The sequence below is a fragment of the Phacochoerus africanus genome, chromosome 5 (assembly GCF_016906955.1).
Source record: "Phacochoerus africanus isolate WHEZ1 chromosome 5, ROS_Pafr_v1, whole genome shotgun sequence".
Taxonomy (NCBI): domain Eukaryota; kingdom Metazoa; phylum Chordata; class Mammalia; order Artiodactyla; family Suidae; genus Phacochoerus; species Phacochoerus africanus.
Window position 1 is genome coordinate 130,273,435 of NC_062548.1, and position 121,896 is coordinate 130,395,330.

General features: G+C 52.2%; 2 protein-coding genes across 4 annotated transcripts; one reads left to right on the forward strand and one right to left on the reverse strand.

The window, feature by feature from the left end:
• The first annotated feature begins 34,827 nt into the window (after positions 1–34,827).
• Positions 34,828–58,061, forward strand: PDIA6 (protein disulfide isomerase family A member 6). Its single transcript, XM_047782654.1, has 13 exons — positions 34,828–34,958; positions 39,894–40,035; positions 44,382–44,439; positions 44,857–44,983; positions 47,702–47,808; positions 50,192–50,322; positions 50,729–50,843; positions 51,245–51,385; positions 52,481–52,565; positions 52,693–52,765; positions 53,641–53,799; positions 56,848–56,944; positions 57,564–58,061. The coding sequence occupies exons 1-13, from the start codon at positions 34,940–34,942 to the stop codon at positions 57,630–57,632; spliced, it is 1,323 nt and encodes a 440-aa protein (XP_047638610.1). The 5' UTR covers positions 34,828–34,939; the 3' UTR covers positions 57,633–58,061.
• Positions 58,062–58,502: 441 nt separating this feature from the next.
• ATP6V1C2 (ATPase H+ transporting V1 subunit C2) lies at positions 58,503–108,690 on the reverse strand. Of its 3 annotated transcripts, none has more exons than XM_047782652.1 (14): positions 108,628–108,690; positions 106,867–107,021; positions 104,136–104,203; positions 80,785–80,870; positions 74,431–74,525; positions 69,677–69,768; positions 68,234–68,332; positions 67,306–67,374; positions 65,003–65,095; positions 64,798–64,891; positions 62,361–62,498; positions 61,455–61,552; positions 59,016–59,148; positions 58,503–58,776 (listed from the first exon to the last, which is right to left on the reverse strand). In XM_047782652.1, exons 2-14 carry the CDS (start codon positions 106,993–106,995, stop codon positions 58,687–58,689), a joined length of 1,284 nt encoding a protein of 427 aa, XP_047638608.1. In that variant the 5' UTR covers positions 106,996–107,021; positions 108,628–108,690; the 3' UTR covers positions 58,503–58,686. The 3 variants fall into 3 exon arrangements, with proteins under 3 accessions (XP_047638608.1, XP_047638607.1, XP_047638609.1); XM_047782651.1 differs by lacking the exon at positions 108,628–108,690 and adding an exon at positions 108,145–108,243; XM_047782653.1 differs by lacking the exons at positions 62,361–62,498; positions 108,628–108,690 and adding an exon at positions 108,145–108,243.
• Between the last annotated feature and the right edge of the window lie 13,206 nt (positions 108,691–121,896).

Below are 121,896 nucleotides of genomic sequence, written 5' to 3' on the forward strand. Positions count from 1 at the left end.
ATATACGTTCATCATTCGTAGCAAGTGTAACATCTGCTATGTTGATGGGATGCTGATGACGGGGGAGGTTATGTGTGGGGGTGGGGGAGGGAGTATATGAGAAATCTCTGCACCTTCCTCTCGATTATGCTTTGAACCTAAAACAGCTCTAAAAACAGTAATCAATTCTTTAAATCAGAGCAATGAAACATATGAGTAGAAAGATAATGCCTGAGGGAAAGGTAAGGTGTCTATTCCATTACAAAACCAGGGCGAAGATTCCTAAGAGCAGAAATAGAGACGCTCCATCAGTTAATGTGCTTTTACCATGCCAGGTAGAATAAACCGTCTCATTCTATATGGATCTGCATTCGCAGATCTCAGAAATAAAGAAGGCTGAGCAGAAAAGCAAGTTCAAAACATTGTCCACAACATACCAGAAAATTTCTAAACACAGTCTACGATGCTGCATATGGCGGATGGAAGCATGCAGTATACATTATGAATTCAGGGTGCAAACGCACCCTGAATTCATAATGACAGTTGCATCTCAGGAGAGCTGAAGGGGACAGGACTGCGAAGGGAAACAGAAGGGGCTTCACATTTTACCGGCAGTGTTTTGTTTCAATAAAACAAGCAAGAGCTTTTAAGCGTTCAAAATAACAATGTCTAACTTCACCATATATATATTCACATCCAAAAGGGTAAAATTGAGCCAGCCAAACAGAAGGTGGCGTTTCCAGGGGAAAAAGTGTCCCCAGGTGCTCGTCAGTGGGAAACTGGGATGCGGTCAGCAAAGACCCAGCGCCTTTAGCAAACGTGATAGCCGGCTTCTTCCACGTCCCTCCAGACAAGTCAAAGGCATAACGGTAAGAATAAAGGAACTAGAGACAAAGTTTCTGAGCTTGACCCCATCCGAGGCCATTTTGTATGATTTTATAAAATACCCAAGAGAACCAGAGGGACAGTCCTGTCGTGTCCCTTCCATCCTGAGCATCTGCAGGAACAGGGGCCTTGCTATCTTTACGTCCTCGCGGCCTGCAGGACTGGGCTGCTCCACCTGCTTCAATGTCCTCGTCCCACACCCAGGCTCAGAGACTGCCTTCTATGGTCACAAGGAACAAGGGGACAGCCAGCCACAAGATGACGGCACGGCAATTCACCCTGATTTGCCCAGGAAGCACCCCCCCCTCGCCTGCAGAAAGAGCTTGTCCCCCCCATGCTGTTCTTTGTTCCACCACTGCCAGGTCCACCCTGTGCCAGGCACAATGCTGGGAACATCAGCTTCCTAGACATTGGCTGCTGGCAATGCCAAACCCATACTGGTGGTGTCCTGTGACAGGCCATGCCAGCCTACTCCTGCGTGTTTTGCAGAGGCTGCTTTCATGGTCAGAAACATCCTTCCACAACTCCCACCCGGCTGACTCCTTCAACACGAGGCAGCTCAGGCATCACCTCCTCCAGGAAGTCTCTGGGGACTGCCGAGTGCTGGAGGAGGTCCCCCTCATCCTGGGTTCTTCCCTCTCGGTTATTCCTCCACTCAGCTCTGGGGCCTCAGAGGACGAGACCAGACCTGACTCATCCTGGCATCTCCTGAGCCTGGCACACCAGCACCCTCAGTACTTGCCCCTAGAAGGGAACTCCACGAAGCGATGCCCGAGGCCGGCCCTGCCTCAGAGACCAGCTCACCATCTGTACATTGGGAGATGGTGTCAATAGCACAAATATCATACACTGAGGGGGCCAAGCGCTCTCCCTGGGCGTGCAAGCTGTGGGAAGGGGGCACCCATGGGGAATGCCCCTCCCGCAGCATTTCCTGTGCCTCAGTAAAAGCCCACGGAAACGGAGCTCTGGGTTGAATCAGCCACCCAGGATGCGGCAGGATCCGCAGGGCAGCCTGTGTCGTCTCGGGAGGCTTTGTGATCCCACAGCAAATTCCAAAGAACATGTAGTGACGTCTGATTTTCAAGGGGCAAAGCACAACTCAGCCGATTTCCCTGCTGGGACCTTATCCTGTCCCCCTCGGGTGAACTGTGAATTCATGGGGGTGACCCTGGCAAAAAGCACTTAAGGTCTAGCAGAGTCATGAACACCTGTCACCCACTACCGGGAAGTGTAAAGGAAGGGGGGGTAATTTTTCCCCAGCTCCCGAGTACCTCTAAGTAGGAAATTGGCTGACAGACCCAGGCAGACATTCTAGAACACCGTGTTCCTGTGTAATTTGGTCTCCCTTTTCTAGAACACTTATCCCCATTAAGAACACGCGGTTGCTAGGTTACGACCAATGAGTACACACCCCGACTTTCTATTATTGTTTCATAGAATCCCAGCCTCTGTCGCTTCATTAAACTGGCTCTGCTAAGGGGCGCCCGGGACCTCTTAATCGTTCTCGCCGGTGGACACTTTCTGGTCCCTCCCTTGCCAGACCTGTCCCCCCACCACCACCACCACCCACGGGGGACTTGAGCGTTTACCTCTGTGGCCTCTGGAACATTCCTGTGCCTCTCTGCTCCCTCCCTGCACACTGACCACCGGGCTCCTCCACCAGATCCAGGATGGGGTGAGGCCAGGAGCCCCAGGCGCAGCTCTCAAGACCAGCAAGGGCAGGGCCGGTGCCCTTCAACCTGCATCCCAGGCCCCTGGCTGGCCTCTCTCCTCTGACGCCATCTCCCCGGGCACCCAGGCTGCCCCATCTCGCACCAGCCCCCTCCCACACCTACCTTCGCCTCGAGCTCCTCCCCAGCCTCTGGCCCAGTGTCCAGCTGCCTTGATGCCTCCGCCTGGCTGCCCTCGGCTCCTCCACAGCAACCTCCCTCACCTTCCCAGGAGACAGCCTCCTGCCCATCTCAGTGAACAAGGTCGTCTTTCCCCTGGGTACCCAGGGCAGAGCATCCCTCCAAAAATACAAAAGGCAACAAAAAAAAATCTATCTCTTGGTGTTCCCATCACGGCGCAGTGGAAACAAATCCGACTAGGAACATGAGGTCACGGGTTTGATCCCTGGCCTCGCTCAGTGGGTTAAGGATCCGGCATTGCCGTGAGCTGTGCTGTAGGTCACAGACTTGACTTGGATCTGGCGTGGCTGTGGCTGTGGTGTAGGCCAGCAGCTGTAGCTCTGATTGGACCCCTAGCCTGGGAACCTCCATATGCCATGGGCACAGCTCTGAAGAGACAAAAGACAAAAGACAAAAAAAAAAACCCAGGGATGGGTTTACCCCCTCATGTGTGTCTCCAATCATGACTTCCTCGTGACCCGCAGCACGACTGCCTGACATAAGACCCTCAGGTCTCACTCCTGGGCTGCTGCAAGATTCACCTGTTTGCTCTCCTGGCCTCCAACTGGATAACCCGCCCGGCCCGGTATCTAGGACCCAGCACCTTCCGGCTCTAACTAATGTCTCCGGGCACAGGAAGTTCTGCGCAGAACGAATTCCCCTCCAGCAGAGGACAGTCCGGCGGCGATATTGATCCAAGTTGGAAATGGAAAGGACCTTTTGACTCAGCAACCCTGCTTTGGGGAACTCTTCTCTGCGCCTGTGCCTCAGTGCCCGTCCACAGGGACAATGCTGAGTCCACGGGACATTTTACAGCCAACAGAAAGTCCAGGGCAGCGCTGCGTGTCCTGATACAGAATGACGCACAAGGCATAGAAATAAAACGCCAAGGGTACAACGGTGTTGTAGCCTGTGCTACTGCTGTGCTAAAAGGGAACATATATTCATATATGCTCTGACCCTCAGCTTCCGTCTGGAATAAAACACTGAAAGGGGACAGTGATTTCTTTTGAGATGGAGACTAGGGGATAAAGGCCAGGGGAGGCTTCTCACTAAAATTTCTGCACCCTTAAAAAGCCCTTATGATGAAGTTCCCTTTGTGGCTCGGTGGGTTAAGAGCCCGACTAGCACCCACGAGGACACAGGTTCGACCCCTGGCCTGCCTCAGTGGGTTAAGGATCCAGCGTTGCCGTGCGCTGTGGTGTAGGTCACAGAAGCGGCTCAGATCTGGCTCTGGTGTTGCTGTAGCTGTGGTGTAGCCAGTGGTCACAGCTCCAATTCAACCCCTAGCCTGGGAACTTCCATATGCCACGGGTGCGGCCCTAAAGAAAAAAATAGAAAGAAAAACTGCGAAGCAGACACACTCTTACCCCTCATACAACCCCCCCCCATCTTTCTGGCTCCTGACTGTACCAATTGTCAGCTTATTGTCTCTTAGCTCCAAGTGCAGCTGTTTGCCCGCCTCTGGGATCCTGGAGCTGGAGCTGGAACCATGTCCCTCGGCCAGCTGGTGCAGTTCCAGGCTCTGTCCCTAGAGGGCGCAAGAGGGACACCGCGAGGCCACACTAAGGAAAGGGCTTCTCTTCCTTCATCCCGGGTTCAGTGGCACAGCCACCAACAGGATGGGTGTGCAGGAGCGGGAGCGTCACTCTTTCTCCAGCAACCCTCCCCACCAGCCAGCAAGCCGCTTTCACCGCCGCGGACTAGCTCCAGACTGCCCTCCGCCCATCAGGCTGGCCCTGAGACCACCCTGGCCCCCATTCCAGAAAGGTCTCTAGCCTCCTTCTGGCAGGTTTTGGGCTCTTGCGGGGACACGCCCCCACGGACCGGTCTGAGTCTCATCTCTGGGGACTCCGCCTCTGTCCATAGTCCCTTCTTCCTTTACTCCGCATTACCCCGCACCTGCGTGGGTGTCTTAGAGCCCTAACCTGGTCACAGGTAAGCCCCCGTATATTAGTGTCCTGGGGCTGCCACAACCAACGGGTACCTACGCCACAGCCCACAGCCACGCCAGATCCTTAACCCACTGAGCGAGACCAGGGATCGAACCTGCATCCTCACGATCCTCGTCATATTCGTTTCCGCTGCGCCACAACAGGAACTCCAAGCCGATCGTTCTTTTTACATTTCCTCCCGGGCAAATTGCGGATGTGGTCTCTGCCTCCAGACTCGTTCAAGTCACTGTAACTCACCACCCTTCCTCTCCAGAAGCCCCTGACCCCACTCCCTGCCTTCCTGCTCACCTGGCTGCAGCCTCATCCTCAAGGCAGTGGAGTAGACCATGTCATGTTGCGGCTTAAAACCCTCCCGAGGCTTCCCAGCCAGGGTCAGGTCCATGTTCTGAGGCCCTCGCTTACCCTGTGCCTACAGCTTGGTCCTAAGCTCCAAGCCCACTGACCCAGTTTCATGCCTTGAACCCCCGCAAGGCCATTCCCTCCTCAGGGTCTTAGCTGTGCTGCCCCTTCAGCCGGGCCGGCTGCAACCCCTGCCCAGGCTGTCTGTCTGCTGCCTCCTGGTCGTTCAGCCGCTGCTCAGCCTCTGCTCCGAGGAGAGGCCCTCTCTGACCCGCCAGACTGCCCCCCTGGTCACCCTCTGCCACGGGGCCCCATCGGCTCATGTTCCCCACATGTATCTGTACCTAAGACCACTGTGTTCGTTTGTCCTTTGTCTGTAACATGTTAGCCCCGGGACAAGGACCCTGGCGCTGTCCTTGCCTACAGTCTCCAGCACCAAGAACTGGGCCCGGCGCTTAGTAGGTGCTCAGTAAATACCTGATAACTGACATGGGCAGTTCAGAGTTGATTAGACTCAGGGTCTGAAGAATATGTTTTTTAAAAATCGGACTTTTCAAAATACTAACGACCTGAAAGACACCTTGCATTTTGGGGGTTTTCTCTCAAAGTGCGGCACTTTTGTTCTCTCTGTGTTCCGGAAAATGCCATAGGGCCAGGCCTGCCGGTGGCCGAGGTCCTGTTCCGCAGAGTGACTGTCAGTGACCCTGCGTGACTTCCAGAATGGACAAGGCCAATCCTGCCAAGCTGAAGTGCCACACTGCCCTGTCCAGAAGCAGAGCCAGCAACTGGAAGGTTCTCTGGGTGTGGGTTCTGGTTTCCGAGGGGCAGCGCTTTCAAGCATAGAGCAGATGACAGTGGGGCACATTAGGGCTTCGTTTCCCAATTCGTCACCTCCTCCCTCCTTGGGCCACACCTTCCACCCCATCCGTCAGAGGTCTCCTGCTGGAAATGAGTCCGTTCTCCCCAAGACCCTGCTTGAGGGAAATGAGCCCTGCCTGCTGAGAGAGCACCTGTTACCGTGGGTGTCCGGCTGGGATAAATCGGCTGCCTGTTAGGCCTTTTCTTCATACAAACCAATATCATCGTTGGGAGAACAAGCCTGATGGAATTAGCATTTGCTTAAACTCCCAGGAACAGTTCACGCGACAAGAACCTATCCATGATTAAAGCAAATTGCTTAGAGCCTCCTTCCCCGGGGTGGGGGTGGGGGTGGGGGTGGGGGGGCTCCCCCCAGATCAGCCTGAGAGGTCTCTGGAAGGAGCTCGTGGGAGGATTCACACTCGGCATGTGGGTCAGATCCCCGCAAAGCTGGACCCCGGGGAGACTCCACCCCTCCCCCCTCCACTTTGGGAAACAAGAGAAGCGCATTCGCGTGGCGGGAGAGAGGCCAGCTCTGGGCAACAGGGCCCCGGGGAGGCCTCGGCACCCAGCTGCCCATGCTCTTTCGGCGCCTCTGTTTTCCTCTGTGAAGGGTGGTTATAACCCCTGCCCTCCAGGAGCAGAGGGAGGAGGCTCAGTGCCGGCACCAAACGGGCACCAGAGTGGGTACCAGAAACCGTGCTCAGAGTTCACTACCTTTAGGGCATGGGAAGGGGAGGGACCGAGGCCACAGCCCCATTCCTGGAATACAGGGTCGGCAGAGCCGTGGGTCTCGTTCCCAGCTGTCTCTAGCACCCAGCGTGAGCCGGCACACACGGGGACCGCCAGGGACATCTGTGACACGAACATGCGAGTGAATGACAAGCTTGCAACACTAGTCACCATCAGCGAACACGCCTCTCACCTCCAGAATATTCTGGGGGGACTCAGATCTCAGTCCCGGGCTCCTCCACTCCCAAGACCCATGCCCGTCTACCCGGCCGTCTGCTTACCCTCTCCAGAGAAGCCCCTGCTCGGTCTCCGCCTCCCCAAACCCCTGGAGGTGATGAGGCAGGTGCAGGTGGAGTCGGTCGGCCTGGGCTCCCTGCAGCAACGGCCCACCGCCCCCTCGCCCTTGGGCCAGCAGGGTCTCGGGCAAAACTCAGGCAGAACAAAAGTCTAATTTTCAACATCTGTTACACAGATTCAGAAATATGAGATAAAAGGCAAAAGGGCCATGCTTTCTGAGACAAAAATGCAGGACGTCAAAATTATTCCTTGTTTGTTCTGCTCCAGCCCCAGTGGCTCTGCCCACACCTGTGCGTGACCGTGACCTCAGAAGCAGCAGGGGCTGCAGGAACCCGTGCAGCAAGGTGACTGGTTCAAATCCCAGGCCCACCACCCAGTAGCTGGGTGTCCCCGGGGCAAGTTACATAACCTTCCTGTGCCTGTAAGACGGGGATAATAATAGTACCTGCCTCGCCAGGTTGTCGGCAGGATAAGAGTCTATATTTGTAAGACACTGCCAAGCGCTCCTTAAATCATCGTCTGTGCTTTCCATGCCAGCCTCGCCCTGGCATCATCTGATTTTTTTTTCTTCCTCTCATTTTTATTTCTCTCTGATTACCTTGCTTTTTTTAAATCTTGTCATATAGAATCATCTTTATAAGCAGGGGATAAGTTAATAAAATATGCTCTCTTCTCCCCTCCCTGTCACCCCCCTAGGGGGCGGGGCGATATTTAGGATGTCCTTTTGAGAATGTCACTCCTGGGACGGGAGATGTGCCCACCAAGGGGAGAGGATCAGGGTGTTGGCAAGTTGGTTCCTTCGGAGGGTCCCTCTTTATTAGGACAGCTGTCACCCGTCATGCTTTTTTTTTTAGGGCCGCACCAATGGCACATGGAGATTCCCAGGCTAGGGGGTCGCATCAGAGCTACAGCTGCCAGTCTACACCACGGCCACACCAGATCCCAGATCTGAACCGCGTCTGCGACCTACACCACAGCTCACGGCAACACCGGATCCTTAACCCACTGAGCGAGGCCAGGGATCGAACCGGGGTTCTCATGGATCCTAGTTGGGTTCCTGACCACTGAGCCACGATGGAACGCCCTCCCAGGGCCAGGTTTTAGATGCTGCTTCTTGATTTTGCCCTAACGGGGTGTGAGAATTAGACCAGGTAAGGCAGGAAGCAAGATTTTGTTTCATCCGCTGCTGTCACGTCCATACACAGCCACGGTCATTTGAGGCTGAGCTCTAAGGAGTCCTGTCACAGAGACTCAGCCCAAACAGGAGGAAACCGGCCAGGGATCAAGTGACACACTTCCCTCCCCTGGGTTAATCGGCTCCAGCAGCACTTTACAGTTTCCAAGCGTGGGCCGTAGTCCTTCCTTAGGGGCGGAGGCTGCGGTCCCCGGGGAAAAGGTGACCCTCGCGGATGGAACTCAGGCCTGCGCTCGGCACGCGCGTCCTCATGAGTCAAACTGTGTTTCGTCCGAAACGAAATGTTTTGTTCACGAAAACATCGGCTTGATTTGGCTCACGCAGAAATGGGAGCGCCCGCCCTTGGGAGCCCCCCATCCGGTCCCCTGCCGGCCGCCTGACCCCCAGGCCCCCGCGCGGGATCCAGCGCGCCCGCAGCGCCACCTGCTGGGCGAGGCCGGCCGCGCGGCTCCGCGCCCACCCTTGGGCTGAGTCTCTGGCATCTGGGCGCGCAGGGATGTGAAAGAATCCAGCCCAGGAATGGGCCCAGATGGTGACAGGTGGGAACGTGCAATCGCAGTGACTCACTGAGGGCCAGGACCGTCAGGAACACGGGCCCTAGGGTCCCCGGATTTGGGTGTGTCGCCCGCCTCCTTCACCTGCCAGCCGGATGACCCTGAACCATTCTTGCCATCTCACGGCTAAGATAAAAGTAATGCTTCTCAGCTCACAGGCTGCTGGTGAGGCCTGCAGAGCGAATGGGTAAAATGTGAAGTGGCAGCTGACCCAGAACAAGTGCTCAGGAATCCCAGAAGTATTGCTAATTTCATAAACACATGCTATAAAATTCATTCATTCAACAAACATTTTCTGAATGGCCGCCTTGTGTCAGATGCTCCATGCCCCAAGAAAAGGGAAGCGCCTAGCTCTGGGTTTATAATGGGGAGGGGGGGGGCTCCAGCAGACTCCCCTAGGCCAGGGAGGCCTTGTCCTTCATCCAACCAACACCTGTTCACTGAACACCTGGATGGTCCAGGCCCAACCAGGACCCCACCCCTCAGAGTCAGTCTGAAGGGGCCAAGGGCCAGCGGCTGTGTGGGGCAGTACCACAGAGTGGCCTTTCAGAGAAGGAGGCAAACACATCTAGAAGTTTCCAGAATGTTCTCTTTCCACTGAGAGGCTTTTTCTCTCCAAAGCCCACTGCTGCAGGCAGCCTCCACAGCCCACATAGAACTAGAGCTTCTCTTTGATCCAGTTCAAGATTTTCAGCTTTTTAATCTTTGCTCAGAAGTGGAGCCAGAAAGGAGACTGAATTGCTGCCTCCTTTTAAAATTATGCAGCTGCCACTGCCAGAGAAAAGATAAAAATGCACTGGGGATTTTTCTTCAGATCTGCATGGTGCTTACTGTATAAGCCTTTGGGATTTTGCAACAGTATTTAGAAAACTCACAACGCCAAGTTTGTCAGGTTGAAATCTTCTTCAGAAGTTCAGGGGTTGGGAGAGGACGAAGAATGTATTTTCGAATTCCATTTCTCTGTGGCATCATCAAAAGATAAGTGAAATACAGAGAAGCACTGGCTCAGGCTGGGAGAAAGGAAACTCCCATGGGCGCCCGCGGCTTCTGATAACCAGACGCTGGCCGCTGCCCCGGGAGTCTGCCCAGGACCCAGAGTTCCCCTTCAAGATACTTTGTAGCCACGAGTTCCCTGATGACCTAGTGGTTAAGCCCTCGGTTGTGGCGCAGGTCCCAGCTGTGGCTCGGGTTCGCTCTCTGGCGGGGGAACTTCCACATGCGGTGGGCACAGCCAGAATAAAGAAGACGCTGTGTAGCTTCTAGCCCAGGAGAAAGAACATCATTTAAGCTTTCCAGCCTCAATTTCCACATCCACTTATTATACTGGAGAGCCTGCCGTGTGCAGGTATTCACCCCAAGAATATGCTTCAGCCTAAGTGCCTGCCCTACCCTGCAGTGGCTCCAAACCGCTGTCACCATGAGAAGGGAGCATCACTATCCAGGGATCTACGCCCAATCCACAGGCATTCAGGAAACTTCTGAGAAGGGGCTCAGGAATGTTCTGAGCAGGCTGAAGCCCCCATTTACCTGCTACAAGTCAGGGAATGAGTCCTCTGAAGGCTTGTGAGGTCCCGGGACTGACTGAAAACTCCCAGTGCAAGGGTGTACATGCAAGCTTGGCATTTATTGCACACCTATAGGACTGATGGCATTTATTACACACCCGTAGGACTGATTGAAAACTCCCAGTGCAAGGGTGCACATGCAAGCTTGGAGAAATAGCAGCAAGAAGCCCGAGAACCTGCTTCCGGCCACCCTGATCCCAGGAATTGCAAAGCAGGAGGAGGTGGCAGCTGCATGGACAGGGCGAGGAGGGGAGAGCCTGCGTGGTAAAGGGGGGAGACCCCGAAGGTCGCTCAGGCAGGAAGCAGCCTGGGCCACACTGGGTCTGGACGCCAAACGGCCACCCACCTCGCTGCAAAGCTGGCCTGACACTGGGGCTGGCTGGGTGGCAGCCTTGGGTGTGATGGGAAGGCTCTTTAGTGACCCTGGATCAGTGGCTGGTGACACATTCTGTCCGGGGTACGGAGAGGGCTGGCAAGGATCCACCCTGCCCAGTGTACGGGGCTGTCACATGGTACACAGTACTTGCAGCTGGGAGCCGAGAGGCTGTGGCCACCCTGCCAGAAGAGGCTTTCAGTGACCCAAAGGTGACCCTTCTCCCCAGGCGCTGTGACCGGTGCCATGTGTTCCTGGCACACTGGGAGAGCCTTTGTGGATCAGCCAGGCCAGGGGTTCCATAAGCTGCCACCCCCTCCATCGACTACAATATAAAGGGGGCCCCTGGAACTGGGCAGACCCAAGGCCCCAGCCACGGGGGGCGAGGGAAGCCAAGGGGGGCATGGGGGTGAGCCGATTGACTTGAGGCCTCTGTGTGAGCTCCTCGTGGCTCTTTACAGCAGTAAATTCACCTAGGCTTCCAAGAGCTAAGTCGAAACTGACCCAAGCGGGAGTTCCCGTCGTGGCTCAACGGTTAACAAACCCAACTAGGATTCATGAGGACGCAGGTTCAATCCCTGGCCTCGCTCAGTGGGTTAAGGATCTGGCGTTGCCGTGAGCTGTGGTGTAGGTCAGAGATGTGGCTCAAACCCTGCATGGCTGTGGCTGTGGTGTAGGCTGGAACCTCCATATGACATGGGTGCAGCCTTAAAAAGCCAAAAAGAAAAAAGAAAAGAAAGAAAAAAAAGAAACTAACCCAAGCAAACTGCAAGCGAAAGAAAGAAAGAAAGAAAGAATATTGGTGGTAGGATTGTTTCAGCAGCAGCTTGGAGCAGAGTGGTAGTTCCCACATTCCCCCAAGGGGAAGTGGGACAGGTGGCAGGGGCCACTTCATGGCTCAGGGACAGCAAGAGGCCTTAGTGACTGGGCGGAGGGGGCTGAGAAGTTCGCTGGAGGTGGAATGAGGCAGTTGCCAGAAGAGCTGCTCTGAGAGGTCGGTGCCCAGAGGAGGCCACACCAGCACCCCCTGTGCCTCTCGGACAACCAGCCACCCAGGTGACCCTGGGCAGTGGACCCGAGCTCTGGTCTGTTCTGTGAGGTCTAAGGTGAGGCGACAGCCTGTGTTTTCACTTGGACTATTTTCTTCATTTAACAGACGTTCACAAAATTTCCTTGCCTCCACGGGCTGGACTTGAGATTTCAGTGGGAACTCCTTCCAGAAAACACTCTGGAATAATCTACAGTCTCAGAATGTGCTCCCTGGGTCTGCAAAGAAGAAAAAGGGATCGCACGGAACCGCGCGGGGACGTAGCGCCACCTGGTGGCCATTCGGGGGCGGCGTCGGGACCAGACCGGGGAGCCACCTGGCCCCTGAAGTGAGATTTGTGCCGCCCTAGGTGGCCGGAGGGACCCTTTTGCTGGCCTCTAATTCTCAAACGAATCCGAAGTCAGACCTTCGAGGTTCTCTCCAAATGAGATCCAACATTTAGGTACAAGGATGTACGGACAGGGTCGAAAAAAAGGAAGCATTCATTAAATTCATTTTGGACTGAAGTCCTGTGACCCTGTCACATCCCTTGGGAGGCACTACGGAGTATTATTATTTTTTTTTAATCTCTGCAAGTATCTCGTGACTAGCACAACTGGGTAGCATTACACTCAAAATTTCAAGCATGAATTCTGAGTTTCCTTCATGGCTCAGGGGTTAACGAACCTGACGAGGGTCCATGAGGATGCGGGTTTGATCCCTGGCCTCACTCAGTGGGTTAAGGATCTGGTGTTGCTGGGGCTGTGGTGTAGGCCAGCGGCTGTAGCTCTGATTGGACCCCTAGCCTGGGAACCTCCTTATGCTGCAGGTGCAGCCCTAAAAGAGACAAAATAAAAACAAAAATAAAGATAATAAAGCACTAATTCTTTAAAAGTAAAGATGTAAAATCCAGCTCCGCCTTGTAACCCAACTTTGACATGTCTTTGGTGTTCAGCGTGTAAAAGAAAAAATAAAATAAAGGAGGGGCCTGGGCCTCTGTCAACCTCTGGAGCTCTGGGGAGCTCTGGAAAGTTCTGGAAAAGGTGGAATAGAAGAGAACCAGAAGTGAAGCAAGGAGGCACTTGTACTAGTTGAGGCCTGAGATGCTGCAACCAGAGCGAGGCCAGGGGCCATGCCGATGGAAAGGAGAAATGCGGCTTAGGGTTTGGCGATGGAGCCTGTAAAAGGAAAAAGCTCGTTTCTAGGCCTGCTAAGGAGGGCGGATCCTGCTGGTAAGCGCAGGCCCTTCTGTTTGGAGAGCAGAAAGTCCTCACCCCTGGCATCATGGCTTTTGGCAAAGTTACCGGCGCTCTCAGGCAGGGGAGGTGCTGAATGAGAGCCTGGAGGAGCAGGATGGAGCCAAACTGCTCACCACGAAGGGCGGCGGGAACCTGAAACACGGCGCTGCAGAGGCCGCAGGAGCCGGCGATCCTGGGGTCCCCCAGGGAGGGTCTCCACGGGACAGGGTTCGGGGTACTGGATGGCCCAGGAGACCCCTGCAGAGATGCGGTTCAGTCAGATGAGGAGCCAAGGGCATGTGCAGGCCTGTTGAGTTCAGCACCGCACCGGAAATGGCCCGGGGACCCAGGCCCAGGGAGGGGACGGAGGCGACCACCGTGAACCCCCGGTTTCTGCCTCTGATACCTGCAGCATATGGAGGTTCCCAGGTTAGCGGTCGAATCAGAGCTACAGCTGCCGGCCTACGCCACAGGCACAGCAATGCCGGATCCAAGCCGCATCTGCAACCTACACCACAGCTCATGGCAACACCGGAGCCTTAACCCACTGAGTAAAGCCAGGGATCGAACCCACATCCTCGTGGATAACAGTCAGTTTCTTAACCAGCTGAGCCATAATGGAAACTCCCCATTATGAATGGAGTTACCCTGCTAACAGGCGTGGAGGACTGAGCCCCATCTCCCTGATCAGGGGGCCCAGAGCAGAGACGAGACCTTCCCCAGGGAGCCAGAGCCAGAGGTCCTTCTGCCTTTGCTCCTCCCCCGAGGGGGGGTTTCCTAGGAGCTTTGCTGTGACCCCAGTTCTCAGTGGTCCTTGTCCTTGAAGAACTCAGACCAGGGGAGACACAGACAAAAGCCTGGGCCATGCTGGGCCATCTCCCTCCCCAGGAGTGACCAAGCGTGGACGTGGCCTCTGGCCTGTGCCCTCTCCTCCTTGCGTGCCATCTGGATGTACGGGAGCCTCCTGTATTCTGTACACTTGGGGAGGAGGGAGACAGAGCCACAGTGTTATCGGCTGGGGGCGGAGGGGCGGGGGGGCACCTGCTGGAACTGGGTCTTCAAGCGCCTGGCTGTGGCCTTGAGTCTCCGGCCCTGACAAACCGGAGCTGGCTTGTTCCCGCCCCCTCCTCCTCCACGACGCTTCCTGGTCCAGTAGATTTCTGATACTCTTGTTCATAGAAAATTAACATCAAAACAAATTAGGCAGAGAAAGGGGATGAATAGGCAGTGCACAAAGGATTCCCAGGCAGTGAAAGTTTTCTGTCTGACACCCCAAGGGTGGACCCACGGCCTGATGCATTTGTCCAAAGCTACAGAAAGTCCAAGGCCAAGAATGAATCCAGATATCATGATGGGCTTTGGGTAACGATGATTTGGGAGGGTTTGGGTATTTTTTCATTTGGGGGCTATGCCCGTGAAACTTCCTGGGCTGGGGAATCGAACCCAAGCCACAGCAGTGACAATGCCGGATCCTCAACCCACTGAGTCACCAGGGAATTCTGACGGCGATGCCTTGATGTAGGCCTGCTTGTAACAAATGTACCATTTTGATGGCGGGGAGTTGATGGTGGGGAAGGCTGAGGGTGTGGGGAGCCGGGGGTGTGGGAACGCTCTGTGCCTTACACCCGACTTTGCCGTGAACCTAGAACTGATCCAAAGACAAACTAGGTCTGTTCATTCTTTTCGTCCTTCTTCAGCCGCGCCCAGGGCAGGGATCGAACCCAAGCCACATCAGCGCCTAGTAATTCTTCTTAATTGCAGGAAAAATTTAAAAACAAAGTAAAAAGATTGGATTTTCAGAAACATTCTTTTTTACTCTGGATCTAAAAAATTACAAGAAGGAGTTCCCGTCATGGCACAGTGGTTAACGAATCCGACTAGGAACCAGGAGGTTGCGGGTTCAATCCCTGCCATTGCTCAGTAGGTTGATGATCCGGCGTTGCCATGAGCTGTGGTGTAGGTTACAGACATGGCTCGGATCCTGCGTTGCTGTGGCTGTGGCATAGGCCGGTGGCTACAACTCCAATTTGACCCCTAGCCTGGGAACCTCCATATGCCGTGGGTGCGGTCCAAGAAATGGCAAAAAGACAAAAAAATAAATAAATAAATAAATAAAATTAAAAATTACAAGAAAATGAATTCCAAAAAATAAAATTTTTCTGTAATGCTTTAAAGTCTATCCTTTCATAAAAAATTCAGCCAATAACAAAAACGCACTTAGCAGGAGTTCCCTGTCGTGGCTCAGTGGTTAATGAATCCTACTAGGAACCATGAGGTTGCAGATTCGATCCCTGGCCTTGCTTAGTGGGTTAAAGATCCAGCGTTGCCATGAGCTGTGGTATAGGTCGAAGACACAGCTCAGATCCTACGTTGCTGTGGCTCTGGTGTGGGTTGGCGGCTACAGCTCCGATTCGACCCCTAGCCTGGGAACCTCCATATGCCGCGGGTGTGGCCCTAGAAAAGGCAAAAAAACAAAAACAAAACAAAACAAAACAAAAAATGCACTTAGTGTGTGCATGGCCTTGTCCCAGACTGAGTTCAAAGGCCTGGCTCCTTCCCTGGGAAGCTTAGTGGACAGAAAATATACACATAAATATGTAAATAATTGAGTTAATTCCAAATTGTGATAATTTCTATGGAGAAAATAAACACAGGATTTGATCAAGGGCTGGAGCCAATCTCGCTTTCGATTAGGTGATCCGAGAAGAGCCTGAAGACACGACACACAAGCTGAGGCTGGAGTGAGACGCAGGAGCAGGTGGTGCAAAGGCCCTGAGGCACAGACCAGCCTGCAGTACTCTGGGAAGCAAAGACGGTCAGGGCGGCTGAGGACTTGGGGAAGGAGAGACGCTTCCGACAGTGTCCGAGGTGGGACCTCGCAGCTCTGGCCATAGGGTGGATTTTTCTTTGGTTTTATGCGAAGACTCTGCAGAGTCATTGAGGTTTTTTGTTTTTTTTTTTTTTAAACAGCTTGATCCAGATATCATTCAGTATGTCCTGCAGCTCACCCAGGGGAAGGGTACAATTCTATGGTTGTTAGTCTTTTCACGGAAATGTGCAGCCGTGCTTTCCTCACCTCAAAGGAAACCCCTTCCCCCTTAGGTATTTTCCACCCTCCCAGCTCCCCTGCCCTGAGTAACCCTTAATCGACTTTCTGTCTCTGTATTTCCTTACGCTGGACTTGGACATGAGGTAGTCACAGACTGTGTCATCTTTGGTTTCTTTCCTAGCATTTTGTTTTCAAGGCTGATCTGTGCTGTAGCCTGTACCTTGGGCAAGGTGGCTCTCTTCAGCCGAGGGAGGGACACAGCTGGGTGGCAACACTCCCAGCAACCAGAGGGATGAGTCTCTGGTCCATCGGGGGACCTGGGTCGCACAGCACAGCAGCCACCGCAGCAGCCACCACAGCTGGAAGCCACAATGTCTCCTCTAAGAGGCTACTGCACAGGTCCAGGTATATGCACTAGAACCTGGGAGGTGGTAGTTGCGTGAAAACGGGGGAAATGGCCACATATTTTTAATACACTTTGGTGCTCGAGTTATCAGAATTTGCAGATGGACAGTGGCAGTTGGTGATGGAAAGAGGGGCCCAGTCAATTTTTGACTTGAGCAGCGGGTTGGATAGTGGTACCATTTGCACGGATGGGAACTATCTGATGGGCACGTCAGTAATGAATAAAGGTTTGTTTCCTTCTTCTGAACCTTCTCCCACTTTATTCTGAAGATCATGCAGGGTTTGATAAGTTAATAGGGTTGAAAGGAAGGATACAACATGAGCGTTAGCAGTAATATCCTGGGAGTTCCCATTGTGTCTCAGTGGGTTAAAAACCCGACACAGTCTCCCTGAGGATGTGGGTTCAATCCCTGGCTTCGCTCAGTGGGTTAAGGATCTGGCATTTCTGTCGCTATAACCTGGGTCCCAACTGCAGCTCCAGTTTGAGCCTTGGCCCTGGAACTTCCATACGCCACAGGTGCAGCCTTAAAAAAAGCAAGTAGAAATAACATCCTTGAAGACCACTCACTAGAGGCAGCGAGGGACTAGAAGCGTGAGAAAAATTAGGAAGGCAACCAGGGTTCCCATTGTGGCTCAGCAGTAACAAATCTGACTAGTATCCATGAGGACCAGGGTTTGATCCCTGGCCTCGCTCTGTGGGTGAAGGATCTGGCGTTGCCGTGAGCTGTGGTGTAGGTTGCAGACACAGCTGGGGTCTGGCGTGGCTGTGGCTGTGGTGTAGGCCGGCGGCTACAGCTCCAATTGGACCCCTAGCCTGGGAACCTCCTAAAAAGCCAAAAAAAAAAAAAAAAGAAGAAGAATCAGGAAGGCACTGCTGTAGCCCAGGTGGTCCATAGCAAAGCTAACAAAGGCAGTGGAGGTGAAGAAGGGGAGTGATCATTTGGTGACTGGTTATTTGGCTGATTGGACTAAACCATTGGGTTTGGCCCCTGGGATTCTTCGGGACCAGCCCGTTAACCTCTGAACCACACACAACAATGAGCAAGGTGCTTTGCCCAGACCATGCCTACTTCTGGAGAAATCAGTCACGGCATGTTATCCATCGCAGCTGAGTCCCAGCCTCCATCGGTACAGATGAACCCAAGATCCTGGCTCTGCAAAGCCCCGCGCGAGCCCTGGAGACCCAGCGTATAAAGCCTTTCCACAGCCAGTACCAAAGATCCGGCTGGAGACTGGCCATTGAGGAGATTCCACGGGTGGCCTGACCCTGACTTCAAGAAGCTTTGTCCTCTGCTGCTCTCCTGAGCCTTGCAGAGCAGCGGTGTCTGGTAACAGAGGGAAACGCTGGAGTGGCCGCCATCCTTTTTGGTTTTCGCTTTGCCCAGAAGCCTTGCAGATTGTTTGGGAAGGTAAAGCCAAGCCAGAATATCAGCCAAATGCCACTGGATCGATAGCTAAGCCTCCTGTTTGACTTGCCAGAGGCCACAGAGGGTAGACCTATTGTTTGGGGAAAGGCGTCCTTAGAGGAAAGACTCCGGATAAGGAGCACACGCCCAGGGATCTCTGTTTGCTGAACCGCCTTGAAAATCCTTTATGACTGACTGCCCTTGGCTGGGATCGCAGCCACAGAAACACTTCCAAGGCAGCAGAGGGAAGAGCGCTGTGTCCTCCCGCAATGCTTCCGCTTTCTGGATGTTCGCTTAACAGCAGTTTAGATATTGCCGGGTGGGAGGTGGGCGGGGGGCGTGTGCTGGGGACCTGGGCTTCCCTCTTTCTCTTCTCTGGGCCCCTTTGGCTTCCCAGTTCTCACCCGCTTATTCGACAGTCACCCACTGGGTACCTGCTTTGAAGGGGGTGCTCTGGCCCCATCAGGAATGATTGATTGACTAAATCTTGCCTCTCCCTTCTTTCGGGGGAACAGAAGAGATGGAGGAAGCAAGATGAGGGGAGCTGCGGGCAGGCTGATGAGGCCATGATTACCTCCAACGGAGAGGCAACCAGGAAGGTAGGCAGATTTTAGCAGGACTGCAAAGGATGCGCAGGATTTCACCTGCAGAAAAGTGAAGAAAAAGAATTCCGATCTGCGAAAAAATTTCCAGCTCTCAATACGATAAATCTGGAGGAGTTTCCACTGTGGTGTGGTGGGTCAAAAGGTCTTTTAAAACATGGCCATAAAATTCTTTGACAGGTCTCTCGTTGAGAGGTGGGTCTGGTCCCCTCCCCTTCAATCTAGGCTAAGACTGTTCAACTCTTGTCCGTTTCCCCAGCCAGGCCTTAAACTGGCAGCTTCCTCTTCCTAACTCTTAAGATGCTTGCTGTTGAACCCAGCTTCCAGAGTGGAAAGGAACCCCCAACAAGCCCATGTGAAGAGACATGGGGACGGCACTTGTAGGTGTTCTGACCCAGAGCCCAATGAAGGTCCCAGCCAACAGCCAGCATCAAGATCCCAGCACTGAGTGAATGGACCTGCGGGTGCTCCCGGCCCCCAGCCCCGAGTCACCCCGGCTGCCACCGTGCAAAGAATTGGCCTCCAGGATCTTCTGCAGAGGAAGCACAGCGATATCCGGTGCGCAGGGTTTGCGTGAGGATTAGATGGAACAAAATAGGTAGCGTGCGCCCTCTGATAAAGACCATCAGGAACAGACCCAGGGGTCAACAAAGATAAGCTCAGTGGCTTCCTGCACTGGTGGGGTGGGGGGACCTCAGAGACCCCGGAAAAATTCTCGTCTAAGGAAAAAATGAGTTCCCATTGCGGTCCAGCAGGTTGAGAATCTGACTCGTATCCATGAAGATGCAGGTTTGTTCCCTGGCCTTGCTCAGTGAGTTAAGGATCTGGTCTTGCCATGAGCTGTGGTGCAGGTCACAGATGCGGCTCGGATCTGGCGTGGCTGCGGCTGTGGTGTAGGCTGGCTACTGCAGCTCTGATTCAACCCCTAGCCTGGGCACCTCCGTGGGTCACGGATGCGGCCCTAAAAAGAAAAACAAAAAGGGGGGTGGGGAATGGGACTCCTATAGGGTTTTGGAGAAGCACAGAGTTTAGGTAAAATGTAAGCGAGCCTGATTCAATGGGCTCAGAGCAAATCGGCAGACCAAGGCTACAGAGTGAGCGCAAAGTTCTATGTCCCTGGAAACTACGAAGTTGAGATAAGTCTATCCACTTGGGCCCAGAAAGTGCTGGGTTGGACATCAAGGCTGCTTCTCAGTGTCAAAGTGACTCAGGCCCTCCAGGCGACAGGGGCGGTCCCCATTTGCTGCCTTGATCCCAAAGAGCAAAGCTGCTGCTAGTCGGTGTCTTTAGGGAACGAGGTTTTCCGGCACCGTGTCCTTCTGTTGATTAACCCGTTTTTACCGGGTCCCGTGTGTGAACACCGGGCACAGCGCTCACCTCTAGTAAACGTTCAGTAACAGTTTCCCCGTTTCCCCACCTCACTTACCTCCTCTGCTCTCTCACTTGCAGGCTGCGCTGCTTCTGGGGCCCAGTCCCTGGCAAGGAAGAGTCTCGTAGGTGTCATCCCCCACCACAGCCAGAGCATCCAGATAAGCAGAGGAACCCCCCCCCAGGGTGAGAGCCTGGTCAGGTGTTCTCACCAAGAGCCCAGCTGAGGCCCCAGCCAGCAGCCAGCATCAAGGTCCCAATACTCAGGGAGCGAGCCTGCAGGTGCTCGGAGGCCCCAGCCTCTGGGTGCAAACCTCCACCATTTTGGTCCAAGGGCCTCTGGGTATGAATGCTGAGTTCCCATCCCCAGCCCCAGGGGGAGAGCCTCTATCTGATTCACAATAGCCCGAAGTTGGAAGTAGTTCCAGTGCCACAGATGGATGAACGGACACACTGTGGTCTATATGTGCAATGGAATACTACTCAGCCTTGAAAAGGACAGAAATCCCAACACAGGCTACGGCATGGATGGAACTTGAGGATGTGATGTTCAGTGAAATAAGCCAGATGTGAAAATACAAATCCGATATGATTCCCCTTCCATGACATACCCAGAGTAATCAGACTCAGAGGACAGAAAGTAGAAGGGTAACCACCCAGGCACTGGGGGAGGAAGGATGCGATTTAGTATTTAAAGGGCACAGCATTTCAGTTTGGGAAGAGGAAAACGTTCTGGAGATGGATGGTGGTGACAGTAGAACCATATGAAGTTTTTTCACAACTGAACCATACAGGTAAAAATGCTTAAAATGGTCAATTTCTGTTGTGTGTATTTTACTACAATTTTTAAAAAGCTCCACACACCCCCCCCCCACATTTATCCTTACTGAGAGCAAGACCCTGCTCTGCTGTATCTCAAGCCTCAGGATGAACAGGAAATCCAGAGAGGAGCAGCCCGAGGAAGATGTAGGGTCCCCTGGAGGGGTCTGCTTGCTCCCCTCTATTCCTGCATCAGCCCCATGTCTCCGTAACGAGAACATTAAGCCCCGGCTTAGTCAAAGCAGAGCTGAACTGTTGTGACAAATTACTTCAAAACACAACAGCTTAAAGCTATAGGACCTTCTTTGTCTCTAAAGTAACATCTGGGGAGTTCCCGTTGTGGTTCAGTGGGTTATCAGCCTGACTAGTATCCATGAAGACAAGGATTCGATCCCTGAACTCACTCAGTGGGTTAAAGATCCAGCGTTGCCATGAGCTGTGGTGTAGGTCACAGATGCAGCTCGGATCCTGCGTTGCTGTGGCTGTGGCGTAGGCTGGCAGCTGCAGCTCTGATTCAACACGTAGCCTGGGAACCTCCATATGCAGCAGGTATGGCCCTAATAAAGCAAAAAAAAAATTAATAAAAAAGTAAATAAAGTAACAGCTGGGACAGCAATGACCTTCACAGTCATTCTGGACTCAGTTTCTTCCAATCACTGTCCACACCCCCGGGGCCCCGTGGGTCTGCCTGGTGGAAGGGGAGGTCCCCATGTCTAAGTAGCAGCAGGAGAAAAGGGAAGGCAGGCTCAGGCTCAGTTGCTGAGACATCCCCAGCTCTCTTGTCCCTTTGGCGAGGTCTCAGGCAGGTGCAGGGCAGCTGGGGAGTGCTGCGTGGCTGGGCAGCCATGTGCCTGGCTTCTGTTCTGTGATGCGTACAGATCTGGGGGCTCAACTAGCACCTCTGCCTACAGTGGCTCTCAAACAGGAGTCACCCCCAACATGGGTACTTGACGAGAGCTCTTTGCTCCAACCCAGAAAGATGACAAGAATGTCTAGAATTCAGAATTGGTGCCTGGAGACCCAGGTCCCCAGGTGAAGGAGGTTGGCAGCCAGATTTCTATCCACTCTGTCACAGCAGTGTCGCAGTCTGCCGTTAAGGATGAGACAAGGGACTAGTTGTTAACGATAAAGTGTTCAAGTCTTGGAACCATTTATGATTTTGTCGAGAGAGTAAGAGGTTAGCCTTCTAGTGGCATCACTGTCACTCACAAAAAACCACTTGGGCTTCCTGAGTGGGAGGAAAAATCAGAGTGATGCCAGCAGCCTGGAGCTGCATGACGTGCGTTTGCACAGGTGAGTTTTACCCCCATGAACCTCGGCAGGGAACTCCCAGTCTGAAGGGCTGGAAAGGCAAAGAAGTCCAAGAATAGACAGCAAGTTAGAGAGGAAAGACCACAAATTGGGGACTCAAGGACCGTGGATTCTACGAGTTGAATGAGCACAGCTCCCGAAAGCCTGGAATGGGCAGAACGCATGCCCAGGAGTGTCCTTGGGCAGATCACGTGACACCTCTCCCCTGGGTCCCTTCCAGCCCCGCCCCCATGAAATAGAAGGTTGGACTCAATATCCCCTGAAGGCTTGCTCAGCTCCATGGTATCTGATTCTGGGAGGTAAAACCTGGCCCTCTGTGATCTTGGGGAGCAAAATAAATGGGACAAGAAGAAGAATTCACAGAGAAAAAGCCTCTGTCACTGACACAGTCGTCCTGCCAAGAATGCCGCTTGAATCTAATCACAAGAAAAAACAGATAAGCACAAATGGGGACGGCTCCATCGAAGCAAAGTGGGCCAGAGGGATTGTATCCTTTCAAAATGTCAATGCCATAAAAGGCAAAGCAAAACCATGGCCATATTCCAGGTGAAAAGATGTTCAAGAGGGAGCTCCCGTCATGGCTCGGCGGTTAACAAACCCCATCAGGATCCGTGAGGACGTGGGTTCAATTCCTGGCCTCATTCAGTGGGTTAAGGATCCAGCGCTGCCGTGAGCTGTGGTGTAGGTTACAGACATGGCTTGGATCCTGCATTGCTGTGGCTGTGGTATAGGCCGGCAGCTGTGGCTCTAATTGGACCCCTGGCCTGGGAGCTTCCATATGCCACAGGTTAGGCCCTAAAAAGCAAAAAAATAAAAATAAAAATAAAAATAAAGCTGTTCGAGAGTTCCCATCGTGGCTCAGCAGTTAGCGAACCTAACTAGCATCCATGAGGATGCCGGTTCGATCCCTGGCCTCGCTCAGTGGGTTAAGGATCCAGCATTGCCATGAGCTGCGGTATAGGTCACAGACACAGCTCGGATCTGGCATTGCTGTGGCTCTGGCATAGGCTGGCATTTACGGCTCCGATTGGACCCCTAGCCTGGCAACCTCCATATGCCACAGATGTGGCCCTAAAAAAGACAAAAAGACTTAAATAAATAAATAAATAAATAAATAAATAAATAAATAAATAAAAGCTGTTCCAGAGACATCACGCCGTAATTAAACACCTGACTCTGGACTGGATCCCATGGAAGGGGAGCAGGATGCTTTAAAAAGAGAGAGAGAGAGAGCGTCATTAATGGGCCAACCAACAAAATGGTATGCCAGAGGAAGTTTAAATGAAGTATTGTATCAGTGTTACATTGTCTGAAGTTGGTATCTGTAGTTTGCCTATGTAAGAGAATAAACACACACACACACACACACACACACACACACACACACACAGGAAGAGAGCAACTATGAAGCACATTGGATGAAAGGTTAATAACAAGTGACTCTGGGAAAGGGGTACATGGGAGCTCTTTGTATCATTTTTACTCTTGCAACTTGCCCTTGAGTTGGATTTTGTTTCCAAATAAGAAGTTATTTTACAATTTCTTTCTCAGTCCTGAAGGTCTGCCCCAATCCTGCTCAGTGTGATAAACTCCCACACTTGGAAATACATTCCTTTGCCAACTTCGAAATGAGCTGTTGCAAGCTCTTTGAAATACTGCGAACAGAACTGCGAAATGATATGTCTAGAAGACAATTGGCCAATATAAATCAAGAGCCTTAAAAATGATCCTGGATGGGCGAATAGCTGTGAGATGGAGCAAACACAGAAGAATAGTATTGCAGAACTTGGGTGGCTATGTGAATGCTCTCTGGAAAATTCTTTTGACATTTCTATATGTTTGAAATTGTCAATAATAAAACATGGGACAATGGAAGGGCCAGGGTTCATTCAGAGTGAAGTCTAATAATTATCACAACATTGTAAATCAACTAGACTTCCATAAAACTTTAAAATAAAAAGATATGGCACATCATTGTAAGTGAACTCTCATTTTAAAAACTCAAAACAATTAAGTAAAAAATGAAATAAACAAAATTTTTAAAAAGAGTAGTGTCTGAGAAAATAGGAAACGTAATTTAGGAGTTCCCATCACGGCTCAGCAGTAACAAACCTGTCTAGTATCCATGAGGACACGAGTTTGATCCCTGGTCTCACTCAGTGGGTTAAGGATCTGGCATTGCCGCGGGCTGTGGTGTAGGTTGCAGAGGTGGCTCGGATCTGGTGTTGCTGTGGCTGTGGCGTAAGCTGGCAGCTGCAGATTCTATTCGACCCCCTAGCCTGGGAACTTCCTTATGCTGAACATACGGCCCTAAAAAGAACAATGAAAAAAGAAATGCAGTGTAAATGCTTATATTCCAGAATGTTCGGGATCTCTCTCCCGCTGGATCCCCCTCCTTTCTCAGTCAGGAGAGCGGGCCTCTGCAGCCACGCTCCATCCCCTAGGCACTGCGTATACCCCATGCCCATCAGGATTCTGTCTCCAGGAAGTTGGAATTTGGCTTATAAATTTGTGTTCATTCTTGGCTGATCCATTAAATGGGAAAAACGTCAATACTTAAGAGCCGTGCTGTGGTTGCTATGGGTGGAATCATATCCTCCCAAAGCACATCGAACTTCAAACCGAGTGCCTCAGAAAGTGCTTTCATTTGGAAATAGGGTCTTTGCAGATGTAATTAGTTAAAGTAAGGTCGTACTGGGGTCCAGTGGACCCTTAATCCAACATGACTGGCATCCTTTAAAGAAGAGAAGAGTTCCCTGGTGGCTCAGTGGGTTAAGGATTTGATGTTGTCACTGCAGTGGCTTGGGTTGCTGCTGTGGCGGGGCGGGGGTTTGATCCCTGGCCCTGGGGAACTTCTGCATGCAGCGGACATGGCAAAAAAAAAAAAAAAAAAAGAAGAAGAAGAAGAAGAAGAAGAAGAAGAACAGACACACTGGGGGAAGGTCACATGATGATGGAGGCAGAGATGGGAGCAATGCCTCTCCCAGCCTGGGGACAGCAAGGATTGCCAGAAAACTGTCAGAACGAGACAAGGTGAAGAGGGGTTTCCCTGCAGGTCTCACTGCCCTGCTGACTCCCTTGATCTTGGACTTGGAGCCTCGGACCGTTGCAAGGATAAATGGCTCTTGTCTGAACTTTGGGGTATGTGTTCCCCAGCAGCCCGCGGAGTCGAGCACGGTGGCCGTCTTCCGCCACGTGAACAAACAGAAGAAGGAAACAGAGGCACTAGGAGATAGGGGAGGAGTCAGCCAGCATCTCCTCCCGTCTCTTCCCGAGGACCAGCTACGTCCTGCCCCCGGCCTCTGCGACCCTCTGCGAGACCCTCCGCTTACAGTGTCCTGACTCTATTTAAGCTGCTGGATCCCATGTTGCTTGTAACCAAGTTGTACGCGCGAGTAGGTCACTGCAGCCCAAATTATAATAGCAAAGCGGAAAGGTAAGGGGGTGGGCAACGGAACGGCTGGCGACAGAGAACCAGCTGGATAAATGGGGGTACTTTCGTAAGAAAGGCTATTAGGCAGACTGCCAAAAATGACGTCAGTGGAGTTCCCTTGTGGGCCAGCAGCTTATGGACACAGTCACTTCACTGCAGAGGCGCTGATTGCGGCTGTGATGCGGGTTCCATCTCTGTTCAGGAACTTCCCCATGCTGAGGCTGCGGCAAAAAAAAAAAAAAAAAATTGTGTTATTGAAGCACGTATACTCCTGGACTTTATACACTCTTTTTTTTTTTTTTTCACAGTCACATCTGTGGCATAGAGAAGTTCCTGGGCCAGGGGTGGAATTGGAGCTGGAGCTGCAGCCTAAGCCGCAGCCACAGCAGCTCTGGATCCCAGCCATATCTGCCACCTACACGGCAGCTTGTGACAATGCCAGAGCCTTTACATGCTGAGGGAGGCCAGGGATCAAACCCCATCCTCACAGACCACGTGGCCTCCTTAACCTACTGAGCCACAACAGGAACTCCCATACACATTTTTCTTTAAACATTTTTTCTCAGAGTTCCTGTCGTGGCTCAGTGGTTAACAAATCCAACTAGTATCCGTGAGGACGCGGGTTCGATCCCTGGCCTTGCTCAGTAGGTTAAGGATCTGGCGTTGCTGTGGCTGTGGTGTAGGCCAGCAGCTGGAGCTCCGATTTAACCCCTAGCTGGAAACCTCCACATGCTGCAGGCACAGTCCTAAAAAGACAAAAAAAAAATTTTTTTTCTTTACACATTTTCCCCTTAAATATGCTGCCATGACCAAATGAATTAGCTTGAGGTCCTTTTCCTCCAGGCCTAGAAAGTCATTCTTTTCCTCCCAAGACCTAGGAAATTCATTACTCTCACCTGCAGAGGGCGCGCTCATTTCCCTCCTCTCCAAGTTCAAGGGCACTGCCCTTCTTGCCTGCTGGGAGCACCTGCACATCACAGCTTCCACAAGGAAAGGATGATGGCGGGGCCTCTCCAGGCCCCATGTGTCCTGGTGGCAATCCTGCCGAGACGGGCCTTTTAAGAAAGGTGCCCCCCCCCCATGATCCACGTGGTCTCTGCCCCAGTTTGCCTGATCCTCTGGGGGAAACAGGCAAGATCATCACTCCCTGCTAAATATTGCAGGACACGGCTATTCCCCGGGGCTGTGGAACGAGTGCACAGCGCCCGACAGACGTCCCCCCACCCCCATCCAAATGCCCTGGGGATAAGGGGCCCTTGTTTCTTTCCTTATTAAAATAAAATATATACTAGAGACCTAATTACGCCAGGTATCGTCCCGGGCGCAGTCAGTGGCCCCCAGGAGGACTCGGCCAGCAAAGAAAATGGCACATGACACTGTTCTGACGCAGAGACGCCTCTGACACAGCGGGAGCCCAGCAGGATGGCCCTCTGGATGTTTGTTTGATTAAGGTGGTGAAATACACTGAAGATAAAAGTCAGCGTTTTAAGTACACAGTTCAGCGGCATTAAGGACATTCACGTTGTGCAGCCAACACCACCATCGTCTCCAGGACTTTATCACCTCCCCAGACGGAAACTCCGCACCCCCTTTACTCCCTCCTCCAGCCTCTGGGAACCTCTCTTTTACTTTTTTGCTGCACCTGCAGCATGCAGAAGTCCCTGGGCCAGGGACTGAATTGAACCACAGCAGTGACAACACCAAGTCCTTAACCACTAGGCAACCAGGGAACTCCTGTCTACTTTTTATCTTTATGGATTTGACTAATTTAGGTACTTCATATACATGGAGTCATAGCATTTGTCTTTTTGTGTCTGGCTTATTTAATACACATAACTTATTATAAGGATTTAGCATATACACGTTCAAGAGTCATACATATTGTGGTGTGTATCAGAATTTTATTCCCCCCCCTTTTTTTAAGGACTGCTCCCCCAGTGTATGAGAGTTCCCAGGCCTAGGAGTCAAATCAGAGATGCAGGTTCTGGCCTACACCAGAGCCACAGCAACATGGAATTCAAGCCATGTCTGCAACCTACACCACTGCTGGTTCCTTAATCAACTGAGCAAGGCCAAGGATGGAACCCACATTCTCATGGATACTAGTCGGGTTCCTAACCCACTGAGCTACAATGGGAATGCCATTTTATTCATTTACAAGTCTGAATAATACTCCATTGCATGGATATACCATGCAAGGTCTTCATTCAACCATGCGTGGACACTTGGGTCATTTCAGCCTTTTTTTTTTTTTTCCGTCTTTTTGCCTTTTCTAGGGCCGTGGGATCTGAGCCACGGCAGCAACCTACACCACAGCTCACGGCAACGCCGAATCCTTCACCCCCTGAGCAAGGCCAGGGATCGCACCTGCAACCTCATGTTTCCTAGTCGGATTTGTTAACCACTGAGCCACAACGGGAACTCCTATTTCAGCCTTTTGATAACTGAGAATAATGCTGTAGTGAACACTGGCAGACACTGTTTGGGAGCAGTGGTGTATCTAAGTCTCTGTTTTCAGTTCTGTGGGGTATATACCGAGGAGTGGAATTGCTGGATCATATGGTAACTCCACGTTTAACTTTTTCAGGAAATGGTATCATTTTCCGCAACAGCTTCACCATTTTATGTCCTCGCCAGAAGGGCAAAGGATTCCAATTTCTCCAGATTTTTGCCAACATGTTATTTTCCTTGTTTTTTTTTTCCACTATAGCCGTCCTGGAGTTCCCTTTGTGGCTCAGCGGGTTAAGAACCAGACATAGCGTCTGTGAGGATGTGGGTTCGATCCCTGGCCTCACTCAGTGGGTTAAGGATCCGGCACTGCAGTGAGCTGTGGTGCAGGTTGAAAACCCTGATGGGGTCCCATGTTGCTGTGACTGTGGTGTAGGCCGGCGGCTGCAGATCCAATTCGACTCCTAGCCTGGGAACTTCCATGTGCCGAGGGCGTGGCCCTGAAAAGAAAAGAAAACAGAACACAACCGTAGCCACACATATGAGTGTGAAGTGAAGAACAGGTCTGGGCTGAGTTTGGAACAAGTCAAGCAACAGGGAGGGGGAGGGCGCCCCCTGCAGGGCCAGCAGCACCTTCCAGGTCAGGACAGCGTGAGGCTTCCGGGAGCTGAAAGTAGAGCCCATGGCTGGGGAAACCAGGCATGGGGGGCTCCAGAGACAAAGCAGAGGCAGGAGTTCCCATTGCAGCACAGCAGAAAGGAATCCAACTAGGAACCATGAGGTTTCAGGTTTGATCCCTGGCCTTGCTCAGTGGGTTAAGGATCCAGCGTTGCCGTGAGCTGTGGTGTAGGTCAAAGACGCAGCTTGGATCCTGTGTTGCTGTGGCTGTGGTGTAGACTGGCGGCTATAGCTCCCACCTGACCCCTAGCCTGGGAACTTCTGTGTGCCGCTGGTGTGGCCCTAAGAAGACAAAAAGAAAGAAAGAAAGAAAAAAGAGAAAGAAAAATTGCAGAGGCAGAGGGCTTGAGGGCCTGGTCCAGGTGATGAGAGGCTCCCTGGAGCAGCAGGGGCCCCAGGATGACATGGAGAGGAGGGTGTGGCCTGGGGACAGCTGAGCTTGGCCCGACCTTCCCACCTCTCCTCCCCTGTGGGTCCTCAGGTGCCTTAGGCGACCTCCCTGACTTCCGTCTCCCCCTGGAAAACAGAAACACAAAGGGGCTTCGTCACAGAATGGCCACCAAGCTGAACTGAGGCCATCCGTGTAACACCTTCCACAGAGCATCCGCCCCGGGAGGCACACTCCGTGGGTATCAGGCATCGTTGTCAAGGATGCTCATCATCCCCCAGGGAAAAACGAGGGTGGGACATGCCCTTGAAGAAGACACTGAGCATGACACGGTGTCAGCCAGGAGCCAGGCCACACGGAGGAGAGAGGAAGACGAAGCCAGGCCTCCCTCCTCGGTTGGCTCAAGACCCCTTGCGGGAGGCTCTGAGCCAGAAGCCAGGCCAATCCAGAGGGATTATGTAAATTTCCTGCCAAATGTTTCACTTACCCTCCCCAGGATGTTATTCTCTATGGGAAAAATGATACCTCTTTGTCACCCACTGCTCGGTGTCCCCTCACATTTCCTAAGTTGAAGCCCTACCCCCCAGGGCGACTGTCTTTGGAGATGGGGCCCTTAAGGAGGCCGTTAAAGGTCAATGAGGTTATAAGGGTGGGGTCCTAATCCTCTAGGACCGGTGTCCTTATGAGAGGGAGTGACACATGAGGAAGAGCCACGTGAGGGCACAGTGAGAAGGTGGCCTGTCTACAAGCCAAGTAGAGAGGCCTCATGAGAACCAACCGCGGTAGCACCTTGATCTTGACCTTCCAGCCTCCAGAACTGTGACACCATGAATTTCTGTTGTCTAAGCCATCCCGACCCATAGTATTTTGTCATGGCAGCCCTAGCAAGCCAATGCAATCCCCACCGGTTAGACTCATGTGTCCTGCTTGGTCCAATCGATGTGTGTGGGAGTCGGTAAGGGGATGTCACTTCCCAACAGAAGATTGAAGAGGCCCGTGTGTGGTTGTGCCAGGGGCTCCTTTGACGTCAGCAAAATACCTGGAAGAGGCTGCTCCATCACCTGGGCCCCAGAGTGAAACTGATGCAGAGCAGAGGTGTAGACAACCCACTGATAGACAGGTAGGATGTGTGAGCAAATCTCTACTCCTTTCATGAGGGTTGTTTGTTACTGCGGGCATCTCCTAACTCAACCTGACTATTGTAGACTCTAAGATACAGGGCTCGAGAGACTGGGTGCATTTTTTCACCTCCCTGACCATCTTCATGTGTATAAAAGAGGCAGGAGAATGCCCGCCTCGCAGGAGCGTCATCCCCTCTCTCAGCACGTGGTCACTGAGGACCTGCTGAGTGTCCGCACTGGGCCAGCCCTGGTCCAGTGCATGGTCCAGGTCAGCGGAAACAGCAAAGATGCAGAGCCTGCCCTCATGGACTTCACGCATAAGACAAAAGGAAGTGAACAAATAAATACTTACCCATTGTGAGCAACACTATTACCCCAGGATGTCTATGTCCCAACCTTCAGAACTGGTGAATGTGCTACCCGGCAAAGGGACATTCAGTTTGCTGCTGGAACTGAAGCATTGCTGATCAGCTGACTTTCAAATAGGGAGGTTGTCCTGGGTACCCTGGATGGCCTTGTAATCACCAGGCTCCCTGAAAGTGGATGGTGGGGACAGAAGAGAACAGAGAAGGTGACATGAGCAAGACTCAGCCTGACATTGGCTTTGCAGACGGAAGAGGATGCCAACTTTGGAAGGTGTGCTCAGGAAAGGCCTCCAAAGACTTAAATGGAAGCAGATCCACAAAGGATGCAAAGGGAGGAAGAGGGGTTTGGGACAGTTTTCATAAGTTAATAGAGGTCGGGGTGATAGCTCAGGGGTAGAGCACTGACTGCATAAGTGAATGATGTTGGTGAGCTTAACCTCACGTGTGATCCCTGGGAAGCAGCCAAGTGCAGTGACTGTGATTATAGGACATGAGTGTGGACAGTTTTCAGAGAAAAATCAGCAACGGCTGACTTCCTACCCCCGTGCCTTTGCACATGCCATGCCCTCTGCCTGGAACACATTTCTCCCTTTTCCCTGACTGGTAAGCCCCTCCACTGGCATATATGTGTATAACTGAAATCAGAAACTAGCACAGCATTGTAAGTGGATGGAGAAAGAAAGGAAGGAAGAAAGAAGAAAGAAAGGAAGGAAAAAACCTTCCCCTGTGTGGGAGGAGGCAAAGTCAGCTCCTCCCTCTGGCTTTCATATCATCCACTTCTAAGCAGGTGTAACACACAGGAGACTCTTCCCCGGAGGTACTTATTCTCTCCCAGCCACAGCCTTCCTTTCCTCTCCTTTTAGGATGGAAGAAGTGCTTACAGGAACTTGGGGATGACAGACAAGGGCGGACAAGCAGCAAATGCCAGGAAGAGCCTTGTGGGGGTGGGGGCCGGAAATGATAAGCGAAGGAAAGTTTACTCATCAACATCCCCACCTCCACTTTAAAAATTTCTGGGGAGGGAGTTCCCACTGTGGCTCAATGGGTTAAGAATCCAACTAGTATCCATGAGGATGCAGGTTACATTCCTGGCCTTTCTCAGCGGGTTAAGAGATCTGGTGTTGCCTCCCACTGCGGTGTAGGCTGCAGACACGGCTCAGGATCTGGTGTTGCTGTGGCTGTGGTGCAGGCCGGCAGCGGCAGCTCCGATTGAACCCCTAGCCTGGGAACTTCCATACACCTCAGGTGTGGCCCTAAAAAAGACAACAAACAGACAAACAAAAATTTCTGGAGAAAGCACATTCAAAGCTAGCATCTATTACTTATTTATTATTATAGTAATTATTACGAACCATAGGAAGGGTGGTGGGAATTTGAGTTACTAACTCTGCTCCCTGTCCTAGAAGAAAATCAGGCATTCTGAACAGTCCTTTCTTGCCTTTTAAAGCATTTGTTTTATTCTTTTCTGGTTGGCGATCAAGCCTTTGAGGGCAGAACAAGATGAGGAGCCTGCTGTATGTCAGAAAATATTAGCGCTGTCCTTTCTGCTTTTTCTGAGAACAATGGCCCAGAGCTGGTGTTTGATCATCTCAGCTTCCAGCCAAAGCCAGCAGGACTTTTTAAAATTGTCTCCAATCTCGGTCGCCCAGTGCTGGAACACTCCATTCTTATTTACTGAGCTCCCAAAGAGCCATGGTGAAAGAGGGCCCATTGGAAATTTAGTTATGTAAAAATGCTTTAATCGTTTATTCTTAAAACTCATAATGTTGATAAAAGAAAGGTGTAGCGGAGTTCCCGTCGTGGCGCAGTGGTTAACGAATCCGACTAGGAACCATGAGGGTGCTGGTTCGATCCCTGGCCTCGCTCAGTGGATTAAGGATCTGGGATCTGGTATTGCTGTGGTGTAGGCCGGAGTCAACAGCTCAGATTCAACCCCTAGCCTGGGAACCTACGTATGCCTGTGGGAGCGGCCCTAGAAAAGGCAAAAAAGACCAAAAAAAAAAAAAGTTGTCGCTGTGGAGACAGGTCCTTGCCCACCTGCTAGGAAGGCTGGTCAGGACTCTGCACGTCTGTGCCTTTGCTCAGGGCGCATGCGCATGAGCCCCACCCTCGCCAGGCGCATCTCCTTGCCCCGCTGGGAACCTTCTTCCGCATCAGACTCCCTCAAGCAGAGCAAACTGCTGGCTTATTCGGTGATCCCAGAGCACTTTCAATATATGCCTTCCCGGTCGCTTTTTACTGACTTGCCTCCCACATTGCACAAGGTACATGTCACTTGAAATGTGGCCAGTGTGGAGCTCCGCTGTGACACAATAGGAGCTTCAGCGTCTCTGCAACACCTGGACGCAGGTTTGATCCCTGGCCGGGCACAGTGGGTTAAATGATCCGGCGTTGCCCCAGCTGCGGTGTAGGTCACACGTGCAGCTCAGATCTGATCCCCAGTCCAGGAACCCCATATGCAGTGGGGCAGCCAAAAAGAAAAAATAGATACATGGCCAACCTAATTTTAGCCATGCTGTAAGCATAAAATGTATGCTGAGTTTCAAAGACTTGGTATGAAAAAAAGGAATATAAATAGATCATTAATCTTTTTTTTGGTTCTTTTTTTTAAATTTTATTTTTATTTTAGGGCCCCACCTGCGGCATATGGAAGTTCCCAGGCTAGGGGTTCAGTCGGAGCTACAGCTGCCCGCCTACACCACAGCCACACAGGATCAGAGCTCTGTCTGTGACCTACACTGCAGCCCACCACAATGCCAGATCCATAACCCACTGAGCGAGGCTAGGGATTAGACCCACATTCTCATGGATACTAGTGGGGTTTGTTACAGCTGAGCCACAACGGGAACTCCAGCATTAATCATTTTTAATATGATTACATGAGGAAATGATAATGTTTGGGTATCTGGGAGTAAACTATATTATTAAAATTAATCTCTTTACTTTTTTAATGTGGCTACTGGAAATTTTTAAATTCCATGTGTGGTCACAGCTCAGGTTATATTTCCACTGGACAGCTCTGTTCTAGGACAATGCTTGTCAGATTTGTTTTTCATTATCACCCCTCTAAGGAGACTTTTAGACGTTTCTTCTCTCCCCGAAATTTGAAAAACACAGATACAATGTATATCTGTTTATGTAGTTAGGCCCTTGTAACGCCTAAGATTTTTGCATTCTTCTGCCCCAAGAACCTTGAAAGCAATATTTCCCATGTTGAAAGTGCATGTTTTAGAGGACGGTGGCTTTGTAAGATGGGAGGCATGGAAAGCTGCTCCCCAGTGAGAGTGGGAACAAAGCGATTACAGTATAAGCGAATACAGTATAAGTATTTTGTCCCTAAAAATTTACCCTGATCATCAAGTCCTAGAGTTTACAACAGCATCAATAAACCCCAAGAAATCTTACAGAATCAAAAATCAGAAATCTACATGGCTCAGTCCACATCTGATCTTAATGTCCCACCATGTCACACAGCCCTCAGCACCACCCCATCATCTAGCACCTGCTGCCAGCTTCCTCTTCATGGCCTCAGTTCCCTCTCCTGTGTCCTCCTCACTCTCCTTGCTCCCTGTGTCCAGATGGACTTTCTCCTTTTTGCCTGGCACATCTTCCAGACTCAGCTCTAGCGCCCCTTCTTCCAGGAAGCCCTATATGCCTTCACCATTCCTGGACCTCAGGGTGCCCATAAACGCTTTGGCCAGAATCTGAGCTACTCTGTGCATTAAGCACTACGGAGAAATAAACCATTGGTAATACAAAAATCAAAATGCTTGAGTCCACTCTAAACAGAAAAGAGGAAATCAGAGCGGAAAGATACTGCCATCTTAGCCTGTTACGCTTAAAATATTTCACTTTTGCAAATTTTACAAAACACATGGCCATTTGAACTCACTGCTAGGGCCCCTTGGGGAGGAGAAGTAAACCGCACAAGAGAGAAGTCCTGAAGCTTAAGCCCCACGGGGGTTTCTACTGAGAATGAGGGCCCCTCTGAAAAGCTAAGCAGTCCTGGGCCTTGGTTAGCGGAACTTTTAAAGTAATTCACCAAAATACTTGTTGAATTGTGTTATATACAGTATGTGCTTTGTAGGTGCTTTATGACTGAATACTTGTCCGGGCACGAGGAAAATTAATATGTCATTTTAATAAGGTCGTAGATGCATCGCGGGCCCCAAGAAACTTATCCTCCCTGTGGACAAAGACGGTAAGGGGTGGGGAGTGGAGGGAAGCAAAGGGCGAGTGAGGGCTGGAAAAGGGCTCGTTAGAGTCAAGCGAGGAAAGAGAGAATCCCAAGGATCGGAGAGAGAAAACAATCACTGTAGTCAGAAAAGTACAGCAAGCCCAGGAGCGGCGAGCGACGAGGGGGAAGGAGCGGCTGGCCAACCCCGCCCCCAAGCAAGTCCCTCCTTCCGCCGCTCGCCCCGCCCCCGCTAAACCCAAACGCGTAACCTCTACCCGGCCGCCTCTCATTGGCCATGCAAATGAGCGAAGTCTGCCGGGACCAATAAGCCGCGGCCACGGCTTGGCGAGCGTCTTCCGGCCCGCCCCCGCCGCACCGCCCAGCGGCTGCCTTGAGGGCCGAGGGCGGGACGCGGGGCGGCGGGGGCGCGGCGCGGCAGAAGTGAGGTGGTGGCTGGACTGCACGACGGCAGGGGTGCTCGGCATGGCTCGCCTGGTCCTCGGTAAGCGCGGGCTTCCCCGTCCAGGGGGCAGCGGGAGAGCTCGGAACCCCCACGGCGGGCCGTGACCCGGGGAGCGGGCGGGCGCGTGGCCTCGATCCGGCCCGCGCAGAAGTGGGGGATCGCGGGCCCGGCCCACGCGGGGGACGCAGTAGGGGAAGCCGCGGGGCGGTAAGGGAGCTCGGCGGCCTTGGGGTGGGGGGTGGGGGAGCGGGGGCGCCGGCTGCTCTTGGCCGGAGCCCCCCGGAGCGGGATCTAGGGCAGACGAGCAGGGCGCGTGCGGAGGTGAGGGCGCCCTTGGGGGCGCCCGCATCCCACCCGGCGGGAGCGTGTGCGCGAGCGCAGCGGGGAGGAGGAGCCCTGGGGCTGGGCTCGAACCCAGGGTGCCGGGACAGCCCCGCGCCCAGGTACGAGTGCCCGGTGCCGGGCTCCGGTGAAGGGGCGGCGACTGGAGGCCGGGGCGTGAGCTAAGGCCCGGAGCTGCGTTTGAGCCGCTGGGACCAGCTCTGGCTGATCCCTGGCGGATATTGAGTTTGGGCGGGTTCTGGGCCTCGAGCGTGTACCGGGAGGGTCTTGTCCTCACCACCTGTTTTATGGAATTCTCACTCCCCCCCCCCCAAAAAAAAAAAATTGAACCATCATAAACCTAGTCCGGATAGTTTCATTAAAAAGGGACTAGTACCTCCCTAAAGTGGGTCTTAGGATGCAAGAGCCCTTGAAATGTGATTGAACTTTTAAAAACTAAATTCAAGGCCGACTTTCCTGACTTAGTAAATGTCTTAGAGACCACAGTGAGTGGGGTTGAGGATCCGTCCCGTCTCAGGGCTCTCCCTGGGCTCAGGCAAGGCGCTCTGACGGTGGTTGTCTGAATACTCTGGACCCACGGTTTGAGCAAGGTTTGAGTCCCAGGCCTCCGTCCCCGAATCTCCGAGTTGTGTGAGTGGGAGCCAGTTACTTAAGCGCTCCGGGCTAGTACTCCACAGAGTTGTTCTCAGGATCGGTGAGATTGTATATGTCCAAAGAGAGTAAAAAAAAGATGGAAATATTTGCTGTATTAGTGCAGAAAGAATAGGGGAGGGAGAAGGAACTTACTTCTCTTTGGTTGCCTGCAAGTGAATTCAGACAAGTCTCCAAAAGACTCTGTGATTCATTCAGTTAGCTCATTATTTTAATAAATGTAATCAGCCTTTGGGGGAGTCCTCTTGGTTTCTAGATTCCTGCTTTGAGACATGTAGTCTTGCTAACAGGTGTGGGACAGAAATGTTACCGACGCGGATTTATAACATCCTTATCCGCAGTGGAGGAATAACGGGAGGCCACAGATGGCAAAACCATCTGCTCGCGTAGAATCCAGACACTCGAATGTTCCATTGGTGCTCATTATCAGTGAGTGGAAGGACCATGTGAAATTTAGAAAGAGAACATTATTGGTCAGCATTAACCTACTTTAGCATCTTAAGTGGGCTCAGGGTTTTTTGTTTTCTTGAGGGGTTTTTGAAGAGGGTAATTACCAACTATTATGCAGTCGGAATTTGTACATCCTTTTTTTTTTTTTTGGTTTTTAGGGCCGCACTCGCGGCATATTGGAGGTTCCCAGGCTAGGGGTCCAATCAGAGCTACAGCTGCTGACCTACGCCACAGCCACAGCAACGGCGGATCCTTAACCCACCGAGCAAGGCCAGGGATCGAGCGCGAAATCTCGTGGTTACTAGTCAGATTCGTTTCTGCTGCGCCACAACGGGAACGCTGGAATTTGTACACCTTTTAGTGCTTTTCTGAGCATCATATTTGATTTCCTTCTAACCCTGCCACATCTTATTGTCCTTTAAGGGATTTAGGTCTTGAACCTTTATCATCAAGACATTTCCATGGATAGCCATTCCTAAGCAGGGGAGGTGCTTGTGAGAAGCAGACCACTTTAAAGACGAGTAACAAAAGTCCAGCACTGTTACGGGGGGGGGGGGGGGGGGGGCCTCCTCCCATCTGTGCTATACTGAGTGTCAGCAGTCAGGACCATCTGAATGGAAAGGAAGTACATTCCTGAGGTAGAAAGTCACGCCCTGTCCTTTGATGACTCCAGCCGGCTTGCAAGTCTGAAGGGGAGAGGACACGCCGCCGTCTGTGGGTGCCTGTCCTTGGGGTGCACTCCTGCGAGCTCCAGTCCTTTGGTTAAAATGTGGGGTTGAGGAGTTCCCGTCATGGCGCAGTGGTTACCGAATCCGACTAGGAACCATGAGGTTGCGGGTTCGGTCCCTGCCCTGGCTCAGTGGGTTAACGATCCGGCGTTGCCGTGAGCTGTGGTGTAGGTTGCAGACGCGGCTCGGATCCCGCGGTGCTGTGGCTCTGGCGTAGGCCGGTGGCTACAGCTCCGATTCAACCCCTGGCCTGGGAATCTCCATATGCCGCGGGAGCGGCCCAAGAAATAGCAACAACAACAACAACAAAAAAGACAAAAAGACCAAAAAAAAAAAATGTGGGGTTGAATAACCATGTACTTTCTGACTGGGTGGCCTTAGGCAAATGACCCGTTCACTGTCTCCGTTTCCCGGGCTAAGATGGGCAAGGAGATGCAGACCCCTTAGCGTGAGTGACTAAGTGGTACCTAGTCATCTAAGTGTTAGGCTGAGCTAGGATGGCAGTTTCGGGAGGGTCGTTGGATAGACAGACAGATACCAAAATGTTAGCCGTACCCCAGTCCCCCTTGCGAGATTTTTCTCTTAAGGAAATCATATTTATTTGAGGAGGGGAAAAGTATTGGAATTTTTAGCATTGGCCTGGCAATAATGCAGAATTGGAAACCATCAAATTATGTCAGTAGCGGATTGGCAACGTGATACAGCCATTGCAAATGGTTACGTGGGGGGAATCGGTACCGTAGTTACTTAGGTAGAATCCGTAACTTCTTATGAGTGAAGAAAGGATGCGGAAGCGAGTGTCGGGATGTCCAGTGAGGTCACGTTTATTTACACAGAGTTCTAGAGCTCCGCGTGGTACGCAGAGAGGTCAGTAAGAAGACCCACCAGCGTACCAGTCGTTCATTCTAATGGGACTGTTGATAGCTTGGCTTTTTTTCCCCCTAGTTTTTGAAAATTTCCCAAGGAGTGCAGTGTATTGAACAAGTATCAATTCATAGAGTTTTTTGCTTTGTTTTGTTTAAGATAAATGTCTTTACAAGTAGTGGTAGAAACTCCATAGAGGATTTTCTAAGACCAGTCTTCCAAGCTTCTCAGAATTAGGCCTGTCTTTGCTCAGAGTCTTGATTTACTTGCTTGGTTAAATGATGTCCGGCTCTACTTAATCGTACCTGTGGCAACGGAAGGATGCTTGAACAGCACCAGCCGATGGACGTGTAATTCCAACTGATACGTGATTTAAAATTTTCTAGGAGCCGCATTTAAAAAGGCAAAAAGAAATAGGTGAGATTCATTTTGTAGACATTTATTTATCCGGTATATCAGAAATATTGATGAGATCGTGCCCGATTTTCCTCTCTGAGAGTCAGTGTGTGTTTTACGCCCAGAGCTGCCCCCCCACCCCAACAGCCGGCGTTGAGGGAGCCAGGGAGCCTGGCGGTGGTCGGCTTGACCTCCGGCCACGTTCACTGTGTCCCACCTCTTGAAACGGAAGAGGAGGTCACGCAGCTGCAGGCCCCCCTCCCTGACTCGGGGTTCCCTCTTCTCCCGGATGCAGGCGTTTTGTTCCCTTAGTCCCTGTCCCCCGGCCCCTCCCATTGCACCGATTCCCTCCCCGAACGCCCATGTGCACGCCCACACGCACACCCACACACACGCCCATCCTGAAAAAGAAACCTTCCCCTCCCCTGGTGTGCTTTTGCTGTCTCCTGCCGAGTAACAATCCTGTTTGAAAAGTTACCAACTTAAAATTTGTAACCTCAAGAGATGAAAGGAAGGACACATGATTCTCTTCATAGAGGCTGAAACGAAATAGAAATTTCTTTAACGTAAAGTTTATTTCAACCCAGAAGCTGGGAAATGGGGAACCATACCTGCTGAAGTCAAAACATTTTGCTTTTTGGTATTATTTTAGAGGTATAAGCCAATGCGATTAGAAAATGCCAAGAAATTTTATGCGTGTACATAGATATAACATATAATTTCTGTATGTGTGTGTGTGCGTGTAGGTATATGTGAGGGGGTGAAATTTTGATAATATTACCAATTCAAAAAACTTAGGTTTTTTACATATTAGTTCAGAACTTATTTTTCTATGTAATTATTATAAACTACATTTACATTCCCAGAGTAGCCAACAGAATTACACTTGGTCCACAGAGTGGCTCAATTCTCCTATGAATAGTAGCTTCTCTCGCCTCCCCTTTGTAACACCGTATATGTGAACATTCCTTGGAGCTCACCCAGCAACTCCGAGCCTGCTTCTAGGCCATGGGGAGTGTTGGCAGGAATAAAAATTTTTATAAAACCTTGAGAGAGTCACAGTCTGGTAGGGGAGGCCAATAATTATGTTTCCCATCAAAAAAGCTCTAATAAAGACAGCATGCGAACAATGGAACTGAATAACGCCAGAAATACCATGTGGATTATCCGAGGTTGTAGCGTCCACAAGCTGTAACCTCCCTATTTTTCAGTGCCCTTGACCATCAAATGGCGACACTAGTACTGCCTCAGAGGGTGGTGGTTCCGGATGGCGGTGCTGGTGTAGGACAAGGGCTAAGATCAGGATTTAAATCTGTTCCAGTGCAGCTCGAGAAACGAGAGTGGGGGCCATCCCCTCCTTGCTCGGCACTGCACTGGCGGGGGGGAAATTCCAGGGGCTTCCAGCAGCACCCAGGCCAGGGACGGGGCACGGGGGTTAGGAGAGAGCTGACCCAGGCCATGGTCCCTTGGAGACCCTGGTTGCCACCTGTCCTGTCTGAGCCTGAACCGGCTGTTGACGGTGTGCTCTTTGTTGCTGCTCCAGGTCTGATGAGCTGTACCCTCTTCGTAGCAGTTAATGGTCTCTATTCATCTAGTGACGATGTCATCGAATTAACGCCATCAAATTTCAACCGAGAAGTCATCCAAAGTGATAGTTTGTGGCTTGTAGAATTCTATGCTCCTTGGTAAGTACTATAAAATGATTGTCAAGTATTTATGGTACTTTATAAACCTAGGAAAAACACTATATAAAAATGTGATTTCATTCAGCCATCTCATTTATTTTACTCGTCTTTTAAAAGAGGTAGAGGACATATCCATGTCATCCTGATAAAAATGGGTCTCCTGGAGTTCCCATCATGGCGCAGCGGAAACGAATCCGACTGGGAACCATGAGGTTGCGGGTTCCATCCCTGGCCTCGCTCAGTGGGTTAAGGATCCGGCGTTGCTGTGAGCTGTGGTGTAGGTTGCAGACGCAGCTCAGATCCCATGTTACTGTGGCTGTGGTATAGGCTGGCAGCTACAGTTCCGATTGGACCCCTAGCCTGGGAATCTCCATATGCCGTGAGAGTGGACCTAAAAAGATAAAACGACAAAAAAAAAAAAAAAGGGTCTCCCAGTGGCTGAATCAGTGAGCAGGTAGAGGAGGAGGAAAGTGCAGATGGGGTCTGTTAAAGGCGTGGAGATGGAGCAGCTTGTAAACAGGTGGTGGAAGTAGCTGATGGTTATGAGGAAGAAGGAAGGAAAAAACCCTTACAACTTGAGGAAGATGCAGCTTTATGATGAGGAGAGTGGCATGGAGATAGAAGGGACACTGGTTTTATGCAGAGAGAATATTGGGCAGAGGGAAGGGACACGTCAGTGGTTGATGCCATCCTGTTTCTTGAAGAAGCGTTTCTTCCAGAGATAGGTAATTAGAAAATCTGGTTTGGGAGTTCCCACTGTGACGCAGTGGAGATGGATCTGACTAGGATGCCTGAGAATGCAGGTTCCATCCCTGGCCTCGCTCAGTGGGTTAAGGCTCCGGCGTTGCCGTGAACTGTGGTGTAGGTGGCAGACGTGGCTCAGATCCTGCCTTGCATGGCTGTGGAGTAGGCCGGCCGCCGCGGCTCTGATTCAACCCCTGGCCTGGGAACCTCCGTATGCCACAGGTGCAGCCCTAAAAAGCAGAAAAGGTAAATAAATATCTGGTTTGATTTCAGAATTCTTCTCTTGCCTTACATCTGTTTCTGGGGGATGTGAAGCTGTAACTGCCGTGGAAGTTAATGGTGCACAGTTATATACAGTTGACTCTTGAGCAGCGCAGGTGCGAACTGCCCCGTGTCCACTTACATGCGTTTGTTTTTCCCCAAGAAATTCGTGCTGCAGTATCCCGTCACCCGTGGCAGTTGGGTCCTCGGGGAGAGAGGGGCTGATCGTGACGTGTTCTGTGCGGGTTTTTGACTGCAGAGGGTCAGCATCCCCAAGCCCCGTGTTGTTCAGGGGTCACTGGTGCAGTCAGAATACGGTATTGCACCAGTCGTTTACGTAGTGAAAACATTTAATTGAGAACAACAACAGCAACAGCAGATAGACCCGTAGAAACAGGCGAATGGAATCGGTGCAACGTGTGCGGGCGACGAGCACCTGCAGAGGAGGGTCTGCCAGCTGTTGCTGCAGGTGAGCTGCGTGGCCATCTGAGGTCCAGAGGGCCCTGTGAGAGGGGCCCTGGGCCCTGTAAGTCCGTCCAGGGGGTCGTAGAGGAAATTCTTAAACACAAAAGACTCCCTGAGTCAGTACTTTTCAGGGTGTGCCTGATGAAAGGTTGTCCTTTATTGCTTTGTAATTGTTTCTTTGGAAGAAGAAAACCGAGTTTTGGAAACTCACTGCCAGTTCAGTGCAGCAAATTAAGGTAAAACCCTCTACTTGAAAAGTTTCTGCTGTCTCGGAGTTCCCATCGTGGCGCGGTGGTTAACGAATCCAACTAGGAACCATGGGGTTGCGGGTTCGATCCCTGGCCTTGCTCAGTGGGTTAAGGCTCTGGCGTTGTCGTGAGCTGTGGTGTAGGTCGCAGACGCGGCTCAGATCCTGCGTGGCTGTGGCTGTGGTGTAGGCCGGCAGCTGCAGCTCCGATTGGACCCCTAGCCTGGGCACCTCCGTATGCCATGGGAGCGGCCCTAGAAATGGAAAAAAGACAAAAAAAAAAAAAAGGAAAGTTTATGCTGTCTCATTGTGAGTCCTATTCATCCTAATACCTTTATTATGAAAATGTAAACAGACACACTCCTATTTGCACTGTGTTTGTTAAATCCACGGCCCAGAGTTCTGTCTGCATTCCTCCGTGCGCATTAGGAAGCGTGCAGGGGTGAGGATACGGGCGTGTTGAGTGCCTTTCTGGGCAGCTTGTGCACGTGTGATTGTTTTGGTCCTTACGGCATGTGAGTAATTTAGCTTGTTTGGGGCACCTATAGCGTGTGATAACACACCTCATTCCAAAACTATAGCACCCCCATAATTGAGGAGGCGGGATCTGGATCTGGTAGTTAATTCTGCGCCGCCAGCGGGGTCTTGCTTCATAGTAGCCCGGGTGTCTAATCAGAGAGGGTGTTTTTACCTCTTTGTTGTGCTGGGACTTTGGTGGCTTAGCGACGGCTTTGAATTCCTCCTTAGAGTAAAGGTTTTACGTGTATAAAGTAAGAGCTATAGGCTCACAAAGAAAACCTAAATTATTGGGATAATAGTATTGAAATATCAGCTCTTGATAGGATTTATATAGGACTCGCTGGGGTCTGACCGCTGGCCCTGTAGCGCTGCAGCCGCGATGAACACAGATGATGTTTAAACATACCTGCGGCAGCTATAGTGGTGATGAGAAATTGGCGGTGATTTTTTTATTTGGGACGGAGTCCCCAGGGTATGCTGTTAATGTTTATAATTGAGGGAACGCCTAAATTTCACTTACAGGTTAATGAAAATAGAGGGTTTCTCCCCCAGCAGAGTTTCCAGAGCCCCTACTTTTTTATCCACCAGTCCTTTGGGGATCTGTGGACACCAGGTGAAGAACCCCTGGGTTGAGGGTCCGCTGCTGGGTTTATATTCATGTGCCCTCTTGATCTGTTTTTACATTGCTTCACTTTGAAACTGAAGGAGGTATGTACCCTTGACAGCCTCCGAGTCCTCCTTTCATTAGAATAATTCGAAATTAGGGAGGCACAAAATTCTGTAAATTTTGACTCCAGGACTTGGGAGTAGCGCTCACCTGGACATATTTACTATATGTAAGTAATGTAGAAACACCATTTCAAGACATTTGCTGAAAGCTCCTGCCTTATAAAATACTGGATTAAGCTGAGGACCCCTGGAAGGTGATGTTACCTAGTGAATAAGAACGTGGTTCTGGACCAGGACGCCCTGGTGGGCAGCTCTGCCACTGGGTAAAGCTGGGCGGGTTTCTTAACGTCTCAGGCTCTGGTTCCATCATCTGTAAAATGAAAATGACAGCAAAGCCTGCCTGCAGGGCTGTCGTGCTGGGTAAGTGAAGTCCTCCAGGAGAGGAGTACGCATCACGGTGCTGGCACCGGGCGTTTGTTCTTTAAGTCCTTAGAGACCTGAGTAGAAGAAAATTTACTTTGTTTAAAAAAACAAACAAAATGATCAATGTTGTTTGTTGTTGTTGTTTTTCATTGTCAACGGTGATGTGTCATTTTATGTCTGTTCCCAGTACTTACAGAACTCCCAAAATAAAGTCATTTTCAAAGAGCAAATGAAAAACAAAAACCAATCCAAATCACCTGTAGATGAGCCAGCTCTGCTGTCTTCATACAGTAGGTGTTAAACACAATGAAAATAACAGCTCCCTACAGCCTCGATGACTGCTGTATACAGTAGGTTCCTGTACAGATAATTTTTAAAAGCACCTTTTTCTACGTGTTGTATGTCACAGCTTTTTTCAGGTGCTGGTACCTGGAAGACTTTTTCCTGGGTCTGGGTTTCTCTCCCTCTTTCTTGCTCTGTGTCACCACCACGTGGCACCAAGTGCTTTGCTCATGCTGCCCTCGCTGCATTGGGCTTAGATGGGCACGCTTAACTCCGCTCGTGGGAGCCAGCGGACGTGGAGCTTTAGGCACAGGAGACCTGGCTCGAGAACAGTTGCCTCATCTAGAAATGGAAAGGTCGGGCTGGATCAGGGACTAGCAAACCTTAATGGGTTGAAAAATCCCTAGGAGAACTTATGAAAAACAACTCGGACCACACTTGAGCCACGTTTGACCAGATAAACACTGCAGTTCCTGCTGGGGACGTGGTGTAAACTTTTTAAAGGCAGTTTAATTGAGCGGTCATTTGGAAACTTTTTTACTGTGATAGGAAAGAAGGTCGTAGAGAAATGGGACCAGCAAGCTCCTGCGGGCCCCTGTCGGTGTTGCTGCAGTGCTCTGCTCCCCGCGGCCCCCCACCCCCAGGGCCCGTCTCGCGGGGAGCCCTGGTAGTGGTTTCTTGAAGCGGGAATCAAAGATTTCACGGCTGCCTTATTTGTGTTTTCCTCCCCTAAAAGGTGTGGCCACTGCCAAAGGTTGACACCGGAGTGGAAGAAGGTAGCAACTGCATTAAAAGTGAGTATCTGAGAGGCTGCATGCAGCCGTGTGTGGCGGAGTCAGTGGGTTCAGGCCCATGGGCTTCGTGTGCAACCGGCAGTCGATTCGCCTGTTGAAGCCCAGACATTCTCGGTCTGGGGCGAAGATTAGGTAGAGAGGAAAGGGAGCATGGACCTTGGGATTTTTTTCTTGTCTGTCTGGGATAATTCTCTTTCCCAGTCAAATGGGATGGTTATGCTTCGCTCTGCTGCTTCCGGGAGCGGCACCTGCCGCCACCCAGCCTTGCACTCCGGACTGGCCGAGTGGACCCCCAGGCCAGAATGGACCTCCCCCCCGCCCCTGCACCCCCCTCGCCCACGCATCCTCACCCAGCCGGTGCTTGCAGAATCTGTTCCAGTCGAAGGGGAAAGCGCGATTTCTCTCCTGTTCCCGCAGGATGTGGTGAAGGTTGGCGCGGTCGACGCAGACAAGCATCAGTCCCTGGGCGGGCAGTACGGCGTGCAGGGCTTTCCCACCATCAAGATCTTCGGCTCCAACAAAAACAGACCCGAAGATTATCAGGGTAAGGACGCCCCCGGGGCCTCACTGCCCTGGCGGGGCTTTTCGTTTCAGCAGGTGCGTCCAGGAGAGGAAAGAGCCTGGGGTTCTGTAACCTGTGCGCCCCGCTCCCCGCGAGTGTCTCACCCTCTTCTGGCCTGAATTTCCTTATCTGTAAAATGCTGCACAGTGAGTCTTGCCTCTTCCGAGTCGTTCCAAAGATGAAATGTGTCAGCCGTGTGGACTCTTTATTATGCTCTATACCCGCTTAGGCCCGCACGGCCTTGGCAACGATAGTCAATGTTTTGTGCTTCCGTCTTTCTCGTTACTGTCTTTTTAAAATACAATATTTCATTTGTATTAATACTAATACTTTATATTCAGTTAATGTTTAGGAAGGTTCTGTAATTATTGTCTGTGTGAAAAGATGCGCAAGGGTTTTCTTGCTCTGGTCGTTCGCCCCGTCGCCGGAGGAGGACCTACCGCATCAGAGTGGGAAAGAGAGTCCTGTAAATGAGATGGAGTGTTTTGCCCGTGAATCTGGGTGCTTCGTAAACACGTATCCTGTTTGCATGGCGACGCTCTCGTGTGGCCTTTTTGCCTGTGGGTGGTAGAGCAGCCCTGCAGGTTGTCCGTTTCGTAGAGGCGTAAACGGAGGATCGGCTGTGCGTCCCCCAGGCAGCTGCAGAGGGGGCTCCGGCTCCGGCCTCGCAGGACTGAGTCTTCCTCGAGTCACCTTGTTCCCCTGCAGCGTCGCCTGCTACGTAAGGCGTCGCGACAGGCCGTCCTCTCTGAGGCAGTCACAACCGCTAAGTTGAGCCCCACGCAGACGCCCCCATGGGGCGTGATGTATTTAAAGTGTGAATTGCGGCTCATGCGGTCCTTTTTCAGAGGGTTTTGTGACGGGGGCAGGTAAGGGACCGAGCGCGGCGTCGCATCGCAGGTTTGGCTTTCGGTGAGACGCACCCATGTTCAGGGCTGGAGGGGGAGGCTCACCCAACCCGCGATGGAGACGGAGGGGGTGTTCTCACCACTTGGCATCTGGCATCTGGCCTCGTGTCCGGCAGACGGAGAGGAGGCGCGGAGCATCCGCAGAGGGAGCCCGGAGAGCCTGGCCCGGTTGGACAGCTGGCGGGCTGCCCAGCCTGCCTGGCGGCTGCACAGCAGGCATGAAAGCCTGTCTTCGGCTCCTGCACGGTTCCCGGAAAGGGCGCGTGGAGAGCGTGTGACTCCGTCAATGTTCGTGGAGTTGGTGCCTCACCAAACAGGTCCGAATCGTTGGAGATGAGGCCGCAGCCACGTGCTCTCGGCGAGACGCCCTGCTTGAAAGTCCTGTAAGATGAGCACTTGCATTTTTCTGCATAAACATCTGCTCGGGAAGAAAAATTGAATGCCGAGAGCAGGAGTTGGGCTGGCTCCTTGTTTTTGTAAATAATTTTCAAGGAGCTCGCTGGTGGCCTAGCAGCTAAGGATGGGGCCCTGTCACTGCTGCGGCTCCGGTCATTGGTGTGGTGTCGGGTCCCTCCCTGGCCCAAGATCCTCTGCTTGCCACGGACACGGCCAAACTGGAAAACGGTTTTTCCGAACACAGTCCTCCGCGTTCATCCGCGTCGTCTGTGGCTGCTTTCCCGCTGAAAGAGCAGCATCGAGGAGCTGCGGCAGCGGGGCCTGCGGGCCCGGAAGTGATCCCTGCTCGGTCTTGTGCAGGAACCGTCTGTTCCGCCCTGGTCCCGCGTGGGAACGCCCCGTCTTTTCCCCCGGGAGAGTCTCGATCGGGTGTCTTTCCAGGTCGAGCCTGGGGCAGAGGCTCGGGCTCGGAAGGTCGAGGGGGCTGCTGTGGATGCGGAGCGGGTCCGCTTCTAGGCCGGGTCTTGCCTTTCTCAGGAAGGGACGCATTGGTGGCCGCTAGGACGCAGGACGGGGTGATGGGAACACCCTCTGGGGCCTCCTGTGCAGTATTTTCTTTTTGGTGTCAGGTCTGAAGGCTTCTCAGAAGGTTTTCTCCCTGGGCAGTTCAATTAGAAAGATTTTTTTTTTTCCCTTTTAAGACCCTTTCTAAAGAGATTTTGTTAGTTTTGCCTTTGGACTCTGAAGCTGGTGTCAAGGCACATGTTACCCCTCTGCTTCCGGGTCAGGTCCCGTCTCCTGCGTCTTTGTGCAGCACACGCTTGTTGGTAAACTCCCCAAGTCTGTCGCCACTTGAGTTTTACTGCAGGGCTTCTTCTTCCTCTCTCAGGAGTAGGGTCAGCAAGAGAACCTCAAAACCCCACATAACCGTGTTTGAAGCCAGGCCTGGCCTGGCCTCCGGTCACTTAGCTTTAGACACCTCGTCTCCTACTTTGTGCACAGTCCTTCCGTCCGGTGTCTCGCAGAGATGGTTTTTCCATTTTGCTCCTTTGGTCCTCTCTCTTTACAAATCTCCCCTGCTTTCTTAACTAGATACTCTTTTTTTTTTTTTGTCTGTGTGCATGTTATACGTTCAGTAAACATTAGTGAGCTGTCCTCAGGGGTGGATGGTGTTTGGGGGCGGCCAGAATGTTCTCGTTCACACGAATCACCTGGAACCAGAGAAGAGAAATGCGTTTTAAAGGCTAGCAGGACGTGCGCTCTGGAGAGAAATTGGCTCTATCCGAGAGGCCTGTGGCTTGTTAGGTCCGTTTGAATTTCAGGTGAAGCTGACAGATGTTGGTGTCACATGCAGCCCAGCCACCCCCGTTCACCTGCTGGCCTTGTCTTCCCGTAGGTGGCAGGACGGGTGAAGCCATCGTGGACGCCGCTCTCAGCGCTCTGCGCCAGCTCGTGAAGGATCGCCTGGGGGGCCGCGGGGGTGGCTATAGTTCTGGAAAACAAGTAAGGCTGTGTATAATGTCCATTTTTAACGTGTGTCATGATTTTGAAGCCTGAATGTAAACACCATGTAGAAGATATATATATATATATATATTTTTTTTTTTTTTTGGTCTTTTTAGGGCCACACCCGCGGCACATGGAGGGTCCCAGGCTAGGGGTCGAATCGGAGCTGCAGCGGCCGGCCTACGCCACAGCCACAGCAGCAGAGGATCCGAGCCACATCTTCGACCTACACCACAGCTCATGGCAACAGCGGGTCCTTGACCAACTGAGTGAGGCCAAGGGTTGAACCCGCAACCTCATGGTTCCTAGTCAGATTTGTTTCCACTGCACCACGATGGGAACTCCAGAAGATAATTTTTTTAAAAAAATATTTTAAATTTGGAATTCCCTTGTAATGCAGCAGGGGGGTTAAGGATCTGATGTGGTCACTGCTCAGCCCAAGTTTAACCCCTGGCCCATGCTGCAGGCATGGCCAAAAAAATATTTTTTTTCATTAGTGGACTTTCAATTAAAAAAAAAAAAAAATCCTAGGACATTGAGTCAAGTGACTGCAGATTGAGTCAGCCAGTCAGCCTGCTGGTTCGGCCTCCTCAGAGTCACTGTCGATATAGCCGGTCTCCCTGCCAAGAACCAGACCCTGAGATAGGCTTCCCTGGCCCAGGGCAGAGGTAAAAGAGCTCGAACGACGTTGGCAGGGGAAAGCGCTCCTGGCCACGGGCCCTGGACTCTGGCCTCCATGGCCTTGGTGGTTCTAGAGTGGAGCGGGGAGACCAGCTCCCTCCAGGTCAGCTCTGGGCAAACACGGGTGAAATCTGGCTCATCTCTTGGCCTGTATCCATGGCAGTCAGGCTGAAATCCCTGGACATTTTGCAGTGGGTAGGGAGGAAGATTCCTGTTTGTGGATTGGGTATTTAGAGTCTCTTGTATGGGGAGTTCCCGCTGTGGCTTAGTGGGTTAAGAACCCCCTGACTAGGATCCATGAGGATGCAGGTTCAATCCCTGGCCTCACTCAGTGGGTTAAGGATCCAGCGTTGCTGTGAGCGGTGGTGTAGGTTGCAGACGCGGCTCGGATCCCACATTGCCATGGCTTCGGTGTAGGCCATAAGCTGCAGCACCAAAAAAAAAAAACAGAAAAAGTGAAATTCGCCCTTTATGTACTGTGTTCCTGTGAGGAGACGTTGAATTCTTGCCTGTTCGTATGGGCACAGCTCATTCTGCTGCACTTTGCAGATGATGCATTTTTCACAAATTGAGGGCTTGTGGCAACCCTGCTTCAAGCCAGCCTGTCAGCGCCATTTCTCCAGCAGTGCTTCACGGGTTCCACTGTGCGTGTGCAAGCAGTGATCTGTGATGTTTCCACTGGGAAAAGACGGTGACTAGCCAAAGGCTCCGAGGAGGCCGCGTGTTTCAGCGCCACAGTGTGTTAATGAAGAGACGCATGTTGCCCTTTCGATACGGCGCTGGGGCACACGCACTAGACGGCCGTACAGCGTGCACACGATTTTCACATGCACCAGGAAACCAAACGCTTTGTGCGAGTGGCTTTATTGCCAGGCTCGCTTTATTGTGGTGCTTTGGAACCGAACCCACCGTGGCGTCAAGGCCCGCCCGGGAAGGTAAAGACGGCCCTTCCCTCTCTTCGGAGACCAGCCAAACTAGCTTCCTGATACAGACTCGGGGCTCATCAGAGCTGTGCGCCTGCCTGGGAATTGAGACCTTGGCATTCAGGGAGCTCAGTGGTCTCCACCGCTCCCATGGCTTTTGGCCCAGGCAGCAGACAGCATTATAGCCACTCTGCTTCGTAGGTTTAGTACTGAAGAAAATTCTTTGGGAAGATAAAAGGATTAAATGTTTTCAGCTTTCTTGAATGGTAGGGACTTTATCTATAACAAGGTCCTAACTATAGGAGTTCCCGTCATGGCGCAGTTGTTAACAAATCTGACTAGGAACCATGAGGTTGCGGGTTCGATCCCTGGCCTCGCTCAGTGGGTTAAGGATCCGGTGTTGCCGTGAGCTATGGTGTAGGTCGCAGACTCGGCTCGGATCCTGCGTAGCTGTGGCTCTGGCGTAGGCCGGTCGCTACAGCTCCAATTAGATCCCTAGCCTGGGAACCTCCATATGCTGCAGGAGCAGCCCCAGAAAAGGCAAAAAGACAAAAAACAAACAGAAAAGAGCAAGGTAGTAACTGTAGTTAAGTTTTAAGGTTGTGGGCTGGAGTTCCCGCTAGGGCGCAGTGGGTTCAGAACAAGACAGTGTTCACTTGAAGGAAAAACTCAAAACTTTAAGAAGTAGACATGATTTTCGCTTTCTGTGTGTTTGGAATGGGCCCAGGGTTCTTTTGGACCCGGTCATAATTAACATTTAATGTCGCAAATGACAGGGTAGAAGCGAAGGTTTGGGTAAGAAGGACGTGATTGAGCTGACGGATGACACCTTTGATAAGAACGTTCTCGACAGCGAAGATGTTTGGATGGTTGAGTTCTATGCTCCTTGGTGTGGACACTGCAAAAAGTAAGTGCTTTGGAGCGTGTGCTTTCTGGGCGACGTGCTGCAAGTGAGCGTTCACCTGCTGGCTTTGAAACGCCGGCCGGGGCGCAGATGAGCCGGGGTCTCCCTGCAGACGCCCCGGCTCTGCGTGAAGGATCCACGTGGGCGCGCGTGCCAGAGGTGGCCTCTGTCACCTTTTCAGAGATGAACGGGGACCTGGCGTCCAGATGGGGCCTGGGGCGGGGGCGGGGGGTGACTGATGAAGGACCAGGAGTGACCGGGACGGGGCGGCCGCGTTCCCTTACTAAAGCCGCGGGCAGGACGCCGCCCCGGGGCGACTGAGCCGGGTCGGGCCACTGTGCACGCAGGAGTCAGAGCATCTGTGCTCGGGGTCAGAATCGGCTTGTAAAGTGCAGCCCTCTGCCCGCAGTCTAGAGCCAGAGTGGGCCGCGGCAGCCACGGAGGTGAAGGAGCAGACCAAGGGCAAGGTGAAGCTTGCGGCCGTGGACGCCACCGTGAACCAGGTCCTCGCCAGCCGGTACGGGGTGAGCGAGCTTTCCCTGCAGGGCGGTTTCCTGGGTGACACACGCTGTGTTCAGCCGTGACTTCGTCCCGGGCGCTCGGCCTCCCCAGGAGGTAGGAGAAGGTCAGCCGTTTCGTCAAGAAGAAAGGCAGTCATTTTACTGTCGTCCCTGGGACATCTGGGTCTCGGCACCGTGGGGGTTTCTCGAGGGTCTCTTCTGGGGTTTGAGCGAGATTGGGCCGAGCCTGGCGGTGAGACGGGTGGAGCCCCCGGTGCCAGGCCTCTGTGGGTCCCTTGGACCCTGGGGAGGGGTCAGGGACGCTTTGGTTGCATGGAATTACCTGTAAGGCTTCAGAAAGCACACGGATTGTCATGTCATGAAAGGTCGGCTGGGCGCTTACTCTGATCTTTTGCTGTGAATAGATCAGAGGATTTCCTACCATCAAGATCTTTCAGAAAGGCGAGTCCCCCGTGGATTACGACGGGGGGCGGACGCGGTCCGACATCGTCACCCGGGCTCTTGATCTGTTTTCGGACAACGCCCCGCCTCCTGAGCTGCTCGAGGTAAACCTCGCCCATCGCCTGTAATACGGAATGTTCCCCAGTCTGACAGTGGTGGATATGAGAGCAGGAATGAGGAGTTCTGGAAATGTCCATATACGACGGGTGCACCATAAAAAAAAAAAAAAGAGTAATGCACTGTCTTTTCAAATTAGCTTTCTCCTCTTTTAAAATGCTCTCTTTAGAGTCTTTTTGGACTTTCGAAGGGGAAAACTTGGCTGATAAACTGCTGCTTTTTGTAACTCGCGGTACTAGAATGGTTGCACCGTGAGCGAAAGCTTTATTCGTTCTTTAGAATGCATCTGGTCTTTCATTTAGCATTCTCAGAAGAACAGCTAACATTTATTGAGCATCTAACCATGTGACGAGCACTGCTCTGGTGCTTTTACATAGATTTGTCTCATTTAATTCTCACGTGAATCCGCTTAGAGGTAGATACTGTTTTTATCTCTTTTTTTTTTCTTTTTTTCCTTTTTACTGCCGCACCTGTGACATGAAAATTCCCAGGCTAGGGGTCAAATTGGAGTTGTAGCTGAGGCCTACGTCACAGCAGTGCAGGATCAAAGCTGCGTCTGTGACCTAGGCAGCACCTCGCAGCAACGCCAGATGCTTAACCCACTGAGCGAGGCCAGGGATCAAACCCCCATCCTCATGGCTACTGTGTCAGGTCCTTAACCTGCTCAGCCACAATGGAAACTCCTCTATCTCAATTTTACACATGGGGAAGCAGGTGCAGAGAGCCTCACATTTATGTAATCATACACATAGTGTCTTTCTTATCTTTCTAAACTACTTAATGGCAGAGCCAGGCTAAGCCCAAGCCTTCTGGTCTCAGAGGCCGTGTGTGTATAAACAGATGCCTTACCGCTGCTCCTGAAAGACAGATGGCCAAGGGATACAAACGGGAATCTTCCCCAAGTATCTCGTTGGTGTTGCTGCCCCAAACGCGGGAGGGATTGTTTGGGAAGAGCCCTCTGTGGCTCTTGAAGGACTCTGTTCTTGAATGAGAGTGACAAGTCTTTGTCTTCAGACTCAGCCTTTGAGTTTGGGTTTGCGTCATGAGACCTCTCAACAGCCCTTGTCGTCTGGGTCCCACAGATCATCAGCGAGGACGTCGCCAAGAAGACGTGCGAGGAGCACCAGCTCTGCGTGGTGGCTGTGCTGCCGCATATTCTCGACACGGGTACGAGGAGTGGGGCCTGGCTTCTGTTCGCCGTCTGTGCTCCCTGCGCCGAGAACACCTGGTAAATGGACTGCCTGTGCCACCTCCACTGTCCTCACCTTTAAAACATTGTGTCTCTTTAAATCAGGAGCTGCAGGCAGAAATTCTTACTTGGAAGTTCTTCTGAAGCTGGCAGACAAATACAAAAAGAAAATGTGGGGGTAAGTCATTGACCCGATGGTCTGAGTCTCCGGTTGTGTGCGAGCACATAGGGCTCCCGAAAGGGTCTGGTTCCCTCTGTTTTCTGTAGGATGTGTTCCTCCACCGACCTCGGCATGTTTGTTTGTTTGTTTGATTTCCAGCGTAAAGTAATTGCCTCCGAGGAGGAAGCAAAGGCCTGCCGCCTCTCATTTATAACACCTCAGTTGTATGCAGCGAGGTTTTTCTTCCTGGAGTCATGTTAACGGGGGTTGGGGTCCTGGGCTAACAGACAAAAACTGACTCAGTCGCATAGCTGGATTCTAGCACAGCCTCGAAGGCTCGAGAAAAACGGCAGTAGAGGTGTGTTTCCTGCCTCTTCTGCGTGAGGCTGGATATGAGCACGCCTGCCTGTGCTTCGTTTCTCTCTCTTTGGCTCTGTGTCTGCCGCTGTCCCAGGTACCTTGTCGAGGGGAGGGACTGGTCACACATTTTTGTGTGTATGAAGTAATGGCAGGCATCGCTGTGCCTTTTAGAAAGAAGCTGTTAGGCTTCTGAAGAACATGCATGATAACCCGAATGATATTGGTAGGATTTCAGGCAACAGAAGATTCTTCAGGTTTATTGATTCATCAGTGGGGGGCGGGCAGCTGTCCTAGAGACAGACCAGGGGCTGGAGGAGTGGGGGTTTAGGGGCGTAAGAGGAGCGGGAGCAGCTTAGAAACACATATAGAACACGTTTTAAAACTTACCTTTAGTTCTTTGTTCGTTTCTACACCCGTTCCATTCCAGTCCATAAAATGTGTGATGTGCCATCTTTTGTCCTTTAAGATCCCCTGGTTGGGTTCTGACGAATTCCGAAGGGATCCTTGCCCTCAAAGCTGGCCTGCTTTTCTAGGTGGCTGTGGACAGAAGCCGGAGCCCAGACCGAACTGGAGCACGCGCTGGGCATCGGAGGCTTTGGCTACCCTGCCATGGCTGCCATCAACGCCCGCAAGATGAAGTTTGCTCTTCTAAAAGGATCTTTCAGTGAGCAAGGCATTAACGAGTTTCTCAGGTGACGCGTTGTTTTGTCCCTTTGCTTGGTTCTCCTGCGGTAATGGGTTCCAGACTCGGTTTCTGTAGACCGACCGGGCGTGGATGAGGTGGTCTTGTATGTGGCGTGTCGGAGGAGTCAGGCCGATAGATGCTCTTCCTGTGCCCGGGAAGTGGTCCACGTGGTGAACGATGCGGGCGCTCTCTTCCTCTCGGCCACCTTGCCATTCTGGGCACGTGGCCCTGGGCTTGTCCTCATTCTCATAAAGGTCCCATGTGGGCTAGAGGCGCCCCACCTCACCCACCCTGGCAGCCTTTGTACCGCCGACTTCAGGTGGGAGGGTTTCCCGTTCTGGGCATGGGCTCTAGAAGGCGGTTAGGTGTATGTACTTAGTGACTTGGGGGCGAGGGGTACTTGGAAAACCAAAGACGACGCGACCCCTGCGAACACGCAGGTCGTCAAACAACCCATGAAGCTAACCGTCGTAAGGAGGCTGAACTGACACTTTCTAAATGTGCGAGCAGCCACTGAGCACGGCGGTCACCCCGAAATGATGGTTGTGATGCCTGCATCTTTTCCTGAGAAAGATGTTACGGGGAGCTCCCTGGGGGGGACTTGGCGCTTTCACCGTGGCCGCTCAGGTTCAGTCCTTGGTCTGGAAACGGAGATCCCGCATCAAAAGCCGCCCCGCACCCCAGCCAAAAAAGAGTCATATTACGTTGGCTTGGAAAAGCAGCCAGAGAAGTGTGTGACCGTGCCCTGTGCCGCCAGAAGTGAGGAAAGGGCTCGAGCCGTATGTGCCTTCGTGGCTGTTCGCTTGTTTGAGAGCAGGGGCCCTGTTTGCAGGCATGCGCAGGAGCCAGCTCTGTCAGCATTTAGCCCAAAAAGAAGAGAGTGGCAGAGGGCAGGTGCATAAACAAGTGATTAAAAAAAAAAACAAAAAAACCCTTTTTAAAAAAAGAAAACTGATGGGACTCTGCCCTCAGGATGATGCACCTTTTTAAAGGTTTCACATCTTGCCTGTAGTCTTTCTGTTTGCTTGTGTTGCTGCCATTAAGAGGGAAGCAAGGGGGGTTTTCCCCCCTTTTTGGGCACCAGCCTCGGCTTCCAGATGTCCAGTAGCAGATAGATCTTGGCCTTTTATCAATTCAGAGGCCAGTGTCCAGAGGGGACAAATAGCCTGATTAAGGACGCAAAACTAGTAAGAAGTAGAACGGCTGGATTTCTATGCCTCGGGCGCAGTTGTGTTTCCCGCCTAAGACGCAGCCGGATTGGCCTGGGCCTTCACCTCCTTCCCTGAGCTGTGCCGGTGGAGACGCAGGTCTGCCTGACGGCACTTCGGGCCTCTGTTCTGCCTGGGCCGCAGTTCAGGGAATGGTGGTAAACTGGGTTTGTCTTTGTTTGTTTGTTTGTCTTTTTAGAGCTGCCCCTTTGGCATATGGAAGTTCCCAGGCTAGGGGTTGAATCGGATCTGCAGCTGCCAGCCTCTGCCACAGCCATGCCAGATCCTTAACCCACTGAGCGAGGCCAGGGAGCGAACTGAGTCCTCATGGTGCTGGTCGGGTTCTTTACCTCTGAGCCATGACAGGAACTCCCTGAACTGGCTTTCTGCACATTTGTAATCCTGTTTTCTGAGTGTACCTGCTGTGTGTGTAGCAGGGTTTCTCCACGGTGGCGCACTCCCCGCTGTGGGCCGGGTAGTTCTTCCTCCTGTTCGTTATGAGATGTTCAGCAGTGCCCGGCCTCTACCCCCTGGATGCCAGCAGTGTGTGCGCGCAAACACGCACAGTTGGAACAATCAAAAATGTCACTAGACATGGAGGTTTAAGAACCACGGATACACATTGCAAATTTGCAGCGTAGCCAAAAGCAATGGATAAAACTGCCCGGTTTTCCCTCCGTGCAACGTGACCATTGTCAGATAACATACAAGAAACTTGATACCCTGTTTTTGTTTGTTTCACCCATCTTCTTTTCATTAATTGACAGTGTTATGTGCGTTTCACGTGACTAGTTGTGTGTGTGTGTGTGTGTGTGTGTGTGCGCTTTTACAGCTTCTGTCCGTTGTAGGTTATCAAGGGATGGTGAGTGCAGTGCCCTGTGCTGTGCAGCAGGTCCTCGCTGCTTCCCTGTTGTGTGTGTGTGTGTGTGTGTGAGTGTGCGAGTCCCAAGCCCCCGGTGTTCACCCATATTCCAAGCGCCCTGCAGCAGGGGGATCTGCAAGCACCTTTGCAAAGAAGCCTTGTTCACGGTCTCGTCATTTTCTCTATAGCCTTCCAGTGCGTGTGGATCTCAGAGCCTGACCTGTGAGGAACTGCCCCCTGTAGATCCTTGAGGGGGCCTCTGGTACCCGTGGGCCGGTTCCAGGTGCTCCTGCTTTACTGTCAGAGAGCCAAGGAAGAGGTTTCAGTTTTAAGATACGCTCTTTGAGAAAGCCTTTCTGGGGGCTTGAGTTAGTGTGCACCTTGGATAACCGGGTGTTAGTGTGGGCCTTGCCCCATGTTCTGGATCAGCTTGGATAGTTTGCTAATACTCGCAAAATAGGTTTGCTGTTTTCTTAAATTATTGGTAGTAGCTGGCTTTATTTGCCGCCAAGGCTGTAGTCAGGAGTTTTATTACGTTGTCATAGGGTGTTATTGTTGCCCCTGATTGAAAAGATAATCCTGGGAGTTTCCTTTGTGGCTCAGTGGTTAACCAACTTGACTAGCATGCATGAGGATGTGGGTTCCATCCCTGGTCTCTCTCCATGGGTTAAGGATCTGGCGTTGCCATGAGCTGTGGTGTGGGTCGCAGATGTGGCTCGGATCTGGCGTGGCTGCGGCTGGGGTGTAGGCCAGTGGCTACTGCTCTGATTCGACCCCTGGCCTGGGAACCTCCATATGCCGCAGGCACAGCCATAAGAAGACCGAAGAAAGAAAGAAAAGATAATGCCATTCCCTGAAGTATGTTTCAGGTGGGAGGTGGGACCTGCTTTCAATGCAAACACGGAGACTCATGGTTGTTTTTAAAAAATCCTTTCCGATCTGCGCTGGCCGCCCTCTGCTAACGTGCCCGCTGCTCCTTCTGCAGGGAGCTGTCTTTCGGGCGCGGGTCCACGGCGCCCGTGGGAGGCGGGGCGTTCCCGGCCATCAGCACCAGGGAGCCTTGGGACGGCAAGGATGGCGAGGTGAGTCCGGCCACCAGGGAGCCTGGGGACGGCAAGGATGGCGAGGCGAGGTGAGTCCGGCCGAGCCGCGCGGGCAGGACGCCTCCCGGCCTTGGCTCAGCTTCTTAGCCTCACTCGGCCCCGAGGCTGGCTGCGAACCGGGCCTTTCCATCAGAGCTGCGCCTCGCCTTTCCATCAGAGCTGCGCCTCGAGCAGGACCTGCCGTCGCCCCTCCCGGGCCTCGGGGGCTCCTCCTCTCAAGTCCCTCGGCCCCGCTGCCTCCTGCGACGCCGCAGGCCAAGGCGCCGGGGTCGTGCTTGCTGGGCCATTCGCCCCAAGCTGAGCGCTTCTCGACCCGGAGAGAAGCGCCGCGGGGCCACTTCGAGGTCAGCCTGGATTCCAGAACCCTTCCCAGCGGGCTCGAAAGGCCGACTTCAGTAGCTCCGGGGGTTTGTCCCCGTGATGATGGGCGAAGTTAGAAGCAGGAGCAGGAGCTGGGTCGGGGAGAAGCTGCTGGGATCCAGCTCCCCCGGGCCGCCCGCCGCGAACCGAGACCAGGGCCCGCGTTCAGGGTCGCCCGCCGCCTGTGTCCGCGCCCACCCTCCCTGCAGGGTGTCACGGGGCTCTCTCTGCTTTTCAGCTTCCCGTGGAAGACGACATCGACCTGAGCGACGTGGAGCTGGACGACCTGGAGAAGGATGAGTTGTGAGGCGCTCGGCCCAGACTTCAGTTCTCTTTTCTTGGGAGCAGATTTTCCAGCAGTGAAGGAACACGCTTCACAAACAGATGACTCTACCAGTGGCCTTTTTAACCAAGAAGTAGCACTCGATCCGTCATTTGAAAACACTGCGGCAGGGAACGTGTGCGTCTCCAGAAAATGATGCGACATTCTATGAATTGTCGTAGCCAGTGAATTGGGTTGTATTCTGTCACTATTTTGAAGAAGGCGGATGGGCTGTTGAAACCTTTCCTTCCCTCCTCTGACTGCTGCTTGAGTGCTCGCGGAGGCTGTTTCCTACATCCAAGTTTTTTAATGTGATCCTTTCATTTGAATATTAATGGCTTTTTTCCATTAAAGAATAAAACGGTATTTTGGACAATGCCAATAAACGTATGAAATTAGTGTCCACATCCTAAACGCGGAGTCCAGTGTGTCGCCAGTTAGGAAGGGGCGAGCTGGCCGTCTCTCCTCCCGTGGGTCGGCCTGTGGTCTCAGGACACCAGCTGGATGCCTGCCCCACACGCGTCTCACCCGGGTCCCGAGAGGCTGCGTTCCAGCCGTGAGCGGGAAACGCAGAGGGGGGTTGGCGAAGGATGAAAATCGGTGGATTGTCGGGTGAGAACTGCCTTCGTCGCCCAGCACGGAGTCTCAGGGCATCACCGGTGACCTGTAGGAAAGCGGGTCACACGGTCAGCCCGAGTCTTTTCACGTTGCTCCTAGACCCTCGTGACATGTCCACGAAGGGGTGAAATTCAGCAGCACGTAACCGATTTCTAGGAAGTCCCCATTGGTGCAAAACATTCAGGAACTCGAAGGTTTGAATTACGTTAGACTCTTAAGTGACGAGACAACTCAAAGGACTGAGAACATCTCTTTATTGTGAACTTAAAAAAAAATAAATACGACTGTTACTGATTTTCGTGAGCAGTTTCTCTCGACATCTCAGTTCTGTAGGCTGTTTAGACTGTTCTCTGGCGGAAGCAAGGAGGCGCCCGGGGACCGCGGGAAGGTGCAGGGCTGGCGGTGCCAGCTCGTCGCCGGCCTAGTCGAAGAGGCTCAGGTCGATGTGGAAATAGACGTAAGGAAAGTAGTCTTGGTTGCTGAGCTGCAAGCCAGGGATCTCCACAGACGCCTGCGACAGAGGACACGGGCCTGAGCCACCTGCCTAAGCCCGTTTCCCGGCTTAACCTTCCTGGTACTTTCTGCTCCCCTCCACCCCCCATTCAGACACACCCTCTTGTTGAAACGTGCAGCACTCGTGACGTGTAGGTTTTCCTAACAGCCTGGCCGGTACCATTTTTGGAAAGCAGCTCCCACGTGGAGAGCTTGGCCCTGCCGCAAAAGGCAGCTTTTTCCGAATGATATACTCACATCCAGTATACTCGCAGCTGCTACCTGATCCAGGTGTCTGAAGACGGAGTTCAGAACCTCTCGTAGACGTTTGGTGGATGACTTCTTATGAGGCTGCAGGAGCACTGCCTGGAAGTTCACCGGCAGTCCATACCTGTTCAAAGTGTGCGGAGGAGTTACCGCAAATACGGGCAAAGTAACCTAGGAGTAAATTCTAGTAAGAATGACAAAGCATTTCCCAAGCAGTCATAGCCTAGGAAAGGAAAACTTAGTTGAGAGGAATATCAGAAGCGAGACAAATGACTGGATCTCCCTGTGTGGACAAGTCTTTAGAACGTGCCCACCCACTGCTCATAGTGCCACCTTTTGACCACGAGGCCAAGAGGTCTTCCCAGGTGTGTGTGGGGCTCAGAGGGAGGCCGTGGGACCAAGAGTCTGCCTCCAAAGCGAGTCATTTTTCTCCATTAAAAGGACAATGCAAACACCACACAAATCTGGTGGATCAAGATTTTTATTTGTTCTTTTATTTCAGCTTTTTTGGGCCGCACCGGTGGCATAGGGAGGTTCCTGGGCTAGGGGTCAAATTGGAGCCACAGCTGCCAGCCTACACCACAGCTCATGGCAATGCCGGATCCTTAACCCGCTGATCGAGGCCAGGGATCGAACCCGCATCCTCATGGATACTAGTTGGGTCCATTTGCGCTGTGCCACAGGGGAACCCCACTCCGGGTTATCTGACCCGTGCCTCCCAGCCCCGTGGCACAGTCCTCGCCATCACAGGTGTCTGAGATGATGGGGAGAGGATGCGGAGCCCCAGGCAGACAAAAGCACACTGGCAGCCACGTGGAGGATGAGCTGGAGGTGAGGACCAAGGAAGGGGGTGTTGCCCTTGGCAACAAGTGGGGTTGGGGGGTGGGATGCAGGCCCGGGGTGGGGGGAGGGAAGGGACGGGAGCATGAGGGCGCAGAGGCGTCCAGGCAGCCCTGAGGTTTGAGGAGGGACCAGAGGCCGCTGGCAGGAGGCAGATAGGGAGCAGGGGACTGCGAGGAGAGGGGGGCCAGGGAGCCAGGTGAGGCCTGTCGGGAATGAAGGGCAGGGGCGGAGCTCCCACTGTGGCCCATCGGTAACAAAGCCAGCTGGTATCCATGAAGATGCAGGTTTGATCCCTGGCTCCGCTAAGTGGGTTAAGGATCCACTGTGGTGTAGGTTACAGACAAGGCTCAGATCTAGCGTTGCTGTGGCTGTGGTATAGACAGGCAGCTGCACCTCCAACTCGACCCCTAGCCGGAGACCTCCCTGTGTGTGAATATGGTAGGGAGACACGGAAGCTGGGGCAGGAGAGCAGGGCGGTCGGGCGGGTGGATGGTGGGAGGGAGCCTGAGGACACCCCCGGGGGTGGTGGGGAAGGGTGAGAGCACCCAGAGGCGTCTATAGCCGAGGGGCGCTGGGGCTCGCAGGCCAGAGCAGGCCAAGCTCTGGCAGAAGGGGGCAGCCAGTGTGCGGTGCTGCCAAGAGCCCCCGAGTTCAAAACACAGGACATGTTCAAACACAGAAAGCAGGCTTCAACAAATATTCCGAGTCTGTTTTTGTCAAAATTATGCATACCTACAAATTAACAAAACCAAACCAGGAGTTCCCGTTGTGGTTCAAGGAGTTAAGAATCCAACATAGCATCCTTGGGGATTCAACCCCTGGCCTCTTCATTCAGTGGATTAAGAAGCTGGTATTGCTGCAGTGTAGGCCACAGATGTGACTTGGATCCTGCATTGCTGTGGCTGTGGCGTAGAAAATTCTATATACCTCAGGTGCAGCCATAGAAAGAGAATAAATTCTAAAAATTAAAAAAAAACAAAAACAAAAACAACAAACCAAAGCCTAGGAAGGATGCTAAACACCAGCAAGTTAGTAGCCTTTTCTCTTGGTGTTAAAACTGCAGCTGATTTTTTTCATTCTTTATGCTTATCTATAGTTTCTAAAATTTCCAAAAATAGTGAACCTATTTTGCGTTTGTAAAAGGAAGGAAGGAAGGAAGAGAAGGAGGAAAGAAAAGGTAGAATAAGTTTGGTGATGATGGTTCTGTTTGGTTGGGGTTTTAGTTTTTCCTGCAGCCTTGAGGATTGGGCCTTAGAGGTCAAGGACAGAGACGGTGCTGGTGTTTCTTCCAGGGGCCCCTGGGCCCTGGCCGGCTGCACAGAGGGGTGAGGGGTGCAAGACACCAGCCCCATGGCAGGAAAGGGACAGCACTGGACAGCGGGGGCCTCAGGGCCGAGGAAGGGGCATTTGACTCAGAAACCCCTAAGCCTGTTGCCAAGAGCCAGGAGCTGCAGAAGAAGAGGGCAGGAGAGCCAGAAGTGTCCTAGAGGAGGCTGGAGGGGCGGGAAGGTGGGGGCAGTGGCCCAGCGCGGGGTCCTCCCACCCCCAACAGCAGGAGAGCCCGGGGCGGGCATCTCCTCCACGCACCTGAGCACAGACTCCACAAACACTCTCAGGGCCTTGATGTGGATCCAGGCGATAAAGGCTTCGCTGAAATTCACCTTGAGCCACCGGAGCAGAGGGCCCTGCAGGGACAGGAGAGCAGGTGACCCTTTCTGGCCATTCTGCCCCAGGCCAGGCCACCAAAGGATGCGGGTTTTGACAGAGGGAGCCCTGAGCCGAGAAGAAACGCCCAGGGGCCAGCAGAAGCAGCGAGTTGGCTGGACAAGGCCAGGGCAGGGGCCCAGACCCGAGTTCTCACACGCATGGGGCCACCACCGACCGGGCTGAGGGGCTAGGCAGCCCCTGACCTCCGGGCTTTCAGCAGGCAGCTAGCAGGCTGTGGGGCACTGCGCTGCCAAGGAGCCCTCTTCTGGAAGGCTCCACCCCAAGTCCTGCCGTCATCCGCCAGTTGCCAGGGGGATTGTCACAGCCCCCCTTCATGTGGCCACAGCCCCTCAGGGTCACAGCAGCTGTCACTACTGCTGGTGTGGCTGGTCCTCTGGGGATGCTCAGAGTCTCGGAGCAGAGGCTCTGAGCTGCCCCCTCGTGGCCTCCAACTGCCCACAAAGGTCAGGGGTGGGTCCAGCCAGGGCACCCACCACCGCCCCCCAAGCCAGGACCTGCCCCATCACCAGCCCCAGCCACCTCCAGCCAGGACAAAGGCAGCCTGACCAGCAAGCACCAATCATTGCTGGGGGAGGGGGGGAGGCCCGCTCCAAAGAGGCCCCTGCAGCTTAGAAGGAGGAAGGCGTGATTCTGGGGTCCTGAAATTTAAGACCTCAAAAGCCACATGAGATAACAGGAAATGCGAGATTCGCTTTCTCCAAAGATGCCTGTGCGGGCGAGGACATGCAGCCAGGGACCCGGGGCTCCCGGGGGGGGGTTGCTTACCTCACCCTCGCCCTCACTCTCTCTCTCTCTGTCCGTCTGCCCCGCAGCGGGCCTATCGGGGTTACCTAGCGGGGTTACCTTGACCCTGTGGTCCGGGAAGGTGGAGGATCCCTTTTTAAGAGCAACACAGGAAGTTTGCTAAAGGCACAGAAATGATTTATTAATCTTTCAGCAAACACGCAGCACAAACAAACAGAAATTGAGTTCACAGCCTGCAAAGCCCGTGAGGGCTGGCTCGGGACCACTGGCCCTCGGGACTTGGGTGCCACACGGGCCGGAGGTGTGATGAAGCCAGTGGCCCCAGGGGAGACAGGTGTTAAAGTCCTCGGGTTCCGGGTTCCAGGGCAGAGCCCACAGCCCCTCCCTGGCCTGGCCTGGCCTGGCCTCGGCCAGGAGCACCCCCACCTTGGCGGACGTAGGCCGGGAGGCGTCCGTGGACCCAGCCCCACCAGCCGGACTGTCGGCCGCGTCACCCCCACGCCCGGCCCACAGTGGCCTCCTGGGCAATCGGGGGGCATGTAAGCCCGTTACAGCAGAGCACCGGTCAGCTGTGCCGTGGGGACATGCCGCCTTCATCATCTGTCCCTGCAAAGCACGGGAGAATCCCATCCTGGGCTCTCAAAGGCAACTGAAAGCCGGGACCTAGCTCGTCTGCTCTGGTTGCCAGGTAACAAAGGGACGCAGGGCACTGGTCCTACCACCTCCACCAGGGCAAAGGGGAAAGAGAGTCTTCAGAGGCTGGGACAGGGCTGTCCCAGCTGGGCCCTGCTCGCCCGTGCACCACAGGAGCCTTGCAAAGACCGGTTTCCGAGTTAGTGTCTCCTTCAGAGCCCCACTGCCCCGCCACGGAGGCCGGGCAGGGTCCCCAGGGCAGCCAGCAGTGTGGAAGTCTACACCACGGGGAAAGAGCGCCAGTGGGCAACCTGAGACCCAGGCGCGGGCGGCAGGCTCAGGTCTATCACCTCGATCCCCAGGGGGTCTGTGCTGGCGGCCAACTCGGAGGTGGTGCCAAAGGCCCGCCCTGGACACCTGTGGAAGCGGCCACTCTCTGGCCCCCTCCAGAGACATGAGGGCAGCGCGGGCTGGGACCAAGCATGGGGGGGAAAGCCCAGCGGAAGAGGAGGCTGGGACATTCCTGGGTTGTTAGTGTGGGGTGAACGGAGGTGAGGGAGGAGAGCCTCCGGATCTCCGCTCTCGTTGAGCATCCCTCCTGGCCAGGGGCGTCCAGCCAGCCTCAGGCGAGGGGCTCCCACCCTTGCCAAACTCAGGAGGGGGCGCCAGGCCCCGGAGCCTCAGCCTGAGCCCCACAGGTTGTGGATCTAAGTATATGTTCCCTTGCTGTGCACATGCGTGTCCACACGTGTGTGTGTGTGTGTGTGTACACGTGTGCCTTTTTGCTGGCCAGAAGGAGGGCTGAAATCCCCCACAGGCACCTTTATATGATCAGTTCCCGCTGCCTCCTCAAAGGGGGGCGCGCCTCCGAGGACCCCATTTCAGCTCCCCCGCCCCCTGCTGGTTCCCACGCCTGAGGGGGTGACTTCTCTGGAGTCCCGTGCAAAGGCCCCCGACCCAGAGATGTCAGGCAGGACGTGCAGAATCCCCCCACCCGAGGTCGCACCAGACCCATGGCAAACCCTCGGGAACCCTTGCTTTTCATCCAAACCCCCGCTCCCAGCCTCGTGCTCACACGCCCTTCCTCGGCCCGCCCTGCCTCGCGGGCGTCTCTGAAACCCCTTCCCGGTGGGGCTGGCAGGGAGGGGAACTGAAAACATCCCGCCCAGACGGGACCACGTGGCCGAGCCCCGCTCCGAGCTGGAGGACGCCAGGTCCGGAACGAGCCCATTTCACAGAGTCAGGGCTACACGGTTCACGTTCCAAAAAGGAAACCCTGCTTGGCTCCCTCTTGAGCCCCGCTGCCCCCACCCCTGCGAGAGGCTGTGAGCGGCGGTGGTCGGGAGACTCTAGGAAAAGCCCCCGCTCTCGGCTGAAAGCCTAGGGGAGGTCAACACAGGCGCTGGTGACAGGGGATGTCACATCACGCCCGGGAATCACACCGATGAGGCGACTAGTGCCTACTCGCAGCAGGTGCTCCTGCCACCTCAGGGGACAGGCGGGGTCCTCTCCCGGGGCCAGGGCTCCTTCCCCTCTCAGAGCCTCACCTCCTCACCCGCAGAGCGAGCTCAGTGCCCCGCTGGAGGGCAGAGCCGGGCTCAGGGGCATCTCGCCCATCCAGCAGGTGCCTGGCGCTGGCTCTCGGCTCGGGTGTTGCCTCTCCGTTACCAGTGCTTGTCACCCTCCCCCAGAGCCTGCTCTGGCAGCCCCAGGAGCACACGTATTCCTGGAGGTGGGGACAGCGGGGGCGGGGAGGTGGGGACTAGGCAGGAAGGGCCCGTTGGTGCAGGTGTGCAAATCCTCCCAGCCCGAACCCGATACTCACATATTGTTGCTTCTTATCCGACAGCAATCTCGTCATCTCTTCTCTCTCCCTTTTAACTTCGTTTTCGTCATAGTAAAATTCACGGACAGTGAATCTTAAGAGACACAAAGGGGAGGCTTTGGCTCAGAAGCTTCCAGTCGGAGCAGAGACCCCCTGGGGTGGAGACCAGCCCAGCCCGGAGACACCCAGCCAGGCCGGCCCTTACTTGTTCTCTTTGGCTTTGGTTTTGAAATCATCAATCACTTTTCGAAACAGAGTCACGGTGAAGAGGCCGCCCTCGTTGTCCTCCGCAATCAGTCTGCGGGGAGAAGCGTTTGTCCAGCGGATGCACCACCAGGCCCCGGAGCGGGGCCAGGAGGAGCCTGTTTTCACCCGGGGCTGCAGCGGGGAGCCCGCGTCCCATCCGCCTGGTGGCCCGGGTGCTGGGGCCCCAGCAGGGCCGAGGCCAGGCATCCCTCCCTTCTTCCTATTTCCTAACTCCCGGCTGTGTGGTGTTGGCGGCCTGCGCCCCCCTCTCCCGTCTCCTGTTCCTTCCACGCTCCCTCTGGGCTCAGGGGCCTGCAGGGGATCTAAGTTCAGACCTCTGAGGTGAGGATAAAACTGAAGACGTGCCCAGATCTGGGGTCTGGCTCCTGGTCAGGAAAGGCCCAGAGCAAGCAGCTCCCGGATCTTCATTACGTCGTGGGCGGAGCAGGGCGCCCCGCCTCTGATGTGCCGAGCTCGTGATGAGGCCGTGCAGGGGTCCCGCTGGTGGAAGCTCTCCCACCCACGATGGGCAATTCACGTCCAAGGTCATCATGTTTAACTAGCCACGTCCTCCCGGGACCACCTTGATGCAGGACCACCCTGGCTGCCATCCCAATATGGGGCCAGCTGTCTAAGCATCTTTGGGTCCTGCCGGCCAGGGGCTCGTGGGCATGGCGACCAGGTCACGTTTCCTGCTTCTCAGAGCCCACACCTATAGGGGCTGCTGAGCCCAGGCTCCAGACACCTTTCCAGAATAATCTCTGCAGACTCTCAGATGCCCTCTAACCATGAAGGGCCAGGGGGTTCTAGTCTGAGAAGCCAAGCCACTTCCTGAACAAGCCTCTCTGGACAGGGGTTTCCAGCACTTGGCCGTGGAGAGCCAGCACCGGAGAGCCGGGAACGCACCTGCCAAGCAGGCCAGCTTTGAGGGCCAGCTCCTCTGCCTGCTGGTGTGCCCTTCTCCTCCGCAGATTCGGCTGCCCCTGCTGGCTCACTGCTCCAGCTCCCCAGTCACAGGCTGTGACTGTCCTGCTCCCGGCACCCCTCACTTTAGCCCTGATTGCTATCTCTGAGGCTGTGACCCTGGGAGACACAGCCTTGTGGCAGGTGCCCCAGGCCAGACACCTTCAAGCTGGGCTGGGAGTGGGCAGGGTTGCCCTCAGGCTGAGCTCCACGTGCTGGAGGCGGACAAACAGCACAGTGGCCCGAGACTCACTGTGAGATCATTTAAAGTACCAAGATCTTTGAGACTCAGGAAAAGGCCTAGAGAATCACCAATGCCCATGTGCCCCACCCCCAGCCTGGGTGAGACGTAAAACAATTTTCATACGGTAGATGCCTCAACTGCCCTCCCCAGCTGCTTCCGCCCTGAGGGCACTGCCGTGCTAAGTTTGGCTGTTTCTCAATCTCAAACACCCCGTAATTCTGTGCGCCTGCCTTTCTCAAGTCACATGCAGTTTAGCTTCCCACTCTTCTTTTTTCGTCTTTTTAGGGCCACAGGTGCGGCACATGGAGGTTCCCAGGCTAGGGGTCCAATGAGAACTAGAGCTGCCGGCCTACACCACAGCCACCGCAAGGCCAGATCTGGGCCGTGTCTGCGACCTACACCGCAGCTCATGGCAACACAGGATCCTCAAGCCATGGAGCGAGGCCGGGGATTGAACCTGCATCCTCATGGATATTGGTCAAGTTCCTAACCTGCTGAGCCACAGCGGGAACTCTCGTTTCCCACTTTTAGATCTTAAGTAAATGGCTTTGTGCTGTGTGTTCCTAGCTGCAACTTGCCTTGCGTGTAACATCACAGGCTGAGGGTTCCCCCTGCCTGCATGCACCTCGAAATCGTTGGGTTCCCCAGCAAGGCTTCAATTGGCTCCTTTATCCCTTCTGCTGTCACTCTCCCAACCCTCACTGGCCGCTCCTGCTCTGGCCCCAGCAGGCCACACGCTAGGACTCTTTTCGTCCCCTGCTGGAGCTCTGCGACCATCACAGCCCAGCCTTTACTTGACCCAGCTCAGCACAGGCCCTGCACACACCGAGAGCCAGAAGGTAGTCTGGGGGGGCTTCCTGGAGGAGGGGGCAGGGGAGCAGATTTCTTAAAGCTGGAAGGAGGCTGGCACGTGCCTGAAGGTGTGGCAGTGAAGGAACTCCAGGCCGAGGCACAATGGAGGAGGGCTGAGGACTCTGGAGGCATGTTTAGTGGTCAGGCACCCTGAAGCACCCACACATGTGCACCTCAACCCCAGGCCCTGGGGTCTTACTTACTTGGTTGACCGAGGGACCACCATGTCCGAGAGGGATTCGTAGGTTTTTTGCCATTGTGAGTAGCTCGGTCTGCAAGAGCAGAGAATCAAGGTTGTGGTCATCCATGAGGGAGTTTCCTTGTGGCACGGTGGGTTAGGGATCTGACACTGTCACTGCAACAGCCTGGGTTGCTGCTGTGGCATGGGTTTGATCCCTGGCCCAGGAACTTCTACATGCTGCAGCCAAAAAAGGGGAAGCAGCAGAGTTCCCATTGTGGCTCATATGGTTAAGAACCCGACATAGTGTCCATGAGGATGCGAGTTCGATCCCTGGCCTTAATCAGTGGGTTAAGGATCCAGTGTTGCTGTGGCTGCAGTGTAAGTCGCAGATGTGGCTCTGATTGGACCCTTACCCTGGCAACTTTCAAGCGCCTTGGGTGTGGCTGTAAAAGGAAAAAAAAGGGGGGGGCATAAGTGGCACATATCTTTCCTTGAGGGACGGAGGGGAGCAGGACTGGGGACCAGAGAGTCCCAAGCATCCCCCGAGGCTCTGCAAGGACCCTGGGGCCTCCTCCACCCCCATCCCAGGCCCAGCCTCCCCATGAGACCCCAGGCACCACGAGGGGCCTGCAGGGAGGACGCAGCCAGATATTCCTGGGCGACGGTGGGCACGCCCACGGGCCTCTCTGGACTCTGGACAAGGGAATAATAACAGCCCCCCGACCCCAGGCTTGTTGAGCTCTGGCATCTGGCACACAGCGGATGCTCAAAAATGGCTGCTTCTGTCCCTATTACTGCCACCAGCACTGTCACCTGCCTCCATTACCCCCGTAGCTGCCATTCACGGCCCTGATCCCCCTGCTTCCTCTGGGCCGGGCAGGGTGAGTTTCCTCCTGCGATCACCAACCCAGGCTGAGAACCCAAACCGCCACCCTGCCTGGCCCGCTTACTTGGGGACAATGACCAGCAGTGTGATCAGATACTCCGAATCCAACACGAAGTCGTCTTTGCTCACAATGTCGCTCAGCGTCCGAGTGAAGAGGTTTCCCCTGAATCCACGTGGGACAAAGGGTGTGATCAGCAGAAAGGCACACGGGGGCCGCGGAGCCTGGGCCTGCGGGAGGCGCGGACCCCCAGCACACCCACGGCACGCAGGTGCTGGGACCACGGGGGGGGGGGGGCAGCAGGAGACGGGAAGGTTCAGGATGCTCCCCGGGGAGGGGCGGGGGCCCTGAGCCAAGGGCTCCCCTCCCCAGCCCCCAGCTCTGTGTCTGGGCGGCCTCAGATGCTACCACCAGCCACCGGCGCTGAATCTGACACCTCGGTCACCCGCGCTGCCCCGACACAAGCGGCCCGCTGTTGGGAGGGGCTCGCTGGTGGCAGGCAGCTTTGGTTACTCAAGTGGCAACGCGGCGGCCAGCTCCCGACGCCGCCTGGACCAGGCTGGGCAGAGACAGGCCCAGAGAGGGCTCCGTCTCACTTTACACGCCTTACGGGTCCAGCAGCCAGGGGACATTCACCTGAAGTTGCTGTGTATGTGTCCAGTGGAACCCGGGCTCGCCCAGGTCATGGTATTTTTAGCACAGCGATCTAGGCTGCTGCATCAGCAAATGAGCCAAAACACGGCTGCGGAGACGGCCCGCAGCGTCAGCACGCGGACCACGAGCTAAACGAACCCATCAGTCCTCGCCGCGTCCCCAGGAGAGAGCTCGCATGCCCTTGGCCTCAGCTGGGTCTGGGAGCTGAGATCCCCCATCCGGCCACTGCACCCCGCAGCCGAGAGGAAAAACAAAGCCATCCCACAGAGGCTCTGCAGACTGCCACGACGAAGGCTTTCTGCCCAAAGCTCCCTTCCCTGCCAGCAGAATCAGATCCAGAGTCTGGGGAGACGGGGAGGACCCTGCACGCCACTGCAGCCCTGTTCAGGAGCACGCTCCAGCCTCCCTAGCAGGAGCTCACCTGGCTTCTCCTTACATACCTCCCACAACAAGGCGCTCACTACCTCTCATGCCAGTCCTAGCGTGACCCTGGGTTTAGGCTTTTCCTCTGGATACCAACCCCCCATCTCGGGGACTGTTGTGTCCACGCCCCCTCACAGCCTCTTCCTGCCCAGTGTGGGGGACACCCCAGGGGACCTTGAGGAGCTGAGAGAGGCTGGGAGACACAGGGAGACACCTTGTGGCATCGCGTTCCTCTCTGGGCACAGGCAGGGAGCGGCCCCCGTCTTCCCTCCCTCTCATGCGCCCATTCCTCCCAGGCCAGCAGGCAGCTGCTCTGTGTCTGGCTGGCTGGCACAGACGCCGGCTCACCCAGTGATCTGAAAGCGCAAGCCGGGCCGCCGCCCTGCCCTGCCAGGCTCGAGGCCCGGAGGAGCGCGGAACACCCCCACTCACATGGATTTCTTCTCCAGATTCTCCAGGTTTGTCTTCAGAGTGTTGTAGGCGGCGGTTCGGGACTTGAGGTCCGTCTCAATCTGTGCCAGTTGCTGTTTGGAAAAGCAAGCGTTTAAAGATTTGGTTAAACTTTTAAAAATTGCTGCCAATTTGCTCCTGGTGCACTTAAGAAAGAGCCCTGCCTCCTGCCTCGTTGCCAGGATGGCTTAGGTTTGTTTCCTCTGTTCTCCCAGGTCTTCCAGCCTTTGGTCCCCTGCGAGCCCACAGTGAGCTCCCGGGAGGCAGGAAGGGATCAATACCCCCCTTTTGCGGATATGAGGCTCGAGACATAAATGCCTTTTTCCAGGTTGGCTCGGCCCGCTGAATCCTGTCCTGCTCTCAAGCCCATCTCAAACTGTCAGGGCCCCCACGGCCCCCGCTTCCACCCGCTCTCAGGCTCTGCCGGAAGCCAGCTCGTGCTGACCGCCTCTGACCTCCCTGGGCACCGGCCACGGCCCAGCGTCCTGGCTCAGCTGCACCCACAGCAACCCCTTCCTGTCCTGAGAAGGTAAGAAGGCTCTTTTCAGTGTGGAAGCAGGTCCCCAACCTGCCATGAAGAATCCTCCCACATTCTGGAAGTTTCAGGAGCCTGTCCCCAGTGCCCTCCTGCAGTGGGCAGGGAAACGAGACAACCAGAGGCAGGGCCGTCTCTCCGGATGCCTGGCCCCAGGGGCCCCACCTGCCCGGCCAGGGGCGATAACAGTGAGAGGAAAATGCCCACCAGGCCCAGCCCAAGGGATGCCCTCAAAACCCAGCAGCGGTTATATGACCATCACGGCCAACGACGGTCTCGAGGTCCCTGAAGCCAGCAGCTCGGCACACGGAGTCCTTCTTACACATGGAGCTGCGGGAAAGCTTTACAGACCCACCGGCCCCGTCCCCAGGGCTCACACTTCAACAGCGGAGGCCACAGCCACAGAGCTGGTTCAACGCCCGGCACCCACGCCATGGAACACTGTGTCATGACACACAGTGGCCGCAAGCTGGTCCTTGGGACTCCTGGGAGACGGTGCTCATCTCCTCCCTGTGCCCTCCTCAACCCCAAGTTCAGGGGCACCTCCCTGCTGGCTTGTACTTGGGTCCTTTCTATAGCTGGGAGGAGCCACTTTGGACCTTTAAACCCTGGCTACCTTTAGGGAGATTAAAAGGAACAGAAGTGGGGGTGGTAGGTGATGCCTGGGGAGGCCTTTAATGTTTTTAATCTTTCCATTTTGATTATGCTTTTTTTTTTTTTTTAAATGGCCACGGGTGTAGCCTGGCCAGGGATTGAATCCAAGCCTCAGCTGCAGCAACACTGGATCCTTTAAACCCACTGCACCCGGCGGGGGATTGAACCTGCGCCTCTGCCTCAATCCGAGCTGCTGCTGCAGTCAGGTTTTTTTTTTTTTTTTGTCTTTTTGCTATTTCTCTGGGCCGCTCCCGCGGCATATGGAGGTTCCCAGGCTAGGGGTCGAATCAGAGCTGTAGCCACCGGCCTACGCCAGAGCCACAGCAACGCGGGATCCGAGCCGCGTCTGTGACCTACACCACAGCTCACAGCAACACCGGATCGTTAACCCACTGAGCAAGGGCAGGGACCGAACCCGCAATCTCATGATTCCTAGTCGGATTCGTTAACCACTGCGCCACGACGGGAACTCCTGCAGTCAGGTTCTTAGACCACTGCACCGCAGCGGGAACTCCCTGATTATGTTTGATTTTTAAAATAAGATTTATAATTTTTTTTAATGTTTAGAACCCTCTTACTTTAAATTTGGAGGAAATTACAAAAGCAGTGCACAGAGGGCCCACAACCCCGCTCCACCCACTGCCAGCGTCTCATCTAACAGGATAATACCGTACCTAGGAAATCGACATGGGGACAAGCCACAGGTAGCGATTTTTAAAATAAAATTTCTGTTTAAAAAAAAAAAAAATCCAACAAGTAAAAAATTCCACCGTGTCCTTATTCTGATTTTACCACAAGCCAATGAACAACTACAGAGGGGGTGTTTAGAAACCGAAAAACAGTGAAAGAAGCTAGGGCTTCGGAGCCACTTGGCTGAATTCGAAAGCCGGTCCCAACTCTGGCTGTGTGACGTAGTGTCAGCTCCTGAACCTCTCTGAGCCGAGTGCCCCAGATGTACCAGGAGCTAATACAGTCCACCAAGCAGGTCATCCAGAAAGGCAAGTCCTTTTCTCCACCAGATGGAGCCCCTCAAAGGCCGCCTGGGTCTGGGCCATCGCTGCAATTCCCGGCAGAGCGGCTGGCCCCGGGCAGTGCTTTGAGAACGTGTCCAGAACCAAACCCCCAGCCCTGCTCCTGCTGGCACGTGGCCGGCATGCAGTCCCATCACGGAGTCCTGAGACCCCGCGCACCCCCTGCACAGCACCCGGAGATGCTTCAGGAGGTGCAGACACCAGCAGCCTGGGCCCCGAGGGGGTCAGCACGGAGCAGGCCCCCAGCGGCCACCGTGGACATGCGTGTGGTGGAGACAAGACACCGCTTGCTATGTTACACCAGGAGATTTGGGGGCCTTCTAGAAACTACAGCATGACCCACCCGTGGAGACGGCGCCCCCCCATCCTTGCACCTCTGCCTTAAGGGAGGCAGGTGGGCTTGGTTCCCAGCTGTTGCGAGGGTCCAGGCCCAGCCCTGCCGTCATCAGCAAGGGGCGCCTCCCAGGTGGGGACACCTGCTCAGATCACATTTGGTGAAGGGCAGTCCTCAGACTAGTTAAGTCTCTAGTTAACAGCCTCAGACGTCGCATTGGGGGAACAGGCCTGAGCCAGTGCCACGGGCGTCACTGAACGCTCCTGCTGCAGGACAGGGCGAGGGGTCAATACCCTGCCCCACTGGCCTCAGAGAGCTGGTTCCTGGTGCTGGAGCCAGGCCTGGGCTTCCTCAGAAGCGGTGCCAGCCACACAGGACAAGCAGGACCCGCATCCCATGGCAGTGCCATGCTACATCGCCTACAGGGCCGGAGGATGCCGCCCAACCTCTCAGCAGCCTCCCGTCCCATGGGGGTCATTCCAGGCACACGGACACCGCCTTCCAAACCACTGCCCGCCTCTCCCATCCTGCTTTCTGCCAAAGCCACTCTCTGGGTCCCCGAACTGGAGAGAAACCAGGTTCTGTCCTCTCCCACTGCTCGGCTCCCCGCTCTGCTCCAGAGCCCTCATCACTGCCTGCATCCTCAGAACAGCCATGCCGGGGGCGTGGGGGGCACGGTCGTCCCCAGGGGACGCAGAGCACAGCCCTGACCACCCGGCCTGGCTCGGCCTGGCCTGGCACGTGCAGGCAGGTGCAGCCGGCCCACATACCACCACGTGCTCCAGGTTGGGGGTGGAGGTGAGCAACGCCCTCCTGGATGCCACACCTGGCACAGGTGCTCTGGGAGTCCCTCCTCTCGGGGCCTTCTGGAATCACTACCCAATTGTCCCAGGAGGAGCTGGGACCTCTGTGATGCAAGGGGTGCCCAGTGAGCCATACCTGGGCTCCCCCGCATTCCCAGGGCCCTGCTGGCAGGGGACCCGAGGGACTGCACGGGCTGGGTCGCAGCGGCCCATCTCCTTGGCCCGACCCGCCCGGCCACACCTGGGTGACTCAGCTGCCCTGGGACAACAGAAAGGCTCTGTTCCTGGGCTGGCCGAGATGTGCACCCAGCCACCCAGCCAGGAGAGCTGGCATTTCTGGGGCTCAGCGTATCTTGAAGGGAGAGGGGACAGTGTCCACAAACCATCAGCCTCAACTTCAGAATCCTCATCAGCGCCCACCCTCGGGGAAAGCAACAGGACTCCACAAGTGGCAAGACACCCACAATGTCCCCAGAGGGATCTGCCTCGGAGCTTTTATTCCGGAAGCAGGAGCTGGAGGCCGCAGCTCAGAAATGGCACCCCCACGGGCAGTAGGCGCTGGCCTTGCTATTGCCACCAGTAGTGGGACACCTCCCAGGAGTTAGGGCTCCTAAGCCAAACTTTCTCTCCCCCCGCAAGCAGTTTTGGTTAAGTAAACAATCACCTTGCGGGGAGGGGCGAGGTGTCAGGGTGGGGCTGCTTCTTTCAAAGGGAACCACAGTGGAGTTCCTGTCGTGGCGCATCGGAAACGAATACGGACTAGGAACTGTGAGGTGGTAGGTTCGATCCCTGGACTCGCTCAGTGGGTTAAGGATCCGGCGTTGCTGTGAGCCGTGGTGTAGGTCACAGACACAGCTCAGCTCTGGCATTGCTGTGGCTGTGGTGTAGGCTGGCGGCTACAGCTCCAATTCGACTCCTAGTCTGGGAACCTCCATATGCCGCAGGTGAGGCCCTAAAAAGGGGGGGTGGGGAGTGAACAGGGACTGGGTCTGGAGTCAGAACCCTGGGGGCTCAGAGCAGCCAGGGGAGAGGGTCCTGGAAGACGCAGCCGTCCTGCCGAGTAACAGGCTTGGAAGAGGTGTAGTGAGGGCAGGTGGTCACCAGCCCGGTCCCAGGGCTGCCCTGAGACCTGGGGGTCTCTGACCTTGCCCGGGGCATGCACGGCTACACCTCAGACCCACTGGGCCGGGCAGGGCTGGCTGGAGGCCAATGGGGAGGGACCGCACCCAAGGTCACGAGGCAAGCACCCCACCCAGCACCCCACCTCCTGGAAAGACCCTCCCTGCCTCTCCAGGGTCCAAACACGTGTCGATTCACCCCAGACAGTTTATGTCCCCAGTCTCAGAAGTTTGTCCCCCGAGCAAGGGCCTCTCTCTTACCTTTGCCAGAGTGTCCACCACGCTCACCAGCGGCTGCTTGGCAGGATACTTGGCCATGTCCCACTCGAAGTGGGTCACGAAGGAGGTTAAGTCAGCTGGAAGAAGAGGGGCACGTCTCAGTGGAGGAGCGGTCTTCCCACGTGTCCTGAGACCCAGGCGGCCACACCTGGGCCAAGCGTCCCCACTTCAAGCAAGGAAGCACTCAGAGCAACAGAAGGACGGACTCCCCGACCCGGGGCTCCCGGGAGCACAGGCATGTCCCGTGGGAGCAGAGGGCTGAGCCAGCCACCAGCCAGCACCCCGGCCAGTCCCCAAGACCCTCGGAAAAGCCCGCCACCGTGCAGGGGCACCCTAACACGTGCTCCCCCGTGCCCACACTCCAACTCAGACGACTCGGCCCGAGTTTGATATCCACGTAGACAAGCTGGAAATGCCCTGGGGCTCAGGGTGGGGAACCCGCCTGCGGGAGGCCAGAGGTGTCTTTGAAATGCTGATGACACCGATTCAGCAGCCGACGTCTAACCGCGGTTTAGACTGGGCAGGTCGCAGCGTTTCATCTAATTGACACTCCAGCCCTGGTGGGTATTGTCATTGTCATTATCGCCGCGTCAGAGGAGGAAACGCTGGCACAGGGTACGTCACATAACCTCCACCAGCAAAGGAGACAAGGAACGCGGGGAGCCGGCAGCGCCCGCTCCTTCCCTGCCACGTCCTCATGCACAGCCCTGCTGCAGGGGGACAGGGAAGCCACGGTCCCTCGGCCCTTCACAAGGAGCCAACTCCAAGACCCCAGAGGGGTCCTTCAGATTCCAGCAGTGTTGGGATTGATGAGAGCGCCTCTGAGACGCCAAGGGGGGGGCCCCCCCCTCGACCCAGGTGGACCCGGGTCCTTTAAGGAGACACCACAGCCTCCCACCCCCCGGCCCTGTGCTCACAGCAAGGAGGGGCCCTGTGAGCGCACAGCAAAGGAAGCAGGTGCCCACCAGGCACCCACCAGGCACCCAGCCTTGGCCTCGGACCTGCAGCCTCCAGAGCTGTGAGATAAAGGTCCAGGGTTTAAGCCTCCCGTCTGTGGTATGTTGATGTGTCAGCCCAGCTGACTCATACAGGCGTTTGTATTCGTTTGGTTTGAATATGGGTTTGGGGACTGCCACACTAGCGCAGGGAAGTCACATCCTGGGAAGGATCCAGGCCTGGGAGGAACTGAAGGAAGGCCTAGCTGAGAGCAGGTGTGGCCTCAGAGGCCCTGAAGGTCACAAAAGGCTCTCCGTGGCCATTGGCTCCCCCATCCCCCTACTGAACCCTACACCGTGGGCCAGGCCTTGGGCAAGCACGGCGGGCACCCACGTCCCATGCCGGCCACACGCTGCCCACCCCACAGGCCCGGGACCAGCCTGCCTCAGGCAGATGCCCGGCAGGTGTGGGAGACTCCTCCTACTCCCCCCCCCACCTCCAGACCCTGCCAGCACAACCTCTCAGCCCTTCACACCCTCTCTCGTGACTGCGCTTGTGCAAAACATCAGGCTAAAGCTGAGCTGCTCCTGGAAGCCTTGTCCCCCACTTCCCGCTGGCCTGGGTCCCTCACACTAATCAAGCCACCTTTGATTCTCTCATTCTTTCAGCCTCCTTGAGGGCTGATGACTCTCTCTGTGTCCTCAGAGCCAGGGACAGTGCCCACGGGGACAGTGCCCACGGGGAGCAGGTGCCTCACAGAAGCATCTTCTTAGTAACCTTGGCTCTTGTGGGGCTGCTTGGAGGAGCTACATTTCAGAAGAGCTCTTATCTCCAGGCATTTTTGCCAAATCCAAGGCCTTTGGGCAGTCAGAGCACAGAGACTACATCCCCCTTCCCGCTGGAAGGCCTGTGATTCCTTTCATCCTCAGCCCGTCCCTGTGGAGGTGCCCACGCCCGTGGTTTGCACTCCTGTCACAGCCTGGAAGCCTGTGGGTCTGTCCCCCAGGCCTCTAGCCCTTGGAGGTGAAGCAGCTCTGAACGGCCAGCACCCCACACAGCGCCCGGGACTGGCACAGGGGCTGATGGAGGAGGAGGCTCCTTGCAGAGCCTCTGGCAAGGACTCTGGCTCCCTCCTCCTCTGACCCCTCCGCTCCCAGGTCATCGGGAACGCCAGCTCCAAGGCGGCCTGGCGCACATCCCCCTTGGTGACCATGTGGTCTGAGGACAGTGGTCCACCTAAGAAAGCGGCAGCCCCCGGGCCTTCCTGCGCTCCCAGCCCTGTCTGCTCCCCTCCCCTGGCCAGGGTCAGGCCTGGTCTCCAGGGGCTTGGAGCGAAGGCCTGTCCCAGGCAGGCTCGCCCCGAATCAAAACACACTGTACACAGGCGGCTGCCCTGGAGCAACAACTGACCTCACCCAAGAACCCAAACAAGGCCTTCCCGGCGGCAGCGTGAGCAGCCGGGCCTTTGGGAGGTCACGGCTCGGTGCACGTTCTAGGGCCCCGGCCAGACCTCGGTGTGTTGGCTCAGACTCTGCTGCGATCAAACGTGAAAGTGCCCTTCCCCGCACGAAGCAAAGCGCAGCAAGAGGCCCAGGACCCACAAAAACAAAAGGTGCTGAAGCAAAGAGTCCGTAAAGGGATTAAGTCCATTGACGAGGGAGAAAACTGACCCTGGGAGGTGACCTGCCGAGGTGACCAAGGACCAGGCCTGACTGCTCTGAGGCCAGTGCTGCTGGCCCTCCAGAAAACACCGCCCCGGACCTGGGTGTAGCTTGGGGGAGGTCAGATTAAAATCCCACCTGCTGGGGGCAACAGTGAGCCCCTCCAGTTAATGCCCTCGGTCCCTAGCGGCGCAGGTGCTCTGCACAAGGCAGAGGTTTCCCCGTCGCCCCCAATCGTGTCAGGACCCCCTGAGCGGTCTCTTCACTGCAGTACTTTTCAGAGCCTTTACTAGGCAAAGATACATCACGACTGCTCAGGAGCCGGCCACGAGCCCTGCCCTAGCATCCTTTTTTGCACAGGGCTGGTGTGCAGAACAAGCCCGGGAAGCTCTGACCTTGAAGGTCATGGGGTCCCAACTCCCTGGAGGCTTTTGAGATAAGGACACACACACAAACAAATAAAGCTGAATTTCCTCCTCCCGAGAAAAGAGGCAACTCTGGCTCTTAGAGGCATTTGGGCTGGGGATGGATACTATGTGATAATAACACTGAATTTCTTCTTTTTTTTTTTTTTCTTTTTAAGGCCGCACCTGCGGCATATGGAGGTTCCCAGGCTAGGGGTCAAATCAGAGCTACAGCTGCTGGCCGACACCACAGCCACAGCAACACAGGATCCCAGCCACGTCTGCGACCTATACCACAGCTCACAGCAACGTCAGATCCTTAACCCATTGAGTGAGGCCAAGGATCGAACCCCAACCTCATGGTTCCTACTCGGATTCGTTTCCGCTGTGCCACAATGGGAACTCCAGAACATTGAATTTTAATTCTCATGAACTTTTAAGTAGAATGCAAGCATTTTGATCATTATTTTAATGTAAGCTCAAATCCTCAAGACTGCATTTTTATGCAGAAAAGTAGCTCTCTAATGCTAAGTAGGCTCTTCTGTTTAGGGCCCTGTGGGTTAGGTGCTGGGAAGTAAGATTTGTTGATCTACTGAACAAAATAATTTTTTTTTCTTTTCTGTTTTTGAAACGCTTTCTCTCTCTCTCTCTTTTTTCATTTGGCCAAATCTTTAGCAGATGGAATTTCCCAGGCCAGGGATCAAATCCAAGCCACAGCTATAACCTAAGCCACAGCTATGACCGATACCACACCTGCAACAATGCCGGATTCTCAACCCGGTCCACCACAGTGGGAACTCCTATTGAAACTCTTATTTGCCATAAACCTGATAACCGTATTTTCCAAAGCTGTTGACTGGCTTTGGCTATATTGACGAATAGTTTGAGAGGCAAAGCTGTTCTCTTTTTCTGAGCAAATCTATCAATTTTCTTTTCTTTTTAAAATTATTTATTTTTTTCTCTTTTTAGGGCCGCACCCACGACCTATGGAGGTTCCCAGGCTAGAGGTCGAATTAGAGCTGTAGCTGCTGGCCTACGCCACAGCCACAGCAACGCCAGAACCTTAACCCACTGAGTGAGGCCAGGGATCGAACCTGCATCCTCATGGCTGCTCATCAGATTCGTTTCCACTGAGCCATGACGGGAACTCCATTTTTTTCCTTTTCTTTTTTACATTTTTCTTTTTCTAGCCACATGTGTGGCACACGGAAGTTCCCTGACCCGGGGTCAAATCAGAGCTGAAGCTGCCAGCCAACACCACAGCCACAGCCACCGCCAACACCAGATCCAAGCCACATCTGAGACCTATGCCACAGCTGTGGCAACGCTGGATCCTTAACCCCACTCAGCGAGGCCTGGGATCGAACCTGCATCCTCACAGACAGTACATTGGGTTCTTAACCCGCTGAGCCCCAACAAGAACTCCCCAAATAATTTTTTTTTTGATTAGCACTGGCAGGAAATCTCAGTGTAACTAACAGATTGCATTTGGGAAGTCATTTCATTGACTTCTAATCCATAAGATTTGTACTCCATCCTAAAAGGATGTGCTGCTGGCTTTGGTTCCACCAGTCCGAGCAGGCGGGAGAAAAAAACCAAAGCAAATGGTACTTTTCTGAAGCAGAACCCAGAAGTGGCTTGTTTGGGCAGAGGGACCTTCCTGGGACTCTCTGAATGAATGAACCCACAGAGCCACGCAAAGCCTGGTCTACCAAACAGCTAACCTCCAAGAACAGGCAGAAGGATGCTGGGACAGCCATCAAGGTGAGCAAACCGCAAGCCCAAAGATGCAAAGTCCATCTTGCTCTCCAGGTCAAAGCATCCCCCACGCCAGGAGGCGTGTGCAGCGCAGCTGGGGGAGGCAAGGGAGATGCAAGAAAGGAGGAGGGAGAAAGAGTCGCTCTCCGTGTTATAGGGATTTGGTGAGCAAGCTACGAGGTTGTCACTTGAGAAATCCATCGTAACCTGATCACTGGATCCCTACAACCAGACTGAGATTCCACCTTCCCGGGGACATGCGGGCGCCACACTGACCACACACACAGCAAACAATGCACAACGTACTCTTTAAATATTTCATTTTTTCCTTCAAACCTGCAATGTAATAAGGTGGCGTTATTAGACCACATGGACATCCAAAGCCAAGTTCAGGTTTAGGAAAATGAACATTTCCATTGATAATTTAAACAAGCAAATAAAAGCCTTTCAAATGTTCCCAGGAGGGAAAGAACATGAGTTTATATGTAGTAAATGATACTCTTTTTTTTTTTTTTTTTTTTTGGCCGCAGTGTGCAGCAGCTTGATGTGGGATCTCAGTTCCCAGACCAGGGACTGAACCCAGGCCACAGCAGTGAGAGCACCAAATCCTGACGCCTAGACCACCAGGGAACTCCCAGTGATATAAATACTAAATATGGAATATATGCCTTCATTTTCAGTATACTCATGCTGAAGGATAGTCACAGGTTTAATTATCTCTACAGATATTTAAACACCTAAATTCGAAGGTTTCCAAAGACTCAAAGTTGTTTTGGTGTTTTGGTTTGTTTGTTTGTTTTGTCTTTTTAGGATATGGAGGTTCCCAGGCTAGGAGTCTAATCAGAGCTGTAGCTGCCGGCCTATACCACAGCCACAGCAACTTGGGATCTGAGCCGAGTCTGCAACCTACACTGCAGCTCACAGCAATGCCGGATCCTTAACCCACTGAGGGAGGGGATCGAACCTGCGTCCTCATGGATACTGGTCCGGTTCAATAACTGCTGAGCCACGATGGGAACTCCTGTCTGCACATTTTAAGTGCACTCAGATTGTATGCACTTTATTAAGGCACCTCAACATCCTTCGAACCTAAAGATTTATCCCATCTGCATAGGGGAGACAGAACTTCCGAAGGCAAACACGCTACACCAAGTGGTTTGTGTCTAACTTACTGGAAACAACTAAAGAGTTCATTTTGAGGCATTCCCAGCAATGAAGGCATTTTTTTTCAATCTCATTTGGTGAAAGAGATGTCGATTGTGGGCAGAGATGGAATAGAGACCAGAGGTAGAGAGAGAAGGTGGGTGGGCCAACCAGCCATTAAGCCCCCTCGAACCCACTTTCATTTCGGATTTCACTGCGGAGTTCAGCTACAGGTAAGAAAGGCCAGAGGCTTCAGAAATGAGACAGCAGGATTATAAACTTGTAAAGGGCCCTGTCTTCCAAGCAGTGGTGCCACCAAGTTCTAAGTGGCGCAGTTTCACATCTGCCGATACTGCTCGGCCACGGCTGGGGCCACTGATGGATGATGATGAATGAGCTGGGAAAACACGGGTAGGGACACTCCAGGGACCTACCTCCGTTGGCCAGAAGGTTCTCCTGGACCTTCCCCTTCGCATCTTCCATCACTTCCACCACGCTCTGGGCCATTCTCTTTATGAGGCTTGGGGGAAAGAACAAACAGCTGGTTATAGCGTAGGAAACTGCCCTCGGAATACCCTCGAACGCTGGGGGCGGCAAAGGAATGAATGGAGCCACGCTTTGGGAGAAGAATCTGGCAATACATTTGAAGAGGCTTCAAATGCGCACCAGTAATTCCACTTCTGGGAACCTCTCTTAAGGAAATAGGACAAACAGAAGAAGCTTTCTGAAGAAAAGGGTTTCTTCCCAGCAATGTTGTTGACAGTGGAAAAACTGGAAGCCACTGGAAGGTTGGACAATAGAGGACTGTTTAAGTAAATGATGGTAAACCAAGCTGAGGAATGATTAGGCAGCGGCAGCCGCTGAAAATAAGGTTTACAAGGAATTCCTAATACCGTGGGACAAGGCATGTATTATAATATATGGGAAAAAACCAAGATATAACGTGAACAGGCAGTGTGGCTGCAGCTATGGGACAGCATTTCATCCTCTTTTCCTTATTTCCTATGTTATTCCAGTATTGCTTTGATAATTAAAAAATTAAAACTTTTGAAGTCTTCAGAAAACATACTGGAGGCTTCAGAAAGTCTGAGAAAGGAGAGTATGAGAGGGAGGCAAAAGGGTTCACCTTGGCTGTGGGCTCAAATGTATGTTTTTGGCCAAATTTGTTTAATCTCTTCGAGCCTCAGTTCTTTGCTCTGTAAAATGTGGATGATACTCATTTAGTAGGATTATTATAAATAGTAATATAGCAAGGGAGTTCCCCTTGTGGCTCAGCAGTAAGGAACTCAACTCGTATCCATGAGGATGCCGGTTTGATCGCTGGCCCCGCTCAGTGTGCTAAGGATCCAGCATTGCCACGAGCTTCAGGGTAGGTCGCAGACGTGGCTGGGATCGGGCGTTGCTGTGGCTGTGGTGGTTGCAGCTCTGATTTGACCCCTAGCCTGGGAACTTCCATATGCTGCAGGTGCGGCCCTTAAAAAAAAAAAAAAAAAGCTTCCTGGGAGTTGGTGGCAGGTAACTCAAGATGTGCTCTGAGCAGCCTGATGGAGGCATGCAGGTTCTCTTCCCTCTGGCTCCCCAGTAGAGTCCACAGGAAAAGTGGAGGGGGAGAGAGGACATCTGGTTCCTTTCCAGTTCCAGACCTATGTCCTCTCATCGCCTGCAGCCTAGGAGAATGACACCACCTCTCCATCTGTCTGGGTTCAGCCCACATGCAACTCTATGGTCCTTTATGAATAGACCCTTCTCAAGTTATCCTAATTGGAGTATGTCTTCTGTTATTTGCTAGACCTTTGACTCTATAAATCACTCCTTCATTCACTCCTTCACTTAGCTAATCCCATACTCGAAGCAACTGTGCACCAAGCATTGACGACAGTGCTGTGAACCTACATGCTCTAAACAACACAGCCCCTGCTCTCAGGGAGCGTCTTTCTGAAACTGTCAACAGTTCCTCTTTGTCCTTATTATAGGGATGCCTGCAGGTTGCTGTCTCCTATTTCCATATCCTCTGTAACACTCTGAATAATTTCTTTACATGAAGGTTCTAGTAACTCCAGCCCCATCGGCAATGCCCAGTGCACAGCAGCGGTTCAGGAAATGTTTGCTGAACAAATAAACAAACTCTTGCAATTCATAGCACTAAATAACACCTTTCCTTCTTAATAGACCGAAAAGGAAAACTCGCTTGTTATTTTGTCAATGACTCCCTGCTGTTTCCAATTCTAGCTTCCATGAAGTTCTTAACTGTAGCAAGCACACCTACTCCTAGGCGTGCACACCACCATGGAACAGCTCAGAATAACATGGTCTGACAAAGCTTACCTGCTGGAAAAATTCACCATTGCACATAACAAAAACGTCCCCTATTTAGCTGTGATCATTAATTATAGTCAGGAGTGAACTGTGACATTACTAAATCAGAAACTTTTTCTCATTGAAAGGAATCTAAGAGTCTATACGCTGTTTAACTTTTTTCACTCCATGGTTCATTGTGAAAACCTCTACGGGTCACAGGAGAGCTTCCTCATTCCTTTCACTGACTGCATAGCATTTCCTTGCAAGGTTGTATCATAACTAATTATCTGTACTGAACAGTTGATGGAGTTTGCAACAAAACACATACGTTGTCCGTTTGTGTAGGCGCCTATGTAGAATAAATTGCTAAACGTCTCCTGGAATACAGGGTGTGAGCATTTACACAATTAACAAATAACGTCCAACTAGCCTCCAAGCATCTAGAGCCAATGCACCCTCCCACCAGCAATGGATGAGAGTGCCTTCGTGCTTAAGCCCTTGCCAACAGGAGGGATCATGGATCTTTGTAATCCCTGCCGATCTGACTGCTGAAAAATTCTATCCCACTGTCGCTCTGACTTGCATCTCTTTGATCATCAGGGAGGCTGGACATCTTTTGATCAATTTATTGACTCTACAAATAGCTATTTTCTTCTGGAAATTAGCATGTTCCAGTCTTTTGTTGGCTTCACTACTGGCTTCTTCATTTAAAAAAAAAAAAAAAAAGATTTTTGGAGTTCCCTTATGGCCGAGAGGTTTAAGGATCTGGTGTGTCACTGCAGCAGCCTGGGTCACTGCTGTGGTGTGGGTTCGATCCCTTGCCTGGAAACCTCCACATATCATGAATGTGGCAAAAACAAACAAAAAAACAAATAAACAAACCTTAAAAAATTATTTTTAAGGGTTCTTAGGTGTTTGGAGGACTCAATTCTTCAGACTCTGTTTTGAGCTAAGTAACATCACTATTTTAAAGATGAAAAATTAAGACTTAAGAGAGCTAAAAGTCACTCTACACTGGCTAATAAGTATCAGAGTAGAAATTGATCTCAAATCCACATGACTCCAAAGCCATGCTCTTCAATTTGAGTCTAAACTAAACCCTGGCTCCTTCCTCTAAAACACTGAGCAAACAGTGGGTTAAGGATCCAGCATTGCAGCAAGCAGCAGTGTAGGTCATAGGTTTGGCAGCTCGGATCCACTTGCCATGACTGTGGTGTAGGCCGGCAGCTACAACTCTGATTCGACCCCTAGCCTGGGAACTTCCATGTGTTGCAGGTGCAGCCCTGAAAAGAAGGAATAAATAAATAAATAAAACACTGAGCAAAAATATACTAACCCGTTAGGGGAAAACATACTAACCTATAAACATAAAGCATACTTTTAACTAAAGAAGCCACCTGGAAATGGTGTGCAACCTAGATTGGCATGTTGGTTACACTGATGTACCCAACAAAATGCATCAACCGGTTCATTTACGATGTGCACATTTGACTCTACGTAGGTTTTACCTCATTAAAAAAATTTTTTGATGGCCAACAGGCACATGAAAAGATGTTCAGTATTGCTAATTATCAGAGAAATGCAAAGCAAAACTCTAATGGGGTATCACCTCACAGCAGTCAGAATGGCCACCATTAAAAATCACAGATAACAAACGCTGAAGAGGATGCAGAGAAAAAGGAACCCTCCTACATTTACCAAATGTAAATTGGTGCAACCGCTATGAAAAACAGCATGGAGGGTCCTTAAAAAAACCTAAAATTAGGAGTTCCCACTAATGGTGCAACAGGATCAGCAGTGTCTCTGCTGCACCAAGATGCAGGTTCCACCATCAGCTGGGCACAGTGGGTTAAAGAATCCAGTGTTACTGCAGCTCAAACCTCATCGCTGACCTGGGAACTCCATCTGGCGCAGGGCGGCCAAGAAAATCCTAAAAACAGAATTACCATATGATCCTGTGATCCCACTCTGGGGCATATATCTGGAGAAAACTCTAATTCATAAAGATACATGTGCCCCAGGAGTTCCCGTCATGGCGCAGTGGTTAACGAATCCAACGAGGAACCATGAGGTTGCGGGTCCAATCCCTGGCCTTGCTCAGTGGGTTAAGGATCTGGCGTTGCCGTGAGCTGTGGTGTAGGTTGCAGACACTGCTCGGATCTGGCATGGTTGTGGCTGTGATGTAGGCTGGCAGCTGCAGCTATGATTTGACCCCTAGCCTGGGAACCTCCGTATGCCGTGCGTGCAGCCCTCAAAAGACAAAAGACAAACAAAGATACATGTACCCCAATGTTCATATAGCAGCACTATGTATAATAGCCAAGACATGCAAGCAACCTAAATGTCCATTACAGAGGAATGGATAAAGAAGATGTGGTACCTACACCAAAAATAGAATGAAATAATGCCATTTGCACCAACATGGATGGACCTCGAGATGATCATACTAAGTGAACTAAACCAAGAAGAGAAAGACAAGTACCATAGGATGTCACTTATATGTGGAATCTGAAAAAAAAAATGAACTTAGGAAGTTCCCATGTGGCACAGCGGCTTAAGGATCCAGCACTGACACAGCTGTGGCACAGGTCGAAACGGCAGTGGGGGTTTGATCCCTGGCCTGGAAACTTCCATATGCCGTGGGTGCAGCCAAAAGAAATGTAAAGTTTAAATTTGAAAAAAAAATAAATGTTGAAATGAAATTATTTACAAAACAGATTCACAGACGTGAAAAACAAAGTTTTGGTTACCAAAGGGGATAACAGGTAGAGGAAGAAGAAGAGAGAGAAATTAGGAGTTTGGGATTAACATACACACTCTGCTCTATATACACGGAAAAACATGGGCCTACCCTATAGCACTGGGAACTACACTCAGCATCACAGGGATCAAACCCACATCCTCACAGACACTACGTTGGGTTCTCAACCCGCTGAGCCACAAAGGGAACTCCTATTTTTATTCATTATTTAATTATTATTTATTGTATTTTATTATTTACTTTGTTTCTTTTATCTTATACTTACAGAAGTAATCATTTATCCCAATTAAATGATGGTTGGGCAACAATATGAATGTACTCAATGCCAGCAAACTACTTTTAAAATGGTTAAAATGGTGATAAATAGAAGAGAATTCTAGGAAGATGGTGGAGTCAGAAACACCAAGAATCTGTCTCCGCATCTAGACAAATAATGGCACTAGCAGAGTTCATCTTTTTTTCTTCTTCTTTTTTTGTCTTTTTCTAGGGCTGCACCCGTGGCATATGGAGGTTCCCAGGCTAGGGGTCTAATCGGAGCTGTAGCCACTGGCCACAGCCACAGCCACATCAACGTGGGATCCAAATCACATCTGCGTCCTATACCACAGCTCACGGAAATGCTGGATCCTTAACCCACTGAGCAAGGCCAGGGATTGAAGCCACAACTTCAGGGTTCCCAGTGGGATTCGTTAACCACTGAGCCACAACGGGAACTCCTAGTGGAGTCTCTCTTATCTAACTATTTTGGAACTTTGGAGTCTATTGAAGGCTTGCAAGTTTCAGGGGAAGGCTTGAACCACAAAATGCAGTTAATTTGGGTCAATTTCAGCTCTTAGCACAGTAGCAGCAACCCCTCCCCACCTCACTGGCAGGCAGCTGTGTCTTCCTGGAGGAGCTTGCACAGTTTTAAGGAGCCAGCATGGGCAAAGGACTCTGTCCTTCATATATTAGAGAGTCTGTGTTCTGATTGCTGCTTCTGATCCCAGAGGTGCAGATGAAGAGGTGAGCAGCCATTTCTCCCCACGTTGTTTCAAGCCTCTCCTCCCTCGGCTAAAATGACTCCCAAAAGATTTAAAAGATCAGTGCCCTTTTACCCTCCCTTCATTTCTCTCTTTTCCCCACTTTTGGAGCCAGACATTAGGACTAAGACATTTAAAAACAACTGTGAATGAGTAGAAAATTAGAAAATGACTGTGCATGTGCAGGGAAAGCTTCAGAAAAGACCTAAGGGACTTTAGGTTTACACCTCAGGCTGGTCCTTGGCACAGAGACAGCCCACAACAATAATTTTTTTTTAAAATAATAAGTAAGGAATTCCCATTGTGGCTCAGCGGTTAACAAATCTGACTAGCATCCATGAAGATGCAGGTTTGATCCCTGGCCTTACTCAGTGGATTAAGGATCTGGTGTTGCCATGAGCTGTGGTGTAGGTCACAGACCCGGCTCAGAACCTGCATTGCTGTGGCTGTGATGCAGGCTGGCAGCTACAGCTCCAATTCCACCCCTAGCCCGGGAACCTATATATGCTGTGAGTGCAGCCCTAAAAAAAACCAAAATAAATAAATAAGCAAAAAATAACCCAAACCCACAGAAAATCCTAGGAGGATATGATTTCCAGAGTTACCACATTATTAGATTTGAATGTTCAGTGCGCAATAAAATAATCACAAAACAAAGAAAGAAACAGGAAAATTAGGTCCATTCAAAGGAAAAATATAAATCAACATAAACTGTCCCTGAAAAAGATGAAGATCTACTAGACAAAGACTTTGAAGCAATTGCCTTAGGGATGCCCAAAGAACTAAAAGAAAATGTGAATTTAAGAAAACAAAGTATGAACAAAATGGAAATATCAATAAAGCGATAGAAAACCTAAAGAGAAACTGGAAGAGCTGGAAAATACAACACATGAAGTGAAAAATACACTGGAGGGAATTTCAAAGGCAGAGCTGAGCAGGAAGAAGAAAGACTCAGAGAACTTGAAGACAGGACATTAGGAGGTATTGAGTCTGGGGAACAGAAAGAAAAAATAGAAGTGTCAACAGAGCCTAAGGATCCTGAAGGACACCATCACGTGGACCAACATACGCAGGTGGCAATCCCAGAAAAAGAAGGGAGAGAAAAGAGCAGATAGAATATTTGAAGAAAGAAGACAAAGCTGAGGGACTCACACTTCTTTATTTCAAAACTTACTACAAATCTTCAATAATCAAAACAGTGTGGTACTGGAGTTCCCACTGTGGTGCAGTGGGTTAAGAATCTGACTGCACCAGCTCGAGTTGCTGCAGAGGCACAGGTTCAACCCCTGCCCCAGTAGACTGGGTTAAAGGATCCAGTGTTGCCACAGCTGTGGCTTGGACTCAATCCCTGCCCCAGGAACTTCTCTATACCATTGATGCAGCCATAAAACAAACAAAAACTAACAAACAAACTCTGTGGTACTAGCATAGACATAGAATCCACAGGGCCAATGAGGCAAAGGCCCCAGGAGCCAAGGAAACAGGCTCAGGGGCCAAGAAACTTGCCCCGATGCCTTTGCTGGTGGCCGGTACCAATGCTGTACCCCTGCCTTAAAGCAAGCCTCTATCCCCCACACCAGCTGCTTGCAGGACACAGGAGCTGACGTGTCCCTCTCTGGGGACCCCAACCCCCATACCCTGACTCCCCCCACACACAGTGTTAACTGGCCTCAGTGTCAAGACAAAGGGACCATCACAGGCTCAGCCTCCCTCCCCAGCCACACAGCGGCCCTGACAGGTGAGTCCCAGAAGCATCCACACTGGTGGGGAGCATGCTCCCTGGTGACTCATGAGCCCCTGGGCGCCTCACTCCTCCTTTGACTCCCTGCTTCCTCCTCAACCGAGGACATGCCCTGGAGCATGTCATCAGGAAAATGTGAGGAGAGTAACAGAGTGACGTTCCTTTTATGCAAACGAGATCCCGTGAGGCCTCTGGGAGGTCCTGGCTCTGGGGACTCTGGCCCCATGTACACCGTCCATGGAATTCTGTCCTGGATTCTCAGAAACTCGGAGTTTCCATAACGGACAAATATTTCCAGCTTTAGAGGAATTCCACTCGGCAAAGTCCCTCAGGAGAGACCTCTTCGCGTGGCTGGACTCCCCCACATCACCGAATAGAGAAACTCCTGGTCCTCTTCCAGAAGCCGACCTGCCCTAAGAGAAAATCTGCCCCCTAGCGGGACGAAGCAGGCTCCTTGTTCTGAAACGAGGCTTAAATGCTCTGGGGTCTTTCAGGCACAACCAGACCTTCCCCTAAGCATCAGCACACACTTATCTGAGTTCTGGAGGATGTGCCAGAAGTCAATCCACCACGCAGCCTGGGCACCCCGCCCGGCTGCAGGGCCCCACGCCCTGGAGCTGGGCCTCAGTGCTCCTGGCTGAAGAGCAGACCAGAGTCTGGCAATCTCCGCCCTCCCAGGAGAGGGAAGGGCCGAGGCCAGAGGTGGCAGACCACAAAATGGGAAGACAGGTGACTGAGACACACCTGGAAATGGACTTACTCATGCTGGTGATCCGAGAAATCCACATTCAAATGATCACCCATCATGTTCATGTTGCCAGGGAAATGAACCAAGTTTTTTTTTTTTGTTTTTTTTGCCTTTGTCTTGAGCCGCTCCTGCGGCACACAGAGGTTCCCAGGCTAGGGATCTAATTGGAGCTGTAGCCACCGGCCTACACCACAGCCACAGCCACAGCCACACGGGATCCGAGCCACGTCTGCGACCCACACCACAGCTCACGGCAACACCGGATCCTTAACCCACTGAGCGAGGCCAGGGATTGAACCCACAACCTCATGGTTCCTAGTTGGATTTGTTAACCACTGCGCCACGACGGGAACTCCTGAACCAAGTTATTTAAAGGCACTAAATTGGCAAGGGTCTGATGAAACACCACGTGCCTGCAACCTCATTGGAAAACAATTTAGCAATAGGTATGAACAACTTTAAATATGTCTGTGAACCAGTAATTCCACTTTGGGAAGTGTACCTTGAGGAGGAAACCCAAAACGAATGATTTACATAAAGACGCAAATCCGGGCGTTAATTACTGCAGAATGACTTGTCTGTTTTATTATCATCGTGGCTCAGCAGGTTAAGAACCCGACATAGTGTCTGTGAGGATGCAGCTTTGACCCCTGACCTCGCTCAGTGGGTTAAGGATCCCACGTTGCCACCAACTGCAGCATAGGTTGCAGATGCGGCTGGGATCCTGTGTTGCTGGGGCTGTGGGGTAGGCCAGCAGCTGCAGCTCTGATTCAACCCCGAGCCTGGGAACTTCCATACGCCAGGTACAGTGGTAAAAAGAAAAAAAGAAATAAAATGAAACAAGCTCTGCCCCCCTTAAAAAATCCGTACCTTGGAGTTCCCACTGTGGCTGAGCGGTAATGAAGCCGACAAGTATCCAAGGGGATGCGGGTTCAATCCCTGGCCCTGCGCAGTGGGTTAAGGATCCGGCATTGCCTTAAGCTATGGTGTGGGTTGCAGATACGGCTCAGATCCTATGTTACTGTGGCTGTGGTGTAGGCCGGCAGCTGTAGCTCCAATTGGACCCCTAGCCCGGGGACTTTCAGATGCCACAGGTGCAGTCCTAAAAAAAAAAAAAAAAACGCTTAACTTTACTCTGGGATTATGGAAATGTGACCATAACATAACTTGCCCACTCAGAATTATCGCATGGGGTCACAGCTGGAAGGGCCTTTAGGGATTAAGGAGAGGTGGGGACGTGCTTGAGGTCCCACAGATCCTTGGTAGCTGACCAGGACAAACACAAGGCCTCGGGACACAGCTCGCTGCTCCCTGGGAGGGGACTGCTAATGGGCACAGGGTTTCCTTTGTGGATGATGACAATATTTGATGGTGGCAACTGCTACACTACCGTGAAAACAGACTAGAGACAAGGAACGGTGTCATTAAGGGGGTGAATATTAGTGTGCGAACTGTATCTCAATTAAAAAAAAAAGTCTAGGCATTCCCGTCGTGGCGCAGTGGTTCACAAACCCGCCTAGGAACCATGAGGTTTTGGGTTCGATCCCTGGCCTTACTCAGTGGGTTAAGGATCCGGCGTTGCTGTGAGCTGTGGTGTAGGTCGCAGACGTGGCTCAGATCCTGCATTGCTATGGCTCTGGCGTAGGCCAGCGGCTACAGCTCCGATTAGACCCCTAACCTGGGAACCTCCATATGCCCTGGGTGCGGCCCTAGAAAAGGCAAAAAAAGAGAAAGGGTCGACCCTTTTCTTGGCTTTGAAGGTGGAGACCAGCCTGGTGAATGTCAAGGTCTGGTCTGATCCTTCACACCGGATGCCATCACCTTCTTTAAAGTTCCTTGGCTCCAGCTCCTTCTTTCCCCAGTTACCGCAAACCTGTCCAAGCCCTGCCCTGGGTCACTGTGCCACCTTTGCCCAGCTTTCCTCCAGCAGCTTCCTCTCTGCTCTTCCTGCCCCTCCAGCCTCCTCCTGCCCATCCCTCCCTCGGCAGGCAGAGGGATCTCTAAAAATACACACCTTAGCCTGCCTCTGCATTGCTTCATCACTATCAGTGGTTTCCCAAGAAGTTCAAATATTGACGTTCGAACTCCTTAGCAGAGAAGGACACGTCCCTCCCTGTCCCTCCCTGTCCCGCCTCCTCTTTCTCCACACCCTTCCCCACCCTTGCCCTTCCCAAGCCAGCCTTCTGGAGCCACCTGGAATATCCTGAGCCATCTGGATGCTACGCAAGCTTTGTAACAGCCCAAGAGCCCAAGGGCCCCCTCCTCAAGGCAAGTCACCGCTAACAAATACAATACCATGTTGGAAGATCCCCCCACCCAACTCAGCCAAAATATACTGGGTCCATTTTGTACCAGGCCCCCTGACGGGAAACAGCAATGAATAAAAGGAACAGCTGCTGCCCTCATGGGGCCGACACCAGGCACCTCCCTCCGCCATACAAATGATCCCACCACATAAACACCAGTTTCCTCATCTGATACCCCACTCGACAAACAGGTCACTGGTGACGCATCCATTGTACTACCGTCAGTTCTTGCAAACATACAATGGCTCCTAGAAAACACACAGACACTCAGCAAATCCTGGCCAGCTGGCTGGATAAGACCTTAGGACGTGAAGCAGGATGTCAGCCCGTGCTCCTGAGAGCCATTCCTGCATCACTCACGTGCCACCCAGGTTCCAGATGTTCCCTTTATTCTTCGACCTAATCTCCCAGACCGTGAACTGTTCTAAGAATAGGCATTGCATTAAAAAGGGGGGGGGGGAGGGGAGTTCCTGCTGCGGCTCAGCGGAGGTAAGAACCCAACAACTATTCATGAGGATGTGGGTTTGACCCCAGGGCCCCATCACTGGGTTAAAGATCTGATGTTGCCACGAGCTGTGGTATAGGTTGAAGAGGCAGCTCAGGTCCCGCGTTGCTGTGGCGGTGGCATAGGCCAGCAGCTGCAGCTCCGACTGGACCCCTAACCCAGGAACTCATATGCCCCAGGAGAGGTCCTAAAAAGAAAGAAAGAAAGAAAAAGCTACTCCTTATGTCTACAAAAGAGCAACACTCAATGCAGCTGCAATACCAAGCTCAGTCCATGCCAAGGACACCAGGCCCTGGGACCCTGTGCTTTAGAAGGTCCTGACCTGGCCTTCCTCTAAGCCATATCCCATCCCACAGAGTCAGGAAGCAATGCAAAGGTTTGGGGGTCAAAAGGGATGTACACACTCACACTTCAGGTACCAGGATCCTAGCTGCCTCAAGGGGTAGGTATTTACCCAAGAGAAATGAAACCATGTCAATACAAAGACTGTAACAATTTTTTTTTTGCTTTTCAAGGCTGCAGGTGCAGCATATGGAAGTTCCCAGGCTAGGGGTCGAATCTGAAGTGCAGCTGCTGGCCTACACCCCAGCTGCAGCAATGCAGGATCTGAGCCATGACTACAAGCTACACCACTGGATCCTTAACCCACTGAGCGAGGCCAGGGATGGAACCCGAATCCTCATGGATACATATCGGATTCACTTCTGCTGCACCACAACAGGAACTCCAATAGCCTTTTTTTTTTTTTTTGTCTTTTTGCCTTTTCTTGAGCCGCTCCTGTGGCATATGGAGGTTCCCAGGCTAGGGGTCTAATCGGAGTTGTGGCCACCGACCTACCCCACAGCTCACGGCAACGCCGGACCCTCAACCCACTGACTGAGGCCAGGGATCAAACCCGAAACCTCATGGTTCCTAGTCGGATTCGCTAACCACTGCGCCATGATGGGAACTCCTCCAATAGCTTTATTTTTAATAGTCTGCAACTGGAAGCCATCTAACTGTCCTCTGATGGGTGAACGGGTAAACAAATTGCGGCTGACCCATAAAAGGGAATACGCAGCAGTAAAAGAAAAAGCGGCTATTAATATACACGCCACAATATGGATGACTCTCAATGATACAGAATGTGAAAACAAACCAAAAATGGGCAAAAAAGAGTACATATTCTATCATTCCATGTCTGTAAAGGTTTGGAAACATGCACACAATCTTACAGTGACAGAAGATTAGCGTTGAAGGAGATGCTACGCAGAAACTTCTGGGAGTAGCAGGTGTTTGTTATCTTGACAATGGTGATGGTTTCACTAACGCACCTATGTCAAAACCCATTATTCCAATTGTACACTTTAAAAACTCGTCACTTGTGGCACATCATTTATGTCTAAATAAAGCCTTAAAAAAAAAGCCGACACTGTACTGAGGTCGTATCGCTTACCCAGCAAGTTCATAAATATCCCCAAATTTCGCAGCACACCAGAAAGAGAACAGGAGAATGGTGACTCTCTCATTTCATTGCTGGGAGAAATGCAAAGCGATCAGAGACATGCGACGACATCCATCAAAATTACAAAAGGCATAGAACCCAAGGGCCCAGGAATTTGCTTCCGAGATTCAACCTGCAGATACACTGGCTCACTGATATGGGCAAAGGAGAGATGCAGAAGCAAGAGTCCTCCCTGTGGCACTACCAGCAACAGCCCGCTTCCCCATAAAAGCAAATAAGCTAAGGATCTATCTCTGGGGCTGGTTAATAAAAGACGGCCCCTGCCCCACGTGGAGTACAAGGTCGCTTCGAAGTGAGAAAGCTCTCTATGTATTTACTGATGGCAGAAATCTCCCAGGATATATTGCTGGGTGAAGAAAGAAGCCAGATCCGAAACATGTAGGCTGACTACTTTGTATTTGAAAAGTGAAGAAATAAAAATAGATGCTGGAATTTGCATGTGCTCTCATCAAGAAGCCCCAGAAATTTATCCAAGCAACTCTTACAAGTAGCTTCCTAAGTGGGGTTGGGGAGGGGGTTGGCTGGGGGAGCAAAAGGGGAGACTTCTCCACGTACAGCCTTTGATGCTGTTTTTTATCTGTGATGCATGGGAATGTATTACCTGTTCCGGAAAAAAAAAAATTGTTCTAAACTCTGTAAAATAAATTTAGAATCCCTTCCCAGAAGTATGCTAGGATCCAATAGGATATTGCCTGTGTAAGAGTTACTGAATTTTAGCAAAGTCCTCAAAGTCTGAAGCTCACCTGCCTTGGTTTAAAATGCAGCTTTTGGAGTGCCCATCGTGGCTCAGCAGTAACAAACCCGACTAGTATCCATGAGGACTTGGGTTTGATCCTTGGCCTTGCTCAGTGGGTTAAGGATCTGGTGTTGCCGTGAGCTGTGGTGTAGGTCACAGACATGGCTTGGATCTGGCATTGCTGTGGCTGTGGTTTAGGCCGGAGGCTGCAGTTCTGATTTGACCCCTAGCCTGGGAACCTCTATATGCCACAGGTGAGGCGCTAAAAAGACAAAAAGAAAAAAAAAAGACGTTAAAATGCATGTTCTGGAAGTTCCCATTGTGGCTCGGAGGAAACGAACCCGACTCGCATCCATGAGGCTGAGGGTTTGATCCCTGGCCTCGCTCAGTGGGTTAAGGATCCAGTGTTGCTGTAGCTGTGGCATATGCCACAGCTGCAGCTCTGACTCATCCTCTGGCCTAGGAACTTCCATATGCTGCAGGTATGGCCATAAAAAGAATGTTGATGAATGAATGAATATTGAAAAATGAAGATGCCGAGGCCCTGCCCCAAACATACCCAATCAGCATCCCTAGAGGTGGTGCCCCAGGACCTGTATGTTTGGTTTTTTTGTTTTTGTTTTTTTTTGGTTCCCCAGGAGATGGCACAGGTGCTAGAGAGAAGGCCCACAACTCTGAGAGGACGGACATGTACTGAGAAAATATTTGTTCAGCACCCACTCCGAGCCAGGCACTGCTCTAGGAGCTGAGCTCAGAAAGACTGCCCCTGCTTTCTGGGGCTTATACCCCATAAGAGACACACGAAGACAAACAAGGCAAGTGTTAAACAGCAGTGTGTGGAATGCAGAGTATTAAAACAGGCTGACCTAGAGGAACCAGGCTGGCTGCTGGTCTGGAGAAGGGCTCTGGAGGAGGAGACGCTCAAACTGAGATGGCGTGACTCCTGGCCCACCCTGCGAAGGTAGGGGGGTGGGGGGGGGGGGGGCCTTCCGGCTGGGGGAGGAGGACCTGGATGCAGGACCTGGATGCAGGACCTGGATGGCTCCAGTGCAGTGGGAGGTGATTGGGCCAGTGGGCCCTAAGGGGACCCCTAGGGCCCCTGGTTAGGGACCTGGGAGCCAGAGTCAAGTGTACGCATTATCTTCCTTTTTGCTTTTTTTGCTCTTTAGGGCCGCACCTGTGGCACATGGAGGTCCCCAGCCTAGGCATCGAATTGGAGCTCCAGCTGGCCCATGCCACAGCCAGAGCCATGCCAAACCCAAGTCAAGTCTGAGAGCTACGCACCACAGCTCATGGCAACCCCGGATCCTTAACCCACCGAGCGAGGCCAGGGATCGTACCCGCGTTCTCATGGAGACTAGTCAGGTTCTTAACCTGTTGAACCACAACAGGAACTCCCAAAGTTTATGCATTTTCTACTGAGAGCCCTGGAAAACCATGGAAGGGCTTCTAGCAAGAAAAGTCATGTGATCATGTGTTTTAAAATGGTAACTGGAGCTGCTGTGTGGAGCGTGATGAGAGGGGAGCAGGAGGAGGGTAGGGAGTTGGTTGCGGAAATACAGAAGAAGGTGACGGTGGCCTGGATGAAGGCAGAGGAGTGGACAGCTCGGGGGTAGGCTTGGGAGGTAGAGGCCCCGGGGCTCAGTCCCCTCTGGAGTCTCAAATGGGTGATCAGGAAGGAGGTGCCTGGGCCCTGGGAGCCTTTGACCGAGATGCAAAAGAGCCCAGAAGAGGAGCATACATGTAAGTTGTCCATTGGGAATGATACCAGCTTCGGACATAAAGCCACCTCCAAACAAGCACCATTTAACGCTGCCCTTTAAGCTCCTGAAAATGTCTAAGTGGCTGCAATCTCTGGAAGGCGTGAAAACTGCTGTGTAGACGCGACTGGGCTGAGATCGGGAGCACGGTGGAGCTCTGGCTCCCAGGAGCTGGCTCAGGTCTAAAAAGGAAGCGCCGGATACTGAACAACCTCCAAAGAATCACATTGTGAGTTTCACCACGTTGCCGCAGGCGGGCCCCTGCCCCGCGCATCCTGCATGGCACCCAGCATCTTCCTCCTTCCCTGCTGGATGCACTTCTGGTTTGGGGAGAGCTAATTAGGAGGCCAGTCAGGTATGGAGTCAACTAAGGCAAAGCAGAGCCGATCCCAGGAGGACCTGAAGAAAGTCAGAAAGACAGGGTAGGCGGGGGAGAAGCTACCTGCCACCTGCCAGGAAGGGAGAGAAGCCGGTAGACCAGGTGAAGACACTCAGCAGCGACGTGGCTTTGCACAGCAACTTAACTCTGAGGACACGGATGCTCTCACCTAGAATGTGGGGATTTTCACCCAGTTCGCGGGGCTGGAGTAGAGCACTGATGCTCGCACGGGACAACCAGCAGGTGGTGTGGACTCAAGACAGGGAGCACCAGGGGTTCCTGCTGTGGTGCAAAGGAACGGGCCGCATTTCTGGAGCGTTGGGATGCTGGTTCGATCCCCAGCCTGGGCTTAAGTGGCTTAAGGATCCAGCATTGCTGCAGCTGTGGCAAAGGTCGAAATTGCACCGCCATGTGCCACAGGGTAGCTAAAAAAGAAAACGAGCAAACAAACAAACGAAAAACAAGACAGGGAACAATATACCAGAGACAATAGGGACCATCAAAGGGCCTCCTTCAGTGCAGTGATAACTGCCACAGAGCTTTAGGATTTAAAAAAAAAAAAAAAATGTTAGGGCTGCACCTTCAGCACATGGGAGTTCCTAGGCTAGGGGCGGAATCAGAGTTGCAGCTGCCAGCCTGCACCACAGCTACAGCAACAGTGGATCCAAGCCACATCTGCAACCTTGCATCAATGCTGGATCCTTAACCCACGGAGGGAGGCCAGGGATCGAACCTGCATCCTCAGGAATACGAGTCAGGTTCTTAACCCACAGAGCCGCAATGGGAACTCCCACTATAGACCTTTAGGATCCAGCCGTAAGAGCAGAAAAGTCCGTCTCGTACGGAAACACAGACAGAGCCGATGTGAAAGTCACGGATGCCGTCGCGCCAGGAGACATACATCAACTCATACCATGAAAACAAGAGACCCCACCCATCCCAGGCATCCATGCATACAACACTCTGATGCAAAAATCTTACGATAGTAGCAAACAGAATTCCATGTTCCAAGGAGGGTTTCTCCAAGGAATGTGACAAAAATTACAATACGCATTCCAGATAAACTCTGAATGAAATGGAAAGATCCTTCCTTAGCATGACAACGTGTTTCAAAACAAGAGCTCGATGATACTTAATGGCAAGACCCTAAAATTACCCAAATTAAAGGCAGAAACAGAATAAGATTACCTTACCAGCACCGACAAACATTTTTCTGAAATACTAGCCACTAGTTTTGTTCAGTTAAGCAAGAGAATGAAAGGAGAGAACAGGGGACAAAAATACCAGCAGACAATGCGATTACATGACTAAACACTTTAGAAAATAAGCTGAGGAGCTCATGGCAACCACAGATCATGGCAACATCAGATCCTTAACCCACTGAGGGAGGCCAGGGATCAAACCCACATCCTCATAGGTACGAGTCAGATTCGTTTCCCCTGCACTGTAACAGGAACTCCCATATTTGCACATCTGTTTGTGCTAAAGTAGATTTGTAAATATTTGGCCTGGATCATGAATGTGTGTGTGTGTGTGTGTGTGTGTGTGTGTGTGTGTGTGTGTTTCATTTCGTGTTGTTTCACCAGGGAAGGAACCACAGAAAACCCCAATAATGGTTACCTATAGGGAGACAGACTGGAATTAAAGTGGAACTGTTGATTGTCTTTTTGCAGCTTTTTATACCATTTCTTTTTTTTTTTTTAAGGTGGAGTTTGGCATAGACTCCATCTTAATTTTTATTTTATTAAAAAATTTTTTTTTTTTTGCTTTTTTAGGGCTGCAGCCTCAGCATATGGAAATTCCCAGGATAAGGGTCGAATCGGAGCTCAGCTGCTGGCCTACACCACAGCCACAGCAACACAGGATCTGAGCCACATCTATGACCTACACGGCAGCTCGCCACAATGCAGGATGCTTAACCCACTGAGCGAGGCCAGGGATTGAACCTGCATCCTCACGGATACTAGTTGGGTTTCTCACTGCTGAGTCACAGTGGGAACTCCCTAGATTCTTATTATTTATGTATTTATTTTTCTTGCTATGCCCACACCTGTGGCATATGGAAGTTCCTGGGCCAGGAGTAGAATCAGAGCTGCAGCTGCCGGCCTACACCACAGCCACAGCAACGCCACATCTGAGCCGCATCTACAACCTGCAACACAGCTTGCCCCAACACCAGATCCTTAACCCACTGAGTGAGGACAGGGATCGAACCCCATCCTCATGGATACTAGTCAGCTTCTTAACCCGCTGAGCCACAATGCCTCAAATCCACTTGATTTTTTTCAAACGTGTAAATATATTACTTTTAAAAAATGTCAACAATAATTATCCGAGCAATGAATAAGACATAAGTAAGTCATTTCTCAATGTCTGTGTTGAAAAAAATACTGCTAGGAGTTCTCACTGTGGCTCAGTGGGTTAAGAATCCTGACTAGTCTCCATGAGGATGCGGATTCAATATCGGGCCTCACTCGGGTTTAGGATCCAGCATTTCTGCAAACTGTGGTGTAGGATGCAGCTCAGATCCTGCATTGCTACAGCTATGATATAGGCCGGTAGCGGCAGCTCCAATTTGACCCCTAGCCTGAGAGCTTCCATATGCTGCAGGGGGACCCCAAAAAGACAAAAAAACTACTACTAAATGTTGTCATAAAACACAACAATGGTTGGTGGTTGGTAGCCCTTTGGGGTTAGTCTACCGAACGCCCAGGGCACCAAGTCCTGCTGGGGCCGGTGGGAACCACTTAGGGCCAGGACAGGCATAGGCAGACAGACCACTAATGGGTGAGTTGGTAAATCCGCCGCCTCAGCCCACCCAGCTCTTTCTAGGAGCTTCTGCCTGGGCATGCGTCCTCATCTGGAACGTACAGGAGTCAGATTAGATCCCTAAGGACATGCTCAGCTCTACTCTTTCAGGATTCTTTCTTCCGTTCATTCATTCTGCGGGTCTTCTGGAGCTTACGGTCCAGGTGAGAAGACAAGTCATCCAAGGATCCCACAAGACACGGTACAAGGCCACTTTGAAGGACGCTATGAGGGCGAAGTGGAGCGGGGTGTGTACTGGGAGAGGGTCAATCAGCAAATCTGAAGGCAGGGGCGAGGGAGGAGAGGCTGGGGGAGCCGAACAGCAGGAGCAGGCGAGGGAGTGCCCGCTGCTGAACAGGAACCCATTCAGCAGTAACAAACCTGACTAGCATCGGTGCAGACACAGGTTCAATCCCTAGCCTCACTCAGTGGGTTAAGGATCCGGCGTTGCCACAAGCCGCGACGTAGGTCACAGATGCATCTGGGCTCCAGTGCTGCTCTGGCTGTAGCGTGGGCTGGCAGCTGCAGGTCCGACTCGAACCCTAGCCTGGGAACTTCCATGTGCCACAGGTGTGGCTCCAAAAAAAAAAAAAATACAAAAAGTGAATAAATACAAGAATGAGCAGGTGATAACGGGGGAGAGTGGGTGTGGGGAAGCAGACACTGAAACATTCGCTGCAGAGAGCAGGAGCTCGAATCCACACAGTAGGATGGCCATGCAGGTCTGAGGACTCTAGAAAGCGCACAGCCTAAACATCCAGGGAATCCAAGCCATGTCCTGCAGATCGCCCCAACCCGATTTTCTCAAAGGGAAGAGAAGCTCGGCTAATTTTTCTACAATTATAGCTCGTTTCTCTTTAGAAAGCCCTTAGAGGCACCTGAGAGCTGCATCACTAAGCAGACAGCCACACTCGGATATGGAACCTTTGATCAGCCAAGCCGCAGTCAACCTCACCGAGCCACATGGATAAAGAAAAGCCACCAGCTAGTCCACAAGCCAGGTAATGTCCTGGGGAGGGGGGATGGTGCGGGGAGAGGGGCAGGTGGCAGTCACCCAAGCATCAGAGAAACCCTGGAGGCGCCTCTGAAGGCCCAAATGCCAGCGAAACGCAATATTTCTACCAGCACCGCAAGACAGGCTCAGCAACTGCAAAGGGCACATGAACGCTGGTGGAAAAAAGGAAGGAGGGGAGTCTTCTAAAGATAAAATCATTGGGTTTCTCAAATGTTCACGAATTATGGTGCCAAGAGGGAGTAAACTAACAAGGCAGCATGCGGAAAAGAAATCAAAAATAAAGAGGAGGCTCCAGTGAGTAAAAGCTGCCTTCCAGTTACATGGAAAAACACTCTGGTGCCCCGGGTAAATAAATAATAAAAGGATGTGGAAACAATACACCTTGAAAACTCCTGTGCCGTCTCTGTTCTCCTGGCCAGAAGCAGTGCCGACAGGTTCAGGCTGCCTGGGTGATGTACCCAGCTAGCATTTATTTATCTAATAACACTTGTGAACTTTTGACCAAAGCCCATCTCCCTATTTTATGCGTATATCCCACTAGTTTATCGCAAGCTCCCGTATTAACCCACAGACAAAAGCTATCTGACCGCTGAGCTAGATAAATGCTAGAAAAAAGAATTCCAGGGAGTTCCCGTTGTGGCGCAGTGGTTAACCTATCCAACTAGGAACCATGAGGTGGCGGGTTCGGTCCCTGCCCTTGCTCAGTGGGTTAACGATCCGGCGTTGCCGTGAGCTGTGGTGTAGATCGCAGACGCAGCTCGGATCCTGCGTTGCTGTGGCTCTGGCGTAGGCCGGTGGCTACACCTCCGATTCAACCCCTAGCCTGGGAACCTCCATATGCCGCGGAAGCGGCCCAAAGAAATAGCAAAAAGACAAAAAAAAAAAAAAAAGAATTCCAGAGCATTCAGACCGCATCACTTTTCTTCCCCTGCCCCCCCCACCCACCCCCCGACCACTGGGAGGCTCTTGAGAATATAAATCCACAAGGAACAAAATAAAACAATGCACAGTGGTTTTCATTCTTACCACGCCGCGCCCTGCTTAAAGAACAAAACAAAACAAACACAGCTCTTCAATTCATACAGGGGGTATCTGTGTCAGAGTGACAGCCTGAGCTTGCTCACGCATTTTCACGTTATTTCTTAAAAACAAGCACCTTGTACAACCAATAAGAGCAGGACAAAACACTAATGCTTACTGAAACAAACAAGCAAACAAGTAAAACTGAAGCAATAATTCAGAGTCACAGAGTTTTAGAGCTAGAGGGGGCTTTGGTAACTAAGAAAGAGGTTAAGGACTTGCACTAGGAAAGAACCGATAGCAAAGAAAGTTCTAGAAAGTTAAAAATATTGACTAGCTGTCATTTCTACAGCAGGCCTGAGAACAATTCGCATTTTCTTTTTTTAAACAAGTCACACTTCTTAAGCCAACATTGCTGCACCTCACTGCCCAGCCTCGTGCTGTGGTTTGTCAGGGCTGCTAAGAAAACAAGGCAATTGCCTTGCCCAGGGCAGTAGGCTGACCTCCATTGCACCTGTCTGACCCACCTTCCCATGGGGCAGCACAGCCTAAGAAAGAAGCTGATATTTAGGAATCAACCCACTTTTTCTTGCATGTTAGGTTATCATAGACAATGTCCTGGCATTTGATCATTCTTTTTTTTTTTTTTATTTTTAGGGCCACATCCATGGTACATGGAGGTTCCCAGGCTAGGAGTCAAATCAGAGCTACAGCTGCCGGCCTACACCACAGCCACAGCAACTCAGGATCCAAGTCACGGCTGCAACTTACACTGCAGCTCACAGCAACGCCGGATTCTTAACCCGCTTAGTGAGGCCAGGGATCAAACCCACAACCTCACGGTTCCTAGTCAGGTTCGTTTCCACTGCGCCACGACGGGAACTCCAGAAAGGGCAGCAGCATCCTTATCACCATTCCACTGAGATGGTCAAAAGCACTTGTCCACAGCCCTGAAAATCTGAAACCCCCTCCGGAGGATCAAACCCTGGTCTCTCCTGGCCATGTATGCCCTGGCCCTGAAAGACTCTTTCCTCATCTAGCTCATCTATACGTTTCTTAAAACCAAGTGAAAACACTTGTTAAACAATAGCCTTTCATCTTCACCATGACAAGGAAAGATTATTATTTAAAATCCACCTCGGGGATGGGAGTTCCCGTCGTGGCTCAGTGGTTAATGAATCTGACTAGGAACCATGAGGTTGCGGGTTCGATCCCTGGCCTTGCTCAGTGTGTTAAAGATCCGGTGTTGCCATGAGCTGGTGTATGTTGGATCCCGCGTTGCTATGGCTGTGGTGTAGGCCGGTGGCTACAGCTCCGATTAGACCCCTAGCCTGGGAACCTCCATATGCCGCGGGAGTGGCCCTAGAAAAGGCAAAAAGACAAAAAAATAAATAAATAAATAAAATCTACCCAGGGGAGCTCCCTGGTGGTCTAGTAATTAGGATTTGGTGCTTTCACTGCTGTAGCCAGGTTCAATCCCTGGTCGGGGAACCGAGCTCCCATATCAAGCTGCTGCACACCACAGCCAAAAAGTAAATTCAGAAAAGAAAAGAAAAAAAGAAAGCCTATGTAAAAGGTAAATTACGGCAAATCCATATGACATAACATTACAGCGGACTAGTTAATGATGAGAACAAAAGAACAAGATATGAAGGAAAAAGCAAATTACAAAATATGTGTAATATGCTTATCTGTATTAATATATGCATGCATAAATAATACTTATATGTAGAAAAAATTGGATGTACATATGCAAATATAACCGTGCTTATCTCTGGCATATTTATGAGTGCTCTGCAGTTCTGAGGTTTTTGGCCATGCCCACGGCATGCAGAAGCTCCTCTGCCAGGGATCGAACCTGAGCCATAGAAGGAAGCGACAAGGCTGAATTCTTAGCTGCTAACCCCCATATATTCCTTTTTTATGCTTTCCTATGGTGTGTAAATATTTTTCCAGTGATTATGTACGAGGTTCGTAATAATTTTTTAAAAAAATTAATGATTTTACAGAGTTCCTGTCGTGGCTCAGTGGTTAACGAATCCGACTAGGAACCATGAGGTTGCAGGTTCGATCCCTGGCCTCGCTCAGTGGGTGAAGGATCCGGCGTTGCCATGAGCTGTGGTGAGGTTGCAGACGCGGCTCGGATCCCGTGTGGCTGTGGCTCTGGCGTAGGCCAGTGGCTACAGCTCCGATTAGACCCTAGCCTGGGACCCTCCACATGCCGTGGGAGCGGCCCTAGGAAAGGCAAAGAGACCAAAATAATAATAATAATAATGATTTTAATATTCTAAAATATCTTCATACACTTTGGTGGGAGTATGCGTAGGAACAACTTCCTGGCGGGGTGATAGGGGCCGAACTGTATAACTTGAGCCAGCATTTCAACTTTTAATTATCCCACTCTTATAAGGACACAAAGAAGTACAGCTTTGTTTGTGACAGTGAACTACTAGAAAGCTTAAATGTCCCCCAGTAGGGAAAGTCAAATGAATTAGGCTATATTTATTCAAGATAATACAGCCAGTATGTTTTTTTTTAATGCATTTATGGACTGACATGAAACTATCTCTAGGAAATGTGATTAAGTGAAAAAAGCAAGGTGCAGAATATATGCTATCATTTGCATGAAATTATTCTTAAGAATGTGTTCATACTTATGGGTACATGCATAGGCTGTCTCTGGAAGTTTCTCCTAAAAAGCATAATAGCATGGCCTTAAAAGAGGAGACATGAGGGAACAGGAAATTGGAAAACAGGTGAGAAGCAAACACTTTCCACTGGATAGGCTTCCTTTGTACTCTGAATTTTTTACTACATGCATATGTTATTACAAAAACCAAACCAAACCAAACCAAACAAAACAAAACAAAAACACTGAAAAAGCCTCGGGGGAGAACATGTACCAACTATTTTTCTAAGTGTTCAGTACCTTATGCCCTCGTCGTCTTCACCTGGAAGGCACCCCCTAAACAAAGGCTGCTCAGCAAACAAAACCTGGCGAGGGACCTCCGGGGCTGCCGTGGACCCCGCACCCTTGCGCACACCTGCCCTGGCTCCTCTGCGAATCCTGGGACCCATGAGGACTGCATTTAGTCAAGTACGGCCTCAGCCAAAGCTGGGGCCCTGTGTCCTCTGACGACAATGTCACATTCTCCCTTGTGTGTAGTAAATAAGGAATATTTTACCTTTCAGCAAAGGCATCGAGTTTCCCCAACTCATCAGAGAGACCAACAAGGGAATCCAAAGTCCCCACCTAGAAAGATCAGAGAGAAGTTAGAAGCTCGTGCTTTGCAGCAGAGAAGGGGGTGGGGGGCTTCAAAGACGGTGCAGGGGATTCTGTAACTTTCATCTCGACTTCGTGGACTCCGCTCCGTGGTCTCACTGGAAACTGGGAAGAGCTCTCAAGGGAAATCAGTGGATTTCGGATTACTGTTATTTATTATTATTTTGGCGAACAGGACACACTGTCATTTCTGCCAGAGGAAGGTGTGGCTACGTGTTGCGGTCTGCCCTCAGTGCATCCTCCTCTAAAAATGGCAACCTGGGAGTTCCCACTGTGGCTCCATGGGTTGAGAACCCAACACAGTGTCCTGTGAGGACATGGGTTCGATCCCTGGCCTCGCTCAGTGGGTAAAGGATCCGGTGTTGCCATGAGCTGTGGTGTAGGTCACATGTGCAGCTCAGACCCCGTGTTGCTGTGGCTGTGGTGTAGGCCTCAGCTGCAGCTCCAATTCGACCCCTAGACTGGGAATGTCCCTACGCAATAGGTAAGGCCTTAAGAAGGAAAAAAATAAAGAAGGACCGTCTGCTCTTCAGGGGATTCATTCCACAACCAAGGAAGGATGTGACAAAGCAAGTTAAAGGAGTTATCATTCCTGAAAGCCTTTCTTCTCCAAGAAGGGCCGACCAATTCTTGCTCTGATACCTTTCGCCGTCATTAACAATGACCTTGGTAGGGCTTTTCCTCCGCTCCCCATTCATGGAAGTCTTTTTCTTTTCCAATTACTATCACAATCTGTTTCTTGGTGTGGAAGTTACTTGGTGTGCAAAACTGTATTTAAGATCTCCTCGCAGAGTCAGAAGGGAAAAGTTTTGTTATCACGTGATCAACCACCCATCAGATGTTGAAAAGTAATTAGGAAACTATGAAGTCTGGATATCTCTAGGAAGTGAAGTAGTTTCTTTTTCTCGAGCAACTTGATTTTAAGCAACTTTCTTTTTTGCCCCCTTCTCGGCCACCCAGCGGCATATGCGGTTCCCAGGCCAGGGATCAGATCCAAGCTGCAGGTGCAACCTAAGCCATAGCTGTGGCAACATTGGATCCTTAACCCACTGTGCTGGGCCAGGAAGCGAATCTGCCTCCCAGCACTTCCAAGAAGACTCTGATCCCACTACGCCACAGCAGGAACTCCTGATTTTAAGCGGCTTTTGGCAGGAGTCCTGTCTTATTTTCATCTTTGTACCTGAGGATCCAGCACAGCACCTCAAACATACGAAGTAAGGAATGGACGCTTAATTTACTAAGCTCCACATTATCTGACCCTGGACAAATAGCGGCCGTTTGAAAAGCTAGCAAGATATGGCTTCAGAACCCCGCACGGCACACTTAGCAGCTCTACCACCCTGGTCTCCTTTCTCGGTCTGTCCTGATCTATGAGTGGGAGTTGCGACGATTCGAGAAAACACACTTAAAGGGCCTGGCCCTGCAGAGGGCTCCATAAATGCTAGCAATCGTGGACGCTTCAATCAACAATTACGATAGTGGCAGGTGCAGTTTGCAGTGACAGTTTGCCAGACGGGTTTGAAAGAGGATTCTATTATACATACATTTACTACAAGAGCCACCTCTGGGCAGCTAGCAGCACCCTCCAGAACCCACGGGGTATCCGTAGGGCACAAAGACTGCCTTAGGCTTCCTCCCCTGGGAAGCACGGCAAAAAGTCCACTCTTTTTGACATAAGACGATTGTAGGTCTCTTGCTCCTCTTTCATGTTTGTTTCATTTTAAAATCTCTCTGCCATCTGCCCAGTTATCACTCCACCCCCTTTCTATCAGAACCAGGGGGATGCCGGATTTCCTGCCCTGCTCCTCATTCGAGAGCACGATCAAGTCTGTACCTCTCCACGCCTGAACATTTACTTCTTCGTTTTTCTTTATACATATTTTTTTTGTATGGCCGCACCTGCAGCATATGGAAATTCTCCGGCCAGAGACTGAATCTGAGCAGTTGAGGCAACACCGGATCCTTTAACCCACTGCCCTGGGACGGGGATTGAACCTGAGCCTCCACAGTGACCCCCGCCGCTACAGGTGAATTCTCCACTCTGCTTGAAACACCAAGCCTGCACATTCAAACCATTGCTGTAGTCTTCTTAGATGTTGAAGACAAAGCAGGAAGAATCTGAGAATCTGGGAGAACAATTTCGAAGATCGAACTTTTTTTTTTCCTGGTCTTTTTAGGGCTGCACCTGCTGCAAATGGAAGTTGCCAGGCTAGGAGTCAAATCAGAGCTGCAGTTGCTGGCCTATGCCACAGCCACAGCCACACCAGATCGGAGCCGCCTCTGCGACCTACACCACAGCGCACGGTAATGCTGGATCCTTAACCCACTGAGCGAGGCCAGGGATCTGAACAGCATCCTCATGGATACTAGTCTGGTTCTTAACCCACTGAGCCACAGCGGGCACTCCAATCCTCCACCTTTGGAAGACAATGCTAGCCAGATAGACCCTTCTCTCCCACTCATTCTGTCCTGTGGCTCTAGGTCACAGGCACCCCAGTTAATTCGAGGCTATGGGTGAAGCCTTACCCCCGGGCTGATGCTCGGCGGCTCGACCTGCTCTTGCCCTTGGCCTCCCAGACGACACTGGCCCCACCCCAGCTCATCCCCTCCTTTCTCCTTCCTGGGAATTTTACCTTGAAGTCGGGAATGGTGAATTTGGTGTTATACGACAGGTTGGACTTGGAGGTGACCGTGTGCATCCTCTCCAGCGCTTGTAAATTTTCCTTATCGCCAGGGGCAGAAATCAACCAAAACTCCGACATGTTTCCAGTCTTCTTTTATCCTGTTACTGACCAGAAGAGCCCCAGCAACACACCCAGACAGAAACAGGAGGAGACAAGTGTCAAATGTCTCTTATCTCTTCACCACTCCCTTCCCTCAGAAGGAATCCTCTCCTTTTTTCCCATTTCTCATTCCACCGTCCAGCTCAGGATCTGTAGGTCCAAGGACAGCAATCTGCCTTATCTCCACTTGGAAAGCCCTCGGGTCTCCAAAGTGATTCCCAAGGGATCCTCCTTCCCTGGGGCGGTTCTCACGGGTTTTGCACAGGGGAGGACCTATTCTCCACCAGCACAAACCCCACCGAGGACACCATAAAACGGGGGGACGGTAACCTGGACCTGGGAGTCTTCTGGATTGTCTTCCCTGCCGCACCTCCTGGGATGCAGGAAGGGAGGGCAGAACCAGGCACGTCCATGTGAGGCGGCCTTGGCAAACCCAGACCTTAAGTGGCCATCCCTGAGATTGGTGCTAGCTTTAAAAAGGACTTCAGAGGAGAGGAGGTCGGAGGCGGGGGTGGGGCAGAGGGAGGCTGGTAAAGTCGTCTTTCCAGGCGACTAAGTGTCTACTCTGCAGAGGTGGGTCCCTCGCTGGGTCTGGCTGGGAGTTTCTGTCCAGCGCCTGCGCCTCTAAAGTCGATTAGTTCTGCTCATCCAAACGTGTACACACCCACACCTTTCCCCCTCGGCCTGTTTCTCCCTTTCACCCCCTCCCAAAGCGTCTCCAGAAGGCTATGAAAAAACTAGGATAACAGCCAGAGACCCTCGGGCAAGCTTTTCTTGTTAACCCCCGCCGACCCCACCCCCAAGACAATCTAAGTCCCTCCTAACCTCGGGCACACCGAACGAACGCACTTCCTTTCGCTCTGGCCGGCTGATGGCCTGGGGACAAACTGGCCCTGCGCACAACCTGGGGAGATGCCACCTGCCCGGTCCCTGGGAGGGCACAGCAGAGGCTCTGGTGCTCTGGTTCCCTGGTTCCCACGGAGAAAGGTGGTGGGCTCTGGACGGCGTCCGTGGGCCGAGGCGACGCGGGGACCAAGGGGACGCGCGCGGCTCGCGCTGGCCCCGGAATCGCGACGCGCGCCCTCTCCCCCCGCCTCCTCGGGTCCCCGACCCGCCGCGCGTCCTTACCGGGAGCCCGCGAGCAGCGGGCGGGCTCGGGGCCGGAGCGCACGGCCGGCTCCCGGGAGGCAGCGGCTTCGGCGGGGCGCCCCGCTCCGAGCTTTTATCCCGGCGGGAGGCGTCCCCGCCCCGCGGGACATTTGCATGCCCGGCCCCCCGCCTCCTGCTGCCCCCGGGTCCGGGGCCGCTGCGGCCACCGCGCGGCGCGAGCGGGCGGCGGATCCAGCGCTTCGGGTCCTCGCCAAGATCCTCGAGCCCCGACCCGCCGGGCTGGGTACCGGCAGGGTTCTGGGGAGCATCGGACTGGGGTCCCCAGCCTCACCGGGTACCAGAGCGGACATCAGAGAGGTGTCGGCGTAGATGCGGCGAAGCACTGGGGACTGGGGCATCCGCCCTCCGCGGCTGCCGTCCCGTGTCTCTCCACCCCCACCCCATCCCAGAGAGTGACAGGGGACAGGGTCTCGCGGAGAATCAGCAAGAGACAGAACTAACCTTTGGCAAGCGACGCGACAGGTTCACGTATGTTTTGGAACACACACCTGGGCAAAGGAACAAATCTTCCTGTCGACGTGGGCGTGAGCTTGCCCTTGGTTGCCAAGGAAACGCCCCACTGCCCGACACGCCCATCTCCCCTCCCACCCCCGGGCCAAAACGCCCTGTGTACAGGAGGGATTTAAGTAGCACCACATGGGAGGTCAGGATTCTTGCTGTTTGAAAGAGAGAGGGAAACCCCAGACACGGATGTGGGAGTGTTTTTAAAAAATGATAACTCTAAAAATTCCTTTTCTCTGGAGTCAAAGAGGAAACTGCCGTGCAGCCTTCTCCGTGGACATAGCTTCAGTACTATCTGGAAAGATTAAACTCTCAGAACTATTCTTGGGGGGGGGGTTATTGAAGAAGTTGGTCTCCCCCTTTATGAAACCGACGAGACTGGCCACCTGCTGTTGAGAAAGGCTTTAGAATCCTCCAGAAGAGGAGTGAGGTGCTGGGATGGAAAGCCCCAGATGCAGGCCAGAAAGGTGACTTTTAAGGTCGCGGCAGGATGGCGCCGCAATCCAGTTGTGGATTTGGGGTTGGCAGATTGGAACGTCCCGCACCTGCGCTCCACTTCATCGAGATTGGGACACTCGGGTGCATTAGTCAGTCCTTGCAACATCTTCCTGGGGGAGGACACCTGAAACCCAGGCATGAGGAAACCCGGTGTGTCCAGGAAGATGAACTGGCAATTCCAGGGAAGGAGTGGCCTGGTCAGGCATTGACGCAGGGTCTACGATGTTGGACTTTACTTGGGAGCACCATTCTGCCCAGCCAGGAAAAATAGACTCCTAGAGCTGGGAGAGGACCTCACGTAGGCACCAGCATGGCTGTGACCTCGGATGTGGCTGAATTGCCAGGCAACACGCAAGTGATAAAAGGCAGAGCTATGTTTGGAACTCAGGCCTCTGATCCCAGCCCCATGTCCTTCCCACCGCTCCCAGCAAGCCTGCAGGCCTGGGTCCTACCTCTAGAGAGAGAGCTCATGCTTTCCGCTTCAGTGCGCATTTTTCTAGCCTTCCACATTCAGAACCTGAATTCACATGCGGTGACCTGGCTTCTCAGAGATTGGGGGACACATTTAGAAGTGTCCCCATTTCTTTTTCTTCCTTTCTTTTTTTTTTTTTGCCTTTTTTAGGGCTGCGCCCATGGTGTATGGAGGTTCCCAGGCTAGGGGGCAAGTAAATTGGAGCTAAAGCTGCCGGCCAACATCACAGCCACAGCCACAGCCACAGCCACAGCCACGCCAGATCCAAGCCGTGTCTGCGACCTACACCCCAGCTCACGGCAATGCTGGATCCTTAACCCACTGAGCAAGGCCAGGGATCGAACCCACAACCTCATGGTTCCTAGTCGAATTATTTCCCTTGAGCCACAACGGGAACGCCCCCAACTTTTCTTATGACCTTCTTCTTTCTTTAGTTTCCTCGGATAAGCTTATTTCATGAAATAAGAGTCCAACACCAAAAAACTCCTGAACATCTGATGAAGAAAAGAACGAGGACTCCGTGTTCCTTGTCTGACTTGAAATCTACAATCTTTCTGGTCTTTCACATCTTAATTTTCTCGTTAAGGACTGGAATTTACAATAGTTGGTATCTACTGCTTCAGGGGTTGCTTGACTTTTTTTTCAAAGAAATTTTTTTCCCCACTTATAAAGGCAATAGTATATTTTTAATAAAGAATTTGGGGGTGTTCCCATCGTGGCGCCGTGGAAACGAACCATGAGGTTGTGGGTTCCATCCCTGGCCTCACTCAGTGGGTTAATGATCTGGCGTTGCCGTGAGCTGTGGTGTAGGTCGCAGACACGGCTTGGATCTGACGTTGCTGTGGCTGTGGTGTAGGCCGGCAGCTACAGCTCCGATTAGACCCCTAAGCCTGGGAACCTCCATATGCCGCAGGTGCAGCCATAAAAAGAAAAAGAAAAAAAAAAAAGAATTTGGGGAAACGGATAAAAGTATAAAGAAAAGTAAAAATCACATGCATTTTCATGATCTGAAAATAACTACTGTTAATATTCAAATTCTCTTTGCTTTTTCTAAATGTATATTCATATACACAAATCTGGACTCTAAGGCATGACTGAGACTGCGTGTTATGCCTAAAGTCTGGCATCCTTCCATGGATTGTTTTTTTATTTTTATTTATTTATTTATTTATTTATTTTGTCTTTTTGCTATTTCTTGGGCCGCTCCCGTGGCATATGGAGGTTCCCAGGCTAGGGGTGGAATCGGAGCTGTGGCCAACGCCCTACGCTAGAGCCACAGCAACTGCAACCGACACCACAGCTCACGGCAACGCCGGATCGTTAACCCACTGAGCAAGGGCAGGGACCGAACCCGCAACCTCATGGTTCCTAGTCGGATTCCTTAACCACTGCGCCACGACGGGAACTCCATGGATTGTTTTTTAAAGATTAAAAAAAAAAAGATCGTTCTCTCTTACCAGTAAAGGATAACCAAATGTCATTACCAGTTTACTGCAGCTCAGAACTTGAGTCAGATTTTGCATTTGATTTCAAAGGCAAATAAAGAGATCTTGTTGGACAACTTACATCTTGAAAAAAAAAGAGAGAGAGGGAGGGAGAGGCAAAAACAACACTGTCTTGCCCAAGGGCTTTTTAATTTGCAGTTTTCAAAGAGAGCATACTTGTCAGTTTTGAATGAACGCGTGTCATTTCCTAAGTTTCCCTGTAAAGGGAGATCAGTCCTTAACACAGAGAAAGAGGGCAACATCAACCAAAAGTTGTGGATGGAGTTCCCTGGTGGCTCAGCGGGTTAAGGACCCAGCGTTGTCACTGCTGTGTCTTGGGTTCCTGCAGTAGAGCGGTTGAAGCCCTGGCCTGGGAACTTCTGCCTGCCCCAGGCGTGGCCAAAAATAAAATAATGCAAAAGAAAATATAGACTTTTTAAAAGTTGTGGAGCCTGATCCTTGGGGTACTAGGAGAATGTAGAACAGCATTCCTACTCTATCTCAGAGGAAAACCAATCATCAACCTGAAGAAGCATTTAACACCCGTATTCCGTTTCTCCACCCCTGCCCCCCCCACCCCCCACCCCATTCGCAAATTCTCTGAAAGCTGCAGCTGAAGGACCGCAAGTTTAAGTGCCTTGACCATCGCCACTTTTAAAATACCCCCAGGTAATGAAAAAGGGCTCAGAGCTACAATCCTGAAAGAACCTAGCACCCGAATAATGCAAATCTCTTCCCGGGAATCGAGGCAGGGGAGGAAATGCCATCAGGCTTGAATCATCTCTAGCTGATTATGAATTTGGCTTTGGCTAAGTATTCCAGAAATATTTCTGCAGCGGCACTGGTTATACACGGGGCCAAAGTCTGTGCAAAATGGAACAGTCCCGTCAGGTTCGGGAACCAGAAGGGCAAGGCTGGCCTGTTGTCTCCCCGCCTCTCCCAGACGGTGCCCTTTTGGGGTCTCTTTCTTCCTGCATGGAGACAGCTCTTTCCAAAGATGCTCTTTCCAGAAGAGCACAGACGCATAATTCCGCCTCCAGTTGGCTCAGGTGGATTTTTCTAGGTGCGGCTGAGAAACACCCAGGAAGTTTTTTGAGAGGGACAGCTCTCAGGTGGAGAAAAATGCAAGCCGAATTGCCCCTTGAGTGTCAGTGTGGTGTTGTAGAAACGGATTAGGCTCTGGAATCCGATTAATCAGGTAAGCTGCTTAGCCTCGCTGAGCTGCAGGGTTCCCATCGGAGAAAAGGAGGGCAATTGTGTACCTTTCAGGCGTGTTCTGAGGATGAGAAAATAGCAGCTGAGGCACCAGACACCCAGGAACGGCTCAGCCAGCCTCCCTTTCAGCCCCCACCCCCCTTTCTTAGCTGGTCTTTGGGGTTTCACGTGTTATGTTCTGCACCTCTTTTTTTTTTTGCATTTTATTTCATTTATTTATTTATTTGCTTTTTAGGGCCACACCCGCAGCATATGGAGGTTCCCAGGCTAGGGGTCTAATTGGAGCTACGGTTGCCGGCCTACACCACAGCCCCAGCAACGCAGAATCTGAGTCGCATCTGTGACCTATACCACAGCTCACCGACACGGTGGATCCTTAACCCATAGAGCAAGGCCAGGGATGGAACCCGCAACCTCATGGTTCCTAGTCGGATTTGTTTCTACTGTGCCGCAACGGGAACGCCCTAGAGCAGTTTTAGGTTCACAACAAAACTGAAAGGAAAGTGCAGGATTCCCATATATCCCCTGCCCCCACACGGGCATGCCCCCCCCATTATCCCCATCCCCCACCAGGAGGCCATATTTGTTACTGTCCCTGAACCTGCACTGACATATCATTGTCACCCAAGGTCACAGTTTACACTAGGGGCTCATCCTTGGTATTGCGTATTCTAAGTACAAGGATGGATGAAATATATACTGATGTGTATCTATTATTATAATTGTGTTATACCGATTCCTGAATTCCTTTGTGGCGCAGCAGGCTACCGATCTGCATTGTCACTGATTGTGGCTCGGATCACTGGTGTGGTGTGGGTTGGGTCCCTGGCCTGGGTACTTCCATATGCCATGGGCGCAGCTGGGAGAGAAAAAAAAAAAAGAAAGAAAGAAAAAGATGAGCCTTCTTTTCTTTCTTTTTTTTTTTTTCTTTTCTTGCCCTTTTTAGGGCCTGGGGCATATGGAGGTTCCCAGGCTAGGGGTTGAAAGAATCGGAGCTGTAGCTACCAGCCAACACCACAGCAACACCCCATCCGAGGTGTGTCTTCAACCTACACCACAGCTCACGATATCACTGGATTCTTAACCCACCGAGCAAGGCCAGGGATCGAATCCATGTCCTCATGGACGGTGGTCGGATTCGTTTCTGCTGAGCCACGAGGGGAACTCCCAGATGAGGCTTCTTAATCTGGAGTCTATGGCAGCAGGGGGGACTCAGATAGTATTATTTGCAAAGAATCCTGCCTACGTGTAATGTGCATGTATTTTTTCTGGGAGGAGAAATCAACAGAGAGCCAAGGGACCTGTGACAGCTCCCCAGCCCCGTCCCAGGTCTTAAACCTCCGGTGTAGGGCGAGGAAGGAGCGGGCCCGGAATGGAGTCTTGCGGACAACAAAAAGGAAGGGAGGTCTGAGAAAGGACACGCGGAAGGAGCAGGAATTGAGGGTCCTGCAAGCCCCGAAAAGGGGTGATTCCAGAGGAGAGCGTTGAGGGAGGCAGCCCCTGGGCTTATGGGGGGGGGATCATTTGGGAAGAAGAGGTGAGGGACCAGCTGGGTGGCCGTGGGTTCAGGTGACAACTGCTCCCACCTGCACACACGGGGCCCGACGATGCCGGAGTCCCCCCCCCCCCAGCTCTTCCCTCCTGTCCTCCGGAATCTGGGCGATGCTAAAATTTCAGGCCCCTCATTTCTCCGGGAGAACCCTATTTGTAGTGGGTTTTCCCAGTTACTCTCAATCTCATGACCCCTTCTTACCTTCTTCATGGAACTTTAAACATATGTGAATTTCAGAGTTCCTGTGGTGGCTCAGTGGAAATGAATCTGACTAGGAACCATGAGGTTGAGCGTTCGATCCCTGGCCTCGCTCAGTGGGTTAAGGATCCGGCATTGCCGTGAACTGTGGTGTAGGTTGCAGACGCGGCTCGTATCCCATGTTGCTGTGGCTGTGGTGTAGGCCAGCGGCTACAGCTCTGATTGAACCCCTAGCCTGGGAATCTCCATACGCTGGGGGAGCAGCCCTAGAAAAGGCAAAAAGACAAAAAAAAATGTGGATTTCTCATTCTTATTTACCAGCTTCCTTGCCTATGACCTGCCCTCCCCACTAGAAGGAGAGCTGCCTGAGGCCGGGGCCTTGCCCGTTGTGTCCCCGTGGTGACCCCCTGAGATGAGCAAGGCTCAAGCACACGGTGGGTGCCCCACGGTCAGGGGAGCTCGTGTGTACACGGTCAGGATGGGAACACAGCGCGCAGGGGGTTTGGAAGGAAGGGGAGGGGCGGGGAGGTGGGGGGCGGAGCTGGGTTCAGAACCAAGGATAGAAGATGATGGGGGCTTGTTGGCCTGCTGAGGGGAAGGACCCAGAGCGCCAGTGCGAAGATAAGGAAAAGCCTGAGGAGGCGCTCCCCTTGTGGCTCTGTGGGTTACATAAGTCAGAAAGAGGAGTTCCTGTCGTGGCTCAGTGATTAACGAATCCGACTAGGAACCACGAGGTTGCGGGTTCCATCCCTGGCCTCGTTCAGTCGGTTAAGGATCTGGCATTGCCATGAGCTGTGGTGTAGCTCACAGCCGTGGCTCAGATCCCCCACTGCTGTGGCTGTGGTGTAGGCTGGCGGCTACAGCTCCGATTCGACCCCTAGCCTGGGAATGTCCATATGCCACAGGTGTGGCCCTAGAAAAAGGCAAAAAGACAAAAAAGTAAAAAATAAATGTCAGAAAGAGAAAGACAAATACCGTATGATTTCACTTCGATCTGGAATCTAACATACAGCACAAATGAACCTTTCCACAGAACAGAAACTCATGGACATGGAGAACAGACGTGTGATTGCCAAGGGGCAGGGGGGGAGTGGGATGGACTGGGGGTTTGGGGCTAATAGATGCCAACTATTGCCTTTGGAGTGGGTAAGCAAAGAGGTCCTGCTGTGTAGCCTTGGGAGCTATGTCTAGTCACCTATGATGGAGCCTGACCATGTGAGAAAAAGAAGGAAAATATGCATGTGTGACTGGGTCACCTGGCTGTACAGTACAAAATTGACAGAACACTGTAAACCAGCTATGATGGAAAAAGTAAAAATCATTATAAAATAAAAAAGCAAATGTAGTACAAAGATTGTGTCTATCAGCTCTGCTCTTGGGAGACACACACCAAAGAACACCATAGAATAGCATTTGTGGCTGTCATTGGCTTATAATACTTGTACTGTGAATTTCTATATTCCTTTAAGATGGCTGAGAAGACTGCTTATTTGGTTTTGCAAATAAAGATAAAAGAACAACAACAACAAAAAGAATCCGACTAGCGTTCAAGAGGACATGGGTTCCATCCCTCAGTGGGTTAAGGATCCGGCGTTGCCATGAGCTGTGGCTTAGATCACAGGTGCAGCTCTGATCTGGTGTTGCTGTGGCCATGGCGTACGCTGACAGCTGTAGCTCTGATTCGACTGCTAGCCTGGAAACTTCCATATGCCGCAGGTTCGGATCTGATAAAAAAAAAGCTTATAACAATTTTTTTTTTCCTGGGCAGGTAATATATTCCCATGCATCACAGATAAAAACAACATCAAAGGCTGTACATGGAGAAGTCTCCCCTTTTGCTCCCCCAGTCAACCCCCTCCCCAACCCCACTTAGGAAGCTACTTCTAAGAGTTGCTTGGATAAATTTCTGGGGCTTCTTGATGAGAGCACACACAAATTCCAGCATATATATATGTGTATATATATATATATATATACACATATATATGTCTTTTTTAAATTTTTTAAAGTTTAATTTTATTATTATTTTTAAAATTTTTACCAGGACAAAAAGCCTGGAGATAATGCATGGGGGACATAGGGAGGGTCTCGGGTGAGCACAGGGGGTGGGGCTGGCCTCAAACAGGACATGTCACCTCCTTCTCCTCCGACCAAGAACAAGGAGATAGAGGGGTGAGGGGTGCGTAGGGGGGTCAATTCACCTACTGGCAGAATTAGAAGCCACATGACATCCGAAGGTAGCTTTCCTTGAGGCAAAGGTCATGCATGTTCAGACTGAAGACTGCCAGGCCCAGGAGGAAGCTCCAACAGAAGAGCAGGTGCAAACCCACCGAGGTGACTGTTTATCCGTATGTACTGCATCCCCCGCTAGCGAGGAAGGCCTCTGAGAGCAGGGACCGGGGCTGGCTTCGACCCCTCTGTCCCCAGTGCCGGGAGCAGTCCTGGCCTGTGCTCGGGGCTCAGTGTATGGGTGTTGAAAGCACGTGCCCAAACGGGTGAGGGAGGGGAGGGAAGAGGCATCCAGCGGGCGGCACTGCGGGGCCCTCTCAGCCCTGCTGAGAACCAGAGGTAGGTGGGGACGACTCAGCATCAAGCTCGGGGCAGCCAGGGCTGCGCAGGAACGAGGCGGGGACGATTTAAGGAAAGAGTCGGGCAGGAGAAGCCAAGGTGCTGATGGACGGAAGTTCAGGCAGTCGGGCCTGCAGGTGAAGAAGCCAGGTGAGGGGAGGCAACAGCTGGGAAAGCAGAGGGGTGTGTGTGTGTGTGTGTGTGTGTGTGTGTGTGTGTGTGTGTGTGTGTGTCCACGCGTGCAGTGCTGTGGGAGTTGGGCATGGGATATTGGCAGTTAAGCTGTCAGAGGTGGGGCGGTTTCAGGTAATGACAAGATGCAGGGTGCGGCCGCAGGAGTGGGCGGCTGCAAGGACAGAAGGGAAGGTCCTTGGAGTGGAGGAGCCTTGTGGCCAGGGATGGACGCTGCCCATGGGGACACTCGGGCCACCCCATTCAGGCTGGGGAGAAACACTGCAGCGAAGCCGGACGCCGGAGTCCTCAGCAGGAAGGGGAGGGACCAGATGAGGAATTTCCCTCTTGCATTTCCATTTATCCCAGGAATACCTATCACTGATTTGCTCCGCCTCCCCGTGAACTGGCCATGGGGGTCTTTCCCTGAGGGGCTCTGACACCCCTAAGGACCCGTCACCACGCCTGTCGGTCTCTGCTTTCCGGTGTCTCTGGCCCAGGAGGGGTTTGGGCAGGGGTCTGCTGGAGCCTCGGGGGCAGGGGCTTCACCACTGCATGGAAGCATCTGGTCTGGTACCCAGGGTTCCCCTCGGATGTTCTCAGCGGAGGGCTGGGCAGGAAGAAGGAAGGTGACACCAGGGAGCAACTTTGCCCTGGATGTTGGCTCCAGGGAGCCCTGAGGCTCTGGGGTCGGGGGTGGGGAGAACCAGAGCCCCCTGGAAGAAGAGGCGTGAGGGAGACCGGGGCCCGGAAGAGGAGGGAGAGCGCCGTGTGGGCTGGGCTGGGCTGGCTGGAAAGCCCCGCTTTGTTTTTTTGTTTGCTTGTTCCTTTTTGTCTTTTTAGGGCCACACCTGTGGCATAACGGAGGTTCCCAGGCTAGGGTTCGAATCCAAGCTGCAGCTGCTGGCCTACACCACAGCCACAGCCACTGGCCTACACCACAGCCACAGCCACAGCCACGCCAGCTCCTTAGCTCACTGCGCGGGGCCAGGGATGGAACCCGAGTCCTCATGGATACTAGTTGGGTTTGTAACCCCTGAGCCACCATGGGCACTCCTATAACATTCCTTGAAATTCCCTAGGATCTCGGATGGCATGCCCAGCCTCCACGTGGGCACCACCACCGCGTCCCTCTCACCAAAGGAATCCACCGAGAGAGAAGGAGCTTGAACAGATCAGTCCATTTGCTACCGTGCTACCTACCTGCCCTTCTAAAAGGGACCTTTAGGAGTCCCCTTGAGGTGTAGTGGGTTAAAGATCCAGCATGGTCCATCCAGCGGCTGGGGTGGCTGCTGGTGGCGTAGGTTCGATCCCTGGCCCAGGAAACTTCGCATGCCACAGGAGCAGCCAAAATTAAAATACATAAAATAAAATAAAATAAAATAAAATAAAATAAAATAAAATAAAATAAAATAAAATAAAATAAAATAAAATAAAATAAAATAAAAAGGACCTTTAAAAACCTCCTTAAGAAAATGCTGTGCTGGAGCCTCATTTGCAGTGTAGGGAGACACCTCTGTCCCTCCCGCTGTGTGCAGTGGCCAAGGGGCGTGGATGCTCCCTCCGCTGGCTGCAGGCTCTCAGTGGAGTGAAAGGACAGGATGACATGACCAGCCACTTCCCCCACACTGTCACCTGCGCTTTTCTGCCTCTGCCTGCAAATGTCTCCCCTAGGGCTGCCAGCTATTTGCAGGCCCTCAGGATCAGGCTGAGTGGAAGGAACATTCCAGAGCACACGCTTGCCTGAGGACCCACAGAGATGGCTCAGAAACAAGGTCTCGAGGGAGTTCCCGTTGTGGCTCCGCCGTAATGAATCTGACTAGCATCCATGAGGATGCAGCTTCAGTGGGTTCAGGATCCGGCGTTGCCATGAGCTGTGGCGTAGGTCACAGATGCAGCTCGGATCTGGGGTTCCTGTGGCTGTGGTGTAGGCCGGCAGCTCCAGCTCCAATTCGGCCCCTAGCCTGGGAACTTCTGTATGCCACAGGTGCAGCCCTTAAAAAAAAAGAAGAAGAAAAAAAAGAAAAGAAAAGAAAAGGCACAGGTTCTAGGGACCCGGATCATCTCCAGAGCCGACTGCAGGCTTAGCTGGTGTGGGGTGGGTGCGCACCTGAGTGGGGGGGGTGGGGGTTCAGGGTAAAGCCTGGCCACTCCAGCCACCCACAGAGGGGCCGGTTCCCCCAAATGCTGGCTGCGCAGTGCTGGGATCAGAGTGGAGGTCAAGCATTCAGAGAAGCTGGCATTCTTGATGTCAGATTCTAACTTAATACCGCTGAGGTTACTGAGCGCAGCGTGGTTCTCAGAATCTTAGTTTCAGCTGTGGTATCAGATATTGATGAATCAAGGGTTTGTGGCCATGAACAGTATTTATTTATTGAATAATTCCATGTCTGATTGATATGTTTATTAAATGTCACCATGTTTGTCAAGGTAATTACAATAATTTACTTATTAAACAAACATTTACTGGCAGCCTACTTTGTGCCAGGTGCGTGCTGGGCGCTGGCAGTGCAGGGAAGAGTGAGGTAGGATTCTTGCCCTCTAGTGGCTCCCGGACCTGTGTGAGGACAGGCGGACCGCAGCCTCCCACTGAGAGCTGTGATGGAGGGCTTTTCTTTTCTTTCTTTCTTTCTTTCTTTCTTTCTTTCTTTCTTTTTTTTGCTCTCTCTCTCTCGCTCGCTCGCTCGCTCGCTCGCTCTCACTCTGTTTTGTTTTGTTTTTGATTTTGGTTTTTTAGGGTCACACCCAAGGCGTCGAATCAGAGCTACAGCTGCCAGTCTACACCACAGCCACAGCAACTCGGGATCCCAGTCACATCTGCAACCTACACCACAGCTCAGGGCAATGCCAGACCCTTAACCCACTGAGCAAGGCCAGGGATCGAACCCGCACCCTCACGGATACGAAGTCGGGTTCTCTACCGCTGCACCAGGGTGGGAACACCTGCTCTCTCTTCTTATTGAAACTACATGAGGTGATGGGTGCTAAACACTGCAGTAAAGATTTCCCAGTATCTGTCAGTGAACCCATGCGGCTGTACACCTTAAACTTATACTGTCATGTATGTCAGTCGTATCTCAAGAAAACTGGAACCAAAAACCCAGAAACGTTAGCAGGGTGTTTGTCTGTTTGTTTCTAGGCAGTTCCAGGTGGAACAGCCACACCCAAAGACATCTCTTGGACCAAGTTGCATAGAGCCTGTAGACACTTCTCTTTAATTTGCTGTCTCCGCTGCTCTCAGCGCTGCCCCGCTTACTGTCAGCCACGCTGACGGCATCTGAAACCAGGGTCTTGGCAAGCTGATTACGAAGCTAATAGGCTGAAACCAATCTTTTCCCGTTGGCTGGCCCTGATGAAAATTCTATCTCATGCTCTTTGTGGAATAGCAGCAGGTGACTTTTCCAACCCTATAGAGTCCCAAATTAATGGCATTTTAATCCATGAAAGGACAGGTCAAGGGCAGCAAGACTCTCCGTTATTAGAGCTGTGTTTCCTTTCATCTCTGTTTGCAAATGAACCATGTCTTAACTTTATCTCATGACTCTTACGGCACTTTGATACAAAGTCCAAGTGGCTGCCAACACATACCAAAAAAATCGGAGGCTTGTTCAGCCGATTCCCCTAGAGCGACAAGCTTGGTAGTAACGTGGTCTGTTTCTAAGGTAGCATATATTTTTGTTCTTCCTTCCTTTCTTTTTTCCTCCTCCCTCCCTCCCTTTCTTCCTTCCTTTCTTGACAACAGTGATTTTTATGACTTTTTTTCATTTTTTAATTAAAGTCTAGTTGATTTACAATATTGTGTCCATTTCGGCTGTCCAGCAAAGTGACTCAGTCATACACACATTTACATTCTTTTTCTTATATTATCTTCCCTCATGGTCTATCCTGAGGGGCTGGATATGAGCCCCTGTGCTGTACAGGAGGAGCTCACGGTGAGTCCATTCTAAGTACAATCATTTGCATCTGCTAACCCCAAACTCCCCGTCCACCCCACACCCCACTGCCCCTCGGCAACCACAAGCCAGTTCTCTGTCTGTGAGTCTGTTTCTGTTTTGTAGATACATGTTCATTTGTGCCATATTTTATTTATTTATTTAGCGGAAGGAAGTTCCTGGCCCAGCATCGACCTGAGCCGTAGCAGTGATAATCCCAGATCCTTAACCTGCTGAGCCACAAGGGAACTCCTGTGCCATATTTGGGAGTCCACATATAAGTGATATCATATGGTATTTATCTCTTTCTTCCTTGAGATTCATCCACATTGTATGTATCAATAGCTCTTTTTTTTTTTTTTTTTAAATGGCCTAATGGTGGCACTTGCACTAATTCCCAGGCCAGGGATCGAATCTGCGCTGCAGCTGCAGTAATGCCAGATCCTTTAACCCACTGTGAGGATCAGGGGATCAAACCTGTGCCTCCATAGTAACCCATGGACTCTTTTTAAAAATTTATTTATTTATTTATTTATTTTTGCTTTTTTGCAGCTGCACTTGCAGCATGTGGAAGTTCCCAGGCTAGGGGTTGAATCAGAGCTGCAGCTGCCAGCCTACACAGCCACAGCAATAGCAACTCAGGATCCAAGCCGAATCTGTGACCTATGCTGCAGCTTAAGATAACGCTGTGTCTTTAACCCACTGAGCAGGGCCAGAGATTGAACCCACGTCCTCATGGTACTAGCCGGATTCATTTCCACCGCACCACAAGGGAACTCCTGTTTTCTTCTAAGGATTTTATAGTTGGGCCTCTTTTATTGAAGTCTATAATCCATTTTAAGTTATTTTTTGTATATGATGATGGGGGCTTAGGGTGGGTTTCGTTTGTTTTAGTTTTCTCAGACAATTAGTAAGTCTTTTGCTGAGGATGGAGATGGAACAAGAAGAAAGAGACATTCAAGGAGAGCCGAGCATTTGAAACCGTCGTCTGGGAGAGTGGAACAGAGAACGGATTCGGGAAAGAGAGTTAATTACTGTATTGTATCGGGGCTCGGCTTAGGTTCCTGGTCATAAATTTAAAGTGAAGTCATAGCAGAGGAACTGCTCTCCTTCGCACTA

Coding starts and splice junctions, on each gene's coding strand:
- PDIA6 (XM_047782654.1), top strand. Junction 51,386..52,480: donor CGCCTCCTGAGCTGCTCGAG/GTAAACCTCGCC, acceptor TGGGTCCCACAG/ATCATCAGCGAGGACGTCGC. Junction 53,800..56,847: donor GGCATTAACGAGTTTCTCAG/GTGACGCGTTGT, acceptor CTCCTTCTGCAG/GGAGCTGTCTTTCGGGCGCG.
- ATP6V1C2 (XM_047782652.1), bottom strand. CDS start 106,995: ATGTCGGAGTTTTGGTTGATTTCTGCCCCTGGCGATAAGGAAAATTTA. Junction 80,871..104,135: donor CTCGATGCCTTTGCTGAAAG/GTAAAATATTCC, acceptor CTTTCCCCCAAG/CCTCATAAAGAGAATGGCCC. Junction 62,499..64,797: donor CGGATAAGAAGCAACAATAT/GTGAGTATCGGG, acceptor CTGTGCCTTTAG/CAAACTTCCTGTGTTGCTCT.